The sequence below is a fragment of the Leptodactylus fuscus genome, chromosome 3 (assembly GCF_031893055.1).
Source record: "Leptodactylus fuscus isolate aLepFus1 chromosome 3, aLepFus1.hap2, whole genome shotgun sequence".
Lineage (NCBI taxonomy): Eukaryota > Metazoa > Chordata > Amphibia > Anura > Leptodactylidae > Leptodactylus > Leptodactylus fuscus.
In genome coordinates, this window is record NC_134267.1 from 53,358,181 (window position 1) to 53,469,610 (window position 111,430).

The following is a 111,430-nucleotide window of genomic DNA, read 5'->3' on the forward strand; positions in this document are numbered from 1 at the left end:
GTTTTGATTTTGCAGTAATATAAAAGTCCCAGATTTTATTTTACCGCTGACATTTTGGCTTTTAGAGCTGAACCCTTAGGGTATGGAAAACTATGGGATGAGTGAGGGAACATACCTTTCATGTGTCAAAGTGCTATATTGCTGATAGGTTCAACTGTTGCTAAAAAGATATCATTTACATATTGAAAAAAGGACTACCCCATACCCTCTCCAAAAAAGCATGTGAATGAATAGAGCAAAGGAAGAAGAGGATGGATGGAAATAAATTATTGAACAGGTTAGTACATCAATATCATAATCCCGGAATACCCCTTTAATGATTTTATGTAATATTATTTTTTATAAATCCTTTAAAATAATAGTTCAAATTTCAGAAAATTAGTATTAGAATAACAGATGCAGATCTGAACCAAAGTGAGGACCAGTACTGGATACATTGATAAGAATGGTAAATATGTCCAAGACCACCAGGCCACACCAACTCCAACCCTACAATGGTGTTCACCGGAGCCCCAGATGGTGGGGTTGGATTTGGCTGCACTGCTGGGCAGAGCGGCACAGGTCAGGAAAGGCCGAACACACAACACACCACAAATCACAATCAACAAGACACCGGGAACTTTTACCATATGTTTCAGATAGTGGTCCAGGTCCAAGGAACTATTAAATATATTTGATTTGAAGGTTATGTGCATAAATATCACAAGAAAAAACAATTTTGGTGTGGGGATTTTTTGCACATTAAAAACTTAACTTTTATTATTTACTGTTAAAAGTTGAATATCAAAACAAAAGAAAACAAATAAATGTTCCTAAAAACTGTGTGTGGTCTTATTTGTATTAGCAAAAGTTCCACCTCCCAGATTATACACAACTAGGTACTAGGTCCTCACTAAGCAATGCTCCTGACCTTAGTTTTACAGACAGGAAAACTGAATTAGTTACTTGCTTTCTTTCTTATTGCATATTCATCTAAACTTAAGAGGACCAATTTCCCAATTATCTCTCACCGACTAGAAATATTGTTCTTGGGCTGGATAGTAAAGAGTGTTGAATATTCCTAACATATAGCTAGTAGCCATTGAATCCACCCATTTACATGCACACATATAGTTTGTTTCTGCCACATGAGCAATTAACTAGCCATGAAGGGGAGTGACATTGCTAGACTGGGGTGAAACTAATTCTCGGGCAGGGGAAACTGCTTGTTTCTTTCTGTGAGCAGAAACCACACTTCCACACAAACACACACTATTAGAATAGATAGGAGCCTGACGCGTTTCAACTAACTCCTCATAGTCAGTATCATCAGAGGCTAACTGTATTTAAGAACATGCCATTCAGTACGGCGCTATTACGAGCTATATTTCATCATTTCTCAATAGCCCGGTCGGTCATAGCCCGCCGGGCTATTGAGAAATGATGAAATATAGCTCGTAATAGCGCCGTACTGAATGGTATGTTCTTAAATACAGTTAGCCTCTGATGATACTGACTATGAGGAGTTAGTTGAAACGCGTCAGGCTCCTATCTATTCTAATAGTGTGTGTTTGTGTGGAAGTGTGGTTTCTGCTCACAGAAAGAAACAAGCAGTTTCCCCTGCCCGAGAATTAGTTTCACCCCAGTCTAGCAATGTCACTCCCCTTCATGGCTAGTTAATTGCTCATGTGGCAGAAACAAACTATATGTGTGCATGTAAATGGGTGGATTCAATGGCTACTAGCTATATGTTAGGAATATTCAACACTCTTTACTATCCAGCCCAAGAACAATATTTCTAGTCGGTGAGAGATAATTGGGAAATTGGTCCTCTTAAGTTTAGATGAATATGCAATAAGAAAGAAAGCAAGTAACTAATTCAGTTTTCCTGTCTGTAAAACTAAGGTCAGGAGCATTGCTTAGTGAGGACCTAGTACCTAGTTGTGTATAATCTGGGAGGTGGAACTTTTGCTAATACAAATAAGACCACACACAGTTTTTAGGAACATTTATTTGTTTTCTTTTGTTTTGATATTCAACTTTTAACAGTAAATAATAAAAGTTAAGTTTTTAATGTGCAAAAAATCCCCACACCAAAATAGTTTTTTCCAGGTCCAAGGATCCTGAAGGCTATGGCGGGTGGTCAGAAGGTGACGGCAGAGAATGAATTTGTAGTCATACGGTCCGGGTTGTCAACAAGAGGGAAATGCAGTAGAGTGGGAAATTCAAAGGGAACTTTAGGCAGCCCGAGTGGGTAACAGGAGCAGTAGAGCAGTATAAAACAGTGATCAGGATGCAGAGGTCTAGAGGCAAGTCAGGAGGCAAAGGCAGGGTCAGAGGTGTAGGCAAGGGGTCAGAAACACAGGGAATCAAGACAGGAGGAACGCTTACTACCAGGACACGAGGTACAACTGAATAGCCAGCGGCAGTCCTGAGCCAGAGCTCTCCTTAGACAGGCTCTGGCCCGCTGCTAGGCCGCAAACTGGAAGTCCCCATTCTAGCATAGGAGGAGAGGGGCAACCCCTACACAAGGCCACAGAGGTTCTAGCCTGCCTTCGGAGACCCGGCAGCAGGGAACTCAGGAGCACAGACAGGAGAGGGCCAGCAGCCTTCGCACAGCGCTGCGGAGGCTCCGGCCCTGTTCCTGACAATTAGGAAACTCAATGTCTGGTCTCCACACATAACAAGTGTGGATCAAGAAATGTTATGTTATGGAGGATCTTTTCTTAGATCTCTACGTTGTGCTGTTCCTCTGTTATGCCTCCGAGAAGCTTAAAAATAATGAGACAACTGGACATTACCAGTAGAGGGGTGTCCCTATACAGTCTGACATTGTCCAATCACTGCTTCCAGACTGTGTAGATACATATCCCTTTTGACAAGGAGAATGGTAACAAATAGAGATGAGCGAACAGTGAAATATTCAATATTTGTTTCAAATAGCCCCTCAATATTCGACTATTCGAACGAATATCGAACCCCATTATAGTCTATGGTGAAAAAAGCTTTGTTTCAGGGAAAACCACTCTTCGACTCAGGAGAGTCACCAAGTCCACTATGACACCTCAGCAAATGAGGACAACACCTCTGGAATGCAACTGGGACAGCAGGGGAAGCATGTCTGAGGGCATCTAACATGCCCAAGTCCCTGTATTACGCCACTAATAATGCGGGAGCTGACTTTTTCCCATAGGAATGCATTGACCAGCGTTGATTGGCCGAATGTCATACAGTGTACAGCATTTGGCTAATCAACGCTCGTTCTACCGGAGGCTCGTCTGTGAGGAGGCAGAGTCTAAGATCAGTCCACAGCAGTCTCCATTGTGGTCTGATCTCAGGTATAGCAGAGTTGACACAGCTCTGCTACATCTCAGGTGAGATGTAGCAGACCTGGACATGCGCTACACGTGAAATGCAGCAGGGCTGGCCGTGCACTGAGCTCTGCTACACCTGAGATGTAGCAGAGCTGGCCGTGCGCTGAACTCTGCTACACCTGAGATGTAGCAGTGCTGTGTGCTCAATCTGAGATGTAGCAGCGCTGTGCCAACTCTGCTATACCTGAGATATAGCGGTGTAGCAGTCTCATATGAACTGAATCTGAAATCCCTCTTCATATAAAGTGGAGGTCACCTGATTTAACAAACACAGTAGTATGAGTCCACAGCCTGTCAAATGAAATGACTGATGATGCACGGACCAGTCCCCCGAATTGGGGCAGCAAAACATATGCAAAGGGAAAAATAGTCCAGCACCAGAAGCATATAATGTAAACATAGCTTTTAATTTGAATAGAAAAAGTAAAAAAAACATATAGGAGGATACAGAAAAATACACAATATCTTTTAAGTTCGACACATATTCATGAAAAAAATCAATAGATGGAAAAGAGCATGACTGTGAAATTAAGATGGAACAAACCACGTCCTTGTTCACATGATGAGAGCTGACGCGTTTCGAGATGTTGATCTCTTAGTCGTAGCCATACTGAATGAGACGGAAACTCGAACTTAAGTAACCGACCCACCTATACATAATTGACTCATAATGAGTAACACCTGATTCATGAACACACGGACTCAATATATATATATATACAACAAAAGACAAACATAAACTAATAAACAAAATATTTAAAATTTTCATTAAAAACATCATGTATATACAAATGAAATGATGCTCCAAATAATCCAATTTCAACAGTTTTTGCTCCATGTTATGTTATTGACACAAAAGAGAAAATAGTGTATATAAAATACTGTTACTTGCCCCACATATATTATCCAAGAAGAAATGAAAAATAAACAAACAAAAAAATAACAAAGAAAAAAAGAATTCTGCAAAGGAACTAACACTATGAAAGCAGCATGAAGAGTACCCAGGTAAGTATGTCATGTCACCTCCCCTTCCTATAAATGAAATACCATTCTATATATAAAAATGTATCGAATACCAATATGCTAAACCACATTAGTCCATAACTTTAGTAAAAGGAGGACACACAAAAACAGCATCCAGGATGATCGCTATATATGTGTATTCCATACTCAATCATATGATCAAAAAATGATAAAAAAGTGATAAGAGAAACTACATTATGGACAAAATTAATAAAGAAAAAGGAAAAAGGACCTACCCAATATACTGCAAGCTGATATCCGGAATGATTGCTATGTGTATACGTCCTGCATCACGTGATGTACTATCACATGACCGGATCCACATTGAAGACCTGTGCATTACACCACAAGCCGGTATCCAAGGTGATCTCTATGTGTATATATCCAGTATCACGTGATAAACAATCACATGACCGGACCTGCATGTTATACTACTGGCTTGTGTCTGAGACACCCACTATACATGTGTATCTACCCCCACCCTACCGAAAAGATGTCATTAGTCAGATCACCTATGACTGTTGTATATGTGACATACATTACAATCAAATAACAGCATAAAGATTCCTAATTGATGTGACATTTTGTCCCTACCCCAATATAGATCTATATCATTGTGGACTAATAAAAATACGAAAGATCCGTTCTGAGATTGAGGCCATCTGGATATCGTGTGCCCAGTTCGAAAATCCAGAAAGCCTCACGTTCCAGGAGCTTTCTCCTCCAATTGCCCCCTCTGGTAGGTCTGGATACCTGTTCAATAGCAAAAAAACAGAATGAGGAAATATCACCATGATGAAATGTGGAAAAATGCCGAGAGGCACCTGATACATTAAGTATACCCTCCTTACTGCAATCCCTAAGATGTTCGGCAATACGTATCTTGAGTTGCCTTGTAGTACATCCAACATACATTAGATTACAAGTAGAACACAATATGACATATACCACATATTTAGTTCTGCAGTTCAAGGTGTTCTTTATATGGTAATTTCTCTTGGTAATTTTATTCTGAAAAGAAGAAGTTCTAACAGCATAATGACATGTGGAACACCGAGGAACCCCACATTTGTGGAAACCTGATGTATGTAACCATGAATTTTTAACCTTGCATCTTCGATCTCTTATCAAACTCGGTGATAGTACATTCGCTAAAGTCCTCCCTCTCCGGGATACAAACTGACATCCTTCACCTAGAATTTTGGATACTACATCATCCTGCATTAAAATGGGAATATACTTCTGTATTATTTGTGTAACACGTTTGTAACCACTGCTGTAATCAGTACAAAAATAAATTTTTTGTTGTTGTTGATCCGAACGTGATGTTTGTCTGCACGAGTCAGACAACAAAGCTGACCTCGATTTATTTTGCACAACCCCATCTGTTCTCGCTAAAGACCAAGACGGATATCCCCTATCTCTGAGTCTACTAAAGACCTCCCGTTTTTTCTCAGCAAAATCTGCATCATCTGAACAAGCTCTTTTTGTCCTGGTGACTTTGCCTACAGGCACAGATTTTATCTTGTGAGCTGGATGACTACTTGCAGCATGCAAAATGGTATTACCAGATAAATCTTTACGAAAAAGAGAGGTAGCAACCTTCCCACACATGACATCCCCTCTAAGTGTAACATCAAGAACATTAATTTCCTCCTCTGTCTTTTGATGGGTAAATTCAAGATTTAACTCGTTGTCATTGAGATAAGCAATGAATGCTGGTACAGCCGCCACATCCCCCGCCCATACAATGAGCAGGTCATCTATGTAGCGGCCGTACCAGCATAGGGAGTCAACATAGGGATTATCATTGTTGTAAATATATCTCTCCTCCCACCAAGATAAATAGAGATTGGCCAACGAAGGAGAAAAACGGGCCCCCATGCTAGCCACTATAAGTAATGATGGCTGTTAAGCCACTACATTTACTGACCCACTAAGTACTCTGCATATCTGGTAGCCTATTTTTTTCACCTATACGGATCACTGGTATGTGAGATAAATCACTGGCATGTGTGATACTGAATATGGTTGGCAGTTTATTATTTCTTCTATTTTGAAGTATGCATTACTGATACCATATATTTACCAACAGAATCCAGTGGCTATACTACCGCATTATGCTATATGGTACATACTGAGCTACACCTATACTAAGGTACTAACTGAATGTTATACTTATTATTCCTGTACCTCATCTTGTTTTTCATATTTCCAGCTTGGTCTATACCTTAACTTAGCATCAGATTTCCTGGCTAGCACCTTATACACTTACCGGCCACTTTATTAGGTACACCTGTCCAACTGCTCGTTAACAGTTAATTTCTAATCAGCCAATCACATGGCGGCAACTCAGTGCATTTAGGCATGTAGACATGGTCAAGACAATCTCCTGCAGTTCAAACCGAGCATCAGTATGGGGAAGAAAGGTGATTTGAGTGCCTTTGAACGTGGCATGGTTGGTGCCAGAAGGGCTGGTCTGAGTATTTCAGAAACTGCTGATCTACTGGGATTTTCACGCACAACCATCTCTAGGGTTTACAGAGAATAGTCCGAAAAAGAAAAAAGATCCAGTGAGCGGCAGTTCTGTGGGCGGAAATGCGTTGTTGATGCCAGAGGTCAGAGGAGAATGGCCAGACTGGTTCGAGCTGATAGAAAGGCAACAGTGACTCAAATAGCCACCCGTTACAACCAAGGTAGCCAGAAGAGCATCTCTGAACGCACAGTACGTCGAACTTTGAGGCAGATGGGCTACAGCAGCAGAAGACCACACCGGGTGCCACTCCTTTCAGCTAAGAACAGGAAACTGAGGCTACAATTTGCACAAGCTCATCGAAATTGGATAATTGAAGATTGGAAAAACGTTGCCTGGTCTGATGAGTCTCAATTTCTGCTGCGACATTCAGATGGTAGGGTCAGAATTTGGCGTCAACAACATGAAAGCATGGATCCATCCTGCCTTGTATCAACGGTTCAGGCTGGTGGTGGTGGTATCATGGTGTGGGGAATATTTTCTTGGCACTCTTTGGGCCCCTTGGTACCAATTGAGCATCGTTGCAACGCCAAAGCCTACCTGAGTATTGTTGCTGACCATGTCCATCCCTTTATGACCACAATGTACCCAACATCTGATGGCTACTTTCAGCAGGATAATGCGCCATGTCATAAAGCTGGAATCATCTCAGACTGGTTTCTTGAACATGACAATGAGTTCACTGTACCCCAATGGCCTCCGCAGTCACCAGATCTCAATCCAATAGAGCATCTTTGGGATGTGGTGGAACGGGAGATTCGCATCATGGATGTGCAGCCGACAAATCTGCGGCAACTGTGTGATGCCATCATGTCAATATGGACCAAAATCTCTGAGGAATGCTTCCAGCACCTTGTTGAATCTATGCCACGAAGAATTGAGGCAGTTCTGAAGGCAAAAGGGGGTCCAACCCGTTACTAGCATGGTGTACCTAATAAAGTGGCCGGTGAGTGTACAAGAACTAGACTACGACACCGTCATTAAAGATGTTTATTGTATTCATTTCTGAACCTGTCACAGGAGTTCTCTTATCATCTTCATGCTTCTGTTTTCACGTCATTTAACACTGTTTGGGGAATTTCACCACCGTACTAACTGCCTCCATACAACTAGGCCTTTATTTGTATATATTTTCTGTATATATTTTGTATATATTGTGTAAATTATGTGCACTTCACTGTATGCATTTTCCTTTTTTTCTGTATGTAGAGTCTGATGAAGGTACTCCACTGTACCGAAAAACATTTCACTTTAATTCTACTTGAATATTGAATAAAACACTAAGAATTTTTGGGCACATTCTACTGTGTGACGTTCCATTATTGATAGCCCTAAGGCTGAGCCCCCACTCTGTGAAAAAGCAATTTTTTTTTTTTGCAGATTTTTCTGCGGTTGTTTGAGCCAAAATCTGGAGTGAATTTAGAAGCAGTGTTAAGTAAAAGAGCTTCCTATATATTCCCCATTCCTACTGAAGCCATTCTTGGCTTTGACTCAAGAAACTACAGCAAAATCTGCAATAGAAAAAGCAGCTTTTCTGCAATGTGGGGCCTCCACCTTAGGCTATGAGCCTATGCAATGGGCTGCAGCCAAAAAGCACTGTGGGATAAAAACGCGTGGTTCTTCCCACATTACCTTTCACAGAAAGGCCACAGAGTCGGGGCCACACAGTGGCTCAGTGGTTAGCACTGCAACCTTGTAGTGCTGGAGTCCTGGTGTTCAAATCCCACTAAGGGCAAAAAAACCATCTGCAAGGATTTTGTATGTTCTCACTGTGTTTGCATGGATTTCCATCCCATATTCCAAAAAGACATACTGATAGGGGAAAAAATGTACGTTGTGGGCTCACAATCTACATTAAAAAAAAAAAAAAAAGTCTGCAGAGTTTTCTTCTGCAGACTTTTTGCTTCAATTACACTTATATGGAAACCACCAGTGTTTCCATAGGTATATATGACATACGAATCTCAACAGTTTTGGAAATTGTAGCATGTCCACTGTGGAAATTTTTCTGCAATATGTGGAATGGATGAGCTACAGTCCCATGTAAAACTGCAGAATTTCCGTCATAGCCAAACTGCAGCATTTACGTCTTGTAGGGCTTCAGCTTAAAAGGGTTTTATGAGAGAAGAGAAAAGTTTGCTTTATTCCAAAAAGAGCTCTACTCTTGTCTATGGGTGTTCCCTGCTAAAAAAAAAAAAAAAGTCTTTATAGACCACTTATCAGTACCCCGCCTCGGCGTATGCTGCATCTAAGGCATTTTCTCCAACAATCCAGTAACTCTACTTGGTACTGAGAAGGGGCGCTGTTTCAATTGGAAATAATACCCCATCACCAAATCACAAAAACATCCTTCCGATTCTACAAACACAATAGGGACTTGTATAGGGTAGGCATTCATAGCACATTCTTTACTCATGTGATACACACAATATTTTTTCTTAGGTGGCAGTAAATATTTAGCTTGTCCTTTTCAACTTCCTTGTCATATTTTCCACAGTCCATTATCTCCTCATCCTTCGCAGTGTTCATTAGCCTTCTTGCTATGTCTTGACCTCTGACATCATCGCGTCTTTGTCATTTACAAGCTCCCTGAGATTGATAGCACTTCAGTGGGTGATCGTAAGGGCTGGTTTGGATAATCTCATACCTTCATATCGTTTTCCATCTCCTATTTATCAACATTTATATTATGATGATTTCATTCAGAATCCGTAAAATCCTTCACAATTTACTTTAATAGCCAAACCAATTAAATAGCTTTTGGCCAATGATTCACTGTTAGAATTTACTAAAACAAGTATTGGGTTATCTACTAGACTGTAACTGGGGTTACTACATGAAAACAACCCCTGTCCAAACCCCCCTACTCCAATAAATGACATCACAACTGTGATCCTACCCTGTGCTGGATATAATGTGAACTTGGTAGATCAATATATATATGGACCTTTTATCTGGTGCATTTTATTCCAGAACAGTATCTTATTTGCTCTGGGACACATTTATTAACCATTTGCGCCAGAATTTAGTTTCATTTGCACAAAATATATAAGATTGTAAAAGTGTAACGTAGTGTAAAGTAGGAATAGTTTGCTGCTTGGCCAAGATTTAGGGCCCCTTCACACAGCGTAAGCACGCCACTCATTTAGACACGTATACACGCGTCCGAGTGCGGCGCTTCAAAACAGAGCCCATTGATTTCAATGGGAAGCGCGTGTATATCAGCATATATGCGCGCTTCCCATTGAAATCAATGGTCTCTGTTTTGAAGCGCCACGCTTGGACATGTGTATACGTGTCTAAATGAGCGGCGTGCTTACACCGTGTGAAGGAACCCTTAGAGACATTTGTGAATTGCAACTTTTTGATATGTCACAGAATTTTTTGCCTAATCTTACCCCAGTGGGGGGGGAAAGGTTAAATAAAAACTAAATGAACACCTCTACACGTACTTAAATGTGTAAAGCACAAAGCCAGTATATATATCTGGTCAATGAATGTTCATTTTACTTTTGTGGGGGTTACAGGAACAGCAGTGATAGATGTTCCCATAACTCCCACCCTATGAATTGGGACTTGGGACTGGTTATTCCCATTTCAGCAGCAATTTATCAAGATGAGAATAACCCATTAACCCTTTAACTATCATGCAGGGGTGCAACTAAAGGCTTACAAGCCCTAGTGGAAAAGGTAAGCCTAGGCCAATCTGTACAAATTCCCCTCACAACTGTCAGCAACGTTCCATCTGCACATACTGACATGGCCCTTTCCTTCTCTATCTGAGCCCAGACCGCCATGAAGACTTGTTCATAACATGTCTGTGCAGATAAACTTTTCATCATTCCCATCTCCTGTTGATGTCCCCTACATATTAATCATATCCCCTTTTGTGGCACAGCATCCCCCCTCTCTTTATATGCTTTTGAGAAATTCCTGGGGGGGGGGGTTCAATGGAAGGATTAATTTACTCCTTTTGGACACTGTAAGGCTGTGTATCATCAATCTGCTCACTCCAGAGCACCAGTAGGAAGACTGACAGCCAGTGGCGTAAATAAAGTCTTGTGAGCCCCGATGCAATCTTATGTCCGGGACCCCTAACTTATCCCTACAGCAAATTCTTTATAGTGAAGGTTAAGGGTGCTAAGAAGTTTACTCATGCTTAGTGTAGTTAGCGTAATCTGTGGGTCTCCTTGTTTTATGAGTCAGATGGAAGCTGCAATCTCAATACTGATGTCAGTGCTTATGGGCCCCCTAAGGCTCCTGGGCCCCAGTGCGACTGCGTCTTCTGCACCCTGTTGACAGCCATGAAAGGTAATCAGGAAGGAGGTCAAAGACAAAGACTATACTAAGCTTTTGTGTGCTGTGAGTGACCTGTAGATCCCTTTGGCTACTGGGCTCAGCCAAAGCTGTTACCCCTATACTTAAGCTAGTAAGGCTGTATACTGTCTTCATCCATGTATACAGGACAAGGGGAGGAACAGCCCTGTTATTTAGTTGCTCTGAGCCAATCAAAATTGCTGACAACATGCATAGGTCTGAATTAGTGTGAAGCGTGATGCCAGTGAGCGCTCCTTACAATGCTTGGCCCTTATGTCTTTTCTCAGGCAGAGACTTATGTAGGGACTCCAGGCCGTGCTGCTTTACATTACATTTTTATTTCTGACTTTTATTGGTAATTGTTGTTAAATGGCTATTTCCAGGGACAGCAGTCACACCAACTGTATATATAGCCCCTGTAGTCTCACTCTCTTTATGGCTTTATATTTAGAGCTGTTGTTTTCTTTGAAATAAATCTTTCCTCTAAATTGCAGTTCTTTTGAAGACTGTTGAAGGTTATCCTTCACAATGTCCCTGTATTTTTCTACATATATTTGACCCTTTCCTTTCTAAAGCCTGCAAAGTCTCGCTGCAGAGAAGTATATCCGCAGGATGACAACGCCATCGCTATGCTTTATGATGAGGATGAAGCTACTTTGGTGTTTTGTGCAACACCTAATATTTTTGGAACTAAATCCTTGATTTTGGTGTCATCAAAACACAGAACTTTTTTTTTTACTTGCAACATCTCACAAGCCATCCGGTAAACTGTAGCCAAGAGTTTTTTCTTTTTTTTTTTAAAGTAACTTTCTCTTGGCTACAGTCCCATAAAGCTTCAACAGATGAAAACTATGCAAGAGATATTTCATATATAGCCTCTCCCATCTCCATCCAGGAAGCTTTGGAGTCCTTTTCATATTGTACATTAGACAAAAAGACATTAAATAGAAATCACCCAAAACCTGCCAAAACAATAAAAGTTTTTAACACATTTATGCAACCCAAAAAGGGGAAGTTAAAAATTTGAGTTATCCGCCAACAAAAAACATCGAATATAGAAATGTGACTCTAAACAGGCAAGGATGAAATCTGTCATGAAGGTCAAAATTGCCTGAGAAAACAGAAGATCGATGTTAAAAATTGATAATATGATAAAGTCTAAACAAACTGAATATTTTTAATGGGTCCTTTGTGGCCTTCCCTATCGCTCTTCATCATCTTCATGACAGCAGAGCATGCTAAAGTAGGTTTATTACATGCTGTGGGATATGATGGCACTATACAAGTAAGCATAATAAATACTAGAGATGAGCGAACAGTAAAATGTTCGAGGTTCGATATTCGTTTCGAGTAGCCCCTCAATATTCGACTACTCGAATCAAATATCGAACCCTATTATAGTCGATGGGGGGAAAATGCTCGTTTCATGGGTAGGCAACGTTCGATCAAAACAGAGTTTTGCCCGCACTACAAGCGGACATGCGCAGTCGGCTCTGCCCAGGCCTGATGCCTGGCAGAGTGAATTCAGAGCCGGAAGACGCCGCGGGGACGCTGAAAGGAGAAGACTTCTAAAGGTAGGAGAAGAACCAGCGTTGATTGGCCGACTGTATAGCATTCGGCCAATCAATGCTGGTTCTGCATCAAACTTTTACATTCGAATAGCAAGTGGTACTCGTTTGAGTACGAGTATTTCGAATACCGTAGTATTCAATCGAATACCTACTCGAGAGAATACTACTTGCTCATCTCTAATACATACATTTTAGCAAGCCCGTACAGATTTGCATGGGTTAATGTATAAGACCATGGGAAGAATATGCAAATCTGTCTCCCAAGATGTAAACAGGGAGACAGTGCCTCTGTTATGCTGCCCTCTATAGCAAGCACCCTGAAAAGCACCCTAAGGAAAGACGTTATCCCCACAATCTGTATAAGACCAGTCTATGTGAGCGACATCCTCGGCCCCCACAAAGCTGGCTTACCGCAGATTACTGTCTTCAGCCAGAACTCGTATCCACCAAAGAATCATCTTTGCACAAAAGAGTCATGGACAAGGATCACATTGAAATGGAAATTTAATCAACTACTTACTGGGTTGCTACTATGGTTTGTGTTATATGACTTTCATGTAATGATCGACATCCTTACCAATATTGCATGGCGCACTTCATCGTTGACTTTTTTAGAGAAATAACAGCGCACAATACAAGAAAGTTTGCCGAGGTCTGATCGTCATCATCAGTTAACTAATAAGCTATTATTAAACTATTAACTGTGTCCTAATTTTTCGGAGGTGTTTCAACAGTGCAAAAACTCTCAAATATTAGTCCCCGATGACTGGTTTGACAGTTGACCCCTCAGATACACCCCCCCAACAATTGTAGCCATTTGTGTACTATAGCAATGTGAGTTACTCACAATATGGACGCATCTGTATATTTTCAATGATATTATTAATGGCTGCGCTACACAGAATCCAATCCATACTGTAAGCCAAAAATAACTCTGTTTTAGGGCTTGAAAAATATGCTGTTGAAAGATTGAAACTTTATGGCAGTTTAATAGTGCCAACAAAATAACCCTGACATGCAGTGTGTAGGTGGTACATGACAGTATTTAGTGAGTATTTTACAGCAAAAATATCACGGATTACCCATCATGTGCAATAATGATCTTAGTAGATCATCACAAATCTGAATATAAACTACATTAACCCTATTCATTTGTGGTTGAAATTGTAATTTTTTTTGTCAATGATCTATTTTCATATTTGTTTTAATATTTAATCGAAACAGCTGTCCTTGGCTGAGAGACTGTACCTGGTAAAATCCCAACATCATTGCAAACAAAGGCCTCTGAGAAGGTCGGCATGATGTTAAAGGGAGCGCTCTCTGTTGGTTTGCTTGGTTGAGACTCTGTCTTCCTAATTACATCATGGAAGATAGACTTGCACATTCTCGGTAAGCGCCCTCTATTGGTGTGCATTCCTGAGGCACTGACTTCCTAATTATATCATGGAAGTCAGATTTGCATATTCTTCCCATATTTAATGGTGGACACAGTAACTAGGTCACGGAATCTAAGATACCCTCCACCTTCCCATGTTCCTTTGCACAGTGGAGCGCTCATGGCTTAATAAGACGCCACACACCTATATGGTGGTCTCTCCCTATGGAGTGACGATATCCCCTCAACCCTGTCTAAGCCTCTCACCTCTGCCAGGTCAGTCCTCTCTGCACCAAGCTGATGAGATGCAAATACATCAAAAAAGCTGTCTTTGGCTGAGAGACTGTACCTGGTAAAATCCCAACATCATTGCAAACAAAAGCCTCTGAGAAGGTCGGCATGATGTTAAAGGGAGCGCCCTCTATTGGTTTGCTTGACTGAGACTCTGTCTTCCTAAATACATCATGGAAGATAGACTTGCACATTCTCAGTGAGTGCCCTCTATTGGTGTGCATACTTGAGGCACTGACATCCTAATTACATCATGGAAGTCAGATTTGCATATTCTTCCCATATTTAATGGTGGACACAGTAACTAGGTCACAGAATCTAAGATACCCTCCACCCACCTTCACATTACTGCCCCCCCTGGTCAGCTTCCTATGGTGGTGTCTGCAAGTAGTCAGTGATTGATGAAACATGTGCTAGATGAACACCAGGATATAATTAGAGACAGACAGATGTATAAATGATGATCCAAGACATAGTTGAATTAGAAATCAGTGAGTTCAACTGGAAATGGTACAAGGGTGTGCCAGAAGTGAAAGGTCTTAACTGAAATTTAGAAACACAGCACATCTTGGCATAGGAATGCATTGCCCAGCGTTGATTGGCTGAATTCCATACAGACTACAGCATTCGGTCAATCAACGCTGGTTCTGCCGGAGGAGGCGGAGTCTAAGATCGGTCCACAGCAGTCTCCATTCTGGTCCGATATTAGACTCCGCCTCCTCACAGACGAGCCTCCAGCAGAACCAACGTTGATTGGCCTAATGCTGTACTCTGTATGGCAATTGGCCAATCAACGCTGGTCAATGCATTCCTATGGGAAAAAGTCAGCTCCCGCAAGCTGACAGGGATCCCGACATAATACAGTGACTTCCCCTGCTGTCCCAGTTGCATTCTAGGGTGTTGGCATCATATCCTGGGGTGTCATAGTGGACTTGGTGACCCTCCTGAGTCGAATAGTGGTTTCCCCCTTAACGAGTATTTTTTCCCATAGACAATAATGGGGTTCGATATTCAATCGAACAGTAGAATATTAAGTGGCTACTCGAATCGAATTTCGAACTTCGAACATTTCACTGTTCGCTCATCTCTACTAGTGATATCTCTGGAAATGATAACTCTTGAGATTTGAAGTGACCCGCCCCTAGCCTATTTTCTCTTTGTTTCACACGGGTCCATACACCCTATACAATGAAAAGCAGTGAATAGATCTCATAAAAAAGTAAGGGAAAGATGATAATATGCAGGATTTCAGGAAAGGGAGAAAAAATATGTTAATAAAGAATATTACAAAATGTGTTAATGACACAAAACTTAAAGTTCTCTGAAAGTTTAGTTGCAATTTAAGCAACGTGTCGCCTTTCACATTGACTTCAGGTGCCTTCTATTTATGGCCTTACATTCTCACCAACGTGCACTTGCTTTCTGTCTCTGGCACCTTTTCACAGGCCTGCAGTAATCAAACCAGATGCTGAGTTTCCCCATGGGAACCTGAAGAATGGCAGAACACCTCCTTCTTTGTTCTCTTTTGTCCCTGGACTGACCACCTTGTCTTTGTCTTCAGACTCTTTCTCTTACACAGCTAAACACCAGGGGACTGACACCCCCTGGTGGTGAAGGGGAGACCCTGGCTGGGAATGGACCAAGTCCCCTCAAATGGAAGAACCACAGTAGCATACAAAAAGGGGAAACAATACAATAGAGAAAGCTGCAACACACATATACAAAGGGGGAAATACACTATATATACAGTCCTATGAAAATGTTTGGGCACCCCTATTAATCTTAATCATTTTTAGTTCTAAATATTTTGGTGTTTATAACAGCCATTTCAGTTTGATATATCTAATAACTGATGGACACAGTAATATTTCAGGATTGAAATGAGGTTTATTGTACTAACAGAAAATGTGCAATATGCATTAAACCAAAATTTGACCGGTGCAAAAGTATGGACACCTCAACAGAAAAGTGACATTAATATTTAGTAGATCCTCCTTTTGCAAAGATAACAGCCTCTAGTCGCTTCCTGTAGCTTTTAATCAGTTCCTGGATCCTGGATAAAGGGATTTTGGACAAACAATTCAAGTTCAGTTAAGTTAGATGGTCGCCGAGCATGGACAGCCCGCTTCAAATCATCCCACAGATGTTCAATGATATTCAGGTCTGGGGACTGGGATGGCCATTCCAGAACATTGTAATTGTTCCTCTGCATGAATGTCTGAGGATTTGGAGCGGTGTTTTGGATCATTGTCTTGCTGAAATATCCATCCCCGGCGTAACTTCAACTTCGTCACTGATTCTTGAACATTATTCTCAAGAATCTGCTGATACTGAGTGGAATCCATGCGACTCTCAACTTTAACAAGATTCCCGGTGCCGGCATTGGCCACACAGCCCCAAAGCATGATGGAACCTCCACCAAATTTTACAGTGGGTAGCATGTGTTTTTCTTGGAATGCTGTTTCTTTTTGGACGCCATGCATAACGCCTTTTTTTTTTATAACCAAACAACTCAATTTTTGTTTCCAAAATGAAGCTGCCTTGTCCAAATGTGCTTTTTCATACCTCAGGCAACTCTATTTGTGGCGTACGTGCAGAAACGGCTTCTTTCTCATCACTCTCCCATACAGCTTCTGATTGTGCAAAGTGCGCTGTATTGTTGACCGATGCACAGTGACACCATCTGCAGCAAGATGATGCTGCAGCTCTTTGGAGGTGGTCTGTGGATTGTCCTTGACTGTTCTCACCATTCTTCTTCTCTGCCTTTCTGATATTTTTCTTGGCCTGCCACTTCTGGGCTTAACAAGAACTGTCCCTGTGGTCTTCCATCTCCTTACTATGTTCCTCACAGTGGAAACTGACAGGTTAAATCTCTGAGACAACTTTTTGTATCCTTCCCCTGAACAACTATGTTGAACAATCTTTGTTTTCAGATCATTTGAGAGTTGTTTTGAGTAGCCCATGATGCCACTCTTCAGAGGAGATTCAAATAGGAGATCAACTTGCAATTGGCCACCTTAAATACCTTTTCTTATGATTGGATACATCTGGCTATGAAGTTCAAAGCTCACTGAGGTTACAAAACCAATTTTGTGCTTCAGTAAGTCAGTAAAAAGTAGTTAGGGGAATTCAAATCAATAAAATGATAAGGGTGCCCATACTTTTGCACCGGTCAAATTTTGGTTTAATGCATATTGCACATTTTCTGTTAGTACAATAAACCTCATTTCAATCCTGAAATATTACTGTGTCCATCAGTTACTAGATATATCAAACTGAAATGGCTGTTGCAAACACCAAAATATTTAGAACAAAAAATGATTAAGATTAATAGGGGTGCCCAAACTTTTTCATAGGACTGTATATATATATATATATATATATATATATATATATATATATATATATATAGTGTGGCACATAGCTCAACTAAGTAGCACGAAAAAAATGTAAGCAGCATCCATGCTGCACATGCCAGTGTCAGGATGCAATTTCTTAAGGCCAGTATACGAAGACTTGTAGAAGATCAAAAAATCATCAGAACAGAAGCAGCAAGGGACTGGTAAGATATGTATTACTTCTTTTATTATGTTTTACCAGTCTAAGTGTATTTGACCAGTCTAAGTGTATTCTCAATGCCTAGATAACCCCTATATCCTTACAGGCAAGGTCTGATCCATTTTTAATTGGACTGTCAGTGGCGATGTCAGCTGGCACTGGGATGCCGTCAGGCACAGAGTTCTAAAGACGACTGGAGGGGTGTGAGAAATCTGTGTTGTGTCAAGGGGGGTTGAGTAGAGTTTGTCGATGGTTTTTTGAACTTCCTATACCAAAGTTTAGTAGCATCAATACATTTCTTGATCTTCATCTTTATTGTCCAGTCACACATTAGATAGCCTATAGGTAGCTCAGAATTTGTTCTGTAGTACTTCATCCTGCAGGACATCATCCTTGCTCTGCTGAATGCAAATTGAAAAGGCTGGGAAATGTTTAGAACAGATACAAGTATTTCATACACTGTAGTAAACATATTCAACGAAACAGAGACAGAACTTCATAGGGGATAGTGAAGGTTTAGCAAGTTTTGTGCTTCCATTATAATAATATGATGCTTCTTTAGCAATAAAATTAGATTTTCACTAATGAACCCTAATGTAACTAAACCTCCTCTTAAGGGTGGCGGTAGCATTTCTTTTACAGTACATTCGGAGCACAACGCAAACTTCCTTAACTGCATAGATTATGGTTCCCTGATTCCCCCAAAGGTTGGCTTTGCAGAATGCAGAAGAGAGGAGAAGTCTCTACTCCTGCCAATGGCGTAAATACCAGGGGAGCTGCAGTAGTGGCTGCAACAGGGCCCAGGACATTTGATGTTTTTTTTGTTTTTTTTTAATAGGCCATTACCTATTTTAACAGTTTACTTAAAGATCCACGCTTCTGCTCATGGCCGCCTGTGCTTCCCCTTCTACAGAAGTGGAGGAGGCTGTGTGCAGGAGCAGGATCATTGAGTGAGGCCATGGGCCCGCAAACCCCAACAAATACTGCTATTATTATACTCAGGGGGTGTTTTCAGACCCTAGAGTATAATGATCAGAGGGCCAGGGAGTTGAGGAAACATAAAAAACAATGTTACTTACCTCTCCTACACTCTGGTAGGCTTCGAGCCTGTTTGGTGACTTCCCAGACATCACATGAGTCAGCGTCATTATGTGTCACGACATAGGCCTGACTGACGTGATGTCTGGTCCAACATTGAAGATGGACGAAATTAGCGGGGAGTGCACTGGAGCTAGGAAGAGGTAAGTAACATTGTTTTTTATGTTTATCACCTCCCCTGGGTCTCTGTGGTGTGCTAATTATAATGATTGTTCATGGGTGTCCACAATGGGGCATAATACTGTGTGAAGGGGCCACTATGGGGCATAATAGTGTGTGCAGGGGCCACTATGGGGCATAATACTGTGTGCAGGGGCCACTATTGTACATAATACTGTGTGTAGGAGCCATTATGGGGCATAATACTGTGTGCAGGAATAGGGTTTGTGCAGGGAGGGGGGTGGTCAGGATCAAGGGCCCCCATGTCAAATGTTCGCCTTGGGACCCAGCCATTCCTACCTATGCTACTGACTCCTTCAGATTCATAAAGTAAATTAAAGTTGGTCATGTAACCGAGAGCCTTGCTCTCAATGGCTGCAATAGAAATGCAAACACAAAAAGCTGCAACAGCACTCTTCTAGAACCAAGAGAATTATTGAAAAAACCTACTGTATATAAAAATACATAAAATGAGGCAACCTCTTTAGATGGAATCCTACACTAAAATGACTAACCCCTAAGGGAGCGTTCACACTACCGTCGGTGTCCGACATGTAGTGTCCGTTCCTAGTGTCCGCTCAAAATCTGTCACGGACACTAGGAGCGGGCACTAGATGTGTCCGTGACACCTGTCATTCACTTGAATGGGCATCGGGTGCGTCCTTTTGCACTCCGTGCCCGTCCTTCCCTGTCCGCAAGAGAAGATGTCCGACTTCTCAAGCGGACAGAAAAACCCTGCATGCAGGGTTCTTCTGTCCGCTTGAGAAGTCGGACATCTTCTCTTGCGGACAGGAAAGGACGGGCACGGAGTGCAAAAGAACGCACCCGATGCCCATTCAAGTGAATGACAGGTGTCACGGACACATCTAGTGTCCGCTCCTAGTGTCCGTGACAGATTTTGAGCGGACACTACATGTCGGACACCGACGGTAGTGTGAACGCCCCCTAAGAGAATTCTTGATAGTGGCAGTTACGGGTGCTGAAGTGATATCTCAGATACTTGAAAGGGATACAGCTTTAGTACCCACAACTGCAGTTATCAAAAATACAGTGAATGACCAGTTCCCAGCATGTTAACAACACTGGTACAGTATCACATGCTCCGCAGTGGACCCCACACAGTATTATGTGCGCCACAGTGGCCCCCAAACAGTATTACGTACTCCATAGTGGCCCACACACAGTATTATATGCTCCACAGTGGCCCCCACACAGTATTATGTGCTCACCAGTGGCCCCACACAGTACTATGTGCTAACAGTGCCCCCACCATGAACCTCCCATTCCCCTCTCTTGCTCACACACAGCCTACTCCCCCATATATCCCTCTTGCCCACACACAGCCTGACACTCCATTCCCCCCTCTTGCTCACACACAGCCTGCACTCCTATTCCCTCCTATTGCTCACACAAAGCCTTCACCCCCATGTCCCCCTCTTGCTCACACACAACCTACACCCCATATACCTCTCTTGCCAACACACAGCCTGCACCCCCATTCCCTTCTCTTGCTCACAAACAGCCTGCACCCCATTACCTCCTCTTGCTCACACACAGCCTACACCCTTATGTCCCTCTCTTGCTCACACACAGCCTACACCCCTATGTCCCCCTCTTGCTCACACACAACCTACACCCCTATGTCCCACTCTTGCTCACACATGTTCTCTTCTCTCCTCCTTACCTTCCTTTAGTACCAGCAGATTCCACATTGTCCTGTCCACAATAGCTCCACCCACACAAGAGTCTGATCATATACTAGCGATGACATCATCAAACGTCTTTTAGCCAACTAGTATTGAGCATCTACCACAGGAAGAGCCCCAGAGTGGATGCTCAGCCCAGGACAGGTGAGTATGTGTTTATTTTTATACACCTCCCCTGGGCTGGCATTTAATGGAAAGGATCCAGTCAGTCCCCTTTCCATGAAAAATATGTATAGCAGTCAGGGAACAAGGCTCTCCCCGTCCAATGTAGGCCGGGGCCCCTGCCATTACCAGCTGGCCTCATACCCCTCCAGGCCCGATCACAATCGCACTTTCTGCAACCATGATCGTTACATCCCTGGCAACTACGACTACATAGAGAACAAAAGTTTCTGCTTCCTACTCCACTCTCTGAGTATCAACTGCTGAGAACAGCAGATCGGTAAGGTAAAGGTGTCAGATATTGGACCCCCACCAATCAGAAAATAATGACCTATTCCTTTAAGAGTTTAAAGTAAGCAGTTTTATTTTTTGAACATAGTGAATAAACTCCATTGAGACTCCTAAATTCCTCATAGTGATGACTTCAGGCTCGCATAATCTAATCTAAACATTTTGTGTCATTTAATGGTAGATGTATACATATGTTTAGGCACACAGTTGCATCCACCTATACTGATACTGAATCAGTTCAGACTCATTGTAAACAAAACTCACAGACATGAGATATTCATATGAAAGTTCCATTGTTCTAATTTTTGTCGTGCAACATACATTTTCTTGTCTTATGTCTGAGGAATGAAAGAAAAGTTTGTTTCTCAATGTCAAATTTTTCCTTTGTTTGTTAGTGTTGAAATAATGATTATCTGATAACTCAGTTATTAAAATGTTCCCCTACTCAAAGTAGAGGGCAAACATAATGTCATTACTAGAAATGCCAGCAATGCTCAGCAACATCATAGTCTGAATGGTCAAGAATACAGCCAATGGTGACTTTTGAAAACCACTTATACACAGTGACTAAAAATAAAAAAAATTGTAAGTACATTCCATTATTTATCTCATACTGATACTGTGTTACATCCTGCATTACAGCCCAGAGCTGTATTCACAATCCCACTTTCTTCAGAGCTGAAATCTACAACTATCACTTATAACGTGCCCAAACAATCTGATAGCAACTCTTGACCTTTGACCTATATTTAATGGCTCTGCGCACTGAACATTTTGTCCCTCTTTCTGCTCTTTGAAAGTTTGGAGGTATTCTGTTAGTGCTATTAATGGGTTAATAAATGCACCCATATACCTTTAGCTATGTTTTGAGGGATTTCTGGGTGTCTCTGGAAGCTCCTGATATCTCCTGCATTTGTTTACATGGTGTAGCTTCCTACTGTGCAACTTCCACACAAACCCCTCTCACCTCATTGCACCCCCCTTCCTCACTCCTCTCTATCTCCCTACCTTCCATACACCACTTCCCTGTTTTTCTAGTTATCGCGCCCACAACCAGTCCTTCCAGGGATAGCACCTCCTTCTGCGCACATTCTTCTCCCAGCACTGTTCTGTGTGATGATCCACCTCTACTGCGCATGTGTAGGAGCTGCGCAGTAGAGGTGGATTTTCGGCATCAGTGCACAGAGCAGAACTGGGAGAAGCGGTGGCAGTCAGAAAAGAAGGAGGAGCCATCCCTCAGGAAGAAGCCTGGAAGGTAAGTACGATGGAGTGGATGGGGGCGGAGGCGGAGCAGTGACGATATGTTTCTGGAAACGGGGAAACATGATCACCGGATCAGAAAGCGTCCCTGGGGCTTTCACATGACCCCCACAGGGATATGGGTAAATATACAATTTTGATTAATTATGTTGTTTAGAGATATTATAACTTCTAAGAAACTCATTCAAACCCTTCTTGAACTTGTACAATCCTGTGACAGTGAGTTTCATTGCTGTACATTGCTTGTACATTGCTTACTGTAAACCAGACCCATCTTATTAGTGTAAATCAGACCCATCTGTGACTATGGTAAAACCTTTTTTCCTCTACAGTAGAGGACGCAATGTTGTTGCAGTTATAGCCCAGATGTAAAGAGGTATTGATCTGAATATGGGGACTGTTCATGCCTGAAAATGTAGTCAAATTGATAATCCACGAGCCAAAGATGATACCTAGTTGGTGGTAAAAAAAAATACTGGGTTAAATGAAGCCAAAGATAACAGAAATAAAGCAATGACAAAAACACATGATACGTTATTTAAAGGGGCTCTATCATTGGGAAACATCATTTTTAGATAAGTACATCCTTGCATAGCCTTTAGAAAGGCTATTTCACACATACCTTTTGTATGTAAATTGCCTCAGTAGCCTTTGAATAAATCTGTTTTTATTCAGATTCTAATTAGCTTTCTGAATGCACTGGAAGTGTCTGTGTCTGCTATTCTCTGTGTATACTAGCAGGGAGATGAGTCATCAGCACAGAAGCCTGTGCCGTGTATACACATAGAGAATAGCAGAGAGGAGTACACAGTGAGACAGAAAGCTAATTAGCATATGGATAAAAACAGACTTATTCAAAGATTACTGAGGCAATTTACATACAAAAGGTAGGTGTGAAATAGCCTTTCCAAAGCCTATGCAAGGATGTGCTTATCTAAAAATGATTTTCCCAATGATAGAGCCCCTTTCGGTACTTGGTAAATCCAGATTGCACTGTTTCATTATTTATTTAATAAAAAATGGAAAAGCCATGAGTGTATCTAAGTATATCCACTTGAGAATAATCTACCTCACTGTAGACAGGTGGACTTCAGATTGTTTATAAGTAGCCATTACAACCTTTACCAGATTGATGGACAGCAGTAATTGCTTCTCTAAGATCATTGCTGATGTATTTCCTCCTTGGCATAGTGTTAACACACACCTGAATGAGCCAGATCAGCAAACTGTCAAAACTTCTGCTTTTATAGAGATGGTGACACTTGCTGATGATCAATGAATCAAGCGCTTTGCTTGGTAGCACCTAGCTACTACTTTCCTTCCTAATTCCCATGGAAGCAGTAAGAGTGTACTTCCCCTTTTACACACTGTATAGCCCACATGTCCACCTGAAAAATGTTATATGGTAAATGCTATACATAATAGTGCAAATAAACAGGTGACTCTTAAGAGACAGAGACACAGCAGTACATGCCAGCTTAATACCCTTGCCAAATTACGCTCACTGTAATACACCCTACACAGTAATAAAGTTTAGTTTTTACGTATACTTACATAATAGGGATGCAGTACGGTGTTGGAGGTGGTGGAATCCCAACCAGCCCCCTAATAATGTGATGATAATAAGTAAGACATATTATTGCTTTTATGTGTACCAATACTGTATGTTAGTCATTACTGGACAAAAAGTTATGTTTTTCGGCAGATGATTCAGCTTTCAGATACGGCGCCATGTGGTATACATTTTGTCCTTATTGTCCATCATCAATCTATGTGGAATCATTTCTAGCATTCTTTTTTTAGCAGTCAAACAGAAATCAACTGAATAAACTCAATGCTCCGGGGGCTTCAATTTGAGCGGGATGCTGAATCATTATTCTGCTTAAATTACTGGTATAATCCAGATTTTACTGCTCCAAAACTAATTCAACAAGCCAGTCATCTTAAAGGGATATGTATTACATATAGTTAAATCCATCCAGGACGGCAGGCAAGTAGACGAAGCCAAAGCTTTCACGTATCTCTAAATCTTTTAGCAAACATCTGCATAAAAAAATTCACTAGGTCTGACCACTGGGAACACGACCACAAGAACAGGGGTCCTATCCACCCTGCCTCAATGGAACTGCAATGACAATCCATTTATCTCAGGAGATAACCCAGTGCTCTTCTCGGCTATCTTAGGAAGTCCCATAGAAGTGAGTAAACTTGGGGGCAACACAGTGGCTCAGTGGTTAGTATTGCAGCACTGAGTACTGGGTTCGAATCCTGCCAGAGACAACATCTGCAAGGAGTTTTTATGTTCTCCCCGTGTTTGTGTGGATTTCCTCCCATACTCCAAAGACATACTGATAGGGGAAAAATATACAGATAGGGGCTCACAATCTACATTAAAAAAAAGAATTGAGTAAACTTTTTCATCATTCAGATGGAGGTACAAGGGACCCCTTTTCTCATAATCAATGGGGATCCCAATGGTCACTCCCTTATTGTTCTACAATTTACCCCCTATCCCGGGCATGGATGATGCGTTGTATTTATGGGCAAACTTTTGATCATTGGCCATTATGGTCTGTTTCTAATCATGGCTATATTTACAGCTCACGTAAAGCAAAACTTGTACAGGATAATACACAGTAATATATTACGGAAAGAGACACACATAAGCTGAGAAGAGAAGATATACTAGGAGTCCATAGCAGCTAAGGAACAGAAGAAGAAAGAAGGAGTGACGATATCTCCTTAACCCTGTCTAGAAGCCTCTCACCTCTGCCAAGTCAGTCTTCTCTGCACCAGGCTGAAGAGATCCAATCAGATTGAAACAGCTGTCCTCAGCTGAGAGACTGTACTTGGTAAAAGCCCACATCATTGCAGCAAACGCCTCTGGGAAGAGACAGGCATGATGTTAAAGGGAGCGCCCTCTATTGGGCTGCATGACTGAGGCACTGTCTTCCTAATTACATCATGGAAGACAGATTTGCATATTCTTCCCATGTTACTTGTGCTGAGTCATCTGCTGCAGTTTGATGTTTTCTGGAAAGTAGGTGGTGTGATGGGTCTCCAAACTGATGAAACCTGGTTGTACGTACTGGCTGTGCAACATGCCATGTCTCTTTGTGCTGCTCAACATGCAATCATCAGATATTCTGTCTGGATCTCCATTGCTATCTGGCATTCCATTCATGCAATGCAATTCCAGACCCATGCTTGTTGCTCCGAAGGGTAGAGTGCCAAATCCATTGTGAACTTGAAACTAGTTACCATTAGTGTTAAGTTCAAACTCCTGTGAGAAATGGACAATCGCTGCATGAGCTATGGGGCCGTCATTTTCATGCCAAGAGCAGTGTTCCATTCCTGTCGTGTAAACTGATGATGTTGGTCCTGGCTTTTTCCTTCTGCTGGTCAACTGACGTAATCCTGCTCTGCTGAGCATCATCTTCCTCCATAAACACTGGTGACAATGTGCTTGTGTGATTACGGTGTATTTTTTGGCTGCAATATCCCTACACTCTATGATAGAGTCTGGCTGTTGTGTCCATGAGCAAGATGAAATAGTGGGAGGGAGCCCAGCCTAGAGGGTCACTTAGTTGATCTATTTGGTGTGGGTCCTGGGACCCTGGCTCCCACAGCAGGACTACTGTTGAACTAGCAAAAAAGATAATAGGCGCTCAAGGGTCATCGATACACATGGGAAATCCCATCGAAGAGCAACTACAGTACTAATTGGAGCAAAAAAGAGAGTCTGCTACCAGCAAAATGACTTTTAATTCTTTCCCCGTGGAGAAGGTTTGAGTCTGACAGAACACCCTCTTTAATACAACCTGAATACTCCAAAATGGTCGATTTTTAACAAAACCGAAACATTTGCGATTCATCTCGGGTGAACTAAAATGGCCACTGCAATATGCATTGTGCAGTGAAAATACAAAGGAGACATATGTCTGTGATGTTGGCAGGGTTCTGGCATCACTGGACACCACTTGACAGTCATTCAGATAATAATCCCGAGAGATGGTTTGCCTCTTTGTTTCGTATAAACATTTTCATATCATTGTACTGTCACTCGTGTTGCCACCAGTCAGCTATGTATTGTAGTCTGGTCCATCATATTATTCCATGCCATACTGCCATTCATGCTGCCACAGTTACCACCACTCCCACCACTCAGCCAGACATGTCCTGTGGCCTGGTGAGTCATATCATTCCATGCTGTACTGCTATTCATGTTGTCATTGCTACCACCGCCCAGCCAGACATGTCATGTGGCCTGGTCCATCATATTATTCCACGTCGTACTGCCACACCTACCACCTCTGCCAAAACCCCGTCAGATATGTCCTGCTGCCTGGTCCATCATTTTATTCATGTTGAGATGGTTTGCCTCTTTGTTTCGTATAAACATTTTCATATCATTGTACTGTCACTCATGTTGCCACCAGTCAGCCATGTATTGTAGTCTGGTCCATCATATTATTCCATGCCGTGCTGCCATTAATGCTTCCACAGTTACCACCACTGCCACCACTCAGCTAGATATATCCTTCGACCGGGTCCACTATATTCTACTATATCACACTTTAGGTGCCACAGTGTTGGCATATGAAAAAACGAAGTTAGATTGAAAACAGTCCTCAAATCAAAAAAATCTGTGCCATTGCATCTTTCATTGTCAACACCATTTTGATTTCTGAATTTTGATCTGCTCCCATGAAGGGATAATTTTTGTTGACTTTTTGTTTTGAAAAGCCAATTCTTCTCCATCACTTATCAACTAGGCACACAGCCACAAGTATTTCTCCTAAATAACAAGTTTGGAGTGCTTACAGCTAATTTTAATAAAAAACCTTGGATTTTTGCAATGTGTGAATAAAAAACATGGGTGATCACCTTTTCCCCAAAAAAGAGTAATTTAGGATTATTTTAAATGTAAAAATGAGTAAAAGCGAGCGAGTGGAGTATCCACTGCTTACCATTCCTTGTTTTCATAGACATACATGTCACTGTGACATAACATTGGCTGTGTTTTCCTTACAGAGCTAGAAACTGGCTACATAAAGTCCTAGGAGGCCTGGCAGTGCGATATAATATGTTTTAAGTCAATTTAAGCTCTGGTTTGTACTTAAATTATTTGACCCAAAACCAGCCAATGTTTTACAATGCCCAAGGTGTCCACTCTTCACCACCAAAGCATGTATCATGGGAACATGAGCACCAGAAATGGACTCTTCCACCTAAACATTGTTGCAGACCAATTATACCCCCTCATGGCAGTGAGCTACCATAATAGCACTGTTAAAGGGTTAAAGGAGTATTCATTCAATTACCTGGTTCAGCAGAATTCCTTTGATAGACCCGTGGGTTCTAGTGACGCCATGACTTACGGGTCATGTAATCTGAGGCAACATTTGGCTCCCTGGGTCACTCCACCCCCCTTCCCTGATCTCACAGGTAATTAATTACCTGTGCTATGGGGGCTGGATGACTATACTAATTACCCCTGTTCGCTGGAGGACTGGGTGGAGAGAGTTAGGGGTGGAATGACCCAGGGAGCTGAACACTGCCTCTGATCACATGACCAGAGAATCATGGCGTTGGCAGAACTCCCAGAACCATGCCATTGAACCAGTTCAGTGAATAAATACTCCATGGAATACCCCTTTAAGCTTTAAAACTTTTTCAGGAATTGTTTGAAAATAATGCCGAAAGAGTTTAAGATGTTTACATGGTCTCCAAATTCCTCAAATCTCTGTCCATAAAGACTCTTTGGAAGATAATGGAAAAACAATCCGTGGAGGCCACACCAATATTACTTTTTAATGTTTTGATTGACTGGTATACATTGTACCATGTAAAGTTGCATCATATATGGTGCCCTATATATTGTAACCCCTTAGTGACCTATGCAAATCTGTGCCATATAGAAAATGCCCCCAAGAAATAATGGCCAGTATATCAGAGTTAATCCTGTGTACATACCATAGACGTCTTTTGAAGGTAGACCCCTGTAACTATTCTCGTACAAGTAGTACAACTCTGTCTTTACTCAGTCTGTAGCTTCATGCTGGCTGGCATAGAAATCACTGAATTAAGCCAGCAAATATGTGCCAACACAAGAGAGCGCCACATGGGCTGCTGGGAGAACTTTTCTTATCAAAAAAGACCCTTCAGATCAGAGCAGTAGACACTTGTACTTGCCATGCACTACTACACTGTCTTAAAGGTTATGGACACCTTTGAAATGATATTTTAGGGCCCAATAAACCTGAATTAGACACTGTATTTAACTGAATATAAACAGGTTTTTGGATATCCTTAAAAAAAAGTACAAACCGGGCATTAACATATGAATCTGGTTTATCAAATAGGTACAATTACAACTGTGGGTATCTGAAAGAGTTGACCCACAAGAAGTTAAGTATGCTCAATACATATACCACTTTTAAAGCAGGAGAATGGTCTTGCATCTAGCCCAAGGACCTAAGAGTGGACAGTCTCACAAGTACCCTTGTAGCTTTATTTTTGGAACCTTTGTACAAAAATCAGTTTTTGCCTGATATGCGAATTGGAATGAAGTTCTTTAGGGTTAAAACAGAATCTTGTTGGTCTCTGTCCCCAACTCTGATTTCCTGTAGTAAAACCTCATCCAGCCCCCTTCTCCTCTCCCAGTTGCTTGACATCTTCTCTGCTTTTCTGGCTCTTGACAGAGCTTTTGAAGCATCTAAAATCCTCCCAAGGAAATATTGTACTGGCAACAATGAACCCTATAATCATATGATCAATCAAACATGTCCACTAGAACCTTCTATACAACATTACAGTCAGATAGATAGAGTTGGGTGGTAGCTCGGTAGCAGGAAAGGTACAGACCTAAACAGTCAAAGACTGAGACACAAAATATGCAGCCAACAGGTTTATTTAGAAACAAAAAAATAGGAAAATAAACTTTGACTTCAAAATGAGCAAAATAAAACACAGCCTTAACTTCAAGCAAAAACAAAACAAAATCCTGCTCGTCTGAGCAACTAACTAAACAGAACTGATAACCTAACTATATGTGTGGCTTGCTACCAGCCATACGAACAAGACAAGTGCAATATTGTCTCACCGGACTCAGGACAGACCCACATACCTCCTCACACTCTCTGAATCTGCCCTGAAGTGCAGGATCTGCAGCCTTTTCTGGCCAGTAATGAGCCAAGGATCTACATCTGGGCTGAGGGCTACTCAAGACCCACACTGGATCACACATAAGTTAAAAACCTGGGGGAGATAAAGTGCGATTCCAGCACCTTTCCTGTCACCTTCTCACAATAGATACAAAGATAGATAGATAGATAGATAGATAGATAGATAGATAGATGATAGATAGATAGATAGATAGATAGATAGATGGTAGATATGACACTACGACACTATGACACTACGACACTACGACACTATGACACTACGCCTTGACACATTTATGGAACGGTAACACCCAGCTGTCAATTTATTTATACACTTACAGAAGGAATAATAGACCAAATACTTAGAAAAGATGCCCAAGCATTGTTATTTCATGGGAAATCTATTTACTGCACAGGCATGTCAGCTGGCTGGTAAGTAATAGTGCAAAGCATATGGGCAAAACAGTTTCTTAGAGATATTTAGTAATTCTTATATTATTATAGTACATAGGCCTCAGGGTGAATGTGTCATCTTAACACATACTTAGTTGCTAATGGTCTGTTAGTCATAATAAGGAATCACAATATCACTTCTGTATGTTCATTAGCCAAACTGCGGCTAGAAGGAATTGGGTATAATAGAACCTAAGAGGCTCCATAAGTAACATATGACTAAGAGCAATAAAAAAATGCTACATTCTGTGGCATACAAAATGTCAAATCATAAAACCCTACACGTTTTCTTATAACCGTGGGTCATGATGTTTTCATTGGAAGTTGCAGTTTGCATGTGAGTTGGCAGGGTCAGTTAACACACCACATATGCTTAAATAATGGGAGGATATGTGTGTGAGAGAGAAGAAAAGAGGAGTGTCTTTGGAGCCAGGCTGAAATGAATACCTCCTTTCAACACTGTATCCACATGCCTAGAGCAGCAGAGCGTTGATGTGCTCCCTCTTCTCAGCTCCCTCAACTCTACTAAATAGTTGCATGCTTTAATCTCATTCCTGCTTTCATCCTCTCACCTGCAAAGGGAACCTTGTTTATGATTTCCAACCGGATCAAACACTGACCTATTTTAAAAGTAAGAAAACCGCCTGCCTATTTTCTGTATACACAAACTTTATATTTAATGTTGCAGTTTTTTACTGAAAATGTGTGCAGCTTTCCAGATGAGCGATGAATCCTCACTGTTTGTTGGGTATTTGATAAGAGTAGGTTGACTTTTTTGGCAGGGCTCTGTGCTCTGTTGTTCATTGTAACATTGCTTTACTTTCATGTTTTATTCATGATATCAAACGGCATTGAAAAACAGAGGTTTATGAGTCAGTTTATTTCTACGTTTTTAGCAGTGGATATCCCTAGGTTGGATTAGTAAGGTCATATACGGATGAGTCACAGTTTGTAGCAGCCAAGCTTGTAGATTTGATAGATGGAAACTTTGTATGATACATTTGTTCATATAAAGGAGTGATGACTCTTTTTATGTCTTTCTAACATTGTAGTATATGAAGACGTAAAGACATAAGTCAGATTTATAATAATGCAGCTTTTGAGATAGATAGAGAGAGAGAGAGAGAATGAAAGAAAGAAGGAAGGAAGGAAAGAAAAAGAAAGAAAGAAAGAAAGAAAGAAAGAAAGAAAGAAAGAAAGAAAGAAAGAAAGAAAGAAAGAAAGAAAGAAACTTATTGATTATACGTTAGGGTACAGTAATAGATAGATAGATAGATAGATAGATAGATAGATAGATAGATAGATAGATAGGAGATAGATAGATGATAGATAGATAGATAGATAGATAGATAGATAGGAGATAGATGATAGATAGATAGATAGATAGATAGATAGATAGATAGATAATAGATAGATAGATTCCATTTTTAACAATCAGCCCAGATCATAGTTTGCCATAATGGTGTCAAAACACAAGACTAAGTTGCAATAACTGGTCTTTTTAGGATATGCCATGTACAGGTGGATATGTACTGAGAAGGGTAATAAAATATAACATCTATATAACCATATATGGATATATTTGGCAATTGCTCACGCGGTATATTTTTTCCATATAGATGGAAATGAAAAAACTTGTTACATAATGGTACGTATCATCTTGGGAGAAATTTTCAAATTATTAGTAGATAGATAGATAGATAGATAGATAGATAGGTAGAAAGATAGATAGATAGATAGATAGATAGATAGATAGATAGATAGATAGGAGGTAGATAGATGACAGATAAATGGATAGAATGGTGACCAGATTATGATAGATAGATAGATAGATAGATAGATAGATAGATAGATAGATAGATAGCAGATACATGAATAGAATGGTGATCAGATCAGATAGATAGCTAGATAGATAGATAGATAGATAGATAGATAGATAGATAGATAATAGATAGAAATAGATATGATTGATAGATAGATAGATAGATAGATAGATAATAGACAGATGGATAGAAGTTTCACTAGACAGATAGCTAGATAGAGATAGATAGATAGATAGATAGATAGATAGATAGATATAGATGATAGATAAGCAAGTAAATAGAGTACTAGACAGATAAGACTAGACAGATAAAATAAATAGAAAATTAGATAGATACAGCAGATTAGTAGATAATACATAGAAAGACAGATAGCTAAAGATATATAAGTACATACATAGATAGATAATGGCAGATTGATTGATAAGAACCTTTGGTTTATGCTCACATGCACTTTTCCCAAATCCATGGAGCTTCTTTGGACTTTTTGTTTGTAGATATTTCACAAGATAGAATTCTTACATTTATTTCTAATGTTTTACATTTAACCAGCATATGAAGCACAGAATATCCAATAAAGTGCTCAGCCCCTTAAACATTTGTCAAAAGTCACGTTTCATAAAATAACATAACACATGGAAAACATTTTCTCTAACTTTGATGAAATCTCTTACTTATGGCTACTACCTCAGTCTGTCCCTGATGGATTGTCAGCTTACAACGTCAGCCAACATCATTAGGTGCAATTCCCTTGGTAATAATACTTTGCTAAGGATAATGTGATTTATAACAGGTTGCCTCAATGCCACATACAGAACAGATCGCTTATGTAGTCTTTACTAAGAACTTAGCCAAGATTATAGTGGTTTCTTCTTAACCTTCTAGTAGCAGTTTCTCCATTTCAAGAAAATAATTGCCAGTGAATACTGTGTCTTTGTCTTAAAGGGGTTTTATACAAATCATTTATATAACTTCTTCTTAAACAACAACATCCCCTACCGATAGCTAATGGTGGTTCACCCGAAAGGTGGATGTGGTCTAGTCTTCTGCTATTTTTCTGCTTTCATCTTTTAGGACAGGAAGTAGTTGTTGGGCATCTGCCATTCTCAGACATATTAACTCTCACAGGACTAATTTCACTATCACACAGTCACCCACCTGGTAACAACCCACCTACCCATTTCATTGGGCCAAACCAATGAATGTGATGATAATCAACTGTAATAACCTTTAGATGATCATATACATTAGACTTTGGTCAATAAAGTTGACGTTGGTGGATTAGATGACTATCTTGGCAGATGTCAAGGAAAGAAGGATTGGGCATACTGGACTTTAATCTGTGTGATCTTTTGTTACTGTCGAAGAAAAGAACTATCAGCTTATACCTTTCTCCTCACGGGAAAAAACATCAATCCTTGACATGATTGTGTTTATAGTCAAATATCCTTTGTCTAAAAACTATCTCAAGTGTATCACCTACTTAAGAGTATAGATTTAGATACTTCTATCAAGTAGACCAAGGTGGCCAGAAAGTAAAAGGTAACAAGGATTTGTCTTCATAAAGAAATAGAGATGCACATTTTATCCAATTAAAGGGAGTTAGAAGGCGTGATATGTTAGCACAAATCATCAATCTAAGAGCTGTATTTCTGGAGAGCTGCCACGTCCTAGTTCTCATTTTCCAATGGTTTTGACGCTGGATGAGCCTACACCTGTTTGCACCCTGCCACTTTATCAGTGAGTGAGGAAACAGCAGGTTTCCTTTCCAAATTGGGCTCACATCTCAATATAGTTGGAAAAAGTTGTAAATGTAAATTGGCATGGGATTTTCAGAAACTTAGTAGTGTTTTTAGCACATCTTTAGAAACATTCCCTGAACAATTTCAAAGTGAAACTGTAGTGAAAAGTATTTCTCTAGGGAAACAATTGTAAGTTTACAAATTTGTATTGAACATTTACTGCCCGGTTTCCCACAGATTACATCAGGGGTTTAACTACGAGGGTAGCAGCGGCCAGGCCCCCTCATGCACCGTGCCCTTTGGCCGCCGCTACCACCGCGGATGTTTGCTTTATAATAGGCTATGTACTGGAGTAACTCCGGCAGGTAACAGGCCCTAATTACTTACTGATCCTGGAACCTGCTCGCAGCCACCGGCACTTCCTCTTCTACCGAGGCTGCTTTGATCAGGAGAAGGGATAAAAAAAATAAGGCCATGGGCCTGCGAACCGCACAAACACCGCTATCTTTATACTCAGGGAAGTCTTTTCAGACCCTCGAGTATAATGATCGGAGGGTTAGGAGAGGTGGGAGAACATAAAAAAACACTGTTACTTATCTCTCCTTACCTGTGCTCCGGAAGGCTTGTGCTTGTGCAGGGGGCACTATGAGTCATAGTACTGTGCGCAGGGGCCACTATGAAGCATAACACTGTACGTAGAGGCCATTATGGGGCATAATAGTGTGTGCAGGAATGTGAATGCTAGGGCAGGAGGTCATGGGAAGAATATGCAAATCTGTCTTCCATGATGTAATTAGGAAGTCAGGTGCCTCAGTGTTGCAAACCAATAGAGGGCGCTCACTGGAATGTGCAAGCCTGTCTTCCCTGATGTAATTAGGAAGACAGAATCTTAGTGAGATAGTCCAATAAAGGCTGCTCCCTTTAACATCGTGCTTGACCTTCCAAGAGGCCTTTGTTTTGCAATGATGCTGGGATTATTACCAGGTACAGTCTCTCAACCGAGGACGGCCGTTTTGATGTTATTGCATCTCGTCAGCCCGGTATAGAGAAGACAAACCTGGTAGAGGTGAGAGGCTTAGACAGGGTTAAGGGGATATCGTCACTCCTTGGGGAGAGACCACAATATTTTCAGGGTCAGCAGAGGTAGGGGGGCCATGACAAATGTGTGCCTTGAGGCCCAGCCATTCCTAGTTATGCCATTGGATTACAGGTGATTCCTGGAGATTCCAGCTGAATCAACTTATAGTCAAGTGAACATTCTAACAAGTAAGAAATGTACAAAATAGATCTCCTTATACTTTAGAACTTTAATTCAAGTATAAGTTCTTTTATAGGATGCTAAGCTCCTTATAAGGCGTATTTGACCCAGTTAAGAAAACATTATTTGGTTAAATATGGTATTTGTATTTCGTATATGGGGCATTTACAAAAGTTACAATATATATACTTTATGTACTTCTATTTTGCATGTAGCTAAAGCCAAATATGTGGGTAACATGTAGAGGTCACTGATATCTTATTACCTACATACAGGATAAAGAGCTTTTATCAATTCATGCTTTAGTTTGAGTTTTGTTACTCACCCCTCCCTTTCCAGAACCAAGTCTTCACTTATGACTGTGGCTCTGACCAACCATCCTAGTGTTCAATCTGCTGTTAGCTGGTTATGTTTCAGGTTACTTCATCCCTCATTTTTCTAAACCAGAAAGGTTTGAATATCTTCATCTTTTTAACTTCTGTAGTTTAAACCTTTAGCCATATGAAGTCCTGCCTGTCCGATGCTCTGGTTCTGCGTCATCAGAATCCCAGTTGGTTATCTTTTTTGAGGTTGTTGCCACTAAAAGTTGAACCTGGTGCCATTTTCTTACAGCAATTGGAAAAAATAAGTACTTAAGTGGTTTTCTATCTAAAAAAAAAAAAAAAAATCCATGACACAAAGAAGAATCCTTCTACTGGTGATAAGGAGTTGACTGCAGCGAAATCTGTCTTGGAGATGTCACCCTTTTCTCCAACTACAAGAGTTAAGAATATGTCTATTTCACCCACGAATTCACAGCAAAAAATGATAGATCTTCTCAAAATTAGATTTTATTCTTTAGTATAGTCCTGCGGGGAAAACCCAAATTGTATGATTGCCTTGTTTCCCATGGGGGACTCAAAAAAGGGCAATTTTTTGTTTCTTCTGGCCTCTACTGTAAAGTGTTTTCATGTACTGAGTCTTTTCTGCTGTTAGGTCACCCAGAAGTCAATCTAGAGAACATGTGAGAACATCTCTCTTGCTTATGTTGGTAAGTAACCAGGCTGGAAACAAGATGACAAGTAATTTCATCTTCACATGTCATCCTGACAATACCAATTCTAATTGAGTCCTGCACAGGATTTTATGGAATTCATCATCAATTTGCCTTTTGCCTAAGGGTTTACTCCCATCTTGGTCATTGTGAACCAGTTTTCCAAAATGGACCACTATCTGGATTTAGTAATTATGGTCTTTCAAGTTACATTATCTCGAGACAAGTACAATACAAGAGGTGGAAAACATTATGCAAAACCTTGAAGCTCTTCCTGAACTAACCTCTGGTTATTGACCTCAGAGTCTAAAGCTCCCTCCATAGTAAATGGTTGGTCATTCTTCTTCACGTTTCAATGCAGTCTCAGGAACCAGCTGTAAAGACCACCTCTAGGAATTTCCAGGATATTTCAATGGCAGTCCAAAGAGTTTACAGTTTGGCAAGAAAGCTGTTCACAAATATTAACACTGTGGTCTAATAATACTTCTAGGGGATAGAATTTGGCTTTCCACAAGGAATATGGCTGAAAGTGCTTTCCTATAAATTCACTTTTGGGAATTCAAAATTATTAACAAATTGATCGTTTGTGTGAAATTTCCTTTTTCCTTTCAGATTTCCAACAGTTTCCATATCCCCCTTTTATCTCTCTTCTCTGACCACTGGTCATCAATTGATTTTTCAAGATATTTTAGATACTTTCTGCTGTAACTTTTGAATTTTCTGATTTCAAAATCAAGTATATTCTGAGCTATAAACATGTATAAAATTCTACTATTTAATCCAGTGGATGGGTCCTGAAGAAAGACACTGATGCTCCACAGCTGATCAGGTATTTTTAATTGAAGTATTCTCTTACGTCTCTTAGAACTGCCTTAGGGAGGGACTCTAAGACGAGAACCTCTCCCTTTTGTAGCTCCAGGTCTCTACTGGTGGGCATGGTCCCAGCTTTTGGTTTTATTCAGGTTGCTAGTCAACCAGACTCTCTTCTTCTTTTGCCCAATGCTCTAAGATGCCTTGTGGCCGTTCTCAGTCTACCTGATAATCATGTTGGTTTCTCTGGGCATCTGGTGACCTGGTGGGCCACTTAAAGCACACTCCAAATTCATCACCTTCAGCAAGGCCGCTGGTGGTTAACCTATGCCCATGTTCTGGCTCTTGTGACCACATTGTACTTGTTCTTAAATTTGACTCTAACTTTGGATTTTTTCAAGGATTTCTCTACTGTCTTGTCTCTTAGATTGTTTGCCTTGGAACTTGTTGTTGTACTCCTGATTTTGACCCCTATCTGCACACCATACTCTTTTCTCATCCTCTGGCCTGTTGCCTTCTCAACAACTGCTTCCCTGATGATGAGCCTTTTTTTTTTTTATGTAGATTGTGAGCCCCACATAGAGCTCACAATGTACATTTTTCCCTATCAGTATGTCTTTTTTGGAATATGGGATGGAAATCCATGCAAACACGGGGAGAACATACAAACTCCTTGCAGATGGTTTTTTGCCCTTGGTGGGATTTGAACACCAGGACTCCAGCGCTGCAAGGCTGCAGTGCTAACCACTGAGCCACCGTGTGGCCCCTAACCCTGATGATGAGCTTTGACTCTGCTCCTTCAGAGTTCCTATCACTACTCAGTGACTAGTCTGAGGATCACAAGTTGGAAATTCAAGCAGTAAAATCCATGAAGAAGATGAAGAATGGGGAGGGTCCTTGAGATTCTGCTAGAGCAAAAATGGTGGTGACTAAGAAACACGCTTTCAGAAAGTATCCTAATCATCTCATCAAAATTGTTATGCAAGCTGTATAATATGACAAAGCATAAATTCCCAGAAACTGTGAGGGGAGAGGCAAGTTGCCACACACTTCAGGGAAAATTTAGTATTCCATTCCATATTAATGGGTAAACATATATTTTGTGGTTTTCAGAGCGGGAACAGTTCTTTATAGTGCTCTATGTTCCAGCTAAAAAACATGTCCCAAATGGGGAACCCCATTTTGTGGTCACCATGTGTCCTAATTGTCTTAATTGGACGACTTCTTTATCAACGAAAACACTTAATCATCGGGATCCACAACTTTTGAAATATGTATAGTTCAAGCAAAATCAAAAATAAAAGAAATAGTCCAGATTTGACTTAAAATATCAGAACATAATTCATTCCTGATATCTTTCATCTAAAAATAAACTGTGCATGTTCCTGTTACTTTGAAATATATTTGCTGGATTCATACCATCCTACATTGTCCACAAAGGTACAGATGTGCAGCAGATTCACTCTGCTTCTCTCCAGTCCAGAGACATGGCATACCGCTCAACAAAGGAGTGCCAATCTGTTCTTTATGACTTGGATAAAAACAAGAAGTATAAAATCTCTGGAACATTCGAAAAGATGAACCTATTTATTCTTCTTCTTCTTTAATGTAGATTGTGAGCCCCACATAGAGCTCACGATGTACATTTTTTTTCCCTATCAGTATGTCTTTTTTTTTTTTTTTTTTTTGAATATGGGATGGAAATCCATGCAAACATGTGGAGAACATACAAATTCCTTGCAGATGGATTTTTGCCGTTGGTGGGATTTGAACACCAGGACTCCAGCACTGCAAGGCTGCAGTGCTAATCACTGAGACACCATGTGGCCCCGTTCCTATTTACTCTTCTACAGATTTAGATAAAGAATCTATCACTAATCAATTGTAAGAAAATGTTAATATATTAATGTACTATTAACCCATTCACTGCCAAGTGGGTGTGCAATACATAAGGAGTTAAAGGCTAATAAAAGGACTACAGTTCTCTAATAATACCAATATTCAAGTGCAGAATTTAGGGAATACCACTTATTTGTATTCAGGGAGTAGCAAGTTTTAATTCCTAGTTCTTTGTATCTGTAAAGGAGGATGTCAGCTGAAACCACCAATTTTGGCTGAGCTGATATATGGTGATGTTCCAACTTGCTCCTACCAGCAGATGTCAATTGAAAGTCCAAACTTTGAACGTGCCCAATTCTTTATTTTCCAGGGATCTGCCAGAAAGTACTTGCATACTCAACTTTTTTTTTTATAATGAGGGAAGATTGAGAAGGATAGTTGTTCCGAACATGTTTGGCCAGACAGCTACTCTATATGGACAAAAGTATTGGGACTCCTACACTTTACACCTGCAGGGAAACTTTAGGGTATGTTCACACTGAGTTTTTTGGAGAAAATTTTGAATCTGCCTCAAAATCCGGCTCCAAAAACGGCTCCCATTGACTTCAATGGGAGCCGCTTACTTCTTTTTTCTGCTAGCTAGTAGTGGAAAAAAGAAGCGAGCTGCCCTATCTTGCCGCAGATTCCGCAGCTGACTCGGGCCTAATCCAGAGTGGAATGCCAGTGAACATACCCTTATCGCTAGGTTCACACTAGCATTCAGGTCTCCGTTCTCAGCAGAAGACGGAAAGCTGTCAGAGCGGGTCCGGCCATGAGCGGTGGTGAGCGTTTTATGCTCTCCGCCGTGAAATCGTTTTTTTAAAACCGGACACAGAGTACTGCATGTCCGATTTTTAAAAAACGGTTTCGCGGCAGAGAGCATAAAACCCTCACCGGCGCTCACGGCCAGACATCTTTCAAACCCATTCAAATGAATGGGTATGAAAGAGTCCTGCAGGTTTCCGTCTCCTACCTCTGTTTTGTACAGGAAACGGAAACCTGCAGAACGGAGACCCGGCGCAGGTGTGAACGAGCCCTATGATGTCTTATTCTAACTCCATGGGTATCAATATGGAGTTGGTTCCCTTTTGTAGACAAAAAAGCTTCCACTCTTCTGGGAAAGCTTTCTACATGATTTTAGAGTGTGTAGGAGTTTTGTCCATTCATTCAGAAGAATTCAAGTTTTGTCATCTGTCATTGAAGTTGGATGAGGATGCTGGGCTCATAATTTCTATGTATGCCAAAAGTGTTGCTTCTGTGGTAGCTAGAGATGGGCGGACCTCTCAGGATTATTTCTGTTTTGGGTTCAGGTGGCTCGGGTCAAAGATTCGTTTAGGCCGGGGACCCACGGACTAGAAACGCCGCAATTTGCCGCGGTAAAAATCGTGGCATTGTACAGTGCAGGCAAAGTGGATGGAATTCATGCGAATCCCATCCCCACTTTGCGGAAAAGATCGCAGCGCGGACACACTGCGATTTGAAAAGCTGTTGCGGCTTTGCAAATCGCAGCATGTCAATTATATCTACAGAAATGCAGGCGGCTTTCCCGTAGATATAATGTTAAGAGAAAGTCCGTAGAGGAAAACTCTGTGAACTTTCTCTTAAAAGCGCTGCGGAAAGAACCGCAATGCGTTCACGCAGCGGTTCTTCCCGCAGCACTTTAGTGCTGTGGATACGGCCCATGGGGCCTTAGCCTTAGGATCAAATAAGTTTGGTATGAGCCACACCTTAAAATTGCTTAACACTGTCATTGCTCCTAGTACATCTATGTCAAAGTTAACTATTCAGACTCCAGACTATGATTAGTGTAGGCCTAGGGGAGGTGTAAAAAATAAAAAAATAAAAAAATCCTAGTCACCTTCAAAAAAGAGTAGAGTAGGAGTAGTAGAAGTAGTAGAAGTAGTAGTAGAATTTGTGACCATTTTAGTTAGCCTGAGACAATTCACCATTTTGTAACTGGCTCAGTATGAGTTGGATCATCCATCTCTATTGACGGCTATTCAAGTTTTTTCACACCAAACTCTCCCACCTATGGACCTTCTTTAGTGCACTAGGGATGAGTTATAATTTGTACAACCAGAGTTATGCTACGATCACACTAGCGATTGAGTCTTAGTCGGCGACTCTATCCCCAGTTTCACTTAAAACAGGTGGAAAGAAAAGTCCTACAAGAAGGAATTTTCTCCCCAACATTTTTGGCGGAAACCCTGCGCACCCTAGGAATACTCAATGGTCCCCATTATAGTCTATGGGTTCTATGGGTTTCCATATGTAACCACTTTTTAAACGGATAGGGTTTCCATTTTTGGGTTCCCCAAGTGGAAACCCTAATGCTAGTGTGAACCTAGTGTTAGTATTAGCAGATCTGATCTGGCATTTATTACCAAGCCTGCCAAACACATGACAAGTTTAAAGCATGTACAAATGTGTCACTGTTGTCTGGCTACAATAAGTAAAAGTTTTATGCTGTATCATTCTTTTCTAGCTAAACATATTGAGATAATTAACAAGTTGCAGTTCAGTTTTGCCGTTGTGGTTTTGCCACAACAGCCAGATGTGTGGTTGAGTAACCGGCAATAGATCTTGGAGGATCCATACTACTACCACTACCGCTATTGCTGCAATAAAAATATCTGACTTGTCAGCCAAAAGTCCCAATGGAGTTTTCATGAGCAACTGAACAGAGAATTCCACAGCTCGAAGACATCAGATAGACTTGTGAAGCTTTTTCCTAGGGCTGCTTTACATCTGCTCCTTTCTTTATTGAGTTGTAGCATTCCATGAGTGGTGAATGGGAAACACCTGCCTTTGATTTTCCTAGCTTTAGAAAAACACTAAAATGTAAAAAATGAATGCTTTATATGAGAATCTACAGTCTCTAGTTAAGAGATGTGTTATGTGACAAGAATAAAATTCTTTGTATTCCTTCTTATCACACTCTAAACGGTACTTTTTCTTAGGCCATCAAACAGCAGAAAGCAAAGCCATATGTTCCACATGACTGGAAATGTAGAATTGCTGGAGAGGGATAGATGAGATTTTCTTCTTTTATTTCCTATAGATTTTATCCACTGTAGTGACCTAAAATCCTACAGCAAAGTGTGTCATTTTTATGGTCTTTTGACCATTACATAGCAAATCCACAAAGAATCAGGAATAAATATGGGTTGCTGGCTATCTGAAAATCTGCAACATGTGCTCAAAGTTGTATTCATTTTTCCAATTCATGTACAGTGCATAGGGTTTTTTTCATTCCTCTTCAATTCAATAGCAAAATTTGTTTGACTTTACTAAGGTGACTTTTTTTTGTTCCAGCATGTTGGGCATTCTGTTTTTTGCAACATTGATTCCATCAATATCAACCCAAGACACTGATGAGACCATAACATATACGGTAAGATATATGCTTGATTAGTTTAATCACATTATAAATAAGATGATATTTCTTAATGGTGTATATCTAGAATATTGAAAATAATTACATTACCCTGTACGTATATACATATATCATCATTATATAGAAATAGCAGTATAAGGTAAGCTAGCTACCTCTAAAAGGCTGATCTATGAGTAAGCAAGAAAACACAATTAAAGATTAATGAATTGACAAAATGGAAATAACAGCTCCTAAGAGTATGTTCACACAGTGGAAAGTGAACTTTTCCAGTCCTCCAGCTTTCTGTGGTTTGTACTGTTGATTCTGCCACTAAATCAACCACGGAATTAGTGGCAAGGTTGAACAAGACACTTATTTTTTTTATCGTCCTGCTTGATCTCTGTCAATGGAAGGTAGATTCAGTGTGGAATCCACCTCAAAATCAGCGCCAAATTACACTGTCTGAACATACCCTTAGTTTCCAAATCTAGGGTGGGTCTTATGGGAACAGTTGAGTAGTACACTTTTTATGTAACTCCCATAGAGTTATGTTTCCATAGCTCCTATTCACCTCTATCACTGCAGCTGTTCCTGTAAGTCCTCCTAAGGGTTGGAACTTAAAGAGGACCTTTTATGTCCTCAGGCACATGCGGTTTTATATACCGATATAAAGCTGACAGTCCGCTGAATTCAGTGCATTGTTGGCTTTCCCATTATGTGCCCCAGGTGAAGAGCTATCGGTACATTTACCAATAGCTATTCACTGTCAGACTGCCAAGAAAGCCCTTATATCTGGGAACGCCCCTCCTAACAGTACTGTGTGTAGCGCTATACTGTGAGAGGGGGCATTCCTTACTGCCCAGCCTCCTGACAGTACTGTGTGTAGTGCTATACTGTGAGAGGGGGTATTCCTTACTTTCCAGCCTCCTGACAGTACTTGTCCATAGATTAGTACTGGGGGGGGGGGTTCCTCACCGCTTAATGTCATCGCTGGGCGGTAAGCTACGCCCCCTCACAGTATAGCGCTACGGACACTACTGTCAGGAGCGGCGCTCCCAGCTAGACTGTCAGGAATGCCCTTCTGACAGTGAAGAGCTATCAGTACATGCACTAATAGCTCTTCACCTGGGGCACATAACAGGAAAGTGTACTGATGACTTTCTAGTGGTATACAAAACCGCATGTGCCCGAGGACATGAAAGGTCCTCTTTAAGAGCAATTATTACCATCTCAGCAGTGGTTTGCCAAGTTTGGAGTAACACTTTTATGTTGATGGAGGCTTCTGGGTGGTATACTAGATTTGAAAGGCCTATCTTACCTTTAGAGCCTGGGCTTTTATTTGATCTCCTACGTGCATGGCCATTTCTCTGGTTTTTCTTGACTGGATAGGATCGCCAAATAGGTAGTAAGGCCCTCTAGGTCTTTAAAGTAGAAGAGGGCCTAGGATCTGCAGAAATCTCTTGTTACAGAAGCTCCAGGATTCCTGGCAAAACAACAATAAATACCCATCATTCATACATAAAAGAAATCTAAAATCTGTAACTTCTTGATGGGTTATTTTGGTGAAGTTACACAATAGGTTCTGGAAATGTGTCAAAGGTAAATGAGTAGGAGTTTTATTGTTTGTTGCTCGTGTTTTAGTCACGATCCTCTGGATTACACAATAACTGAGAAAAAGCAAAAGAAAGCTATGAAATAATATATGATAATCTTGAAAACAACCACCCGCTCCTCCAGCCCAGTGATATTCTACAGAACACTTTTTAATTTAATTTGGCAAAGCCATGTTAATATTCAGCTACAGTTGCCAAAACAATCCACACACATTTTTTTTTCCTTTGCTTTTCCCGGGGGGCTAATTGCTATAAATTACATGAGTGATTAATATTCTGCGGCTTTCTTCCTGTGTTATTCCAAAATAATGACTCTGCAAGTTTGCAAGCAAAGGTGAAATTGAGGAACACGAATAGACAATCGACAATTCAGTATGAAATTACATTATTTGCTAAACGGAGTAAGTTATGTAAAAAAAAAAGAAGAATAATGAAATTCAGTAACAAACAACGGTCAGCAAATAACAAATGTGTTTTTCATGATGAAGTAAGAAATAAATAATTCATCATGGACTGGAAAGCATTGCTTTATGAATCAGATGCAGGCATGGTCTCCATGGATGTATTTCACATAGCCTATTTATAGAGCAGCCCGTATGCAATCATAAAGGGCCCCCATGTGTAGTAGGGGCCCCTCCAAACTAGTACTCGCTTATGTTAATAATCCTTTTAATCCCACAACATCACTATAAGGCTAAGGCACCACATTGTGGAAAACCTTCTTTTTTTTATATGGATTGTGCTGTGGTTTTCTAAGCCCAAGCCAAGTGCAGATTGAGCAAAAGGAAGACATATAAGTGCTTATTAGAGATGACCGAACACTGTTCGGATCAGCCGTTCCCATAGAAATGAATGGAAGCAGCTGGCACGTACACTTTGCCAGCGGCCGGTCGCTTAACCCCCCCGCGTGCCGGCTACATCCATTCATTTCTATGGGAGCGTGCTGTTCGGAACGGCTGTTCCGAACAGTGTTCGCTCATCTCTAGTGCTTATTTTATATTTTTGCAGTAGCCACAGAAAACTCCTGATACTCGTGAGTTTGACTAAAAAAACGCCACAAAACTTGCAATATAAAAAGCAACATTTCCGCAATATGAGGCCTATGGTCTTTTCTGGGCTTAATAATTGGTGATTAATTATCTTTAGGATAAGTTATGAATTAAAGCCAGTGTCCTGGGTGATCGGATGTTTGAAGAGGCGTTCCAGTAAGCTCTGTGGCCCCTTGGTGTCACAGCTGAGCCCATTCACCTGAATGGAATTGATATGCGAACTAATGAATTTGCAACTAGACCATGTAATAGGCAAAATGTTATAAAAATGTAGGAATTTTATAATGTAGTGCAATGCATTAGCATTGTATCAGTGATCAGACCACCTGGAGTTCAAGACTAGAGATGAGCGAGTACTATTCGAAACTCCCCTTTCGAATAGCACGCACTCATAGGAATGAATGGACGCAGCCGGCACGCAGGGGGTTAAGCGGCCGGCCACTGGCAAAGTCTGCATGCCAGCCGCTTCCATTCATTCCTATGGGTGTGTGCTATTCAAAACGGCCGTTTCAAATAGTACTTGCTCATCTCTATTCAAGAACCTTTGGGGGTCTAAAACTATAAAACTAAAATAGTAATGTATAAATAAAAGTATTAAACATTTAAAATATTAAACATTTAATTCACACCCTTTTCCTTGATTGATATATATATATTTATGTATGTATAGTCGATATTGCCATTACTGTATCAGCTCATAAAGTACAGGTGACATTGGCTTCACGGTGAACACCATAAAAACAAATCCCTTAAAGGGTTTCTATCATTGGAATTTTAAGCTAAACCCAGCCCCTACCTTTACATATCTTCTCCGCATCGCCGTTCCTAAGATATCCCAGTTTTCGTCCATATGCTAATTCGTTTTTTCACAGCACTGGGGGCAGTCCCAGCGCTCAAACAAAACTGGGGGCGTCCCCAGTGTTGCGAGAAAACTATCCAGCATCACCTTCTTCTTGTTCGCCTCCTCCACCTCTTCTTCCTTGTCTCGTTACTTCTTCTTCAAAAAGCACCGACTGCACATGACCGTCGCTATTTTTCTGTGGCCGAACGGGAGAGGCTACAGGAAGATGGCCAACAGAATTGAGTGGGCTCAATTGGCCATTTTCCTGTGGCTGAACAGGAAGGAAGAGGAAGTGGACAAGAAGAAGGCGGTGCTGGATAGAAAACTAATTAGCATATGGACGAAAACTGGGATATCTAAGGAACGGCGGCGAGAAGAAGACATCTAAAGGTAGGGAAAGAATAGCCTTTCTTAAGGCTATTCCTAAGTGGCTTTAGCTTAAAACGGAATTCTAATGATAGAATCCCTTTAAGAAAATTGCACAAACAGTTGTTCTCTAATTCCACACCATTCTGAATTTTTTTTATAGCTTCTCTGTACATCATATGAAGTATTATATGTACCATTATGAAGTACAATTTTCCCTGCAAAAATTAAGCCTTCATACAAATTTGTAAATAGAAATATAAAAAAAATAGTAGCTTTTGGAAGGAAAGGAGTGAAAAACAAAAATCGAAAAAAATGATGCGATAGGAAGGGGTTAAAGGGTCCAGACTAATTTGTCTATGCTTTAACTGGCTGCCTTCATCTGGATAAATTGGCATCTGAAAATATAGTTGAAAAGTTGAAACCCAGAAAGAAACTAGTGTAAATAGCCCAGCTTGATCCGGATTATTCTCACATATCAATCAGATATCATATCACAGTACAGCCAGAGGCAGAGTAGAAAATTGAGAGACTGGCCGCACCAAGTTATTTTACCCAGTTTTCTGCAATGATCATTATATCGTGCATCGTGAAAAATCTCTCTTAATCCCTCGTCAGACCTCACCCTACTATCCCAGAGGATAGATGAGTAATACCAAGAAGAGAGATCATCACTAGATTTTGGAGAATTCCCAAATGATAGCAAAGGGGCTGATTCAGCTGCATTGCAGCCTTTAGCTTTTTCTACGAGCAAGAACTAGTAGGAAAAAAACGGTAAACAGCCTGGAAAGTTGCCTGAGATATATGCAGATGTGTGCTCAAGCCTCTAGCATGCAAAGACTAGATAGTATCATCCCCTTCTGCTAAACTTCTTGTACTATATGTGCTAAGTAGTTGGTGATATTTCAGCATTTGTTAGTTTGCTTTTTACTGTAAAATTTTAATTTGTGTTATCACACCTAGGGAAAATTTGTCAGTAGTTCTGCTAAGGCTTCAGTCAGTAGGGTCAGCCATCAGGGCTATAGCAATATTAAAAAAAACAACTAAGTGAATTGGATAAGCTGCGCTACCATCCATGGTCACACATATGAATGAGCAAGAGGTCTGTGCTGAAAAGGGTCCAAGATCGTAAAGATGTCCAACTTTTTAAGCGGACAGCAAAACCCAACATGTAGGTTTTTTCTGTCTGCTTGAAAAGTCGGACATCTTTAGCAACGGAAACTTAAGGACAGGTACGGAGTGCAAAAGAACGCACCCGATCGCCATTTAAATGAATGAAAAATGTCACAGACACAGCTAATGTCAGCTGCTAATGTCCGTGCAAGATTTTGAACGGACATTAGCAGCGGACACTACCTGTCGGACAATGACGGTAGTGTGAGTGCCCCCTAACCAAGGTCTATGATACAAAAATAGGAGGTGTAGGTGATACCATGTGGAGATACACACAGAGTTAAAAATAGTCACTTTCTTAAAAAGAGGCAGCACATTCAGTATAATTGTGTTATGATGCAGTACATTGATGTACATTGGATATCTTCCATTTGTTTCCCAAGAGTGATATCATTTGCTGAGTTAAGGCTGTATTAGACAGCCAAATCTTGGCACTCGTTGATCAGCACCGTTGCATCAGTCTTATTGTACAGACCAATGCAATTTGTATGGGAAGACAATGATCTTTACAGCGATGTTTCCTTCCTTGCTGCATGGATTATCGGTAACATCGCTCTGATTATATAAGGCGATCTGCTGCCGATATTGTGCATCTTTTATCCTGCATTATATCGATTAGACAGGGCTATTATTGGCAAAAAGTGTTCCTAGAAGCATTGGCAATAATAGCCTTGAATATCAGCCCATCTTATAGGGCTTTTAGTCTTGTGACTAAACTAGCATTTTGTAGCAGTCTGATCGTTTATCATGCAAACTGATACATGCATGGAGTAGGTAGGTAGGTAGATAGATAGATAGATAGATAGATAGATAGATAGATAGATAGGAGATAGATAGATAGATAGATAGATAGATAGATAGATAGATGATAGATAGATGGAGGGATAGATAGATAGATGATAGATAGATAGATAGATAGATAGATAGATAGATAGATAGATGATAGATAGATGGAGGGATAGATAGATGATAGATAGATAGATAGATAGATAGATAGATAGATAGATAGATAGATAGATAGAGATATGGATAGATAGATAGATAGATAGATAGATAGATAGATAGATAGATAGGAGATAGATAGATAGATAGATGATAGATAGATAGATAGATAGATAGATGATAGATAGATAGATAGATAGATAGATAGATAGATAGATAGATAGATCCTCCTAAAACTTAACTTTTTAGGAAAAATCATACCTTCAACTACCAAATCTGGAGAACATACAAATGAACATACAGTAATAAAACAGCTGATCTAGTGAACTTACTTTTACTCCCTTAAGTGCAATGAACCTTTAAACTGAGCAGTGACCAACATCTGCGTGCCAGATTCAGTGGATATTACTTTTCAACAAGAAAACACTGTAACACAACAGAAGTTTTAACTTGGACTCCAAAAATGTGCATCTAGTTTCAGAGAGCTTGGAAAATAGCTTTATAAATCGAGCTGTGTGTAAATAAATCATTTCTCCGAGAAAAATATTATAATCTTGTAACCTGATGGTGCAGAATAATGAATTATAAGACCGGTTTGATCCAAGAGATTTATAACGTGGGATCTTTCCGTGACAGTCAATTTTAACGTCTGAAATTGATGGCTGTGATTCCAGAAAAATGTTAACTATATTAATGTTCTGTTCCCATACAGCAATGCACCGATGGTTATGAGTGGGACCCAGTGAGGCAGCAATGCAAAGGTAACAGATTTCAGGCTTTGTATTCTTGTATTGCTTTTCATTCTTTATCAATGCTACAATGTACACAGGCTCATATACAGTACATGGATACATTAACAATAGTATAAGGGTAGAATATATATGATAATAAATTATGTATTATTATTAGTAGTATCTCATCTACATATTGTCCTTGCAGATATCTTTCACTAATTGCTAAATTACTAATCGCTATATTTTATCATCTACTGCACACTACCAAGATAGATATAAGATAAAACTGTAACAAACTTGAACAACACAAAGAAATAAATATCCTAATTATAATGTGAGGAAGACTAAAAACAGCATGAGGATGACGTGAGGTATGGAGCAGATACAGGTGCGTAACTTGAGGGGGTGCAGAGGGTGCACTCGCATCGCAACTCAGGAGCCTTAAGGGGCCCATAAGCACTGACATCAGTATTAAGATTGCAGCTTCCATCTGCCCCATAAGCCAAGGAGACCCACAGATTACCCTAACCACACTATGGTTGATTAAACCCGTAACCATCACTATCAAGAATTCACTATAGGGATGAGTTAAAGATTGCCCCGGGGCCCACAAGACTTTAGTTAGGCCACTGACTAAATATACCATATTTTGTGGACCAAACCTTGAGCCAAGACTCCCAGCATCATAACCATTTATGATACCAGGATCCCCTGCTTCTCCAAGGGATAACTGTCTCATACTGTAATCATGTTTTCTGTATGGGATAGAAGAGTCATGGGGAAGTACGGACCTCTAGTACCATAGATGACTATAATAATGAGAGTAGGGGTCCTGGTTTGGGGTTCAGTCCTGGAAATACAGCCAAAAACAGATCCTTACTCAGACTATGTGAAGCAAGCTTTAAAGGGGCTCTATCATTGGGAAAAGTCATTTTTAACTCACATCCTTACATAGCCTTTAGAAATGTTATTCCACACCTACCTTTTGTATGTAAATCACTTCAGTGGCTTTTGAATAAGTCTTTATTCATATGCTAATGAGCTTCCAGCCAGCACAGGAAGTTCCCAGCAGCACTTGTCTCTGCTATTATCTCCTACGTGTGTGTGCAAACAGGAAGCTGAGTCATTAGCAGCAGCCTGTGCTATATACACCCATAGGAAACAATAGCAACGAGGGTGAACAATGCATCATGCACCAGTCTAATTAGCATATGAATAAAAGCGGACTTATTCAGAAACCACTGAGGCAATCTACATACTAAAGGTGGGTGTGGAATAGACTTTCTAAAGGCTACGCAAGGATGTGATTAGTTAAAAATGACTTTTACCAATGATAGAGCCCCTTTAAAGGGGGATTCCCATGTACATAATTATATCTATATTTGTAGATAATTAAAAGTTAAACATTTTTGCAAATATAAGTAATTAAAAATTCTGCAAAGTTTTAAAGATTTTCTCTAACTTTCTTAGTGGTGACAGTCTGTTGTCTTGATTGGTTGCCAATGGATATGACCACAAATGCAGAAACTTTCTCTGGTCTGGGACTTGATTTTCTTATGTAGCTGGGTTATCAGGCAGGGACACTACATGTATCAGAAGATATCCCGGCCACAATAAGGAAATCATGGCTGATTTTCTGACCTTAGAAAGTTTCTGCATTCATGGTCGTATCCACTGGCAACCGATCAAGACAACAAACTGTGACCTCAAGAAATTTAGAGAAAATCTTTAAAACTCTGCAAAATGTTTAATTACTTATATTTGCAAAAATGTTTAACTTTTAATTATCTACAAACTTAAAAATAATTATGTACATGGGAATACCCCTTTAAGGGTGCTTTCACATACTGTAGTATCCCTATGGTGTGGTAAAGAAAAGCTGCAAAGAAACTAACGTCAAAACAGATGCCATAGTTTTCCATGGGATCCACTCTAGCAGTTTCGCTTGTTGAACCAGGCGGCACCAGACACGTCCAGGGCATTGCCTTATCGGTAATGTATGGAGCACCAGTTGGATACTGGTCCTGATACCTTTACTGTGCCATGCCAGAGGGAAACTGGCATTATTTTCAATTATGATCACTAACACTGTAAAAATGATTGCATTACTTTACTTCTCCAAGGCTTTATCATGCTAAAGGGATTATTCAGGCCTAATAATCAATGACTGAAAATAGGATAGGCCATCTGCAGATCAAAAGGTGAGCGCTGTATGAGGTGTTTGGCGTGCACTGTACATTTGTATATTGGCTGTGCTTGTTATCAAAGGTGTCCATTGCCAGACACTGTTGATCCCTCACCACTGTCAGAGGGGGCGTTCATTACCGCCTAGTGATGACGCTGAGCTGTGAGGAATTCCCCCCACCACCATACTTGTAAATAGACTAGTACTAGGGGGCATTCCTCACAGCTCAGCATCATCGCTGGGCGGTAAGGAATATCCCCTCTGACAGTATAGCGTTACAGGCTCTACTGTCAGGAGGGGCGTTTCCAGCTAAACTGTCAGGAACGCCCTTCTGACAGTGAAGAGCTATCGGTAATTGCAGAGATATTTCTTCCCCCGGGGCACATAACGGGAACGCCGACAGTGTGCTGAATTCAGTGCACTGTTGGCTTCCTAGCGGTGTATACACCGCTCTTTAAAAGACAAATGCATGGAAAATTCCCCGAACTTTTTGAAATTCCTTCCCACAGTGTTCTGTGTCTGAAAAATAAGGTCATAAGTCTGCAAAACTGTATTTGTTCCTGTTTGGTATCAATCTGGCTTGTGTACGTGACCACACCAGTGGTAACAACCACACCTCTTTGCAAGGGTTAAGGGTGGAGAACTCACAATCACTTAGATTGTGGTGCCTGGTTTAGCCCAACTCCAAATACATTAGCAGTAGAGATGAGCGAACACTAAAATGTTCGAGGTTTGAAATCCGATTTGAATAGCCGCACACTGTTCGACTGTTTGAACGGGTTTCGAACTCCATTATAGTCTATGGGGGGAAATGCTCGTTTCAGGGGTAGGCAACATTCGATCAAATTCTACTTACCAAGTCCACGAGTGACGGTCGGGCTGGATTCTTCTCCCTGTACAGCGTCCCCGCGTCCTCTTCTGGCCTTGAATTCACTCTGCTAGGCATCGGGCCTAGGCAGAGCCGACTGCGCATGCGCGGGCATGCGCAGTCGGCTCTGCCCAGGCCCAATGCCTAAGCAGAGTGAATTCAGAGCCGGAAGAGGACGTGGGAACACTGCGCAGGGAGAAGACTTCTAAAGGTAAGAGGAGAACCAGCGTTGATTGGCAATGTATAGCATTCTGCCAATCAACGCTGGTTCTGCATCGAATCCTAACTTCGAACAGCTAGTAGTGTTCGATCGATTACGAGTATTTCGAATACCGTAGTATTCGATTGAATACCTACTCGATCGAGTACTACTCGCTCATCTCTAATTAGCAGGTTAGTGGATACACATCTTTTGTTGGCTTTGTTACAAACTCTGTAGGCCACTCTGATTAGTAAGGGCTACCAATTAAATAAAATGGCGGAACTGATTAAAATAAGAAGAAAAAGTTGAGAAAAGCTGCAGAAGGACAATAGATGCATAAGAAATCCAACTCACCCAGTTGTAGTAGTTACCAGATTACACACTGGTAACAGTATACATTAATGTGATATTAAGCAGGAAAGCTATTGACCTATGAATTAGAACAATCCATCCTATTACTATAATAAAATATAATCTAATAATTTCCAGGACAAAACCTTATTTCTATAATATATAGATGAAATACCGAAATCTCTCTTTTTATAGTTTGATCATTGCAAATTGCTTCTATGTTTCCATCTTACAGATATTGATGAGTGTGGAATCATGCAAGAGCCTTGCAAGGGAGGAATGAAATGTGTTAACCATTATGGAGGTTACCTATGCCTACCAAGAACTGCACAGATTTTGTTAAATAATGGCCAAGAAGACACAGTCGTATCACAGAATTCTGGATCTCAACAAAGCACTGGCCAAAATGTGTATGTAGAAAGACCCAACAGTGCTCCAGATTCATCTCGCAACTTGCCCAGCACGGTTCAGCTAATGCAATGCGCGGCTGGCTATGAATTAAATGCACAAAACATGTGCCAAGGTAAGAACAGACTGTATGCTCTTTCTTAATCTCTATATTATGGTTTTAGAGCTACCGTATATACTCAAGTATATGCCGAGTTTTTCAGCACAGTTTTTGAGCTGAAAAAGCCCCCTGCGGCTTATACTCCAGTCAAGCAAAAAATGTATTTATTTTATTTATTTTTTTTTGGGGGGGGGAGTGTCTATGCCGCGATAGTAATTTATAGAATCTCCCATAAAATAGTGAAAAAAAAAGCTTTAAAAAAATACAATAAAAAAATAATATAAATAAACGTTCTAAATCCCTCCTTTCCCTAGAATACATATAAAGGTAGAAAATTACTGTGAAACACATACACATTAGGTATCCCTGTGTCTGAAAGTTCCCGGTCTACTGAATATAGGGTATCTACAGAGCTCCTGTTCTGTCGGGAAGGGGTTAATAGGAGCACTGCAGATACACTATATTCAGCCAGGCTGAATATCACGTGGGGGAAAAAAAAGTCATCAAGCTCAGGGAAGGGGCAGACAGACAACCAAAACACCCCCTCCCCTTCTCTAGCACCCAGCATCTACTGCACCCTAAAACTCCGGCCATTTCAATTTTTAAAATTTTTCAGTAGCTGTTGCATTTCCCCCCGGCTTAAACAAAATAATATACATCAAGGTGCAAATCAAAAATATATACACTCTCTACCAATAAGTATTAGGACCCCTGTGGTAGAATAGTAAAACAACATTTCTTCATATCCAATAGTGGGTAGAACCCAACAGATGCTTCCTTATGGATAGTATTGAGCGACACAATACTGCCGGATGTCTGGTGAAACTCCTGGTGTATGTGAGCCATTGGTTGGGTGCGGTTTCTCTGGCCAGCACTCGTCGGTCTCTATCTCCCAGTTTCGGGGGTCTGCCAACTCGGGGCACATTCTGACAATCACCGTTCACCTTCCACTTCGTAATAACATAGGTCACTGTCGATTTTGGAACTATGGGAAGAATATGCAAATCTGCCTTCCATGATGTAATTAGGAAGACAGTTTGCTGCCTCAGTATTGCAAACCAATAGAATGACAATATCCCCTTAACCCTGTCTAAGCCTCTCACCTCTACCAGGTTATAGTCCTCTCTACATCGGGCTGAAGAGATCCAAGTAGATCGAAACAGCTGTCCTCGATTGAGAGACTATACCTGGTAATAATCCCAGCATCATTGCAAAACAAAGGCCTCTTGGAAGGTCGGGCATGATGCTAAAGGGAGCAGCCATTATTGGGTTATTTCACTGGAATCCTGTCATAAGACAGACTTGCACATTCCAGTGAGCGCCCTCTATTGGTTTGCAATACTGAGGCAGCAAACTGTCTTCCTAATTACATCATGGAAGGCAGATTTGCATATTCTTCCCATAGTTCCTTGCAAAGTGGAGTGCTAAAGGCTTAACAAGTCTCCACACACCTATATGGTGGTCTCTCCCTAAGGAGTGACAATATCCCCTTAACCCTGTCGATTTTGGGTAATTCAGATTCAAATACTTATCGGTAGACTGTACTTATCTGTACTGTTCATATCCCCACTGATCAGGAGAGCGGGTGACTTTCATCTCTTATTCTGGGACTGCCAGCGATAACATTTTAATTTGGTTGTCTAGTATTCCCATTAAAATGAATGGAGCGCTGCTCAACCATTACTCCATTTAGAATAGGAGTAAAAGTCCCCCGTTCTCCTGATCAGTGGGGGTCTGAGTGATAGTATCCCCATTGATCTACAATACATAAAAGTACTCTTTCCTAATACTAAATTCCTATACATTAAGTGCAATAGACAGTTAGATTCATCATATGACTTGACGTTTGATACTACATAAGAAATGCTGTTTTACATGAAAAGAAAGAGTGAATTTACTTTGTAGGAATGGAACCTTCTGAGTTGGAGCTTTTCTCCTTAACAATCTGTATAGGACAACCCCTGTGAGGCTTTTAGGTCATAATGGGCAAAATTTGATGATTCTTGCAGAAAAGCATTGCATGAACCAAAGTTTTCTCATATCAAAACAATCATTATTAGAGATGAGCGAACACTAAAATGTTCGAGGTTCGAAATTCGATTCGAACAGCCGCTCAAACTTCGTGTGTTCGAACGGGTTTCGAACCCCATTATAGTCTATGGGGAACAGATACTCGTTAAGGGGGAAACCCAAATCCGTGTCTGGAGGGTCACCAAGTCCACTATGACACCACAGGAAATGATGCCAACACCTCTGGAATGACACTGGGACAGCAGGGGAAGCATGTCTGGGGGCATCTAACACACCAAAGACCCTCTATTACCCCAACATCACAGCCTAACAACTACACACTTTACACACTCAATACCACCTCTCTGACAGTAGGAAAACACCTTGAAACATGTGTATTTGGCACTTGCAGTGAGGAGAGCTTGTCACCAGCAGTGAATTTGGCCCTTGTAGTAAGTTGAGTTTGGCACCAACATTTGTTTTGAAAATCAGGGTGGATTGAGCCTCTAACCAGCAGAGTTGGGGCAAATTCATGGTGGAGGGAGCCTCTAAAAACCCCAGTTTGGACCAATTCATGGTGGAGGGAGCCTCTAAAAACCCCAGTTTGGACCAATTCATGGTGGAGGGAGCCTCTAAAAACCCCAGTTTGGACCAATTCATGATGGAGGGAGCCTCTAAACAGCCCAGTTTGGGCAAATTCATGGTGGAGGGAGCCTCTAAAAACCCCCAGTTTGGACCAATTCATGGTGGAGGGAGCCTCGAAAAACCCCAGTTTGGACCAATTCATGGTGGAGGGAGCCTCTAAACAGCCCAGTTTGGGCAAATTCATGGTGGAGGGAGCCTCTAAACAGCCCAGTTTGGGCAAATTCATGGTGGAGGGAGCCTCTAAAAACCCCAGTTTGGACCAATTCATGGTGGAGGGAGCCTCTAAAAACCCCAGTTTGGACCAATTCATGGTGGAGGGAGCCTCTAAAAACCCCAGTTTGGACCAATTCATGGTGGAGGGAGCCTCTAAAAACCCCAGTTTGGACCAATTCATGATGGAGGGAGCCTCTAAACAGCCCAGTTTGGGCAAATTCATGGTGGAGGGAGCCTCTAAAAACCCCCAGTTTGGACCAATTCATGGTGGAGGGAGCCTCGAAAAACCCCAGTTTGGACCAATTCATGGTGGAGGGAGCCTCTAAACAGCCCAGTTTGGGCAAATTCATGGTGGAGGGAGCCTCTAAACAGCCCAGTTTGGGCAAATTCATGGTGGAGGGAGCCTCTAAAAACCCCAGTTTGGACCAATTCATGGTGGAGGGAGCCTCTAAAAACCCCAGTTTGGACCAATTCATAATGGAGGAAGCCTCTAAACAGCCCAGTTTGGGCAAATTCATGGTGGAGGGAGCCTCTAAACAGCCCAGTTTGGACCAATTCATGGTGGAGGGAGCCTGTAACCAGCAGAGTTGGTGGAAATCAGGGTGGAGGGAGCCTCTAACCAGCAGAGTTGTGGGAAAGCAGGGTGGAGGGAGCCTCTAACCAGCAGAGTTGGTGGAAATCAGGGTGGAGGGAGCCTCTAACCAGCAGAGTTGGGGGAAATCAGGGTGGAAAGAGCCTAGTATTAGCAGAATTGTGCAACGCTTATGGTGGATGAGTATGAGGATGCGGAGGAATTGGAGAGGTTGAGTACAGACATGGAGTTTTATGTTGGGGTGCTTTACACAGGTGGGCACAAAAATGAAGGCTCTATCCAGTGGTGGTTCATTTTTATCAAAGTGAGCCGATCGGCACTCTCAGCTGACAGACGGGTGCGCTTGTCAGTGATGATGCCACCGGCTGCACTGAACACCCTCTCAGATAGGACGCTGGCGGCAGGACAGGACAGCACCTCCAAGGCATATAGGGCAAGTTCAAGCCACAGGTCCAACTTTGACACCCAATACGTGTAGGGCGCAGAGGGGTCGGAGAGGACAGGGCTGTGGTCGGAAAGGTATTCCCGCAACATGCGCCTATACTTCTCACGCCTGGTGACACTAGGACCCTCCGTGGCGGCACTTTGGCGAGGGGGTGCCATCAAGGTGTCCCAGACCTTAGACAGTGTGCCCCTCGTTTGTGTGGACCGGTGAGAACTTGGTTGCCTACTGGAGGAACTGCCCTCCCTGCCGCCAACATCACATGCTGGAAACATCTCCATCATATTCTGCACCAATTGCCTGTGGCAAGCATTGATGCGATTGGCCCTCCCCTCTACCGGAATAAAAGACGAGATGTTGTTTTTATACCGGGGGTCAAGGATAGCAAAGATCCAGTACTGGTTGTCCTCCATGATTTTGACAATACGCTTGTCGGTTGTAAAGCACCCCAACATGAACTCAGCCATGTCTGCCACAGTGTTAGTTGGCATGACTCCTCTGGCCCCACCGGAAAGTTCAATCTCCATTTCCTCCTCATCCTCCATGTCTACCCATCCGCGCTGCAACAATGGGACGATTCAAAGTTGCCCGGAAGCCTCCTGTATCACCATCACATCATCGGACAACTCTTCTTCCTCCTCCTCCTCCTCCTCCTCCTCCTCCATTAAACGCAGTGAAGCGGACAGATGTGTGGACCTACTCTCCAGCTGTGACGGATCGGATGCTATCCCTAACTCCTCTGTGTGATCTGATCAATCTGATCTGATCTGATGTCAATCAGGGATTCTCTCAGAACACACAAGAGCGGGATTGTAAGGCTCACCATCGCATCCTCAGAGCTCACCCTCCTTGTGGACTCCTCAAAGACCCGTAGGATGTCACAAAGGTCTCTCATCCATGGCCACTCATGGATGTGAAACTGAGGCAGCTGACTTTGTGGCACCCTAGGGTTTTGTAGCTGGTATTCCATCAAAGGTCTCTGCTGCTCAACCACTCTATTCAACATCTGAAACGTTGAGTTCCAGCATGTGGGGACGTCGCACAAAAGCCGGTGTTGTGGCACATGCAGGCGTTGCTGGAGAGATTTTAAGCTAGCAGCGGCTACTGTCGACTTGCGAAAGTGGGCGCACATGCGCCGCACTTTCACCAGTAGCTCTGGAACATTGGGGTAGCTCTTTAGGAAACGTTGCACCACTAGGTTGAAGACGTGGGCCAGGCATGGAACATGTTGGAGTCCGGCAAGCTCCAGAGCTGCTACCAGGTTCCGGCCGTTATCACAAACGACCATGCCTGGGCCCAGGTGCAGCGGCTCAAACCATATTGCCGTCTCATCGAGGAGGGCATCCCTCACCTCGGAGGCAGTGTGCTGTCTGTCCCCCAAGCTGATCAGCTTCAGCACAGCCTGCTGACGTCTACCAACGCCAGTGCTGCAACATTTCCAACTCGTAGCTGGGGTCAATCTAACAGCGGAGGAGGAGGCGGTGGCGGAGGAGGAGGCGGTGGCGGAGGAGGAGGCGGTAGAGGAGGAGGAGGAGGGGGGTGTTCTTCTCGTGTCCCTGCCAGGAATGTTAGGCGGGGAGACAAGGTACACCGGGCCAGTTTGGGAAGCAGTCCCAGCCTCAACTACATTCATCCAGTGTGCCGTCAGTGAAATGTAGCGTCCCTGTCCGCATGCACTTGTCCACGCGTCGGTGATCAAGTGGACCTTTGTGCAAAGCGCGGAACTAAGGGCCCGCCTGATGTTGAGTGACACGTGCTGGTGCAAGGCGGGGACGGCACACCGGGAGAAGTAGTGACGGCTAGGGACGGCATAGCGAGGTGCCGCAGTTGCCATCAGGTCCAGGAAGGCGGGAGTTTCAACAAGCCGGAACGCCAACATCTCCTGGGCCAGCAGTTTAGCGATGTTGGCGTTCAAGGCTTGCGCGTGTGGGTGGTTAGCAGTGTATTTCTGCCGCCGCTCCAATGTCTGAGAGATGGTGGGTTGTTGTAAAGAAGCGCCTGATGGTGCCTTTGATGGTGCAGGAGAAGGAGATAAGACAGGAACAGGGGAGGATGAGGGAGAAGTCAACAAAGTGGCGGAGGCAGATGAAGTGGTGTCCTGGCTCGTCCTCTGGAGTGCATCGCCAGCACAGTCAGCAGTGGCAGTGGCAGAGGCAGAGGCAGTGGCAGAGGCAGTGGCAGTGGCGTGAACGGCAGGCGGCCTTTGTCCTGCCGTTGCTGCCTGCCACTGATTCCAGTGCTTGGATTCCAAATGACGGCGCATTGAAGTGGTGGACAGGTTGCTCTTCTCAGAGCCCCTAATCAATTTCGAGAGGCAAATTGTGCAGACAACACTATATCTGTCCTCGGCGCATTCCTTGAAAAAACTCCACACCTTCGAGAAACGTGCCCTCGAGGTGGGAGTTTTTCGGGGCTGGGTACGAACTGGAACATCTTGGGAGATTCCGGGTGTGGCCTGGCTTCGCCTAAGCTGCTGACCTCTGCCTCTAGCTACCCTTTTTGGTGCTGCACCTGCCTCAACATCCACACTACTTTCCCCGCTTGACATCCCCCCTGTCCAGGTCGGGTCAGTGTCCTCATCATCCACCACTTCCTCTTCCAACTCCTGTCTCATCTCCTCCTCCCGCACAATGCGCCGGTCAACTGGATGCCCTGACGGCAACTGCGTCACATCATCGTCGATGAGGGTGGGTTGCTGGTCATCCACCACCAAATCGAACGGAGATGGAGGAGACTCTAGTGTTTGAGCATCTGGACACAGATGCTCCTCTGTTAGGTTCGTGGAATCGTGACGTGGAGAGGCAGGTTGAGGGACAATGAAAGGAGCGGAGAACAGCTCTGGGGAGCAGGGACAGTTGGGGTTATTGTTCTGTGAAGCTTGGGAATTTTGGGAGGAAGGAGGACAAGACTGTTGGGTAATAGGAGGAGAGGAGGCAGAGTCTGACTGGCTGCTGGACAATGTGCTGTAAGCGTTCTCTGACAGCCATTGCAAGACCTGTTCCTGGTTCTCGGGCCTACTAAGGTTTGTACCCTGCAGTTTAGTTAATGTGGCAAGCAACCCTGGCACTGTGGAGTGGCGCAATGCTTGCTGCCCCACAGGAGTAGGCACGGGACGCCCTGTGGCTTCACTGCAACCTTGCTCCCCAGAACCATTCCCCCGACCTCGCCCACGGCCTCGTCCACGTCCCTTTCCGGGAGCCTTGCGCATTTTGAATTCCCAGTTAGAAATTGGCACTATATACCAGTAGCAAAAATTGTGGGTGCACGTAACCCCAATATATTCTTTGAATTCCCAGTCAGACAATGGCACTATATACCAGTAGCAAAAATTGTGGGTGCACGTAACCCCAATATATTCTTTGAATTCCCAGTCAGACAATGGCACTATATACCAGTAGCAAGAAATGAGGGTATTTATAACCCCAATATATTCTTTGAATTCCCAGTCAGACAATGGCACTATATACCAGTAGCAAGAAATGAGGGTATTTATAACCCCAATATATTCTTTGAATTACCAGTCAGAAACTGGCACTATATGGCAGTAGCAAGAAATGAGGGTATTTGTAACCCCAATATATTCTTTGAATTCCCAGTCAGACAATGGCACTATATACCAGTAGCAAGAAATGAGGGTATTTGTAACCCCAATATATTCTTTGAATTCCCAGTCAGACAATGGCACTATATACCAGTAGCAAGAAATGAGGGTATTTATAACCCCAATATATTCTTTGAATTCCCAGTCAGACAATGGCACTATATACCAGTAGCAAGAAATGAGGGTATTTGTAACCCCAATATATTCTTTGAATTCCCAGTCAGACAATGGCACTATATACCAGTAGCAAGAAATGAGGGTATTTATAACCCCAATATATTCTTTGAATTACCAGTCAGAAACTGGCACTATATGGCAGTAGCAAGAAATGAGGGTATTTGTAACCCCAATATATTCTTTGAATTCCCAGTCAGACAATGGCACTATATACCAGTAGCAAGAAATGAGGGTATTTGTAACCCCAATATATTCTTTGAATTCCCAGTCAGACAACGGCACTATATACCAGTAGCAAGAAATGAGGGTATTTGTAACCCCAATATATTCTTTGAATTCCCAGTCAGACAATGGCACTATATACCAGTAGCAAGAAATGAGGGTATTTATAACCCCAATATATTCTTTGAATTCCCAGTCAGACAATGGCACTATATACCAGTAGCAAGAAATGAGGGTATTTGTAACCCCAATATATTCTTTGAATTCCCAGTCAGACAACGGCACTATATGCCAGTAGCAAGAAATGAGGGTATTTGTAACCCCAATATATTCTTTGAATTCCCAGTCAGACAACGGCACTATATACCAGTAGCAAGAAATGAGGGTATTTGTAACCCCAATATATTCTTTGAATTCCCAGTCAGACAATGGCACTATATACCAGTAGCAAAAATTGTGGGTGCACGTAACCCCAATATATTCTTTGAATTCCCAGTCAGACAACGGCACTATATACCAGTAGCAAGAAATGAGGGTATTTGTAACCCCAATATATTCTTTGAATTCCCAGTCAGACAACGGCACTATATACCAGTAGCAAGAAATGAGGGTATTTGTAACCCCAATATATTCTTTGAATTCCCAGTCAGACAATGGCACTATATACCAGTAGCAAAAATTGTGGGTGCACGTAACCCCAATATATTCTTTGAATTACCAGTCAGAAACTGGCACTATATGGCAGTAGCAAGAAATGAGGGTATTTGTAACCCCAATATATTCTTTGAATTCCCAGTCAGACAATGGCACTATATACCAGTAGCAAAAATTGTGGGTGCACGTAACCCCAATATATTCTTTGAATTCCCAGTGAGACAATGGCACTATATACCAGTAGCAAGAAATGAGGGTATTTATAACCCCAATATATTCTTTGAATTCCCAGTCAGACAATGGCACTATATACCAGTAGCAAGAAATGAGGATATTTGTAACCCCAATATATTCTTTGAATTCCCAGTCAGACAATGGCACTATATACCAGTAGCAATAATTGTAGGTGCACGTAACCCCAATATATTCTTTGAATTCCCAGTGAGACAATGGCACTATATACCAGTAGCAAGAAATGAGGGTATTTATAACCCCAATATATTCTTTGAATTCCCAGTCAGACAATGGCACTATATACCAGTAGCAAGAAATGAGGGTATTTGTAACCCCAATATATTCTTTGAATTCCCAGTCAGACAATGGCACTATATACCAGTAGCAAAAATTGTGGGTGCACGTAACCCCAATATATTCTTTGAATTCCCAGTCAGACAATGGCACTATATACCAGTAGCAAAAATTGTGGGTGCACGTAACCCCAATATATTCTTTGAATTCCCAGTGAGACAATGGCACTATATACCAGTAGCAAAAATTGTGGGTGCACGTAACCCCAATATATTCTTTGAATTCCCAGTCAGACAATGGCACTATATACCAGTAGCAAGAAATGAGGGTATTTATAACCCCAATATATTCTTTGAATTCCCAGTCAGACAATGGCACTATATACCAGTAGCAAAAATTGTGGGTGCACATAACCCCAATATATTCTTTGAATTACCAGTCAGAAACTGGCACTATATGGCAGTAGCAAGAAATGAGGGTATTTGTAACCCCAATATATTCTTTGAATTCCCAGTCAGACAATGGCACTATATACCAGTAGCAAAAATTGTGGGTGCACGTAACCCCAATATATTCTTTGAATTCCCAGTGAGACAATGGCACTATATACCAGTAGCAAAAATTGTGGGTGCACGTAACCCCAATATATTCTTTGAATTCCCAGTCAGACAATGGCACTGTATACCAGTAGCAAAAATAGTGGGTGTATATAGCCCCAATTCTATTGCTAGGGGACTTGCAGGGTATTTCTGAGGTGAAGGTGGGGGGGCACACCGTTGGAACGGGGATTTGGGGTGTATATATGGGGTATACGGGAATACACTGTCAGTGTGTTCCATTCAGGATCCTGGGAAAGCTGGGTTGCGGCGATTGAGCCCGTCAGTGCCACGTTACACTGACAAGCTTCTCCCTGGAATTGAAGTTATATGTAAGCCCAATATATTCTTTGAATTCCCAGTGAGACAATGGCACTATATGGCAGTAGCAAAAATAGTGGGTGTATATAGCCCCAATTCTATTGCTAGGGGACTTGCAGGGTATTTCTGGGGTGAAGGTGGGGGGGCACACCGTTGGAAAGGGTATCGGGGGTATATATCGGGTATACGGGAATACACTGACAGTGTATTCCATTCAGGATCCTGGGAAAGCTGGGTTGCGGCGATTGAGCCCGTCAGTGCCACGTTACACTGACAAGCTTCTCCCTGGAATTTAGCTCTTATAAGAGCTGTTGTGGTTGTCTTCTCCTTCCTATCTAGCCTGTCCCTGCCTACCCAGAATCTAACCCCTAGCTAACTGGACGGAAACCTCCGTCCCCGGTGAATTGCAAGCTCAGAATGACGCGAAGCTGGGCGTCGCTGTTCTTTTAAATTAGAGGTCACATGTTTTCGGCAGCCAATGGGTTTTGCCTACTTTTTTCAACGTCACCGGTGTCGTAGTTCCTGTCCCACCTACCCTGCGCTGTTATTGGAGCAAAAAAGGTGCCAGGGAAGGTGGGAGGGGAATCGAGTAATGGCGCACTTTACCACGCGGTGTTCGATTCGATTCGAACATGCCGAACAGCCTAATATCCGATCGAACATGAGTTCGATAGAACACTGTTCGCTCATCTCTAATCATTATTCATCCAATCCACTCATCAAATGGTATGAGCCAGTTTTAAGTAAATGGACACTTTTACGCTGTAGTTCTTTTATTGTTCATTTTCTTCCTGCACGGAAAACGAATATACTTTTTAATCTTAATTAAAACTTTCCTACCATTTTGCTGATGTGAAGTCTGTGCCGCTCATGTATATAGCTGGTTGTCTTGCTGCCTCTGACATAGATCTAGCAGAACACTGTTCCTGGCTGTGTTGGGTCTCTCTTTTCTACTCCTTCTTATTCTCAGTCTTAAAATACCAAGAGGAAGGGGGAGGAGGATGTACATGGAGGATCAAAGTGTGGAGAGGAAGGAAAATTTTCACACAATATAGATTATGAAATTAGTTCTTTGTTAGAGATGAGCGAACAGTGTTCTATCGAACACATGTTCGATCGGATATCAGGGTGTTCGCCATGTTCGAATCGAATCGAACACCACGTGGTAAAGTGCGCCAAAATTCGATTCCCCTCCCACCTTCCCTGGCGCCTTTTTTGCACCAATAACAGCGCAGGGGAGGTGGGACAGGAACTACGACACTGGGGGCATTGAAAAAAATTGGAAAAAGTCATTGGCTGCCGAAATCAGGTGACCTCCATTTTAGACGAATAGTGGATTTCAAATCCGGGTCATATGAGAATGTGAACTTTGTGACTATGAGACAGGGATAGCTGTACAGGCAGGGATAGCTAGGGATAACCTTTATTTAGGGGGGAATGTTATTAAAAATAACTTTTTGGGGCTCTATCGGGTGTGTAATTGTGATTTTTGTGAGATAAACTTTTTCCCATAGGGATGCATTGGCCAGCGCTGATTGGCCGAATTCCGTACTCTGGCCAATCAGTGCTGGCCAATGCATTCTATTAGCTTGATGAAGCAGAGTGTGCACAAGGGTTCAAGCGCACCCTCGGCTCTGATGTAGCAGAGCCGAGGCTGCACAAGGGTTCAAGCGCACCCTCGGCTCTGATGTAGGAGAGCCGAGGGTGCACTTGAACCCTTGTGCACCCTCAGCTCTGCTACATCAGAGCCGAGGGTGCGCTTGAACCCTTGTGCACACTCTGCTTCATCAAGCTAATAGAATGCATTGGCCAGCGCTGATTGGCCAATGTATTCTATTAGCCTGATGAAGTAGAGCTGAATGTGTGTGCTAAGCACACACATTCAGCTCTACTTCATCGGGCTAATAGAATGCATTGGCCAGCGCTGATTGGCCAGAGTACGGAACTCGACCAATCAGCGCTGGCTCTGCTGGAGGAGGCGGAGTCTAAGATCGCTCCACACCAGTCTCCATTCAGGTCCGACCTTAGACTCCGCCTCCTCCGGCAGAGCCAGCGCTGATTGGCCGAATTCCGTACTCTGGCCAATCAGCACTGGCTAATGCATTGTATTGGCTTGATGAAGCAGTGCTGAATGTGTGTGCTTAGCACACACATTCAGCTCTACTTCATCGGGCTAATAGAATGCATTGGCCAGCGCTGATTGGCCGAATTCCGTACTCTGGCCAATCAGCACTGGCTAATGCATTGTATTGGCTTGATGAAGCAGTGCTGAATGTGTGTGCTTAGCACACACATTCAGCTCTACTTCATCGGGCTAATAGAATGCATTGGCCAATCAGCGCTGGCCAATGCATTCTATTAGCGTGAACTGAGTTTGCACAGGGGTTCTAGTGCACCCTCGGCTCTGCTACATCAGATTGCTACATCTGATGTAGCAGTGCCGAGTGTGCATCAGATGTGTAGTTGAGCAAAACTGACTCAGCACTGCTAAGTCTGCATTCGCATAGGAATGCATTGGCCAGCCTTCGGCCAATCAGCGCTGGCTCTGCCGGAGGAGGCGGAGTCTAAGGTCGGACCTGAATGGAGACTGGTGTGGAGCGATCTTAGACTCCGCCTCCTCCAGCAGAGCCAGCGCTGATTGGCCGAATTCCGTACTCTGGCCAATCAGCACTGGCTAATGCATTGTATTGGCTTGATGAAGCAGTGCTGAATGTGTGTGCTTAGCACACACATTCAGCTCTACTTCATCGGGCTAATAGAATGCATTGGCCAATCAGCGCTGGCCAATGCATTCTATTAGCGTGAACTGAGTTTGCACAGGGGTTCTAGTGCACCCTCGGCTCTGCTACATCAGATTGCTACATCTGATGTAGCAGTGCCGAGTGTGCATCAGATGTGTAGTTGAGCAAAACTGACTCAGCACTGCTAAGTCTGCATTCGCATAGGAATGCATTGGCCAGCCTTCGGCCAATCAGCGCTGGCTCTGCCGGAGGAGGCGGAGTCTAAGGTCGGACCTGAATGGAGACTGGTGTGGAGCTATCTTAGACTCCGCCTCCTCCAGCAGAGCCAGCGCTGATTGGTCGAGTTCCGTACTCTGGCCAATCAGCACTGGCCAATGCATTTCTATGGGGAAAAGTTAGCTTGCGAAAATCGCAAACTGACAGGGATTTCCATGAAATAAAGTGACTTTTATGCCCCCAGACATGCTTCCGCTGCTGTCCCAGTGTCATTCCAGGGTGTTGGTATCATTTCCTGGGGTGTCATAGTGGACTTGGTGACCCTCCAGACACGAATTTGGGTTTCCCCCTTAACGAGTTTATGTTCCCCATAGACTATAATGGGGTTCGAAACCCATTCGAACACTCGAACAGTGAGCGGCTGTTCGAATCGAATTTCGAACCTCGAACATTTTAGTGTTCGCTCATCTCTATTCTTTGTTATACTTTATAGTTCTAATTTATATGCACACATTACAATATAGAGTTAAAAAGTGTACTGAATTTAGAAAAAAAATTATTTTCTTTCATGACAAATCAAGTTGCCCATTTACTGTACAGTACTTTATACCTATCGACCGATATACCAATTATCTGGGTCAGACGTTATCACTCTGCGGCCCAGAAATGGAAAGTCTTCATGCTCAACATGAAGAAACTTGGATTGATCATCTTTCTTTAACTCTTTCCACTCCATTCAACCTCAAGTCAGCAAAAGAGCTAGAGCATGTCTCGCGGAGTGTAGCTAACCCCTAGAATGTCAGAGTGCAGTGGTCTTACAGATGTGGACAGCATTTTAAGTTCAGGAGTCTGAGGTGGGTCAAGCACTGGGGTAGCAAAACCTCAGCTGTTGTCATGTGCAGGTCAGTTGGTGTACTAAGGACAGAGATTCATAGAGTACACATGTGGATGAAGAATCCAGAAGTGGAGTCCAACATGGGGAGTGTGTGTAACAGTGTATATAAAACTTGTGAATGGACTATGGGCTTTGGTTAGCAGAAATGGCTGTCAAAGTGTTGTACTGTATCTCACCCGGGCAAAGGGGAACATCCTATGAAAATGAACAGGTGACCAAACTAGTAAACCACTGCCGTTACAATATAACTTTACCAGTATAATAATTGTTGTTCCCTTTCCAAGTTACAGTAAATAACCATAACCTGCACATGCCCTCACCATCTCCTGCCTAGACTATTTCTTCTATTCTTCTATGTGACCTCCCATCTAACTCTTTTGCACTTCTATATTCAAATCTCAATTCTGCTGCCAAATAAACTTATCTATGTCCTTATTCCACTTCTAGCTGTTCCCTATTCCAATCCCTTCACTGGTTACCCAATGGCTAGCAAATTCAGTTTAAAATATTATCAATGATGTACAAGATCATACACAACTTATTCTCTGAATACTTCCCAGACCTAACCTTCTGATACTTCCCCATATGTAATCTCCAGTCCTTACAAGACCTCTTTCTTCACTTTCCTCTTATCTCTTCACCTCCAATATTTCTCTTGTGCATCCCCCATACTCTGGAGCTCATTCTACTGGAATATGGAATGATTCTAACACACACAGAAAACATCTATATGAAGTTGGAGATAAAACAGGACCCCAGATATTTCTCCAAATGTCACGTTACAGCTTTAAACAATACAATTGTATACATGATGTTCCATGATACTCCATTACTTTATAATCATTGATAATCAGACCTTCCAGTAGGCCTCATCACAGATGGAGAAAATAGGGAATAGAGAGGATTACCCCAGGATTTTGTGGAATGGAGCCAGTGAAACCACCTCAGAATTAATGCTGGGATGACCAAGGAGATGATGGTGGACTTTAGTAAGCGGAGATATGTTCCAAAACCAATGGACATCCGGGCATTGAGATACTCAAGACTTATAAGTACCTGGTTGTTCTCCTCAATAATAAGCTAGACTGGGCTGATCACCTGGATGTGCTGCACAGAAAGGGTCACAGCAGGCTCTACCTGCTCAGGAAGCTGAGGGCCTTTGGAATTCAGGGGCCACTTCTTAGGACCTTTTTCAACTCTGTTGTGGCATCAGCCATCTTCTTCAGAGTGGCCTGCTAGGGGAGTAGCATACCAGCCAGGGACAGAAATAGACTTTACAGGCTGGTTAGAAGGACCAGCTCTGTCCTGGGGAGCCCCCTGGACCCAGTACAGATGGTGGGTGACAGAGGGATACTGTCCATGGTGAACTGTCCCATCCCATGTATGAGCCCGTGATAGCACTGGGCAGTACTGTCAGTGACCGACTGCTTCACCCCAAGTGTGAGAAGGAGCGCTATAGCAGATCCTTCCTCCCAACCATGGTCAGGCTGTATAATCAACATCAGGCTAAGCGGAGATCACTCCACACAGAGAACTAAATGATCCTGAGTCTTTCTTTTTCTTCTTAGTTGCTATGACTCCTAGTATCTTTTCTATCAGCTATTCTGAGCTTGTATATGTTCTTTCTTGTAATATATTACTGTATTGTCCATACTGCTTTAACACACTGAATTTCCTCATGGTGGGATTATTAATGGATTATTTTATCTTATTTTATCTTATCTTCTAACTTTTCCCTGTACGTCTATGCTCCCAGTGGCTTGTGTGTATAAAAAACAGCATCCAAACACAAAAATTGCAACAAGACTCAGCATAAGATGCTAAGACATATGCAAACATTAAGTTTATAAAGATTAAACTGCATGAATGTTATAGCCATTATCAGTGTATATAAATGTGAAGTTCCTAGCGCTTTATTTCATAAAATTGTGAGAGCCCTTATTCCCAAAAAGGCAACATCATACAGTTCAGATCATATACTATACAGATGTACCTCTCTTGGGCCTGGATTTAAACCTACACAGCAAATTCAGGGCAAATAATATCCAAATAACATGTAAATTGTACATGTACAATGCAAAAGACATAAAGTCAGATAACACCTCCATAATAAAACAAATGTAAACAGGTGTATACTCCTACAATGTGCAGCAGCATTCTGCAGAGAGTACTAAGACATATGTTTGTTCTTTTCACATTATCTGAGGTCTAAACCAAGGCCCAAGACAGGTATGTCTGTATAGATTATAGTATATAACCCCATCTATATATAATCTATAGTATAGATTCCCATCTGAATGAGGTTACCTTGTTGCAGATGGGCTCTCACAATTTGATCAAACAGTGAACTAAGAACCTCACATTTATATACACAGATAAGAACTGCTTCCAACGCCATTGACTTAGATAGGTCCACGGAGTAGTTGTCTGCCATCATACAGTAATGGTAATATGCTAACACTTTATATGCTGCATGTTCTGTGACGGTTTTACCTAAAAATCTGACAGTATAAGACTTTACAATATACAGATTATCCTCAACTCCCACTGCAAACCCAAATTTCTTCATTTTACTTGCTAAAAGTGTAATCCTTGTGGGAACGAGCAGCACACATGCATGCATCAAGAGTCACACTTTAGGTTGATTTTATTGTAAAGTTAATGAAAACCCGATGTGCACCCTGGTGTAATTGCCCACAGATGTATGACCTTTTTCTTCCACTCCAGCGGCACTAAATTATATTTTACGAGCAACGTGATGTTGTGGGACCCATTTTAAAAATAATAGTTGACTCAAGGGAGCTGTAATACTCTTACTGACATCATGCTGAACACTAAAGGACCTTCTGTTTAGATGCAGTTGTCCACTCCCTTCTGAGCCCTGCACAGCTTAAATCTGATAATGTAAGCAGAACGTTTTTCCTCTGATTTTTGGCTTCAAATAAATGGACCCTTGCTCATGACTCACTCAGAAAAGGACTTTGAACTTTCTATTTACGTTTTTATTTGGAAGAGAATATATTAGTATTTTTATTGGAGTATGAGTATGAAAAAAAAGTGTGTACTTGCTTAATGGCGTCCATGGAGAATCAGAAGTTAAAGTGTTGTTTAATAGATGCCAAGACATAATAATATCAGCCTATATATGCTAAGCTACTGGCATTTTAGAAAGTATACAGTGAGTGTGTGTCTATGTATGTACAGTATATGTATGTATGCATGTGTCCAAAGGTGTATGGGTCGATACATGTCTATCTATCTATCTATCTATCTATCTATCTATCTATCTATCTATCTATCTATCTATGCGTTCCTCTCACAAGTGAATCTGTTAGATGAATAATGCTACTGAATTTAAAGGGGTTGTCCCTGTTTTTATAGGAGGCCACGGAAGTTGAAGATTTTTGTTAAAAACCCATACTCACCTGACCCCACACAGTGTCTCACAGTGCGGTCCAGACCTGCTGCTCCAGTGTTTTCTTCCAGAAGTCCTCACTGCACATGACTGCTGAGGCCAATCAACAGCCTCAGTGAAGGGCATGGGATGTGACATGTACTGACGTCCCATGTCTTTTCCTTAGGACGCTGACCTCAATGGTCACATGCAGGGGGATTTCCACGGAAGAAAGGACCAGACCGCACTGGGAGACACTGGAGAACACGGGGGGGTTTTTCTTCACCTTCCTATTGCCTCATATAAAAAAAACGTTAAAGAGGTAAATGCAATAAAAAAAAAATAATGAGTAGAAAATTCTTTGGCCATTTCTCACCTGTTTTTGATCAGATACTGGCACGTGATCACTGCAGCCCATCAATGGCCTCAGAAGTCACATGATAAGTATACTGGTATCAACTCTATGGCACAGGAGAACCAAAATATTAGCAATGGAGCAGTGGTGGAATTAAGAGATCTGAAGTATATCACAACTCAAAGGCTCCACCTTCCCCAGAACCTTCAGAAAATCAAGGAAATTGATAAAATTGTCGAGTCGGAGGTTAATGGAACAATAAGTGCTCACTGCTTCCAAATGGACCTAGTTAGGCCAGAGTTAGGCTGCTGCTAAACACAGATTTTGGCTGCAACCCAAAATCCTCAAGTTGTGAGCACTGTGCTCAGCTATCTCTGTTAGGCTGGGTTTACACCAGCGTTGACTCTCCTTTTCGGGTAGAAACCACATGGACCCCATTATAGTTTATGGAGTCTGTGGGTTTCCTAAGGTAACCACTTATTTTTGCAGATTAGGTTTCCATTTGGTGGGTCCCCAAGCGGACCCAGAACGGAAACCCGAACTCACATGTGAACCTAGCCTTAGTCCACTAAATTAACATGTAAGGTAGTGGAAGACCCCTTCCACAGTTGTAGACTTAAGTGTAGGACTAATGAGAAGTTTCCACTCAATATAGGCTTTGTACCATTTGATTCTGGTGTCCCTAAACTCTCTAAACTATCTGTGGGACTTGGTTGATATTGTAGCGAGAGACTCCCTTTAACTAGAATTTCTGAGTCAATGCCCCAATTCTTGTTCTGGATCTTTCTAAACTATAGGTGGTGCGATGATGCCCATCAGGCAAAATTCTGTTGCACCTAATGGCTGATGGAAGCAATGGTGTATCATAGAGTCGGTTGTCCTGATTCATTCTATGGGTAGGCTGGCGTAATGAGTAGTGCAATGTCAACGACCAGAGCATGCAGCAATGAAAACCACCTACCTTGTGCCATTTATAATACTCGAGTCTTCTCGGCTGTAGGATCCAGGCCACCCCTATAACCCCCTTGCTATGCCTCTGTACACAAACTTGTTCACATCCCAAACATAAGCATTTGACAGACATGTGACTTCATGTATACCATTTCCTAATCAGTGACAAATAGTATGTATGTCTGGTTATAAAAATTTCAGCATACTAGCAGGTGTGAAGAACCTAAAACTTTGGAAAATAAGCACAGACATAAAATACAAAACAAGATCAACAAGATAATGCCAAAAGAATTTTTGCTGCTGGAAGTGGCTCAAGAATCTGACTATTTACTTAGCAGGTTTCAGAACCTTGTTACAGCAAGTGGACAGGGTAATCCTTGCTAAGTCAAAAATTATCTTTCAGAAGAAACCACATACCGCTGACTCCAAAGCTTTTCTGTCATATTAGATATTACACATTGTTTTGATAGCATAAAATATTAGACATTTATCTTCTAGACATTTGGTGATAAGAAAGCAATGTAAAGTTTAGAGGTATTTAAGGAAATATGTAACTGGGTGGGGGGTTCTGATTCTCATTGAGGAGATCCAGTTGGTATACAGGGTCTTACAGGCAATGCTTCATGGGCATAGGTACACAAATTAGTAGTGTTGTATACTAAAGGACACAAATCACAGTGTTGTCTACAGATTGATGTCTCTGGTATGCATTACCTTGTTCCAAGTCTCTTTTATGGATCAGACATTGACGTATACCATTGCTAATTATGGTAGGCACTAGACAGGCAGTTTTCTTCCTTCTAAAAGGACAAATTAAATAATTTTTGGAAATTTAACCCATGATTTCTGACAGTTCCGGGCCTATTCTTCAGAATGTAAAGGGGTGTCCAGCCAGACAAGTTGTCCTCTCTCCTCATTGACCAACTTTCCCCACTATATATGTGACATGGACTTCTGTGAATGAGAAGTATAACATGAGGCTTGAGAGGTGCCATGTTACAAGATCGTAACGGAATACCGAACGCATTAAATAGCGGTGAACAATGAAAGCACACAGACCCCCATAGACTATAATGTGCTCCGTGTGTTTTTCTCACGGTGTCCGCACGAATCATGTGGAGAGGAAAGTAGTGCTTTAAGTACTTTTCTTTCTGCATGACTCACGCGGACAACGCACAGAAAACACACGGACCCCATTATAGTCTGCTCCAGTCTAAACATATGACACTGGCCTTATATACTTCAGACAGTGGAGTGAATATTCTGATATCATCAAGTCTATACAAATGAGACACTCATCTAATTCATACAAAAGCCTGTGTGGTCGGCTATAAAAGCCACTTCTACTGAGTTTTGATATGAACACCAGGCAAGGTTTCATCTGGTGTGTTATCTAAAAGCTGTCAAACTTTTTCCCTCTTACCGTCCTATTTTCCCAGGCTTGTTCTGCAGAATTGCATAACCCCATGTATTTACATTCCACATTCACAAGACCGAGCATGAGATTATTTTTTCTTTTCTTTTTTATTTAGAAAATGGAATGCAGTTATTATGAATGAGCCATCTGCAGGGAAATAGCAACTTCCTTCTTATTGAAATAAAGTACTAGAATGAAAACTGTATAAATAAGCAGACTCATCTCTGCTCAGTCTATATTCACGCTAGGAAATAACAAGATCCCAGGCTCAACAGGGTGGTATAGAAAATAGAAGTGATTAGTGAAATAACAAAATCTACTGTCCATACAACAACTGCAGATACCTATATTCATATTTATTATCAATGCGGATGCCATACCGACCCATTGGATGACAATAGTAAAGGTTATAACAATATTCACCCATCATAGATTATTTACTTGTGGCTTCCGAGCCTATGTGAATTTAGATGCAAATCCTTTAGATCCTTAAGTAGGAATACTCAAGTGATGTGTGAACATGCTCTTATAATCTTTGCTAGGCTTTCGACCGGTTTTTGGATTGCTTATTTACAGTTTTATATTACATCTTTTCTGATAGTATTTGTGTATCAATCTGATAAAATTCAGGTTCTTATGCAGGTAAACAATGTTTTTGTAACCCCATTCACATGCTCCAGAAGGAATCAGTGCACATTGCAGAAAAATATCATCCACATAAATAAACAGCATATAATTTGTTTACTGTCACTGTGCAGAAAAGCTGAGGATAAGCTCCTTTGTATCACAATGGTGATAATCTGCTGCGCATCAGCAACAGAAATCCAGGTGTCAGCTTTAGGCCTGGTTCAAATCTGTATTTGTTATTCTGTTCGGGGAGTCCGCTTGGGGACCCCCCGAACGGAATACCAAATGAATTAAAAACAATTAGAAAAGAAAGCACATAGACCCCATAGACTACAATGAGGTCCGTGTGTTTTCCGCACAGTGTCCGTACGAATAATGTGGAGAGAAAAGGAGAAAAGTACTGCTTGGGGTCCATGTGCTTTCTTAGCTAACCACTTTTTTGATGCATTTGGTATTCCGTTTCCCCCCCCCCCCCAAACCCCCTGACCCAAGCGAACTTCCCGAACAGAATACCGAACTCAGATGTGAACCAGGCCTTAGATCTCTGCAATAGAAAAACACATCAGTACTGATATACAACACCAAGCCAATAAAGCTAGAAAATAGACATGAGGTATGTAGAGGTCATGCAAGAAGCCAGATTGTCATGTTAATGGTAAAATCAGGGAATTTGGCTGTCACCCCTTACTGGCCAACTCCCTAAATGAGTCACTGAGCCAAAAACACACTATGGGGAATTTTTTTTAACCCATCTACACCAGTTTACTGGCATAGATGGATGTAAACATTGTGCATTTTCTTTTCCCAATTCTTTTGTTCTGTGCCCGCTCCCCTGCAAAAGTGGGTGGAGTGCGAGTGAGATGAAGGCAGGTCAGAGTAAGGACGCTTCAGCCAGGCAAAGTTATTAAGACTCACACCAAAAAGCTGGCATACTATACCAGAAATCTATGCTAGTCAGGAAGTGCCAGAGACTTCCATTGTTGTGTATATGAGTACCCCTGAATTATGGAGACGCTGAGTCCTTCTAATAATTCAGTCGTACATTGTTACAGTCAGGGATTCTATAAAGACTGGCTTATGGAACATATAGGTTCCAAACATCACTAACACCTCTTAACATTGAGCACGTTTTAGGCCAGATTTACTAGGCCGAACACCGCTCAACTGAACTGAATTCTGGTATGTAAGTTCAGGTCAAGTAAGTTAGTCATGGCCAACACATGAAACCTTCCTTCGATCAGCAGTCTCTAATATTAATACATTAATACCCTGGTAACAGGTTGGAAATGGTCTGATGCCATTTAAAGGGAACTTGTCATCTGGGTTAGGGTACCAAAGCCACCAACATGTCACTTGAATTAAGAGTACTAAACCTGTGTTGTCCTCAGCTTTAATGGCACAAATGCATGACTTATCCCCAATACATTAATACTTATTAAATTTAATAACTGATGAAGGGATTGCCAGGTTTGGAGTACATGCTTATGGTATAAGTACATGCTGGTGGTTGGGATTCCCAAGCCTGATGATAGGTTTCCTTTAAGAGTCTTGATAAGTTAAGCTTAGTTAAGCCATATTCTAGCTTTACAGTATCTGTTTTAGGGTGCGTTTACATATTCAAGAGAGACACTTCGCGTTTACTTAGATAATATTCTAATAGCAAATTTGGTTTATTTCTTCTGACAGACATAGACGAATGTCTAACTGGAACTCACAATTGCAGGCCAGATCAAGTGTGCAATAATATAAGAGGATCGTTCACTTGTCAGTGCCCCAGAGGATATCAGAAACGTGGAGAACAATGTATTGGTGAGTGTAATATCTGCAGCGATTACTAATATACAGTCAATACATAGTTCACACATCTGAACAGAAAGACAGATGACATAGAAGGTGATGAAGGTCTACAGCATTAGAATAAGGGATACATTACCATCATACAATCTTCAAGTTGTACTCAGCTGTAAGTCAGTAACTATAGAAGCCTATGAGCCCTTATTGTACACTTACTATATGACTATATCATCTCATATGGAGGCTATGACTATATAATCTTATATGGAGGCTATGACTATATAATCTCATATGGAGGAATACAAGGGTCTGGAGTGAAACAGAACTGACAATAATTGAATTAGGCTAAAATTGGGCTATACAACAGAGGAAAATTGTATAATGTACAGATTCTATCATATGGAGAAGCAATACTTCTAGTGGAGGATATCCTAGTAATATAATCCTTGAAGCAGCAGTTTACAGCAGCTTACAAAGTTCTCTTAGCGACTCTATATACAGCCACAGAGGCTCCATTCACATTTTACTGACATATGTTAGAGAGGTCAAAGGCTTCTAAGACGTCTTGTCATCTTCTCACTCAAGAGAACAGTGTGGAAGATTTACTACTGAAAATGTAATTTTCACCAAAAAACTGTAGTGTACTTTCAACTCATATGACAAGTAGGTGTGGATTAGTGGGATGGGTTGTGTTTTGTTAGAAAGAGAAATTGTTTGATATGCGGAAAATGCAACAAAATTTAGCACAAATTTATAGCACAAGATAAGCCGCCCATTAAGTGGTTTCATACTGTAGGAATATTGGACTCTGGATGTTGCATATAATATAATAATGTAGGTAATGAAGCGACACCATTTTACAGTCTCAAGAAATTGGTCTAACTTGTAGCACAGCCTGTTTTTATAAACCACATTGACAATTCTACTTGCACTATATAATACCATATAATATTGTATGTGCTTTTTTTCTTTATCTGATGCAGACATCGACGAGTGTTCTATATCTTCATTTTGCCACCATCACTGTGTGAACACCCTGGGTTCCTATTATTGTGTGTGTAACCCAGGTTTCCAGCTTGCTGCTAATAATTACAGCTGTGCAGGTAAGTCCTGTACTAAGAGATGTGTATAAGAGAAATGAGCATTCCCTAAGGCTGAACTTCAACAGTGTTAAATATAGGGGTTTCTGGGCTAAAAATATAAGTCGATAATATCAGATGTGCGGGGGTCTGATAACTGATCCATTCAACAATAAGCTGTTTTCAGCAGCTGATACACAGAGAATGGGGCAGGAAGCAGACAGCTCTGTTCTCTATGTAGTGGTAGAACTGAGTCGCTGTACATTAGATCTCATTCAGATGAATGGGAGTTTACAATAATCAGAGCACAGAGCTCTCTGCTTCCTGCTCCATTCTCTGTGTATTAGCTGCTGAGAACAGCTGTTCAGTGGAGGTGTCAGGTGTTGAACCCGTACCAATCTGGTATTAGTGAGCTATCTTTGGTATAGGTCGTCAATATTTTTAGCCCAGAAAACTTCTTTAAAGGGCCTGCATCATAAATGTATTTTCTAATGGAATCCAACCTTGCCATCAGTTGATCATTGCATTAGCTTTTCTAATCCCCAACCATGAGCTGCTAAAGCAGGAGATGCAATGCCTGGTCAGATAGTTAAGTGAAATATAGCAATATATAGTGTCCTTTACAAAATATTAGAATAAAAGCATAAGTATTAAAAAATCAGAGCAGGCATACCAACACCATACAATACAAATATGTGACGTTACAAACTTACTTCTATCACTCCTCTGGATCTGTATGCCCATAGCATCAGGATCAGGATCATCTGCATCTAAATGTGCATGGTTCTCAAATTCGATGTTCCACTATCACATATGAATATGATGTTCAGTTCTCTGTATACGTTGACTAAGGAATGTATTTACTGTATTATGTATGAAGAGAGCAAAATAATTCAAAAGGCTTGGGCTGGTAATACAGAAAATGGGAGAAAACTCTCACTGAGAAGGGCCTCACTATTACTCTGTAGGGAAACCCATTAAGAGATTGGCCTGATCATGATGAGACTGCCACCTGGAGGCAGGCAAGGAACCTACACTGTGTGAGAAAAGTGAAATTTTATTCATGTGTCCGAAATAATTCCTAAATTAGTGAAGCACAATTCTCAAAGGTGAAATGAAAGATTTGGTTTATGCCATGAAAGGACTCACTCATTTAATATAATGTTTTTAAGGCATTTTATATAATATATGGAATATAGTGATCGTGACAACCTGTTCTTAAATCTTCAGATGTGGATGAATGTAGCACCAGTAGCCCCTGCGCACAAGAATGCTATAATATGATTGGCTCATACATGTGTCAGTGTCATTCAGGCTACGAGCTGAGCAGAGACAGAGTCAACTGTGAAGGTAACTTTCTTATAAAACCTAATTAAATGTATTTTTATAGAGTAAATGTAAGCTGTAACGAAACTTCTGAACAACTTTTGATTTTCTGGCACCTTTTATGCAATTAAAACAATTGTGCAATTAAAAAAATAAACTAGGAATGATAAAAAATAGAACTGCCAACTTGGTATCATATGAAAGCTGAGAATTTCATCATTCGTAGAACACAAGAACTACTACATTCGACAATGCCTGATAGAAGTGTTTGAAGTGACCAGCTTCCATCTTTAGCTTTTATTTGCTAGTTTGATTGACCCCCAACAAGCACAAGAATGGTGCTCATATATGTTCCCTCTTTTGTATAGAGTGATAGGCGATCATACAGCTGCTGCTCCATTCCTCTCTAAAGTACTGCTGAAGAGAAGTCAAGTGTCAAACAGTGGTTGACACAGGGATATAAATTTATTATAGACAATAGTGCACCCACATTAGCACAACCAATTACTGTCTAATCCAGGGGTCAGCAACCTTCGGTGCTCCAGCTGTTGTTAAACTACAACTCCCAACATGTTCCATTGACTTCAATGGGGGTTCTAAGAATTGAAATGCAAGTATGCATGCTGGGAGTTATAGTTTTACAACAGCTAGAGCGCAAAGGTTCCCTGTCCCTGTTCTAATCATTCAGTAAAGGCATCAGAATGGGATGATTATACAAGGATAATATTGCCATGTATTATATTAATAATATGTCTCCTTAGGCCTGCTTCACATCTGCATTTGGTATTCCAATTGGGGAGTCCACTTGGGGACCGCAAACGGAATATTGAACACAAAGAAAACACATGGACTTCATAGACTATAATGGAGTCTATATGTGTTCCGCATGGTGTTCACACAAGTCAAGCGGAAAGAAGAATACTTCAAGCAGCACTTTTCTCTCTGCATGATTTCTGTGGACACCGTGCGGAAACCACACAAACCCCATTATAGTCTATGGGGTTCGTGTGTTTTCATTTCTCACCGCTTTTTAATGCGTTCGGTATTCTGTTCGGGGAGTCCCCAAGCGAACTCTCCGAACGGAATACCGAACGCAGATGTGAACCGGGCCGTAAGCAAATTCCTTACAATATTGTTACTTGGAGGTTTCGGAACATACCTACCCTTTAATGTGCAGTTACATTCCCAAATGCTGAGGGAACACCACTTTCTATTATGTAGCAGAAAAGGAATCTTTTTATCAGCATAAAACACAACAAAAATTGGCAGGTTGAAAATTATTTTCCTAATGTGTAAATATTTCCACATTTTAAACAAATTGTGTTGAATCATGTCGAAGTGCCGAGGCGTTCCAGCTAATGTTGCATCTGTGTAGGAAATAAACAGAAATGATTAAGAGATAAACACATTTATGTTCCCAGATTATTTCATCTCAGCAGATGAGACATTTTAAAGGCATGTGCATCGATAGGGCAAACAAAACAAAAGCCTCTCACAAGCCATGCATGGGAAAATCATTTATACACAGCTCTTATTAGGTATAAAATGTAATAGCATTTCTAGGTTATGATGATGACCAAGACAACCCCTTCTCTAAAAAAAAAGCTCATTGCCATAAGAGCCTTCACACGGAGTAAACACGCGTGTATTTTTGCAAAATACACGTGTAAAAATAAGACTCCCATTGACTTCAATGACATTTTACAGGCGGATTTTTACACGTGTACAAAATATCATTGAAGTCAATGGGAGTCTTATTTTTACATGTGTATTTTGCAAAAATACACATGCATTTACTCCTGGTGAAGACTCCCTTTCTTCTGCAACTCCCTTCAGTGAGGGGAAAGTTCTCTCCAGCCACATCATTCCTCAAAAGCAGCTCATGTAAGTGAATGAGCGGTCATATAATACTTGGCTGGTGTGAATCAACTTCAGCAATAGCTGTTGCTCTTATTGGTCTCTATTCTGGCCTGTTAAAGAGGGCACTGCCATTGTTATGGAGGGCTGCACTTGGTCTGAACAATATAGAAGTAGTTATTTAGCATTTACATGAATAGCAGGGCCCAATGTTCTCACATATTGCTATTACATTGTTATCATCATCCTTCTTCTTGTGCATACTTTTTCCTGGTTAAGCAATAGATATGCGCCTGGACCATGATGTAAAAAGAAAATGTGGTTCAATAGACTAGGCCGCCTTCTACTATTGCTTCATAGTCCAATCCTGACACTTATGATCCCATTGTAGATGGTTGGGTTGATGGACAGGCGCTAGCAAGAACATGTAGTCCCATATAGAGTATGCAACAATATACTTAACGCTGTGATACATTATTATTTCTATTATATATTTTTGACTAATTACTTTTATTCATCAGTCATGAATCAACCAAAACACTGTTGTGGTAAATGTTCCATTTATTAGTTGGTACACTACTATGAATGTATACTTACACAACAGAATAAAGAAGGTTCCCATGAACATGGCTAGATAGCTAGTGGAGGTGATGTGTCTACAGTGGCCATTGGTCTGTCTGTAGGTACTCTTCCATCCACTCCCTGTGAATGGGGGCTAAGCTGCAGTAACCCAGCCCCACCACTATACAGAGAATGGAGTTGCATTTCCAGCTGTTCTCTGTGTTTGGTAAGGGTCCAACACCCAGGCCCCCTACCAATTACCTGTAGATGGTGTAGGCTGCACTCTAATTGAATATGAGTGTAGAAGTAGGTTCCCAAGCTCTTAAGTATAGTCAGTAAAAGACTTCACACTCAGTTTGTTGAGATAGTAGCAGTTATTGTGTTTATTCGCCAAACAAGATAGTGACCAACAAAGGGCTAGTTCACACTGAGTTTATTGCAAGCAAATTTTGACGCGTAATCTGCCTCAAAATCTACCTGCAAAAAAGGTTCCCATACATTCCAATAGGAGTCGTTTGCTTCTTTTTCTCACTAGCGATTTTTTTCAGATAGCGGAAAAAGGAAGCGACATACTCTATCTTCCCATGGATTCAACGGCTGAGACAGCCACGGTGCCCGAGACTCACTCCCGATTAGGCCCATTCATTCGGCATCCCGTCTTGGCTAGCCGCGTGGAGAATTCACACGGCGGAAAAGGTTTCCGCCGCGTGAACATACCTATAGAGTAGTTGTGAGTAATGTACATGTTTCAGTTGTGTGACCTTCTTCAGACTCAGAGAATGGGAAATGCAAGAAGGAGTGTGCATAAAGCTGCCTGGATTCTGCGATTCCATAGGGTCATGTAGAAAAATGGGAAATCTGCAATAGGAAAGGTGCAACTGCCAGCTGAGATAGGTCCTCAATTTCTATAATCCAGAACACTACTTTATCACAGCTGCTCCTTAATGTATTGTATCTACATATAAAAGGTATATATAACACGTGGCCAACTCTCCAGGAAAAATAGAAAAAATATATATAGCTGCAACATTTAAAAAACAATAAAAGCATTGCTCCACATGTACAAATGATGGTGTTTTAATGTGTACAAATAGTGCTTTTATACCAAACTGTAGAGGGTAGTTGAGAGATTTCTCCCAGATTTATCGAAAGGTGTAAGTCATTGTATAACTACTATGAGAGAAGGTAATCTAGAGGCACAATATATAATGTTACCGATCACTCATAAACTTGTCTCACGATTAAGGCCTGGTTCGTATCTGCATCGGTAATCCGTTCGGGGGAGTCTGCATGGGGACCCCCGAACGGACTACCAAACACATTGGCAAACGGTGTGCAGTGAAAGCACACGGACCCCATAGACTATAATGGGGTATGTGTGCTTTCCTCACTGTCTCCGCACGGAACATGTGGACAGAAAAGTAGTACACGATCTACTTTCCTCTCTGAACGACTCGTGCGGAGACCGTGCGGAAAGCACATGAACCCCATTATAGTCTATGGGGTCCATGTGCTTTCACTGCACACAGCTTGCCAATGCGTTCAGTAGTGCGTTCAGGGAAGTCCACATGGGTACCCCCCCCGAACGTTCTACCGAATGTATTGGCAAGTGACGCAATTACCGACGCAGATGTGAACCAGGCCTTACTGATACATTTCTATTTTAGAATTTATAAAACATATTTTTTGTATGTAGTTATTGCTGTTACAGACATCTTATGGCACCTCCTGCTGTTCCTCTGATTCTTTCTTAGAAAGTCCCCTTAACGTGCTCAGTGCTGGTGACAAGAGACAGTTTCTAGTGAGCTAATACTTATTGAGCGTCCTAAACTATTGTGCCCATGCGTCAAAGTGGAAATCTATGCCATTCAGGAATTGTCATAGATTTCCTATATAACTTGCACCAGTTTTCTGGCTTGAATTATAGTAAATATGTTGTACCGGGGCATCTATGCCCACTCGTCCACATTTGCAAAGACACAGGTGTAGAACTTGAGATGCGATGCATTTGTATTGCAAGAAAAGGCCTTGTGCTGATTCCCTCCATTGAGTCAATGCTCTCAGAGGGAAACAAAGCAACTGTATGGTACAATATGGCATGACATGAGTGTTATTTTTAACAATGCAATAAAAAAAATTCTTGTTTATATGATCTAGCAGGGAAATGAAATAGTTAATCATATGGCATCCCCTTTAATGAAATAAGCTTAATCTTTGTGAATAAAAACCCAAATAAATTTAATATACGAGACATTTTCTTCAAGAAAGAGGATTGTTATATAGTTTTGCTTCTTGTAATGAACTCTGCCGACATGCTTAGTCATTTATTTCTGCTTACTTGTTGGAAGACAAATACACATGAAGACATTTACTGTCAGGGTTCCCACTGTAACTCTCTTGTGTAACAGATATTGATGAATGCAGAACATCCAGCTACTTGTGCCAGTATCAATGTGTAAATGAGCCTGGAAGATTCTCCTGTGTGTGCCCAGAAGGATATCAGCTCGTGGGAACTCGGTCGTGTCAAGGTTTGTATTTATTTTTTCTAGTGTCTTATAATAAAACAAAGTTAGTACAGGAACTGAACTTGGTCAGAGGGATGCCCGGGAATAGATGTTTACTCTGCGCCTTTCATCTCCACTCCAATATGACTATACTCTGCTTCTCTAACTAACTGTATGGGAGCTCGATATGAAAATCTCTTTCTGGAACCCTGTCTAGCGGTGTACTTTAGGTGTCCAGGCTGAGAGGGACTGGGAGACAGTGGCATAACTCCTGGGGTAGCCGCGATAGTGGCTGCCACAGGGTCCAGGACTTCAGGAGGCCCAGTGGGCCCCTGATGTTTTGTTTTTTTTCTTTTTAATAGGCCGTTACTTGCTGGAGTAACCCCGGCAGGTAAGGGGCTCTATTTACTTACCAATCCTGGCTCCTGCTCACTGTCACCTGCGCTTCCCCTTCTGCAGCTGTGATCAAGAGCGGGGATCAGTAACTGAGGCCGTGGGCCCGCGAACCCCAACAGACAGTGCAATCATTATAGTCTGGGGTCTTTTCAGACCACAGAGTATAACAACCAGAGGCCCAGGGGAGGTGAGAAACATAAAAAATACTGTTACTTACCTCTCCTGCACTCCGGCAGGAATCCGGCCTGGTTGGTGACTTTCCAAATGTCAAGTGGACTGGGTCTGCATGATTATGCATCGCAACGCAGACCTGGCTCACATGACATCTGTACCAACATTGAAGATGGCCTAAATTAAAGGGGAGTCCCAGAGACTGGGAGAGGTAAGTAATAGAGATGAGCGAACACTGTTCGGATCAGCCGATCCGAACAGCACGCTCCCTTAGAAAAGAATGGAAGCACCTGTGACGCTGACTTTGCCAGCGGCCAGCCGGCGTCACAGGTGCTTCCATTCATTTCTATGGGAGTGTGCTGTTCGGATTGGCTGATCCGAACAGTGTTCACTCATCTCTAGTAAGTAACCTTGTTTTTTTATGTTTGTATCCTCCCCTGGGTCTCTGATTATTAAACTCTGGAGTCTTGGGTCCTCTATGGGACAAAATACTGTGTGAAGGGGCCACTATGGGGAACAATACTGTGTGTTTCAGGGCTGTAACAATGGTTCATAAACAGATAGCTCTGAGAAGAGCCCAGGTCTCTTCCGCAGGTGTGGGATGGGCTCTCTGCAAGGTCTCCTTTGATCCACTGCAAGGACTACACTCTACTAGAATAATAGGGAAACAATACAAGGGAAGCTGCAAAACACATATAAAACAATATATACAGTTGCAGTGGCACATAAACAATATAAGCAGTGTCCACTGGGATGCTGCAATTGTAATTTTTTCCTATTTATTATATTTCTAGACATAAATGAATGTGAAACTAACACTCATGACTGTGGCGAAGATGCCATGTGTTGGAATTATTTTGGTGGATTCCGTTGTTATCCTGCAAACCCCTGCCAGGACCCTTATGTTCGTATGTCAGATAAGTAAGTACAACAGCCTCTTGATGGCCAGATACTTTTTGCTGTTTTCATGGATTTGGTGGTTTAACGGCTCCATTATTTTATTTGGTGGGCTACCAAAAATATTTTGCAGCCTTTTTTCATGACACAAACGGCTGTTTAATAATCTACATCTATATATAAAAATTGCGTTTTTAGGACACTTTTTTTAAAATTTGAAAACTAACAATACAATAATGTTAAAATGCATTCCCTATTGTATTTCTGTCTTTTGATGTATACTATACGATGGTTCTGGCAAATGGGGTGGCTATGGCGATGTTTTAGATTAGAGTGAGCGTTGTTTTTTTTTTCTTTTATGTCTTTATTTGGATAATTTAATTTTCATTTATGTTTGAATTTTTTTATTTATTTGATATGTCTCCATGAGGTCATTAGATTGCCAGGTATAAAAGAAGCGGTTATTTATTGCATGAGCAGTAGAGTTAACTACAGTGAAAGGCCTAGTACTGAATTAGGTAAACGCAACCTCAAATGAACAACACAAAGCAGATTCCAAAGTTTCATTATTTCAAGTGGACCTTCACCACATTTACCAACTTTTTGCATTGTTTAATAGGTGTGACTCCACTGATTTCGGCGCAGTTAGAATATTTTCTGCAGCATCTACTGTTCCTGGGCAATCATTGCTTTAATTTCATCACCCAATATAATAATAAGACTCTCTACACTCTCAGCTGGGTGGTCCCTCTACTGTCTGCTCAAACCCAAAACCGCCCATCTGACAATAGAGAGCGTAATTTGCGTATTGGGTTTTGAAACAAAAAGCGTTGATTACTCACGAATGGTGGGAGCTAGAGAGAAAAATTCCAACTATGATGAAATCAGAGTGGTGGCTATTGACAGATACAAGGAGTTGAACTTAGTGGTGTTGGTCCTCTTTCATAAAAATTTGCCGGTGTGCTTGGGATCATTGCCCTATTGCATGACCCAGTTTAGGTCAAGCCTTAGATTCCCTCACACTTGACTCTAGAAGACTTTGACATACAGAGGAGTTCATAGTTGACTCAATGCCTGCAACGTGCCCACATCCAGTTATTGCAAAAAAAGCCGAAATCATCATCTGTCCACCACCATCCTTGACAATTGGTATGAAATGTTTGTGCTGATATTCTGTGTTCATCAGACATGCTGCTGTGTATTATAAGATAAGATAAGATAAGATATTCCTTTAATAGTCCCACAATGGGGAAATTTCAGTGATACAGTTTCATAGATGGTACAGTAGTATATAACAGGAGAGAAACACATAGAAGCTCATGGCAGAGAAATCCTAGGAATCAGAGCAACTAAAAAAGAAAGAAACACAGACACACTGCAGGATCATTTAGTTCTCTGTGCGGAGTGATGTTAATAATAATAATAATAATAATACAGCCGACTTGGTTGTAGGACACGAGGAGGGGGGTCACAGCATGTAGATATAACAAGCAGAAATTTTTGCAGAGGTGGGGGACATAGTCAGCTATTATGATAACATGTGGTAGTTCTTGGTAGGTAGTGAGATCTCCTGCTCACAGCTGATAGTTCGGTATCTTGCATCAGCACTATTGTCCTTTTAACCACAAAAAAAAAATGCCCCAAATGTCCTTTGTCACAAGCCCTCCTCCTTCTTCCTTCTTACCACAGTGTTCTACTGCCCCAAGGAAGTCAGAGGCCATCCAGGTATACATGGTGCTGCTCTCTTGCCAAGCTTCCATAACTCCTGGGGTGGGTGGGTGATGGTAGGTTCCCAGGCTGTAGCAGAGTCCTGCGTGTCCACAGTAGAAGAAAGAAATACCAGTCAGCTGTAGCATCTTCACACATCAGCAATTGACGCCAAAAATCATCTCCTTGAAGAAGAAGTCCACACTTCCATGTAGGTTTTCCTCCATGCCGCATGGAGAGCCATGCTGTCCTAGCTGGGGGGATGGTAACAGGCACATGTGGAAACCAGCTGAACCAAACATCTCCAATTTGGTCTCATCTGTCCAAAGAACATTATTCCAGAAGTGTTGTGGCTTGTTCAGATGCACCTATGCAAACTTAAAGGGAACCTTTCACCACTCTTACCCTTAGTTCACCTCTGCATTTGGTAAACCATTTGAGGAGTCCACATGGGAACCCCCCGAACGGATTACTGAACGCATCGGCAAGACTATAGACATAGACTCTAATGGGGTCCGTGTGATTTCTGCATGAATCATGTGGACAGGAAAGTAGATCACAAAGTACTTTTCTGTCCACATTTTCCGTGCAGACACCGCGCGGAGAGCACATGGACCCCATTATAGTCTAGGGGGCTCTTGTGCTTTCACTGCACACCACTTGCCAATGCATTTGGTATTTCGTTCGGGGGGTCCCCATGCAGACTCCCCCGAGCGGATTTCCAACGCAGATGTGAACAAGGCCTTACCAACACAGACTCTTTACATCCTTGGATAGGAATCACTCCACTGATTCTAGCACAATTCTGCTCCCTGTTTTTTTTTGTTTTTTTTTTCTTTTTGTTAGAAAAAAGAGACTTTCTCCTGGCGACCCTTCGAAATAAACTATACTTGCTCTGTTTTTCTCTAATTTTACTGTCATGAGAATTTAACATGCTGAAGCCTGTAGTGTCTTAGATGAGAACCTCTTTAGTTTTTTGGGAGTTTCTTTGAGCATAGCATGATCTGACCTTGGAATGAAGTTTCTGGAACTTTCAATCCTGGGAAGATTGTCAACTGTCTTGTATGTTTTCTACTTGTGAATAATTTTCACTGTAGAATAAAGGACTTCAAATTATTTGAAAACATCTTACAACCCTTTCTAGATTGATTGGCAACAACAATCAGGGATCAGCAACCTTTGTTACTCAAGTTGTTGCAAGACTCCAGCTGACAGCATGCACACTCGTATGTCTTGGAACTCCTATAGAAGTGAATAAAGCATGCTAGAAGTAGTAGTTTCCAAACATCTGGAGTGCTGAAGGTTCTTGACCCCTGTTTAAAATCATTGCTAATGCCTTTCCTCATCATTGTGTTTTTCATCTGAGGTTATTCCTACATAATTTTAATAATTTTTTCTGTGTATTGGTTTACTTCGTGACCATAAAGCTTTTTTTTTTTTTACATTAATCTGAGAACATTCACGATTTTATGTTTTATTTAAAAACTTAAAAACATATGTGTTTTTGTTTCAGCCGCTGTGTTTGCCAAGTTACAAACACTCTTTGCCGAGATCAACCTCACAGCATTGTCTACAAATACATGAGCATCAGGTCCAACCGAGCTGTACCTTCAGACATCTTCCAAGTGCAGGCAACTTTAATCTACACTAATACAATCAACACTTTCAGGATTAAATCTGGAAATGAAAATGGAGACTTCTACTTACGGGTGAGTTTTTTATTCGTCAAAATATTAAAATTTTTACATTTAATGTAAGATTCCTGTCGGGTTTCTTAGTAGGGAGCCCTTCAAATTTACTAATGAATGAACTCTGGAAATGGCGTGCATGTTTCAGCAGATGTCCAAGAACAGTCTCTGCCAAAAGAATAGACCAGCATGGTCACTAAACAACAACAACAACTGGCATGGGAACAGAAAGTCATTGAACACCCTTAATAACTGACAAACGACTCATATCACTGATGGTGGAAGGGACTGCAATTGAAGGCAATACCATTAGAGATATTTTAGATTGCCCACAAAGAGCTCCTTTGCATAACGACAATTAATTCCATGGTGCTGTACATTATTATATTAATTCCATGGTGCTGTACGTTATTGTATTAATTCCATGGCGCCGTACGTTATTACCGTATTTTTCGGACTATAAGACGCACCTAGGTTTTAGAGGAGGAAAATAGGGAAAAAAAAATTTGAAGCAAAAAATGGTAAAATATTTAATATATGGGAGTTGTATTTTTGCAACAGCTGCAAGGCCACATTGACAGGTGACCCTGCAGCTGTACGGGGACGCATAGAGTGTTTCTTTTTGCAGGGCCAGAAGTACTTTTTAGTTATACCATTTTGGGGAATATCTATTGCTTAGATCACCTTGTATTGAAAAAAAACCCGGTGGTTTATGACATATGATTTTCTACTTTTATATATATATTCTAGGGACAGGAGGTGATTTAGAACTTTTATTTATTTCATATTTTTATTATATATTTTTAAAGCTTTTTTTTTTTTTTTTTTTTTTTTACTATTTTATTCCCCCCCCGGGGGCTTGAGCCTGCGGTCACTTGATTGCAAGTCCCATAGACGGCAATACAACTGTATTGCCGTCTATGGGACATTCTGTCTATTAGTATTACGGCTGGTCATAGACCCAGCCACAATACTAATATATAGCAGTGACAGGCCTGGGAGCCTCATTAGGCTCCCGACTGTCACCCGAACAGGTCGGCTCCTGCGATATCGCCGCGCAGGAGCCGGCCTGCAACTTTACAGGTACGGGGGAGGTACAGGTTCGGGGGAGAAGGGGCCACCGATACTGACCCGGCATCCGCTGTACTAGAGAGGCGGATGCCTTTGAGGGATAGACGCCGGGGCCTGAGACATCGCTGCGCTCCTCTGCCCTGCATCAAGCCAGCAGCGGGGGGACGGAGGAGCGGAATAGCATCACTCCTCCCGCTGCTGGCTTCATGCAGGGCAGAGGAACGTAGCGATGTCTCAGGCCCCGGCGTCTATCCCGTGCCGGCATTCGCCTCTCTATTACGGCGGGTGCCAGGCGCCACATTCAGACTATAAGACGCACCCTTCTTTTCCCCCCAAATTTTGGGGAAAAAAAGTGCGTCTTATAGTCTGAAAAATACGGTATATATATTCCATGGTGCTGTACATTATTATATTAATTCCATGGTGCTGTACATTATTATATTAATTCCATGGTGCTGTACGTTATTATATATATTCCATGGTGCTGTACATTATTATATTAATTCCATGGTGCTGTACATTATTATATTAATTCCATGGTGCTGTACGTTATTATATATATTCCATGGTGCTGTACATTATTATATTAATTCCATGGTGCTGTACGTTATTATATATATTCCATGGTGCTGTACATTATTATATTAATTCCATGGTGCTGTACATTATTATATTAATTCCATGGTGCTGTACGTTATTATATATATTCCATGGTGCTGTACATTTGAGGGTTTACATACAGTACACAAAGTATAAAAAACAAATATAATACTAACAATGACCGACTGGTACAGTGGGATAGAGCGCTCTGCCGGAAGGGCTTACAATCTATGAGGGAAGAGAGATAGAGACAGTAGGTGAGGGGGGAGACAGTTCAGATGGTGGTCTGGTGACAGTAGTGTTATTGGAGGTTGTAGGCCTTACTGAATAGGAGTCTTCAGGGCCTTCTTGAAGCTTGTAATTGTGGATTGTGTATCTCAGCAACAAAGGCACTGACTCGTAACATAAGGGAAAACATAATTTGTTTCAGGTGACCCTAACCTATGTACAGGGCTAGGTTTATATACTGGGTTCTGGTAACAGACTCCATTGAATATACATTATGCCAATAACTTTTCTGAAAGTATGCACTGATAATAATTGTTACAAAACATGGAAATTTCTTTGTATTAAGCTTCAGAAAATTCCATTAACTAGTGGTGATCACCAGGGTAAACCAAATGAATGGCTATGTATGATATTGATCTTAGATCGCTTCCTTCAACCACTTCTTACTGTTATCGGCAATCATGGGGTTTCACACAGGTCTTGACTCCATAGCAATACATGTAAGTGTATTGTAAGTACACCTTTATCTCACCATGGATTCCTTGTATATATTAAGTGATGGAGCCAAGGCCTTCCAGGGGCCAGAGAAGCAATCTAAGACTCTTCCAATGGTTTCACCTGCTTTGAAAGCTATGAAATTGATCACCTATTCTTAGGAAAGATCACCAAAATCAGATGAGTGTGGGTTCAATACCAGTAAACCCCACAGATCAGCAAATGAACGGGTTATACCGTTTGGGCAAGTGCTATGTTCTCTTCACTGCTCACCAAACACAGAGATGTGCATTGTACTCCAGTTCAGCCCCATTCCTTTGTATAGGACTGAGCTGCAGTATGGCCATGCGAGCAATGGACTTGGTGTCACTGACATGAGAAGAGGAAGTGGAATTCACCCAAATGCCTCAAACTCTTCCAACAACCGATCCATGGTTGTTTTGGGTGTTTGGCTCTACTGATGTTATACTGATGTTCCATCTTAAAGATAGATCATCAGTATTAGTCACAGAAAACACCTTGAAATATCTAAGATCAAAATACTTTTAACTTTTTTAAAAACTGTTAATAAAAATAAGTATAAAAATACATTATCCTGACTTGATCAATAATTCTCCTTTACCTTCCAGCATACAAGTGGCGTGAGTGCAATGCTTGTCCTGATCAAACCACTCACTGGACCAAGAGAATACATTGTTGACCTGGAAATGGTGACTGTTAACAGCTTAATGAACTACCGTTCCAGTTCCATTTTACGACTTACCATAATAGTTGGCCCATACGCATTCTAGTAACTTTACAATAGCACTGGAAGCAATAACATATTCCACTCTACGTACTTACCTTTTATTTATAGATGCTCCTTTTTTTAATCACATTCTATCCATAGACCACTCACATCTTTTTGTAATTACATTTCAAGTGTATTGTTTTTTTGTGTCAAATATGTATTCATAGTATACAGTTAGGAGAAAAAGCCATTTTATGGTCGCGAGCAAGAGTCACTAGGTGTCATATGTCTGTGGTATCACTAATTCCAAGAGAATTCTCCCAACATGACAATGCTGGAACAACTCTCAGTATTGTACATTGTGCCTTTCCAATGATATTCCTCCTTCAGACGCGTGATTAAGACTAAGGGACGGGCTACAAAGTGACTTAAGATTAGTATTTTAAGATTACAGTGTCACGCTGAGTGTAAGATCCCAACCCCAGAGTATAAAAAGCAGAGGCCCAGGGGAGGTGAGTACTTCTAGGAAACAGTTACTCACTTCACCTGGGCTCCATTGTGGCTTCCAGTGTGATCCCAATGTTCTTTGGGCTCTTCCAGCCTTATGAATTATGTCAGTGCTCCTGGGAACACTAGAGGAGAAAATACCCCAAAGTTAAATTGTGGTTTGTGAGTGGTGAACCCTAAAAATTTGAGATTCAGCTGAATCAAAAATTTTTGGAAAAACTGTAATGAACCTGGTTTGTTATGGACCAGTTCACTTATCGTTATAAAAAAAATTATTGTCATGGATTCCGCAAAGAAGCCATGGATTAGCTGCACTGAATTACAATCCTTGTGTAGATCCATTGGCCAGTCCGTGGCAAAAATTTTAGCTTTAGATTTCTGAACAATCCATGGCAGATTTGTCAATGGCCTAAGATATGGAATCATGGTAGGACGTGGATGTCAGCACGGTCATGAACATGAAGTTCTCATTTTATAGGCGATGCAAACATCCACATCACCAGAAATGTCAGAACTAAGTGCCATCAGATCTGCTGGAGGCTGAGGCCCCACGTTGCGGAAATGCAGCTATTTTTGTTGCAGATTTTTTGAGCGAAAGCTAAGAATGGATTGAGCAGAAAGTAGAAGTATAAGAACTTACTATATATTTCCCATTCCTTTTGCAGCCATTCTTGGTTTTGGCTCAAAAAACCGCAACAAAATCTGCAAAAAACAAAAAACTGCATTTCCGCAACGTGGGAGTTCCGCTGGCTCCCATATAATGGCTATCTCCACTGTGAGCGATGATACATTAAACATTTCCTTCTATTATCCACATATGCAAACGTTGCTAAGCAATACACAATTATACTTTGTTCATACCATGTAAATATATTTCTAGTAGATATATGTTAAATTTATTTTTTCTTGAGTTGTGCTCCTGTCTGCATAGCCTTCAACTATATTACCTTTTTTTTTAATTGTTTACCGTACTACAGAAGAGTTTTACGTAAATTTCAATAGTAAAGTGCCTTTCCTTACTTATACACATAGAATTTAATTCAATTTATCTTTATAATGTGTTACATCATGAAAAAGTAAGGCTTCGTTATATTTATTGTTTCCTTTCATTGAAAATGGGACTTCAACTTAAAATAGATTTTTAGAGGGATGGAGTATAAATGATAAAGTATGTTCTTGGGTAAACTCAGTAGGGGGGCTCATAATAAAAGAAATGATGATTTTAATGGGAATTAGTCACAATCCAGTACGAAGGCCCCATATTGTAGAGCAGGAGGAGCTGAGCAGATTTTATGGGGAAAAAAATCTGATATAACTTGTATTTTATTAATAGAAATACTTGCTTATTCTGAATTTAGTAGTCATGTGGGAGGTCCTAGGCATTTTCCTTTCCAGTCACAGGTTTCCTTTAATGAGTGTGCATGCAGTGATAGCTACCATCCATTGACTAGGACCACTCACTGGACTCCTAAATCGGGAATGAGAATCATGATGTCACCAACTACAACTCCAGCCAACCACCAGCCTTAGTGGCTGGCTGAAGCTGTAGTTAGTGATGTCAGCCTGTACCTCGAAGAACAGGGAGTGGCCAGGAGTACTGCAGCCACCACTCTGCAAAAGGAGAGTATTTTTACTGAAATACTGGACCCCCCCACATACACACACACACACAAAAACTCCTCCATCTGCTCTATAACATGCCGCCTACAGATTGCACTGCATTTCTAAATGAGACAATTTTCCTTTAAATGGGTATTTAGAAAAAGGTAACCAAGTCCAGTGACCTCCAACAAGCAACAGAACAAAGGAGAAGAACCTGTTCATAAATGTGACTGTGCCTGATATTGCAGCTTAGTCCCATTAAAGTTCATGGAGCTGAACTAGGGATTAAAGGGAATGTATAACCTATATTTTTATATTAAAACCAGATACTCACACATAATCTTTTTGTAGTGGTTTTTTTGTTATTTTTTTTTTTTTTCCAATCCTAGGTTTTTTTTTCTAATTCTAATATCTGTCCACGGCCATGGGGACGGCCATCTTGCCTGAGCTGCTGTCAACAGAGATAAACTTTAAAGCAGCCACATGGAACATAGGAACCTGCAGGCTTGACTTCCCTTGGAGATTGTTCAATGAATGTTCTGTGACCTCTGCAGAGGTCATTGTGCATGAAGAGGGAAAAATGAATTATGACCACCACTATTGTGGATGGCTGATTCTGTGTTACATGTATGTAGATGTTACCGTTCATTGTAATGCCAGCTGTGATGATGATGATGATGAGGTGACTGCTGAAAAGTGATCTTTATAGAACGGAAATGTCAGCACTTTATGAAGATCAGTGGCAAGTGTGAAAACTACGAGATTTCGGGGTTATTTTTAATATTGATAGTAACATTGGTTTTAAAAAATCAGCAAATTGTGTAAAAAGAAGATATATATACCATATATACTCAAGTATAAGCCGAGTTTTTCAGCACAGTTTTTGTGCTGAAAAAGTCCGCCTCGGCTTATATTCGGGTCATTACGGTAAATACAAACCACTAGTCTAATGGATCATCCATTAAGCTAGAAGATTCTCCTTTGTTCACTGGGGTATCGGAGAAAAGGCATGACTATTTGTCATGTTTTAGCCACTGGGACTGAAGATATTGCTTATCAATTTTTAGTGGAATTATTCTTTACCATGTCCATTAACTGTAGTCCCAACTGTGCAGTCTCACCACTAACACATGGACTTCAATAAAATGGTACACAATGACTGGTCCAGGGCACTCCATAATATGCCTCAGTTGTCCATAAGACTTGGTACATGGTAATCTCAGTTGCATTTTTACAAGGATTTCACCATCTCGCACAGTGGCTGCACCCTATATGATAATATGTTAGGAATGGAGTATAGCAGCAACTATTGCGTGAAAATATATTTGTAAAACTAATAGTAGAATTTATATTAACATTGGCTAGAATTATTAATAATTATATACACAAGTATAACGACAAACATACCATAGACATACAAAGGGATTTACGGAATTAGGATGGCGCTGTGATGTAAAGTCAAAACTTTTCAATTTTTTTATCTCAAATTTTAAAATGTTTTTTTATGTTTCTGTCCAATGCACACAAACAGAAATGCTTGTATTATATCTTTTGTGATTTTTATGATTCCATATTATTTCCTTATATGTAGTCATGTATTATCAGGGCATTCTTGCATAGTTTAGTTCTTTTCTTAACTGTACAAAGTGTTTATTAAAATAAATGGAAACTAGAAAGGTCATGATTTTATTGGTTGCTTTCCAAATGAAGAAAATAAATGTGTGGATTGTCAGAATAATTTAATAGGATGTGATATACCGTAAACGCATTGCATGGAAGATACTGCAGATGACAACATGGATGAACATTACCTTTGTCCCCTTCTTCAGAGAATCACAGTGGAATGGCATACAAATAACTAGCAAGTAATGCTACTGTCACATGCTACAGGGCTACACCTTCATCATATTCCTGTGGGCAGTATTAACCAAGGTATGCCCTTAAAGAGGACCTGTGCACAGGTGGTTTTATATACCGCTAGAAAACCAACAGGGCGCTGAATTCAGCACCTTATTGGCTTTCCTCGATTTTACGGGGTTTGTTTATGTAGATTTTGAGCCCCACGTAGAGATCACAATGTACATTTTTCCTTATCAGTATGTCTTTGGAATATGGGATGGAAATCCACGCACGGGGAGAACATACAAACTCCTTGGAGATATTTTTTTGCCCTTGGCAGGATTTGAACACCAGGACTCCAGCGCTGCAAGGCTGCAGTGCTAACCACTGAGCCACCATGTGGCCCTCCTGTTGGCTTTCCTGTTATGTGCCCTGGGTGAAAAGGTATCGGTGCATTTACAGATAGCTTTTCACTGTCAGAAGGGAGTTCCTGAAAGTCTAGCTGGGAACCCCCTCCTGACAGTAGTGTTCATAGCAATGATGCTGACTAGTGAGGAATGCCCCCCCTCCCACCTGACAGTACTCGTCCATAGACTAGTAAGGAACGCCCCTCACAGTATGGCGCTATGGACAGTACTGTCAGAAAGTGCGTTCCCAGCTAGACTGTCAGGAACGCCCTTCTATCTTTCGGTTTCGGAAACCTTTCCGTGAAAATCGCTGCAAGAAAAACCACAACCAGTTTTTCCCGCAGGGCTTTTTTGCTGTGGCCTGCTATGTGGGAACTTACCCTTATGTTCTGATTCCTAATATACAAGACGATACCCAGCACTGCAACCTCTTCGCTAAATAACAGGTACATGGGTGGTGCAAAACAGAGAAACTAAAATCTGATTTGTATAAAAAAAATTGTGTGACTATTTTATGCCTTGCACACCAGATATCGGGTATACAAGGCGTAATAATCCTGGCCCAATATTATGGAGCTATTCTCCTACAGAATCCCAATGCAGCACCATATGGACCACTATGTGATGCAGTCCCTACAGCGCATAGGTGTAGCGCAGGGACACAACGTGTCTTTGTACAGTTGAATAAGTGTGTATATGTTACATACACTACAAATACAAAACTGCTGGTTACATCTTTAGCTTCGGTCACCATTGTAGAAAATCGTCCTTCAGCCGTTGTTGCCTGTCTTAAGAGTGGACACAAAACAGATGTTACTTGTAGGAAAGTCCTTGTCAATAGCCACGTACATGGGGTTACACTTACAAGGCAAACAATGTCAACACGCATCAAACACTGTTTGCTACAATACAGCTGATACATAAATAGAAACCGCCCAGCAACCCTTTTTTCAATGCCAAGACCTCCCAGGATGGAATTTTCAGTACAGTTTAGTTTAAGGAGATATGGGACAAAATTATAGGAATTTGATGAGGTTTGTTATATGCAGAATTTACCAGCAGAAAATCTTCATATAGTAAGCTAAATTACATTATAAGTTCTCGGAGCTTGCTTTTAGGAGAAAAAAAAACCAGGGATAATACTGCACTAATTTGTGTTATAAGGATCAGGAATTACACAAGAAATGTGTTTAAATGAGCCAAAATGACCAAATGAGGAAAGAAAGATTGCTCTCAGATGCACAGGCTTTTCAAATCTACTATCTTGGACGCAGGCCATCAATATGTCCATGTGTCCTCTGGCTATTTTCATTTTGAACCAAACTTTCATTTTTCTATCCAGTATTGGATGGAGTTGACTCAGCATTTAGAGAGATCTGAAGGGAATAATTCTCTATAAATATCTAAAGCTTTCCCGTATTAATATGATCAAATAGAGTAAGAGATCATGGGAAAAATTGTTTGCTCTGGTACTATTGTAGTTTCATTTGCTAACGTAGCTATAGACCTTATCATCTACCCAATAAAATAAAATATTATAGCATGAACACACACTGGGGGAGTCGTGCGTCTACAAGCCCCCCAGTGTTCTCAAATAATAATTGATTCTCATTTGATTACTTATTGTTAATTGTTTCACAGTTTTGCTGGTTTCCCATGTAAACTATATAGTCCTTAGGCCTCGTTCACATCTTTGTTGGTAATCCATTCGGGGGAGTCCGCAATGGGGACCCTCCAAACGAACTACCGAATACATTGGCAAGTGGTGTGCAATGGCAGCACACGGACCCCATAGACTATAATGGGGTTCGTGTGCTTTCCGCACGGGCTCTGCACGAGTCATGCGGACAGGAAAATAGATTGTGAACTACTTTTCTGTCCGCATGTTCTGTGCGGAGACCATGGACACGGACGCCATTATAGTCTATGGGATCCATGTGCTTTCACTGTACACCACTTGTCCGTTCGGAGGAGTCTCCATGCGGGGACTCAATAAATAATGATCTAAGGGTGCATTCACACTACGGATACGGTGACTGATTCTGAACGTTAAAACACATTCAGAATCAGCGCGTATAAAGCACATCCCATTCATTTCAATGGGAGCCGGCTTACGAGCGCTCCCCATAGAAATGAATGGGCTGCTTTTTACTCTACGAGCACTCCCATTGAAGTGAATATCCATATCCATAGTGTAAATGCACCCTAATAGAAAAATGCAGCACCTTACCTGGTCAGATGTTTTTCAGCAATGTAGAGACTGCAACATGTGTATAGTTAAGCACTCCTCAACAATTGAAACTGCAACACCAAGAAGGAAAAGTCTTGGAATTCTGGAAATCCCAGGATCGATAGTCAAGTTAATGATATGTAAATTATAAACAAAATGGAAACAAAATATTTAAAATATCTCAATATTATTTTAGAAATATACTCATGCACACAGCTTGGCATGCTACCATTGAGGTTACGGTGTCTGAGGAATGTTATGACACACTGAATGCAGTTGAGCATGCAAATCATAAAGATTGGATGTGGGCAGTTCTCTTTGCAATTGCCGACCAAGGACATCTCAGATGTGCCCAATGGATAAAAGTCTGGTGAAGCTGCAGGTTATGGTAGAATGTTTAGACCATGCAGTTTCTCCTGTTGAAAAATGTGTCTTTGGACACGGTGGAGAAATGGTCAGACTACTGGTTCCATGACCAAAGGTGCTTAGCTGTAAGAGTATCTGAAATGAATTCTAGAGGGGTCTGACTACCATACATTATGCCGGCCCAAACCATAACCCCAGGGGTCAGACCAGAGTGCAGTGTGAGAATCCCTTGTGAAGCCTTCTTCATGGCATTGCCCACTTGGTCTCCAGACCACAGAGACCCGGTCTTTGATTTGTGTCGGACACAAAAGCAGGAGTCATCATTACAGAGAACAGACCTCCATTCCAGCCTCCATTTTTTTTTTTCTGGGCACCATTATAGCTTTTGAGATCAGTGGAGTCATGCTCAATCATATAGATTAGATGTGGGCAGCTCCCTTTGCAATTGCTGACCAATGACATCCCAGATGTGATTCAGATACAAGTCCGCGGGTCATGGTAGAACGTTTAGACCATGCAGCTTGACATCTGCCTCATAACCTTGAGTCATGCAAATACATTCTCATGGTCTGTGTCTACAATGTTTGCCACCCTTGGCTTGGAATATGACATCCATTTTTTTGGATCGTTACATGCCATTCTTCCAATCAGACGATCCATCCATGTAAAGGTTCACCTTTGTACACCCACTGCCAGCGCCGCACCTCCCATGAGGCAACCTGAAGCGACCGCTTCAGGCAGCGCTATGCCGGGCCCCCGGGGGGGGGGGGTGGCATTTTTGCTGACCTAAGCCAGTCCAGGACAAGCTGTCCTGGACTGGCTTTGCGTCGCCGTGTCGGCAGCCTGGCACGGGAAGCGAGCGGTGGATTGGGGAGGCCCTGTGGACGCAGCACTGCTCCACCGGCCTCCCCTCAGGCAGAGAGCAGGTCCTCTCCCTGCCTGCTCTCTGCTTGCTAACGCCGCCCCATCCACTCCGCCCCCCTTCACTCCGCCCCGCCCCCTCCTCCCGGGGGGAGGTGGCTTTCTGTCGTCCGCCTCAGGCGGCATAAAAGCTAGGTTCACCCCTCCCTACTGCTGTCATTCCAGTTCATTCTTGTTCTCCGAAACACCAGGACATACAACATTTAACAATGCAGAGCTCTAGAGGTAGCGACAGATCATGCAAAGAGGTAAATCTGCTGACTTATGCAGGATGTAAGTCATGATATAGTGGTCAGAAATGACTCAAAAGTCACCTGAAATGACAATTCAGTTTTACTTTCTTTAGCCCCTAAAAAAATGGAGAGATTTATATTATATCCGGACTCCAGTCCCACAGCAAGCGGGGAATTACTAATTTCCTAAGCCTGTTCTATAGAATATGTTGGAAAGATTTACGAATGCGATTATGTAACGGCAAACTGAATTAAAGTGACATGTTTGTGATGATTTAAACATGTTTAATCTGATCTTTTGGGAGAGTCCTCCTCCAGATCACAACCAGATGAAATCACTTACTGATGTTGTAAATTCCATTTTTAATGACAGAAGAATGGTGTGAATCTGCCATGGAGGTCATTTTCACGGGAGACTCAGTGTCTCTTAAGACTATTTATGTACGTTGTTTACTCCAAACAGGGATTTGCGAGAAGTAAACAAAATAGCAGTTTGGAACCTTGTCCAAGTTTGATAAGTTACAAGCATATTGTGCGCCACTAAGGAATAATTTAACAATTGAAGCTTCGGGGATGAGAGGATGTTATTGAATTCTGTTTCTTAGAATAACATGGAATGTTCACTTTTCACTAATGGTGAATGTTTACCCCTCTAAAACCATCATACAAATATAGAACAGATGTTAAATTGATGACACAATTCTCTTACTCAGACCACAAGGGATAAGATCTTCCATTAGTACTAACAGTTATTTGTACACCCGCATTCTTAGCATTGCCCCAGGTGAGGGTTATTCTTCATGGACTGAAAAAAAGGAAGTATTTTAAATGATTGAAATGGGTTTCCATGATAGAGTTGGACCCACCAGGATCCCCACCAAGCAGCAGGAAAAGGAAAAAGAGTAACATTTCAGCCAATTCTGTACCAACCTCATACACGAGGCTGTGTCTGCTACTGCAGCTCAGTTACTCTCACTTGGATGGGGTTGACCAAATTCAATCACATGCAGAGTGTGCTATGTCATGCATGATAGTGAAGCAGCCTCTTTGATCTGCTGACTTGTGGCCCCTGTAGATAATAGTCCTGCTCTCAGATGTCAAGAACATACTATATTAGTAATGCCCTAAGAGTTTGAAGCGATACTAGAAACGATGTTAAACGGAAAAAAAACTTTACAATATAACTTAAGAGAGAAAAATGCTTTTCTACTTATCAGGCTCCTTTCCAAACCTGCCTTCTGAACTGTTAACTCACTCTGGATTCTCTAATAAAATCTGTCTCCATAGAGGAGATGGGCAAGCAAAAGGAGTACAATAGCTGCTATGGTATCTCCCATACACATCCCACATACAGAGTAGATCTCATCCCCCCCCCCCCCCCCTCTATTTGTAGCACATCCTCAGAAGTACTAGCAGCATGGAGGACATTTTACAGCAGTATTTAGCAGCATAGCTGTTGTGAGAAGGTAACAGGCAAAGTGCTGGAGTTCTGCTCCAGATTTCTGATCTATATATGGTCCAGAGTGGGTCTGGAGTAGACCTTAGCGCTGGTGTGGATCATAGGCTCATAAAAGACTGAAGAGCCTGTACTTCAGGGCAGATCCAGGGAGTGAGAGTTGTTTGCGTGACCAGAAGTAAGCCACATGTATAGTTAGGTTATCAGTTCTGTTCAGTTAGTTGCTCAGACGAGCAGGATTTTGTTTTGTTGTGCCTGAAGTTAAGGCTGTATTTTATTTTACTCATTCTGTGCCTGACGTCAAGGTTTATTTATTTTGCTTTTTTTTCTAAATAAACCTGTTTCCTGCATATTTTGGGTTCCTGTCTCTGACTGGTTGGGTCTGCACCACTGCTGCTACCTTCCCCACACTGTGAATTCTGCATTGGGATGAGACAGATCACTTGCTAAAGTGTTCAGTAGCATTTCTGTGCTCATCTCTACTTCTCTTACTCTAGAGTAGCGTTTTTCTCTCCTTTCCCTAGACTTTTATGGGTAACCTGATCTGTCACTAAAGCTGAAAAGCTCTCTCTTCCCTGGAAATGTGTAGCTTATGCTAGATTCACACTAGAATGTGAGTTTCCGCTTGGGGACCCGAAAAAATGAAAGCCCTACCCATTTAAAAAGTGGTTACCCACAGAAACCCACAGGCCCAAAGACTATAATGAGGTCTGCCGGGTTTTCATCCGAAATCAGCAGCGGAAGAATTTCCCGAATGGTCACCTAATGCTAGCGTGCATGCAGCCTTATAAGGTAGGAGAGGAGAGAAAGAAAGAAAGAAAGAAAGAAAGAAAGAAAGAAAGAAAGAAAGAAAGAAAGAAAGAAAGAAGAGGCAGTTTTGTCAAATAAGATATAATACAAAGTTTCTTATACATAATTGTGATTTATGTAAAGACTTAGACTTTATAGGACTGCACCGATTTCTTAGGGGATAGTATGGTTAGGTTACTGTCTCCAAATGAGCACTGGTGTTCAAATACAAACTATATCAGAATTTAGAAAACTATACCTTGCAGAGAAATCTGGTATATTTTTTATTACGTTTATCAAAATCCAGCCTATAAGGGTTTTTTTTTTTCATTTTTCAATGTATTTACAGATTTGCTGATCTGATCCTGGTTAAGCGATCTCATCTTCCGCTTGTGTAGATCACATTAATGTACATGTCATCATCATTCACATCATGGCCAGCTTTAGCAGTCTTCCTCAACATCAGCGTCTGAACAAGCTGAGATTGCAAGTGCATTGGAATCAGGAAACTAGTTCTGGCTTGAATGCTGCAGCACTAAAATGTTCCAAAACTTGAAGTGCCCAACCACAACCAGCAGCACATGCCAGAAAGATTGGGTCACAAAAAAAGACTGATTTGCTGTAACTATAGTTTGCAAAAATGCAACTTTATATAGTATTAAATTGGATTTCTCAACTTCTAGTAAAACCCTTTAAAGGGGCTCTATCAGCAAAATCATGCTGATAGAGCCCCACATATGCGTGAATAGCCTTTAAAAAGGCTATTCAGGCACCGTAAATGATATCTTAAACTACACCCCCACCCCCTCGTTTTAAAATAAAACCCTAAAAAAGAATGTTATCTACTTACGCATCGTGCACGCTGGGCGGGCATTCAGGGAGTGTCTTCTTCTTCCTCCACACCTCTTCTTCCTCCGATGTCCTCAGGTCCCGTCCTCCTCCGGCGCTCGCGAGCGGACACTGATATAAAAAATATGGCCTGGGCGCATGCGCAGTAGCATGCGGCTGCTACTACGGCTACTGCGCAGGCGCCCAGGCCATTTTTTTTATATCAGTGTCCGCTCGCAAGCGCCAGAGGAGGACGGGACCGGAGGACATCGGAGCAAGAAGAGGCGGGGATGAAGAAGACGGCGCACCCTGAATGCCCGCCCAGCGTGCACGATGCGTAAGTAGATAACATTCTTTTTTAGGGTTTTATTTTAAAACGGGGGGGGGGGGGGGGTTTAATATAACATTTATGGTGCCTGAATAGCCTTTTTAGAACTCAAGAAAATACAGGGCATAAAAGCACACATTGTACAAATTTTTTCATTTTGGGGAAAAAAGAACTAAAGCCAACGGATAGATATGAGGGAGGGGGGTAGGTGAAAGGGGAGGGAGAAAGGGGAGGGGAAGGGCAGGGGGAGGAGGGAAGGGAGGGGAGTAGGGAAAAGCAGAGGGGAGGGTGGATATAAAAAAAAACTTAGGTCAGGGGTCAAGACACAATGTGAGACGTGATGAGATATCAGAAGGAACATTACATAAAGTAAGGTTGCCACAACATGGTAGAATAATACGGTAAAGCTACCAGGAACATCTAAACAGAATAAAAAAAGAGGAGAAACACCGAGCGCCAATGATTGTGTAGTATATCCGCACGTAAAGAGATAAATAGACCAAGATTAAGGCCTCTTACCTTTTCATGTGACAATTTGTCACAATTAGGTAGATTTAATCAGAATAGAATGGTAATGGGAGCGGCTACTTCCCCTGTTGTGAACCAAGGTGCACAGCAAAAATGGGTATATAACGTCCCTCAGGGTCTTGGCCCAGACAGGCGTGGAGGTATGGGGATAAGCGCGCACAAACACCAATGGTCAGCCAGGAGATCTTCCAAACCTTTAATTTCAATAAACAAGCTTGTTTATTGAAATTAAAGGTTTGGAAGATCTCCTGGCTGACCATTGGTGTTTGTGCGCGCTTATCCCCATACCTCCACGCCTGTCTGGGCCAAGACCCTGAGGGACGTTATATACCCATATAAACAGAATGACAAACTTGTAAAGTAGCACAGTAACATAGTGACAACATATCGTAACAGCATAACAACATAATAACGCGTTCACAAATCAGCCGGAAAACGTAATAACGTAATAACCTAACGACAAATATGTAGTAATATAGGAATATAGGACTACAGCACAACATGCGAGGTCCTAAAGAATCAATGAATAAGATTATGAGACAGATGGAGGGCCCAGCAACGGAGATCCTTTGGCCAGCAACCAGGGGGACCACGTTTTAAGGAAGGAGGATCTGGTCATAGTGTTCCAATGCGCCAGCTCCTCTAGCCTGCAGATTTCAGAAACATTAAGAACCCATTGGGCTAGTGAAGGGGGGTTAGTGTCCTTCCAGTGTAGAGGGATGAGAAGTTTCGCAGCAGAAAGTAGAAAGGTGGCCAGATCCCCCTTGCGTGGACGGAATCGGTCATGGGGGAGCCATAGAAGAACATGCTCTGAGGAACGGGGAATGGACACAGAACAGATCTTATCAATAGCTGTAAGAACTGCATTTCAGTAAGGAACTATAGAAGGGCAGTGCCACCATATGTGCAAGAAATCACCCGTTCCCGCTGAGCACCTCCAACACAGTTTAGTTCCTTGCTTAGAGTTTTTGGTTGCACTGTGTGAACACGGTTCTAGTTCTTTTATTGAATTTGCACCACACCCGTCTTCTGCCCTTGTCTGCCTCTGTCCATGAAGTAGTTAAATTTAGTATAAAGGAAGATGATCTGCCATGCTCCGTAACTACAATAATATCTTCTTTATTTATTCCATATTAAAAAACAGTTACATGAAAGACATCCAGAAAAAAAATAGAAAAAACACCCATGGTGCTATAAAAATCGTTTACGTGTTTCAGGGTAAAAGAAGTTAAATTTAGTCTTGCCCTGTGATTGACAGCCTGTCTTCCTGTCAGGTCCAGGGCGGGTTCATCCTCCCCTATTTAGTCTTGGCTCACATTCACACTGGTGCCTGTTATTGCCTCGTGCTTGCTGGCTTTCTCTTGCTGTTTTGTTACTTGTATTCTTAAATCCTGACCTTGGCTTTCCCTATTGACTATTTTTTTGGACTTCGATTTGGCACTGCTTTGCTCATCTGTTACCGAACCCTAGCTAGCTGACCTCCCTTTGTTGTTATTTGTCTTGTCTGTGTTTTGTGTTTCACGTACATAGGAAGGGATTGTCTCCAAGTTGCCGCCTATTACCTAGGATAGGACGGGCAAGAGGAAGGGACAGTGGGGGGCTTCAGCTTAGGGCTCACTGTCTCTTGTGCCCCTTTGTCCAGGGTTTCCAGCAGCTACTGGGGAATTGTCATCAAAGTAATTTCCTAACACCTAACCACTTTATGTCTGTCTGACCAGTGTCCCAGGACTGAGACCTGGCAACCTGGTAGTCTCTCCACAAGAAATCCAAATTCCGGTAGATAATACCCTTGAGGTTAGCCTAACTTCAAACAACTTAGGTGGTATAGTGGACCCCGGATCTGCTGTCCGTTGCACTTATATATCCCAATCTACAATAGCATTACACTTTTAGCTATGTGGCTGCTCTTTAGACAATATAATTCATCTTATTTACTCTATAGAAATCTCTAAATGTTTGATGGCAAAGAACGGAAACATTGTATTCTCTGCAGTAGAAATAATTTTTGATGCAAAATTAAAGTGAGACCTGGGGAACTACTGGATGCTTGCAATAATAATTAGCTAAAATTCACATTTTTGCACCCTAGGCTGATTTTAATGACCTCTTCTAATCACATTTCTCCATTTAGAACCCCCAATATAGCCATCTCTATGTATGAAAAATATGTTCTATTTGTAGCTTACACATTCAGTGGTTTCACACAATGGGCCTCTCATGAGTTCAATGATAACTGATGATGACAAGGATTAAATCTGGTAGGAATTTATACGCTGGAAATTGGTTGTCACTACATAATAAATATAATACTTTCTCATTAAATTCTATCACTGGGTAAGTAGAGCTGGACAGGTAAAGGGGACAGGTGTAGCTTCCACCTCTAATAAATTCAGAATATGGGAGCCATCCAAAAACTAATAAGTGCTTCATCCAAAAGAGATCATGGAAATGTTTTTCTCATCTCTTTAATGTTTAGTCTGGATTTCCTCCCAGAAACAGCGTGAATACAATAGAATATCACAGGTTTTGATTATGATAGCATGGCACGCTGTTCCTTCAGATGGACTAAAACTAATAAATTCATTGTAGGATGAAACTTATGAGGACATTTAATCATAAAGTGTAGGCTGTATTAAACATATATTCATTAATAATGGTAAAATAGTAAAATTGTCCCCAAATTTTAAAGGATTTCTGCGCAACAAGTTAAACTGGTTACATACTTGTATAATGAACTTTTTGTAATTATGTTTCATTTACTTTCATAAGAGATATAAACTCCCTTCTGCTTTGACCCGACAGACATTCTTTAACCATTTCCTTTTTTGCTTTTGTGTTTTGTACTCCATACCTACCGAAGACATAACATCCTATTTACTTTCTAATGGCACCATTCAATATTTCATCCAATGTATTGGGAAGCTGGAAACAAATTACCGTATTTTTCGGACTATAAGACGCACCTAGGTTTTAGAGGAGGAAAATAGGGAAAAAAAATTTTGAAGCAAAAACTGGTAAAATATTTAATATATGGGAGTTGTAGTTTTGCAACAGCTGCAAGGCCACATTAACAGGTGACCCTGCAGCTGTACGGGGATGCATAGAGCGTTTTTTTTGCGGGGCCAGCTGTAATTATTAGTTATACCATTTTGGGGGATATCTATTGCTTAGATCACCTTGTATTGAAAAAAAAACAGGAGGTGATTTAGAACTTTTATTTATTTCATATTTTTAAAGCTTTTTTTTTCTTTTACTATTTTATTCCCCCCCCCGGGGGCTTGAGCCTGCGGTCACTTGATCGCAAGTCCCATAGACGGCAATACAACTGTATTGCCGTCTATGGGACATTCTGTCTATTAGTATTACGGCTGGTCATAGAGACCAGCTGCAATACTAATATAGCCGTGACAGGCCTGGGAGCCTCATTAGGCTCCCGGCTGTCACCCGAACAGGTCGGCTCCTGCGATATCGCCGCGCAAGAGCCGGCCTTCAACTTTACAGGGGGAGAAGGGGCCGCCAATACAGCATACTGACCCGGCATCCGCTGTACTAGAGAGGCGGATGCCGGGGAGGGATAGACGCCGGGGCCTGAGACATCGCTACAATCCTCTGCCCTGGATGAAGCCAGCGGCGGGGGCACGGAGGAGCCCCTGCCGCTGCTGGCTTCATGTAGGGCAGAGGATCGTAGCGATGTCTCAGGCCCCGGCACCTGTAATGGCGTCTATCACTTGCCGGCTTCCGCCTCTCTATTACAGCGGATGCCAGGCGCCACCTTCAGACTATAAGACGCACCCTTCTTTTCCCCCAAAATTTTGGGGAAAAAAAGTGCGTCTTATAGTCCGAAAAATACGGTATTAAGGGGGTGGGAAAAAATTTAGATGTGCCATTTCCTTAGGCTCTAATCACACTAACCGTGTTCACAGGCAGCAGTGTAGCTATAGTGTCGCTACCAGACTCTGGACCCTATAGGGGACCCAAAGGTCCCTCTGCCACATAAGATCTACTACTATTCTTTTTTGAAGAAATATATTTTATTGAAGAAAGATTTGATTCTTAAGCCTGGTTCACAACTGCGTTCAGGTTTCTGTTTGGGAAGTCCACTTGGGGACCCCCCCAAATGGAAACCTATATACATTAAAAAGAGATTACCTAAGGAAACCCAACCTGACTATAATGGGGTCCATGTGGTTTCCGCATGAAACATGCAGAGAGAAAAGTTCTGCTTCCACTCAGTTTCGAGTGGAAACCACATGGACCCCATAGTCTATGGGGTCCACGGGTTTCCCAGGTAAACGCTTTTTAATACGTATAGGTTTCCGTTTGGGGGTCTCAAAGCAGACACCCGGAACGGAAACCTGACTGCAGATGTGAACCAGGCCTTAGCGTCTTAGAAGCTAAATGACAACAATATGGCTGACTTCCTATTGTCACTTTTACAAAAACAGCTTTCACGGCTGTGCTAGGTGATAATAAAATAAATAAATTTAAACAAATTAATAACAGACAAAAATCTCTGAACATGGATAAACACCGTGTGAGATGAAGAAACTGCAGTAGGAAAACAGATTGCAAGTTATTTTTACAGAAACCTATTAGCTCTCAATAGTGCTATAACTAAAGTCTTGTGGGCCCGGAGCAATCTTTTGTGCAATTTTCAAAGCTTATAACTTCATCTTTCAGCAACAGAATTCTTAGCGAAGGGACCATATAAAAGGGCATGCTTCACACGCTGGGGTCAATTTAAGGCCGAAAAATAACCCGACAGGTTGCCTTTAAATAACAACATTCTTCATGGCTGTAGTGACCACTAGGAGGTTATTAGAAGCTTACTGCATACACTTGTATTACTGGCTTTGGTGTATAGACAGTATATAGTAAGCTCCTAAGCTCCCTCTAGTGGTTGCTGAATGTCCTTGTAGCGAGTCTGGAGATCCGTTTTAGAAAAACTAAGCGTCAACCCCTCTAAAGATATATTACAAGATCAGCACATTTTCTCATGTGTTTGCAACTTTTCCTATTTTCTCTCTAAAACTGTTAAAATATCCCATAATTTGTGTAATGTGATTTACGTCCAATTAACATTGCATTTCACTCACACATCATGGTATTGATTTTATTATGCCGAAACACATCATATTCTTAAAACCCCAGAGGAACCTTCAGCATAAAGCATATGGCTGACATGTTTGGATTACACTGCTGTCATGTCTTTGCACAGAACTGAGTTTTTCTCCATATTCCCCTAATTTTTACTTTAGAAGCAAATGAAGAGGAATCATAATCTGTCAAATAACAGTAAAACAAAAAATCGCTGACAGTAAAAACGGATGAAAGAAAATTATTTACCTGCAATATATAGTTGTATATATTATAGATATAGATATTTTATAAAACCTATAATATATCACTATAGGTAACAGAGCTAGGTTTCTCAAATACACAGCTCCAAATCTTCTGCTTACCTTCAAGTGACAGATATAAATGATAAAATTCTCTTCGGACGTAGCCCCTACTAGAGAGAGCTTACTATAAATGGTTATAACATTGGATGAGTTCAATAAAAACTACAAAAATCCGTCTTTAGTAAGCACTTAAGGGGTCAAACAGCCCAGATCCAATCTAATAGAGCGGTGTTAGCTGTAAAACACAGCAGACACCCATCTGTACCCGCACTGTTACTGTGCACACACCATTACTGTTAGTTCTAGTCATATGAACTGTATTCTGCATTTTTCCTCTCTACAGATTCTCTCCGTAGTTTTTAGTTTCCCTGTGTGGAAACTGCGGTGATGCAGCAAATTGTGAAGCAATAGTGGCAGCATATAAGATACCATAGAGTAATAATGAACAGTACCGATATGAATAAAGCACTTGGGGTGAGATGGAAAAGGGGTTATCCACTTATTTTAAAATTGTGGCCTATTCATAAAGGGGTTTCCAGGCAGAAAAAGCTTCTTCTTTTTTTTTTTTTTTTTTTAATAAAAAATGGTGTGTTAGTTCTATTAATAGGTTAATTTCGCTCTGCTCATCGGGTCTCTTCTGCAGTACTGCTGATTGTCCACAGTTGATTTAAAAGTGAAAGGAGTTGTTAATTTTTGCCTGGACAACCCCTTTAAGGATAGACCACCAATTTTAAAACTGAATAAACCTTTTAGATACAATTGACATTCCATTTTAAATAGTCATTGATATTTTGATATTGCATTCCCCCTGTTTGGGGAAGTGCCTGTTAGGAACCTAGGGCAATACCAATGGACAGTTAGTCCCGGGCAACCGGAGTCCCCTGCACACCGAGGTGAAACAGCACTGAGTGTCCAACACTCTCCAAACCAGAGCGGAACCAGGACTCGGAGGTCTTCACCAGAGCTCCTGATGGTGGAGTTGGACTTAGTAAATTCTGGAAACCAGAATCGCAGCCGCCCAGAGAGCATCACACACTCAGCACACCCCAGAAAACCCGAAAACCACTCACCTAAGTGGGTGAAGAAACAGGAAAAGCTGGTCAGCAGAGTTGAGTGCAGTACGGATGATTGCCAGGGGATGGCGGAAGCACCACAGGAAAGTCGTACAGGGTGTATCGGTACACAGGAGGTCACACAGAATACAGGTGTAGTCAGGACGTAGTCAAACAAGCTGGGTCGTACACAGGAGGTTACGAGGTAACAGAGGGTGCAGCAGAAGAATAATCAGAAGAGCCGGGTCATACACTGGAGGTCACGAGGTATCCAAATCACAGGGCAAGGAGAGGTGGTCTAGGAGGAAAGCAGGGTCATACACAGAGGCCAAAAACAGGGACAAAACAGGAAGGAAGGGAAAAGGCAAGACAAGCAGGAGTAGAAGCGCGGGTGAGCTGATTCCCAGAGGAAACTGAATAACCAGCGGTGGGCCGGAGCAAGAATCAGGTCTAAATAACCTCTTTAGGTTATTCACTTTTTTAACACTGATGGTCTATTCTTAAGATAGATCATCACTTTTAGATTGGTGAGGGTTCAGCTGTTGAGGCCTCTGCTGATCAGCTGTTTTCGTTCAGAATGTAGAAGCCAATGCCATTGCCAATAAGAACAGGGAATCAGATAGTGAAACAGAATACAGACCAGTACCCACGGGGTACACAGAACAAAGGCTATAAACATAGAAAGGCATATAAATATTGAGGCTCAGACAGCAAATACAGTATACGATTGGGAAAGGTATAAATTACCTTTCGCTTAGTTACATAATAAGTTTGCATGGGCTCTGTAACTAAGAGCACCAGAGAGGGCCAGCACTAGAACAAGAGTACAGGAGTGACCCAATGTCGTGATCTGCACAGTCAATGCTTATAGTACAGTCATACATCTGCTGAAACGTATAGTCATGACAGGCAGAAACCCGTATTATGGTAAAAAAGATAGTATACCGAACATTACATCCAGCTGCCTGTCAATGTAGTCTGTTTTACTTCAAGGATAAAAGCAGTTAAATAAAAGTATGCAATTCCCAATACTTGCTGGTAAAAATAGAAATTTGCAGATGTTGATTTTGGGTCATCTGTGCGATTTCAACACAAAGTACAAGAGACACTTTATTAACTGCTGTGATTGCCGTAGGAAAACATAGCCGGCATTGGACGTGACATTTAAGAAGAGAAATAGTTGTGCGATTAATCAGGTCGCAAACAAAAGCGAAGCATCTGATTAATAATTTCCACTAGCGCTGCCAATTAATCATTTGCTGGAAAGATTTTTTTACAGCTGGGAATTACTTGACTTTCTGAAAACACAGAGAGAGAATAAATGTTTATACAAATCTTACGAGATGCCTAGGAAAGAGCTGATCGGCTGTAACACCATCTAAGTGATGAAGAAGAGGTGAACAAGGTACAGATCACTTATCCGAACATGCCTGGACTCCGATCTCGCACGTTCCCATTTCTATGGATCCTCGTGCAACATAGTGGGATCTCACGCACTCTTAGTCACGTCCTCTCCAACACACCAGTTCGAGAAATCCATTTGCATTCAAAGTAATTTGTAAAAATGTCAGAAGTAGTTAAAACATTAATTGCATAAAATTGGAATTGTGACACAGCCCGGGAGGTTAACACAGTAGTGTCTCCAGCTGGCCCCTGTGTGGGGATTATCTGTTAATAATGCTACATCTGCAATGCACGTCTATCACTCTGACCGCATGTGAGATCTCGAAAATCCCCCAAAAAGCTGGAGACATTTTAATCATAGATTTTGCAGTCGATCCATGCCAAATGAGAAACGAGTGACAAAGTGAAGGAAACGTATTCTGGACTCTGGGGACTGATGAGTCTAAAGATGAACTAATGTTATTATGGGTATACTGAAGAGAGGATGTGTTGGCCTTACATGACCCTGTATGTCAGTGACTCACAATTCACAGCACCGAGGTGTAAATTACTGCCAGAAATATTTGCACCATCAGAGTTGTTTAGAATCTGCTAAATTCCTTTTTTAATGGAGCAGGGTAACATAGGTTCAATCTATAGAAGGAATACTAGAGGGAATATGAGCAGGGTTTCTCATGAAATGTCTTTATTATTTGCAATGATAGTTGGGGTGGTACCCAAAATTTTGCAACACCAATTGCTGAAGCCAACCTCTCCATGAGGCGCCTCCACT

At 41.5% G+C, this 111,430-nt stretch overlaps 1 protein-coding gene across 2 annotated transcripts; it reads left to right on the plus strand.

Annotated features, from left to right (window-relative positions):
• Window positions 1-30,788: 30,788 nt before the first annotated feature.
• EFEMP1 (EGF containing fibulin extracellular matrix protein 1) lies at window positions 30,789-93,215 on the plus strand. Of its 2 annotated transcripts, XR_012715315.1 has the most exons (12): window positions 30,789-30,947; window positions 42,173-42,251; window positions 48,930-48,978; window positions 52,793-53,080; window positions 75,349-75,471; window positions 76,440-76,559; window positions 77,766-77,885; window positions 82,688-82,807; window positions 84,145-84,271; window positions 87,468-87,663; window positions 90,666-91,550; window positions 91,642-93,215. XR_012715315.1 is itself a non-coding variant. In XM_075267594.1 (11 exons), the coding sequence occupies exons 2-11, from the start codon at window positions 42,174-42,176 to the stop codon at window positions 90,825-90,827; spliced, it is 1,383 nt and encodes a 460-aa protein (XP_075123695.1). In that variant the 5' UTR covers window positions 30,789-30,947; window position 42,173; the 3' UTR covers window positions 90,828-93,215. The 2 variants fall into 2 exon arrangements, 1 of the variants encoding a protein (XP_075123695.1); XM_075267594.1 differs by having other exon boundaries at window positions 90,666-93,215.
• Window positions 93,216-111,430: the final 18,215 nt, after the last annotated feature.

Excerpts from the sequence above, each read along its gene's own strand:
- EFEMP1 (XM_075267594.1), top strand. The coding sequence starts at position 42,174 with ATGTTGGGCATTCTGTTTTTTGCAACATTGATTCCATCAATATCAACC. Across the intron at positions 48,979-52,792 it reads AGTGAGGCAGCAATGCAAAG|ATATTGATGAGTGTGGAATC; the intron begins GTAACAGATTTC and ends TCCATCTTACAG. Across the intron at positions 76,560-77,765 it reads TAATAATTACAGCTGTGCAG|ATGTGGATGAATGTAGCACC; the intron begins GTAAGTCCTGTA and ends TTAAATCTTCAG.